The 119,982-nt window shown below is 40.4% G+C and overlaps 3 protein-coding genes across 5 annotated transcripts; 2 read left to right on the top strand and 1 right to left on the bottom strand.

Annotated features, from left to right (window-relative positions):
* The first annotated feature begins 7,849 nt into the window (after window positions 1-7,849).
* gpr179 (G protein-coupled receptor 179) lies at window positions 7,850-57,699 on the top strand. Of its 2 annotated transcripts, XM_022196534.2 has the most exons (11): window positions 8,464-10,049; window positions 11,099-11,207; window positions 29,355-29,451; window positions 33,705-33,925; window positions 34,756-34,824; window positions 41,143-41,252; window positions 42,498-42,736; window positions 49,502-49,640; window positions 49,780-49,882; window positions 51,869-52,015; window positions 52,415-57,699. In XM_022196534.2, exons 1-11 carry the CDS (start codon window positions 9,127-9,129, stop codon window positions 55,682-55,684), a joined length of 5,427 nt encoding a protein of 1,808 aa, XP_022052226.2. In that variant the 5' UTR covers window positions 8,464-9,126; the 3' UTR covers window positions 55,685-57,699. The 2 variants fall into 2 exon arrangements, with proteins under 2 accessions (XP_051801579.1, XP_022052226.2); XM_051945619.1 differs by lacking the exon at window positions 49,780-49,882 and having other exon boundaries at window positions 7,850-10,049; window positions 52,415-52,538.
* On the bottom strand, window positions 57,690-76,019 carry mrpl45 (mitochondrial ribosomal protein L45). The gene is made up of 8 exons (XM_022196535.2): window positions 75,928-76,019; window positions 67,583-67,778; window positions 66,129-66,246; window positions 65,165-65,263; window positions 64,628-64,676; window positions 64,385-64,534; window positions 63,246-63,419; window positions 57,690-58,161 (listed from the first exon to the last, which is right to left on the bottom strand). Exons 1-8 carry the CDS (start codon window positions 75,988-75,990, stop codon window positions 58,063-58,065), a joined length of 948 nt encoding a protein of 315 aa, XP_022052227.1. The 5' UTR covers window positions 75,991-76,019; the 3' UTR covers window positions 57,690-58,062.
* A 1,791-nt stretch (window positions 76,020-77,810) lies between these two features.
* Window positions 77,811-115,092, top strand: npepps (aminopeptidase puromycin sensitive). Of its 2 annotated transcripts, XM_022196536.2 has the most exons (23): window positions 77,811-78,194; window positions 80,282-80,366; window positions 80,579-80,656; window positions 80,807-80,928; window positions 85,028-85,135; window positions 94,027-94,227; window positions 95,840-95,936; window positions 96,032-96,065; window positions 97,446-97,560; window positions 99,076-99,240; window positions 99,515-99,619; window positions 99,697-99,757; window positions 99,856-99,965; window positions 100,911-100,974; window positions 101,114-101,253; window positions 102,793-102,927; window positions 106,226-106,445; window positions 107,056-107,198; window positions 107,744-107,800; window positions 108,722-108,829; window positions 109,368-109,523; window positions 110,806-110,853; window positions 112,957-115,092. In XM_022196536.2, exons 1-23 carry the CDS (start codon window positions 77,892-77,894, stop codon window positions 113,101-113,103), a joined length of 2,802 nt encoding a protein of 933 aa, XP_022052228.1. In that variant the 5' UTR covers window positions 77,811-77,891; the 3' UTR covers window positions 113,104-115,092. The 2 variants fall into 2 exon arrangements, with proteins under 2 accessions (XP_022052228.1, XP_022052229.1); XM_022196537.2 differs by lacking the exon at window positions 80,282-80,366 and having other exon boundaries at window positions 78,070-78,194.
* Window positions 115,093-119,982: the final 4,890 nt, after the last annotated feature.

Below are 119,982 nucleotides of genomic sequence, written 5' to 3'. Positions count from 1 at the left end.
AATGTATGATATTTAACAAATATTTATTTTTATTTAATACATGAAATTGTTAAATTCTACTGTGATTTCAAGTAATACTGTGGATGTATTCCTAAAATTAGGTACATGCATTGGTTGTGTAATTTTGAACAGATTTGTTTGTTTAATGAGAGAACTGGTTTTAGGATGTGGCTGAGTTCATTCCTCTAGTGCGTTTGAACATTTTAAAATGTTCCTTTGCATCATAAACACTGGACACTGCCCCCTTGATGTGTCCCACAGACTGTACAATGTGCAGTTTGATGACTGAACATCGCTTTTTGCTGATTTTTGAAAAAAAATAATGTGCTAGTATGTAACACATTTTGCAGATTTTTCTGTTGAATGATACAGAGTGGCTTCCAGAGGGTTTACCATCGATCATTACTGTTTTCCTTCGTTCTCACTGAGATGATTTTGAGCTGAATTTCAGAAGATAAGCTCTAAAACATCCACTATGCACCAAACCAGCAGCAAACTGCAAACAGACAAGTAGAGATTTGCTGGTGATCACGGTTGAAAAATTCCAGATATTATCCTCATTAGTTGGTGGAGACTAAAAACAGAGCAAAAAGAGAGGTGGACAGGAATATCACTGCAGTAGCTAAAAGATAGTTTTTTTCAAGTTTACAGAGAATGAACCTGGTCATGTTTTTCAGAACAAATGCTGCCTGTCAGTGTGCAGGAAAAACACAGTAGTCTCTCATGTCAAAGTCTGCTTTGTCAGTCCATGTGTCCACCCTAACCGGCTGCCTGTGGGCCATCATCACCACCCTGCTTCTGTGTTTGCTCCTGACAGACAGCAGCCATCACAAGAGTTCCTGTCAGGTTAATGGAAACCACCACTAACTGTTGTTTTTCTAGAGAATACAGCCTCCTCATAGAGAGCCTAAAAGTAACTATACCTCAGCCTCTGTATAGTTAAAACAGACAATTGTAATCATTTGTCTGTTTTAAATATGTCTCTAGCAAGCGGACATCTTTATAGACATGCAGTCCTACTGCACTCTGAAGCATTCCTTAAACTCCTCTATTGTTGACAGAATGCTGACTTCCTTTCTGAGTACGGTGACACAAACCAACCACCAGAAAGAACACACTGTGGCCACAAGACAAAATCCAACTCAGGTCCAGCTTAAGAAACAGCACTCTAACATCATATACATATATATCATGATCAGTTTTATAAATTGGCATTTAAGTGGAACAATAATTCGAGATCAAAGCAATTTATTAAGAAAAAAAGACCAATAAACTTCAGATGTAAGTTTAGAAATATGGATTCCCTCAGAAGAAATAAACAGATATGTGAAAATAATCAGTTCTGAATGCTTAAAATGACTAAGTAAAACATAGATTTGACACATGAAGCCTGGGAAAACACAGGTGTAACTAATAACAATAATTACTGCCTTCTGTTGCAGTAATTACAGTAACTGACGGCTTCATTAAAGTCATTAGCTGAAAATGTACATTTCCTGCTATGACAAGTCAAAAGATTTGCTTCGAGGAAGGTCTGTGGATCTGATCAAGCAAGCATGTCCAAAATATGAAGAAGCCGATACTGCTCATTAGTAAAGCAGGAGAGTTAAAAACAGAAACTACTGAGAAGCATTCACTTTAGATAAATAAAATGACGCCGTTTCAGGTAAAATACTGGGTTCTTGTCACCAGTATCTATCTTGCAGCTCACATCTAATGAGTTGTTCATCAGAGAAGCAGTTCCAGCTGGCTCTCTCCCAGATATCTGATGATGACGATTCACTTAAGAACAAGTTTATTAAATCCTCTGTCAGAGTACTGTCACGTTGTCACGATGGTTCTCTGTCTTATTGTTGACTTCAGCTCACAGTTCCAGGCAGATATGAGGAAGAACTTTAGTCTGAGAGAAACTTCACAGAACTGAAAACCACTAAATGTGCCTGACACCAGTTGATATACATTCACCAGCCACTTTATTTGGTACACCTGTTCAATTGCTTGTTAACGGAAATAGCCAATCAGCCAATCACACGGCTGCAACTTAATGCATTTAGGTATGTGGACGTGGTCAAGACAACTTGCTGAAGTTCAAACCGAGCATCAGAATGGGAAAGAAAGGGGATTTAAGTGACTTTGAATGTGGCATGGTTGTTGGTGCCAGATGGGCTGCTCTCAGTATTTCAGAACCTGCTGATCTACTGGGATTTTCACACACAATCATCTCTAGGGCTTACAGAGAATGGTCCAAAAAGAGAAAATATCCAGTGACAGCAGTTGTGTGGATACCTTGTTGATGTGAGAGGTCAGAGGAGAATGGGCAGACTGGTTGGAGATGAGAGAAAGATCACTCAATCATTTGCTACAACCAAGGAATGCAGAACACCGTCTCTGAACAAACATCACGTCCAACCTTGAAGAAGATGTTCTACAGCAGCAGAAGACCACACCAGGTGTCACTCCTGTCAGCTAAGAACAGGAAACTGAGGCCACAGTTCTCACAGGCTCACCAAAACTGGACAATAAAAGAAAACGCTGTCTGGTCTGATGAGTCTCCATTGCAACGTTCAGATGATCAGAAATTAGCGAAAACATCATTGAAGCATTGATCCATGCTGCCTTGTATCAACGGTTCAGGGAGCTGCTGCTGGTGGTGTAATGGTGTGAGGGATATTTTCTTGGCACATTTTGGGCCCCTCAATACCAACTGACCACGGTTTAAACTCCACAGCCTACCTGAGTATTGTTGCTAACCACGTCCATCCCTTTATGACCACAGTGGACCATCTTCTGATGTTACTTCCAGCAAGATAATACTCCATGTCATGAAGCTCAAATCATCTCAAACTGTTTTTTTTAACATGATAATGAGTTCACTGCACTCCAATATCCTCAACAGTCACCAGATCTCAGTCCAGTAGAACCTTTGGGATGTGGTGGAACAGGAGATTGGAATCATGGATTTTTTTGGTAGTCAGCAGGACACACAAGGATGATTGGAGGCAGTCATTTTAAATGTGAGCTATTACAGCTCATGTTGAGCAAGTATAACAGAGAGACTGTGAGCTGCTGCAACACATGGTGGCTCCTCACCTAGCTGGTAGACCCTGGATTTGGTCAGCAGGTCTGACAGCCAACAGTCTGTACAGTCAGACTGTCCGAATTCTTCCCGCTGTTAATTTGGCTCAGTGTGGGAGTCAGTGTGCAGGAAAATCACGTAGAGGGTGGCAGGATGTTCAGCAGGAGAGAGGAGGAGAAAAAGAAGAGAATGAAATAGGTCAAATAAAATAGATTTTAAAACAAAATGCAGAAAAGTACAGCTATAAAATGATAAACAACAATTTAAAAGGAAGAAAATGAACAGATAGTATCACATATAAGTCAAATGAAGCTGCATATTTTTATGTTTCTATGTACACATTTCTGTTCCAGCTTCAACAGCTGTGTAAAGACTGCACCAGCATGTTGTTTAAGGTACCAGTAATACAAGACAAGAACAAGCTAAGAAATTAGCTAGAGTAACAGAATAAAGGCCTCCGAGAAGCGACAGAATATACATTAGACTGGCTACAGCAAACCACCATATGTTTGCAGGACAACACTTACTTGTAGCACCTACAGTCTATATTTTATAGCCGTATGCACCACCGGAAAGATCGTGGTCTGGTTTGACACAGAAGGCGTTTGTTGTTACATGTGAAGCCCAAACAGTCTGAACCCATGTCACTGACAGACTGCATATTTTACTCATTTTATTTTATTCGAGCACATGAAAACACAACATGTTAATAGTGTAAAAAATAATAAACTAAAGAGAGAAAATAACACAAGTAAACTGTAAACTGCACCACATTAAATAGAATACATCCTCTTGAGACAATGAATGTGTCAAAGAAAAAGTCCCTTTTTTTAATCATTGTTGAGCTAATATGAGTTATTATAAGATGTTGAGATGTGTAAAACATGCAGCTTCATCCATTCATCAGGCTTTGTTTTGTAAAATGCTGTAAAAACACAGGATAAGGTCATATTTCTCTGTTTAAAGGCCCCCTGTTGGCTGCAGGGCGTCGAACAGCAGCTCAGCTTCATTCCTGACAGACTTCATGCTGCACAGACACACGGCCTGAACATGAGCAACAACAGCAGAGAGGAGTGTTGTATTAGTGCTGTGTGACAGGCAGATGGCGCTGCAGGCTGTCCAGCAGTGATGGATGATGCTGCTGCTGCTGAGTGCAGATAATGATGGGAGAGTGGATGAAGGGCCATTAATCCTTGCAGTGGTGTGTGTGTGTGTGTGTGTGTGTGTGTGTGTGTGTGTGTGTGTGTGTGTGTGTGTGTGTGTGTGTGTGTGTGTGTGTGTGTGTGTTTACATGTAAGCCACAGAGATGAAGGCACTGTTCATATCGGAGGTTTATGTGGAGTAATCAAACTAACAACCTGCACTGCAGAGCTGAATATTGATGTGATGCAGCCTGGAGGTCAAAGATCAGCTGCATTAACAATACACATTACTTAGTGGTACGTTTGTTTGTTTGCCTTATGCATCCTTTCTTATCGTCTGATCACTCATCTTATCAACATCTACTTTAATTCCAAGTTCTTCTCTCTCTTTGATGCTCCACCTCTTTCAAGTCTTGATTTTTAAGTTTCCCACAATACGTACTTCAGTTTTGATAAATCAGACTTTGAACCAGTGCCCATAAAGTCGTCAAATTAGCCCTGAATAATCCCAGCCCATATGGAACAGAATCAGAGGATCACTTTCATCTTAACGGTGTATCCTTTCTATCTCTGTCTTTAGTGTGGGTTGCCAGATATGACCAGTCCTTCTATAGAAAAATTTATGTCTCTCTATAACTCTGGGAGCAAACCTTGCAACCTAGAGGACAAGACTTCAGGAAGCTGCATGCGACTGGTGTTTCTCAAGAAATAATTTCAGTGTGTAGCTCTTCAGAAAACTACTAAGTGTGATTCATTATTTCTGTTTAGAACAGACTCATGTATTACAAAGACGTTGTACAGACTTAATAATAAACAAACAAAAAAACTCAAGGGAGTTGTACAAACATCTTGAAGGCCAGTTCATGATTTCCGTTTTTCAGTCAGAATTTGTCAGTGCTGGATATAAACCTCAGATTGTTGTGCATTTGGAACACCGACTAAATATCAGATGGACGTCGCTTCCAGGACTAAAAGGTGAAGTCAGTGCAGAAGCACATTAAACCTTCATTCTTTGTAGCAGGCAGCAGGAAGACACAGCTCTGGCTGAAAAATAAGTCTATGTAAAGTTTATGACAAATTGATCCTATTTCTCACTTGATTTGTTACTTTAGCAAAAAAAAAAATCCTATTAAGTTTATGGACTTAGTTGTTAGTTTCATTTCTCAGTCAATACATTATTATGTTCATTTTGCAAATTACAGTTTAATTTTGGGCAAAATAAGCAACAAAGCAGGATTTCTTAAAGCCAGTAGCGACTTTAAAATAGACAGGTTTCCACTCTATCACCATGCATAGTTTTCTTGAGTTTTCATTCAGATCCTCCCCTTACATCAGTTTTCTAAAGACCAAGATGGTGACAGCAAAATGCCAAACTCGAAATGATAGTAAACCTACCATTAGGTAGCTATGTCCATCTTTTATAAACTGACTATGGTGCAGGGCAGAGGTAAGTCAGCAGCTGCCCCTGGGCAAAACCAGGAATTGGCATTTAGGGTTAGAGTTAGGAAAAATCTTTTATTTAGATTTGGGATGTTTTAAAGATGGTCTTTATGATTGTCTTAATCTAAAAACACCTTCGTGAAAAGACCTCTATCCAGTGTCTACAGTTTTACACAAATTATTCAGTGCCATGTGCGTGAACAGCAAATAATGAGTACCTAGATGTGCATAGGTATACACAAAATGTGCTGGAAATAAGAAGTAAGAACATCGTCCCTTATAGCCAGACTATTCTCTAGCAGTGATGCTGTTCAGAATAGTCTGGCTGCACCTCTTTAGGAGGAAAAAAAAAGTTCTGGATTGTTTGTATTTCTCTAAATCATCACAGTTGTAGCAACAGTGTCCATGCAAAACAGTGGTGGGGGACTTGTTCCCATAGTGAAAGGGATTGAGAAAACAATTATACATCAATAGTAGAACAGGAGGCCATGTGAAATGTGTAGCCAAACCTGTAGTCTACATCCAGTGAGTCCAGTGAGAATGTTAAAGGAAAACGAGGATGCTCTCTGTTCTCCAGTGTTCTTTTAAAGAACATCTAAGCCAGAATAAAGAAATGTAGATGAGTGACAAATTGAAGGAAAACCTGAACCTCTAGCAATGGTGGCTGAGATCCATTGGCTCCGTTATGCTTTGGGGAGCATTTTGCTTCATGGTTTGGATCCAATTGTTCCATTAGAGGGAAGAATCACTACAAATCAATACAACGATGGACTGAGAGATCACCTTTGACCCGTGATGAAACATTTCTATTCTGATGGGAGTGGTCTCTTTCAGGCTGACAATGTCCCCATCCACAGGGCACGAGGGGTCACTGAGTAGCTGGATGAAAATGATGTCAGTCATTAGCTATCTCTTTCACAGTCACCAGATTCCAGCCCAGCTGAACACCTATGGGGAACTTGGACTTTCCACCATCATCATAAAAACAATAAAGGAGGGAATATCATTTGAAAGAACAGTAGAGTTGAAAGCTTGAAGGATCGATGACAGGGGGCACTGAAGCCTTATGAAGACACATTAGGTTGTTTATCCATTTCAAAATGTCACCCAAATGTATGGCGATATCCAGATATACAACACATCTACCTTATATTCCATTGTCAAACAGCAGGTCAGCGCTGGGTTTACAGTGTATTGTTCAAAAGTGGCTTTATTGGTACTCGGGTTGTGTGTCATCACAGATTTTATTTGACAGACCGATGAGACGATGTTTGTAATGTAAGAAGTATGTTCAAGTGTGAGAACCACTACAGTGCTACATTCGGTGTCTTGTGACCTGTGCACTGGTGTGTGTGTGTGTGTGTGTGTGTGTGTGTGTGTGTGTGTGTGTGTGTGTGTACTTGTTTCTGCTATACCGGTGGGGACTTTGACCTGACTATTTGCTATAAAGGTGGGGACTTGTCTTACGGTGGGGACCTAAAATGAGGTCCCCACAGGTGGCAACACCGTTTTCTTGGCCATATTGTTGTTAATAAAAAATGTAAAAGTGCAGAAACGTTTGTTTAGGGTTAGGCATCGATTTGGTGATGGTTAAGGTTAGGGTTAGGGTAAGGGTTAGGAGTTAGATATGAATGGGAGTCAATGGTAAGTCCCCACCGGTATAGAAAAACAAACATGTGTGTGTGTGTGTGTGTGTGTGTGTGTGTGTGTGTGTGTGTGTGTGTGTGTGTGTGTGTGTGTGTGTGTGTGATCAATAACATGAGTAGAGGAACATTAGAGAAAGACAGAAGGAATCTGAAGGAGCAGAATGTGACACATGGTGTATTTTACGAACAGCATTTTTTCATCCTTTACACTTGTTTCTTGTCAGTTCCATGCAAACACACAGGAACACGGTTACACTGCAACTCTACATGCATGCACAGGTCACACACGCTCTCTGCCTTACTGTCTTTCTCAGGCTCCACTGCAGCACCTTGCCTGCTCTGCAGTGAAGTCCCAGGGTGGGTGTGGTGTTTGTGAGTATATGTGTGCCTGCGTGTGTGTGTGTCTGTGTGTGTGTCTGTGTGTGTGTGTGTGTGTGTGTGTGTGTGTGTGTGTGTGTGTGTGTGTGTGTGTGTGTGTGTGTGTGTGTGTGTGTGTGGAGGGGGGGTTCTCAGAAACCGGTTGCCATGGCCACCAAAACAAGGATTCTTGCCTGCATCCCTCCTCCCAGCGTGTGTCTCTCTTTCTTCCCTTTATTTTTCTCACGCTTCTCATGCAGCATCTCTCACTCATCCAGACTTTGGTGCACGCTTGTGCACACACACGCAGACAAAGAGAGACTACAGCAATGTGTTGCTCTTGCACACCTCTGCACGCACACAAACACACACGTGGGGAATTCCCTGATGTTGCAAAAACCTGGAAACAATGATAATATTCAAATCTCCTATTGCTGTTCTCACATGTGTAATCTTCCCCAATGTGTGTGTGTGCGTGTCTCCAAAGTGTGTGTGTGCATGTTTCCAAAGTGTGTGCGCGCGTATGTGCGCACATGCAGCAAAAGAGCATCCTCTCCTCCATCCACTCTCCCTGTGAAGGAGGGGTTAATCCATCCTGGCGGGGAGATTCTTGATGGATGCCCAAATGCAGCAGAGCTTAACCCTGATCTCTGGCTGCCTGCATCATCCTCTGTTCTGTGAACACACTCTAACACACACAACAGATGTACCACTCTCATCACCCTTCAGCGCTGGTGTGCGTCCCCGTCGATATGGAGGAGGGAGTCACGGGGTGAATGAGGGGATGGGAGGGGGCGAGGGAAAGATGGGAGAGAGGGGTGGGAGGGGGGAAGTGGACAAGCATCCAAGCCGCCGTCAGATGGACTGAAAGCTCTTTGGAGCAACAGATAGCAGAGCGGGAGACAGAAGAGAGAAGTAGAGAGAAACGAGAGAAATCTACTCTTCTCCCTTCATCCCTCCATCTCAACAACACGCTCTCTCCCCCTCCTCCCACCTGACACGGGGATCCCCAACTTTAAGGCTTTTCCTCCTCCTCCTCCTCCTCCTCCTTCTTGCGCATTCTGCGTCTGCTTTGCTCCGAAAACGGAGACTGAGCGGCACCGGACGGACTGCAGGGATGTGGGGATTGCTCCCCTCGTCAGTCACCTCTTCCCACCGCCGACACCGAGGACTCACAGGTTTAATCATTTCTCCGTGCAGCGCCTGTGTCCCTGTGGCACACAGATGGAGCTGTGTGCTCCGAGTGTGAGTGCTCCGCAGACCGAGTGGCAGCGCTTCTCCCGGACACCTGCTGCTGCAGTGCCTCGCTGATATGAAGATGAAGAAATCCCCGCGGGAAGTCCAAATCTCCGCCAACATGTGACGCGTTTATCTCTTCAACAGGAATTCCAAAGGGGTCAAAAAGTGTTGTGGGTGTGTGACCCCCTTCAGTCCTCCGGGTTTTCTCCTCCAGAGGGAATCCAGGATGGGTCCTGTTTGGCTTCTTCTCCTGCTTCCATCCGTCCTCAGAACGCAGGTGACTCCAGACTTCCCATCTGGAGTTACTTTGGAGATATCCAACAATACTGACTCTTTAACGAGCACTACAAGAAATCCAGAAATCAGCAGCAGCCCCACAGGTCCCACCAGTCCCACAGAGCCTTCTGAGTTTGCAGTGATGCCTTCAGATGCTCCCACAGAAGAGGAGGAAGACTGGTCACCAGCAGAGACCTTCCTGTACACCGGGGACCCTTCCACTCTGGAGGTCGCCCGCTGCTCACGGCCGTATAGCTCCTCTGGGCAGACCGGACCCCTGCCCATCAGCTTCAGTGCCCCCCTACGCCCACCTCTGGATGCACTGGCCAATACTGCCAACTTCCTCAACATGATCTTCCAGGCCAGTGACCTGCGGGAGAGCACAGTGCAGGAGGATATGGAGTGGTACCATGCTCTGGTCCGTGCCCTTCTGGAGGCTGACGTGCTCATCCAGCGGGCCCTGTTCACCTTCGACGCTGACCCGACTTCACCGGTGCCACAACTGGTCCTTTGTGCCACCCGCGACCCAACGGCCAAGGTGCAGACAATCATCCTCCAGGATTTGTCCAAGGCCTGGGAGAGCCTGCACCCGCTGGCTCCGGCCCCCGACGACAGCTGGTTCAGAAGATTTAAATTCCCAGAGTCCAACCAGCCCATGGCGGCCCTGTCAAAGAGGGTGCTCCTCAACGATCTCAATACCTTGGACACGCCTAAGTGGGGGCAGGGCGACAGCTATGTGACCAATCGCAGTGGGGTACACTGGACCAGTGCCCCCTTTTTGGACTGCAAGGATGGACGCTTTGTGCCTGGCTGGATGCTCACTCTGTCCACCTCCTTCTATGGCCTCAAACCTGACCTGACACCAGAGTTCAGGTTAGGGCCTACACACACACACACACACACACACACACACACACACACACACACACACACACACACACACACACACACACACACACAGACTTACGGTTGGAAATTTTAATCACTTGTTCCTGGTATTGGTCACTGGGGTCACTTGAAGTTTATGTGGACTTGATTAGCCTCAAATAAGCTGAACTAAAGGCATCTTTTCTTATATATTATATATAATGGAAACCAATCATGGAATGCTGCTATAACGTTACACAATATAGATGGAGCAGTGATTTTTTTTGAATATTTGTTACTTGCAACTAAAAGTGTCTGTAAAGACTTGTTAATGTTGCCTATTCTGATGAAAGGTGCAACTTGATGAGGGCTACTTTTTCAGTAATTTGACTGCAAAATTCTGTTTAGAAACTATTTTCTGACTTCTTGAGAGTACTTAAATGCAAAACAAAGCTTTGGAGCTCTTGATTGTTTCATGTCAGGACCAAACTGATCTATTAGTGTTCGAGAAATATTTCTTCAGTCCATTTAGTTGACTTTTGTGCTCTTCTGTGAAGCTACAGAAAAACCTTTGGCCTTTATTGCTTGCAGAACATATTCAAAGCAAGAATCCGATTTGGTAGTGAGTCTGAAAATATGCGATTTTTTCTAACTCACTAAAAGGGATAGCGCAGCAGAAAGCTGCAGTATTTATATTTTACCTGCCTCTCCAGTTCTGTGTTGGACCCTCTGACCTTTTTTTTCAGCACACTGGAGAAAAGCTTGATAACTGTTTGGAATTTTAAAAAAGTGTGTTTGAATCAACAGACTTGGATAAAATCTGACATTTCAAAGGGAACCCACTTAAAGGCCAGGCTGTATGTGCAGCAGAAGGAAAAGGATTATTCTAATGAGTCTGATGATATTTGGAACTGCTCTTCTTTCTTTACCTTGACTCACATCTCTGACCCTCCCTCCTCCTGTTTGTGTGTGTGTGTGTGTGTGTGTGTGTGTGTGTGTGTGTGTGTGTGTGTGTGTGTGTGTGTGTGTGTGTGTGTGTGTGTGTTCTGTGTTAGAGGTGTGATCCGTGTGGATGTCAATATTCAGAACATCGACTTGGACCAGTGTGCAACAGGGGAGGGCTGGTTTGCTGATACTCACCAGTGCAATCGCACCAGCATGGAGGTAAAGACGATGGAGTCCAGAGACAGGAACTCGCTGTGAGCTCGAGTTGAATAGTCGACTTCTTGCCACTTTGTTTTCAGTATATTGAGGATCAAACAGATAAAATGACTTGGGAAACAACAACTGGTAGCAAAACTTGAAGCCAAGAAAGTCATGTCTTCAGGTGTTTGCTCAGATCTAAACCGTAAAATCTGTTCTATGGGTTTATATAAAATTTGGCAAAAAAATACAATAAAAAATTCTATCAACAAATCAAGTAAGTGTTTTATAGTGCAGGTATGGATCCAACGGCATCAATATATAGCTGATTCATCTTTCTCTCTGGTCACCATTTTGATCAGGATTCACATTTCTTCTATTTTGTTAAATTACCCTGAAAATTGGTAGAGACATTCAAGATCCACTGCAAATGATCTGGTGATCTTCTAAGTTCTAATTTGGCACCACTAGGCAGACAAGTTTCCATTTATCCAGTGAAATTCCTTTACATGTATTTATGGACTGGGACAAACTCTGGCAGGTTACGGGTCATTAGCAAAATGTCTAGAAAGAAAGGGATGGATTACTGTAAAAAGACATACATGGACTTGCTCTTATATGTTACATGTTCCCTAAAGGTTGAGTTGTAATTTCATTGTATTCTTTTCCAATCCTCACTTTAGAGCCAGTTAACATTTGTCAGCATGCTACCACAGCAAACAACGATGGTGATTCTCTTCTAAACATTGGAATGATAGTGTTGTTGTTGCAAACATCTTGGCGTGCTGGTGTTAGGGTACAGACTTACAGCTTCACAGAGCTCCTGGCACTGCTGTAGACTCTTACTTGCTTGTAATATCTGGACCACAAGGCTAAAAGCAAAGCCATTTTTCTTCTTCATTAATCTATCAGGATAGACCGCTTCCATTGCCACAGATTTCCCACTGTTATGAGTTTGTGAAACCATTGCTGCACTGCTTCTTTTACAACCATCATTTAATCCTAATGAAATAAGGTATTTATAGCACAATGTTCATGTTGCCAAGTTCTTGTAGGTGTGGCTCAACTAACTGTACGCACAATGCAGCCACAACTTGTGGACATGCCAACTTGAAGCTGTATTGCAAAATTTGAGAGCAAATTTCTGACAGGTGAGTTCGAAAATTGGCATCAATTGGCCTTCAGTGATAAAATCAGTCCTCTAGCATGTAAGACTCACAACAGAAACAAAAGCCTGACATAAAGCAGTAACGTGTTCCCTTACTCATGATGCAGCATCTGTTGAGCATCAGAATGGTCAGTATCATCCTCATGAAATATTAGTATGGATGTTATGGGGTTTCTGAGTTTTGTCTTGGGCTTTCTGTGTGTTTTCAATAGACTTCCACTTTACTCAATATTATACATATGGTGTTGAATTTTATGTGCTTTCACTTTTAAGGATTAAGCATAGAATTTTTACTAGATAAGTTGGGCAGCACTGTTTGGAACATAATGTATTATACCGGCAGCAGATTGCTTGCCGTCGTAATTGTGAGTGAAATTCTGCTATGCTGCTGTGGGCAGTGGGCTAAAGGGTCAGTGTGACTTCAGAACAGTGCTTCCAAAGACCACACATCTACACTGGGCATGTGAAGAGCTCTGAAAGTGGTAGTATGCTGTTGATACTCTGATTTAGAATTGGGATGACATGGATACTATTTGCTTGTGTCATGACATCTCTGATTCTCCACAACCAAACTAATCAGTAAACTCTTCTCTTTAATGCTCTTTAATGCAGGGGTGTTCAGGGGACACATACAGGCCTATTTGATTTCAAGTAGGCCGGATCAGTAAAATCATAGCATGATAACCTTAAAATAACGACAACTCCCAATTTTTCCTGTTGTTTTAGTGCAAAAAAGCGCATTCTGAAAATGTTCACATTTAACAAACTACCTTTTTAACAAAACATTATGAACAATATGAATCTTCTTAAGAAAAATGAGTGCATTTTCAACAATATTATGCCTTTGTTTATCATTTACAAATTCAACTTACAGATTACAGTGGATCTACAAAGGCACAAAACGTTTAGTCACAGATATGTGGAACTGAACAATATAGTATTTTACTTTATGATCAAACAACTTGCCAAGGTCTAGAAATGATTTTAAACTCTAGATTGTCAGCAGGTGCAAATGTGGGTGTGATAGTTTGTCTCTATACACTACCATTCAGAAGTCTGGACTCATAAACAATTTCATGTTTTCCATGAAAACTCACACGTTTATTCATGTGCTAACAAAATTTTTCTTCGATGGGAAAGCAACAGTTTGGTATTTGGATTTTGAACATTGGGTGGGTGAAAGATCTGACCTAGTTTAGTCCTGATCTCTGAATCATCGCCCACATCTCAGATTTGTTCAGTGGTTCAGATACTGCAGGGGGCTGGTGCCATGATCCTTGATGGTTATTTCTGCAGGTTTGAGAAACCAGTGACCAGAGAATTATCGGTGCAGAAAAGGATGATTTTATTACCTCCTTTTGTGGTTATATCCAAGAGGACCAATGAAAGAAAAACAGCCAAGTAGACTTACATGTTGTTCAAAGTGAACTGACAGAAATAGCAGGTGCTAAATCAACACATTTCATCAAACCTTAAGTACTGTTAGCAGCTACTTCTAATGCTATCTGAAAATGAAGTCGTAAGTTGTGTATAACGTTAACTTCTTGAGTGTTTGGGCAAAACAAAACAAAATTAATGCACTACTGAAAAAAGCATACAGTGTAAAATATAACAAAAAATTAGTGTCAAGTCAAAAAATACAAATACTCCCTCTTATGCTACTAAATATTACTTGATGAAATATTGTATGTTGTGTGAACCCCTGATGTTGCTACATTGATTCAGATTTATCTATTGAACTGTTTAAATAGTTGTTTGAAATAACAATCTGTTTCAGCTGAATTGGAATGGTCTGTTGTGTGAATCATTGTCTTCTTTATTATTCAGACTTGTTCACTGATTGAAGTCTTTTGGAAGTTGTTTGAACTGATACAAAAGTTGAAGCAGATCAGCTTCATTTAAAGTTTATGTGAGGTCAGTTTATATTTGCTCATTTTTCCAGTTTAACAATGTGCTGTAGTTCTTCATTCAGCCTGAAGATCGGACAGTTACAGCAGTTGGTTTCACTTTGCTCTGGTAAACTGGTGTACAGATGTAGGACATTAACTTACCTTTAACATGATTTCCACTGTTTTCAACTTTGAATCATAGATGTTTTTCTCAAACAATACAGAACAAAAGTGTAGACAGCTTTACGCTCAAACATCGTATGCTGGGAAGTCTGTTAATGTGCTAATTTTGCTACTTTAACAACCTCCCATAAACTTGCCATTGTGAGCTGGTGTGCTGAGCTGCAGCAAGTGGAGATGTGTGAGGAGTAAGGACTTAGCAGAGCAGAGCCATCTACAGAATACAAGCATGCAGACTTACATCAAAGCCATTTCAAGACAGAATGGGATTATTGTCAGTTTAAAAAAAACACCAAATGTGTAACAGAAATGGGTTTTCAGGAGTTTTATCAATGACTTAAGTTTTTTTTAAAGGAATAGCTGACTCCATTAGTGTCCTGCATGATGTTTTACAGTGAACCTGGATTGAAAGGTTTCCAAACATGTAGTAAACTGTGACTTCAGCTGCAGTCATCTTGTCTGACAATCAAGGTCTGCTCAGGAGCTGTCTCTTAGCGTATGGAGTTGCTCGCTTCTTATGAATTTGGATATGTTCAAGATTTCTATTTTAGTCTCAGTAGTTTACTCAGATCCTGTCCATGTTGGCTGTGGATGCTAAAACCTCTGCTCTCATCATTTAGCCAACTGCTGTTTCTCAGGCCCAGGAGGGAGTTTCTGTGTGGTCTTTAAATCTAACATGGACAACAAATCCTTCAAGGGCAGAATTAGAATTTTTAGAATTAGAATTAGAATGAGCATCTACTGAAGAAGATCATGTGGTTAAAGTGCTGGAACAGCCACCGTGGTGCTAACTGCTGCATCCAAGGTCAAGAATTATCTCAGCACAATGTAAAGTGCTTCAGCTTCATTACACTGAAATGCCACTACCCAGATAATTTTGACTTCTTATGCACTGTTTCCCCTGGGTTGAAATGGCTGTGAGGTGGTGGGGTGTAGGCAAGGACCGAAGGCCCTTGCATCTGCGAGCGATGGAGGCGTGAAGCAACTAGAGGGGTCCGGGGGCATACCCCTCCCCCCCCCAAAAAAAATTTTGAAAATCAAGATGCAAATGGGGCATTCTGTCACAATTTGGAGCACATTTTGTTGTATTTGTAGCCATTTCCAAAAACTAAATTAAATAAAATTTTCATGTTTCTTTTCTAAAAATTAGTGATAGGGAGAAAATATGACAAATTTAAACCCAATTGTCCTTGCGATCAAAACATGTCAACTAGTTCAGTCTATTATATTCTGGTCAGATTTCCACAAGCCATTCCAAAATGCCACATCAGTCCTTATTACAAATTTGAAAAAGATGACAAAGGACTTGAATCTGGAATCAAGTGGTGACTTTTACTTTTTTTCTAAAAACAACTACATGTTAGGTACCAAATTCCCACTTCATTTTCATTTATAATGAAAAGGTTATGTCATGACCTTCATTTTACTTAAAAATGTGAAAGAAAACTTCAACTCTGGGTTAACAACTGGTTTTCTGAAGGAGTTAGTTCTGTTTTCAAAACTGTTACCTTTTTGAACAAAGATATAACTTCTTTAGAATACCAGTTGTTAACCTTGAGTTAGAATACATAATTTTGCACTGTGATATGTGTCAGGCAGCTGAATTAAAGACTTTAAGTAAACATTCTTGAAAACACAAACACCAAATTTGAACACATGCTCTCTTTATTACATGAGGCAAATCAAATATAAGTGGGGATTAATGTTGACCAATCTAAGCTTTCCATGGGTGTATAGTGTTTCTATAATCGCGTTGGCAGTGTCGTTCTATTTTGAAAAATGCCTATGCAGATATCAAAACGGCCCGCCCGTGGGCTGCTGAACCGTTGAAACCGTTGAAACCGTTGAAATCGTTGAAACCGTTGAAACCGTTGAAACCGTTGCAAACTCAGTAAAGGAAGCGAGATCGATACCTACACTGCGTTGATCACTTTATTTTGATGACGTGATAGTTTTGATACTTAATTTGACATATGTCTGTGATACACACCTGCTTTTAGCCCCGAAAAACGAAACCATGGAGCGCTGCCGCTTCTTGTCCGCAATGGGGATGTGCCTTGCTGTCTTCACCCACGGCGAGAAAAGGCTGCCATTCTGGCTTGTTGATTTCAGCAGCGAATATACCGGACTTATGTATCAATGCTTTCTAATATTTAGGATTACTTTGTCGGCAAAATTGTAACAAGGCGGTGGCCTATACCAGCGAGGCGGCCCGCCTCGTCAGTCATATAGGAGGGGAAACACTGTTATGAATACTAACTAAACAACAGGCAAACTGTCCAAATGGTCTAACTCTTACATCACAGAGAGATGCTCAAAACAACCTCTCAGAATGTTTTAAGCTCTGTCCGTCTGTGCTCATTGCTTCATTTCAGCCTTTTATCCTTTGCTCATGCTTTCATCCATTCACACTTCCATTCTTCTGTCTGCTCCCCCATCGACTCCAGCTTCAGTTGTCCTTTTTTCTGCCAGCTTGTCTGTCCATACCCAATCCTCTACCTCTCATCTCAGCCGTCTATTTAAAGATGGCTGTGCTGGGTGGCGGGCTGCAGGATGATCTGATGGATTATGGTGATAATCCAACCCGCTGACATACTTCCTCTTATGCACCACACTCATAGAGGTCTGAAACACAGGAGAAGAACACTCCCAAAAATCCCCAAATCCACACGGCACCCTTTGTTCCGTCCTGCCTCACCTAGCTTAGAGGATTCAAACCCGTTGGCTGAGCAGAGTGTGTACTGGGTCACCCATATGTCCCGTCCTGTTTGTCCCACCTCATCTCTTAACATGTCTTGTCTCTTGTCTTGTCATGAACTATCCCACCTGAAATCTTGTCACATCTGAACTTCATTTGTGTAGACTTCTCTTGCCATCTCTTCTCTTCTTGTCCTGTTCTGTTGTTGTTTTCTTCCCACCACCTTCATTTCATCCATGTATGTTCTGTCTTGTCCTGTCATGCCTTGTTTCATCTGGTCTCCTTTCATCTCATTAGCATGTAATCATCGACTCATTCTTTCCTGTCCTGCCATGTCTTCTCCCATCTCACCTTGTCTCTTCTCACGTAGTTCATATGTGCTTCACGGAAACTCCTCATGTTCTGTCTAATCTCATGTCATCTCATCAGGGGTGGGTAGAGTAGCCAAAAATAGTACTCAAGTAAGAGTAACAGTACTTCAAAATAATATCACTCAAGTAGAAGTAAAAAGTAGTCATTCAAAAAATCACTCAAGTAAGAGTAAAAAAGTTTTGGTGAAAAGACTATTCAAGTACTGAAAGTACTGAGTGTTTGATTGTAATGGCTGATTTATTTTTCAGAAATTATGTGGTGGGACAGACAAAATTGTAAAATAATGTGCAAATTCTGGTATTTCCAAGTAATAAAATAAAATAAATAACATCTTTACAAAATGACAAGTTAAGGCACAAGAAATGCAAATTTCCAAATCTGTGTTTTACAGCATAAAGCTTTTAAACAATTACCTGTAGTAAGATAATGTTTTTATGCTTGAACAGTGCAAACTACTTCCAGTGACAAGATATACTGTATTTCACTTCCCTCCAAATTGCACAGGCTCAGTAGATAGAAACTAACATTACAACTAGGGCTGGACCCGTATATCTAATTATTCTAAATAGATCTCCTGTGTGCCCCACAAGTTATGCCTTTTCCCACGGTGTAAGCTGATCCGTTCCAACCACACAGTGTTGGGAATAGTATCCCAATCTTCCTCACTGGAATTCTGAATGGATGACTGGTTTTATTTCTTTGGAAATCAAGAGAAAGAAAGACCTGACCGGCTCTACTGTACAGGCAGCCAAAAAACTCACTGCAGATAGTCAATGTTCACCCCGTCCTTCATTTCTGCTCTCTGATTGGTTCCCTTGTCTCCACCAACTGTATCCTCCTCTACCTCCTCGTAGTTCTCTTTCTCATTATTGATCATGCCATTTTTTTGTGGGTCTGTAGTCACTGCTGAGAGAGGAAACAGCCGTTTTCACAGTGGAGGAGTCAACAGTTTCAAAAACCGACAATCCCATCAGATGAGGAACGTACCAGAAGCGTGCTGGTAGTTTTCTTAACGTGGCTGTGTATGGGAATTAATCACTCAGTTTCAGACTGTTGAAGCAGAGTTCTACTGTAGCATCCCGAGGTGTCTGAAGGAGAGTATTCACATAAACAACCTGAACTTTGGTGTGATGGCAAGAGGGCAGCTCAATGACGGGGCGGTGTGGCTCAGTGGGTAGAGTGGCCGTCTTGTAACCAGAGGGTTGCCGGTTAGATCCTGGCCTGGAGAGCTCATGTCGAGGTGTCCCTGAGCAAGACACCCAACCCCTAACTGCTCGTGGTTAGTGCCTTGCATGCATGGCAGCTTCCGCCATCAGTGTGTGAATGGGTGAATGTGATGTATAATGTAAAGTGCTTTGGCTTTCGTTTCAGGGATACTAAAGCACTACATAAATACAGACTACTTACCAATGAGGCGTGTGCCTGACCACAGCACAGGGGTTAACACAGATTCCTTGGCCACAACAAACCGTTCTCTTTTACTGTTCCCTAAAATGAACTTCATGTTGAAGAGTCACCATTTTGACACAGAGATTCACTGCTCTTTGCAGATAGAGCTTGACATGTTTGCAGTGAGCATTACAAGTATTGCAGCAGCACTATAATCAGTGACTTAATTTGGTTCTCTGAAAATATGTTGGAGTTGCAAAAGACCAGTTTTGGAAGGATGAAACTTTCTGGGTCAATATGTAATTGTAGGACTTTTTGTATCACAGTTGACATTTTTGCGGTTTTCAATCAATCAATCAATCAATCAATCAATCAATCAATCAATCAATCAATCAGGCCTTTATTGCACCGTTGGGAGCGCCTGTCTTGAGGAAAAGAAAAAAACAACACCTATAACTGACACCACGTGGCATTTTCAGAGAAAGATCCTTTCAAATTTTATATATACAATTGAGTAAAGTTGAAATTAAAAGTTATATATAAAGGTATTTTTCGTAAATCTGTTGACATGCCATAAATCCACACTTGACTCACACACTACTTTGTATTAAATAACTCAGAAAGCCTTGGAGTCTTGACAGTCTTTTCTTCAGGAGGAAGTGACATCATGTGGAGCAGGTCATGTGATCTGGAATTAACACACTTCCTGGAGAGGTATGTTTGTAATGGGGAACTTAGTTCAAAGTGATACAATTAGTTGTTTTCCATATAAGTTTGATATATTGCCAAAAAAGAAATAACTGTCATGATTATTCCAACTTAATAAAAAGAACACAAAACAATTTTTAATAAGCTCATTTTATTATTGTTTAGTTAATTAGAAGGTGGTTGTTATTAAAATCAGACAGTTATTTAATTGACATTTTAGAGATATCCAGTTATTTTTGATTGATAAGTGATTGTTTCCATAATAAATAATTGTGGAATTTGTAAAGACATGATCATAATGAATGCAGAAAGTTTTTTTTTCACTTTTAGTTAAAATGTATACAAGATATATCCCATGGACTTCAAAGTCCCTCAATTATATATTTACCCAAACGCTTTTGTGTACGATTCCCAACATCACCCTTACAGAACCTTTAGGTAGTAACACATTGTACATTGTGTGCATAATGGTATATATATATATATATATATATATATATATATATATATATATATATATATATATATATATATGTATACAGGGTGTCCCAAACAATGTATACACACTTTAAATAATTGTAAACTAGGTGTTTATTATAATTCATTTACAAACATCATTCTATTGTTTTTGTCACCGCCTGTTCTCAAACTGATGTCCGTTCTGGTCCAGACACTGCCGACAACGCGAAGTGATGGAATACCACACATCATGAAACAATTCCCTTGGTATTTGCATGCATTCACGTTCAGTGGTTGCTCTCAATTCAGTGACTGTTGCAGGTCTCATTGCGTAGACTTTGTCTTTTATATATATATATATATATATTAATATGCTAAAATATTTAACGAGACCCAGCACCATACAATTTTACAATTGAATTTAGCAGAAGCTTTCATCCAAAGCAGCATACATCTGAGAGTAGATACTGTACAACATAAGCAAAGTTTTTTTTGTCTGGGTTTTTAATCTTTTCTTAAAGACTGAGAGAGACTCTGCAGATGGAACAGAGTTTGGCAACTCGTTCCACCACTGAGGAACCACAGAGGAGAAGAGTCCAGCTATGGACTGGCCCTGTTGCAGTGGTTGGATCAGGCACCTTTTGTTGGAAGAACGTAGTGAGCGGGAGGGAGTGTAGAGCTGTACACGATAAAATAATGTCGATTTTGACAGTTCAAGAGTGAGACAACAATCCATAATGCAAACAGCAGGTTTTGAGGCATCTGTGAAGCCGTAAAAGCTTTAGAAGTGGCAGACAGGATGAGCATGAACCAGTGTTTCAACATAAACATGTCAGATGAGTGAGTCCACTGATTTACTTCGACTATTTGTTGAATTGAGATGTTACCATGAAGAGAATTAAGTTGACTGCAGTCTCTAATCCATATGGCATTAATGTCCAAGTGCCATTAGGTCTTTGGGCATGTGATAAGGGGGTTGTGAGTTTGTACATATATGTGAACCAGTGTGTGTGTGTGTATGTGTGTGTGTGTGTGTGTGTGTGTGTGTGTGTGTGTGTGTGTGTGTGTGTGTGTGTGTGTGTGTGTGTGTACTTGTACTTGCTACATGGTGAGTACCATTTTCTGCATTTAACTATCAAAGTGAGGACATTTTTACAAAGTGAGAACATTTTGGCCGGTCCTCACTTTGAAACAGTCATGTTTGAGGGTGAAGACTTGTTTTTAGAGAACAGGTATGAATTGAGGTTTGGTTAGGGTTAGGGTAAGGATTAGGGTTAGGCGATCAGTTGTGATAGTTAAGGTTAGGGTAAGGCTCTAGGAAATGCATTACGCTTATGGATGTCCTCACTAAGATAGAAGTACAAACATGTGTGTGTGTGTGTGTGTGTGTGTGTGTGTGTGTGTTTATCTATACCGGTGGGGACTTGTGGGGACTTTGACCTGACTCCCTGCTGTCTCGGTGGGGACTCGTGTCACGGTGGGGACCAAAAATGAGGTCCCCATGGGGGGAAACAGTGTTTTCTTGGCCATGTTGTTGTTACTGAAAAAAGTAAAAGTGCAAAAAAGTTTATTTAGGGTTAGGCATTGTTTTGGTGTTGGTTAAGGTTAGGGTTAGGGTAAGGGGTTAGATATGAATGGGAGTCAATGGTATGTCCCCACGGGGATATAAGAACCAGACGTGTGTGTGTGTGTGTGTGTGTGTGTGTGTGTGTGTGTGTGTGTGTGTGTGTGTGTGTGTGTGTGTGTGTGTGTGTGTGTGTGCGCGCTGGGGAACAGGATTTCTCTAGGAAAGGATAATGCTCTCAGTAGAGGCATTATGTATCCATTTAGCTTTTAACTTAGATTAACACACAGAGCATCCAAGCGTGTGTGTGTGTGTGTGTGTGTGTGTGTGTGTGTGTGTGTGTGTGTGTGTGTGTGTGTGTGTGTGTGTGTGTATTTGTATTTCTGTCCCGACTGGTTAAATTGAAGCTAGCATCAGAGGGAAATAGAGTGAGAGAGAGTAATGCAGCCCTGTTTTTAACCTTTGTTCACTCAGGTGCTGTTAGCTTCACGCTGCCGACCAAAAAGCAGCTCTGCTTATGATCCTCACGGTTCAACATTATTTTAACCAGAGGCACATAACTGCCACTCTTGTTTTGGTTTGCTGAGATAAGAGCTTGTTTGGAATTCATTTAGCTCTTTTTTCTGCTTTTTCTGTTCTAATTTCAGATTTATCTCCTGTCCATTTTAATGTTGCCATGATGTCTGGGGGGCTGCACAGTGCAGTAGTGGTTAGCACTTTCGCCTTGCAGCAAGAAGATCCCCGGTTCAAATCCCGGCCTGGGCCTGGGATCTTTCTGCATGGAGTTTGCATGTTCTCCCTGTGCATGCGTGGGTTTTCTCCGGGTATTCTGGCTTCCTCCCACAGTCCAAAAACATGCTGAGGTTAATTGGTTACTCTCAATTGCCTGTAGGTGTGGATGTGAGTGTGATTGTTTGTCTGTATATGTAGCCCTGTGACAGACTGGGGACCTGTCCAGGGTGTCCCCTGCCATCACCCGAGTCAGCTGGGATAGGCTCCAGCACCCCCCATGACCCTAGTGAGGATAAAGCGGTGTATAGAGAATGGATGGATTGATGATGTCTGGGGGCTATCATGATCATAGGCATCAGTTTAGGGGGCGACGGTGGGGATGTGTCCCCCCCACTTCTTGTCAGGGGTCATTTTGTCTCCACCACATTCAAATTCTTCACATGTAAGCCGTTGCAACCCCAGTTATTTTCAGCAGTATAGAAAATTCCGACGCTCCTGAACGCACCATCCGCACTCGGCCGAGAGTTGCACAGACATGCAGCACACCTTCGTGAGGTTAATTTGCGCCTGTGCCAAGTGAAAGCTCCGACCCAGGGTGTGCATTTCCATCTGACAATGGTTGTGGTGAGTTTGAAAACTTGTTTGCTTGTTTAACCCTGTGATTATCATATTTAATAAATATATGCAGGGGGGGGGGGGGGCAGTTGTTTTGTTTTGAGGAGTGGATGTCTTTGAATAACTACACTGAACACACTATCATACCAGATTTACTAATGGTACAATTTGCCATGAGTAAAACACTCTGTCAGGAAAATGTGCATTATTCCTGATATAATAATACCAAATCCAGTTAGAATATGGGATGCCAGATGAATTTCAGCACTTTTGGAACAACATTTTGAAGCTGTTAGCAATACCTAAGTCGGGATGGAGCAGAGCTGACGTTAATTATCACTAATAATTATCGTCCCTGGGTTAGCACCACGTGGTGCTCCTGAAACTAAAGAAGCTACTCTTTGTATAAAGTCACCTGCTCTGGCAGCTCTTTGTTTATTTCTGTTGAACACTGCTTCTAGACAAATAAAATAATGGAAAAACACACCTGAGATTGATGGTTTTCTGTGTTTCACGTACCTTGAATGTTCAATAATTTCTGTACTTGTGTCAATGGTAAGGTTACCATTTTAATATATTTCTTTAATGGTTCCAGAGCATTTTAACCATGGCAAAAAATGTAAATGTTTATATTTGGTATGTTAGCGTGTTGAGTCGAAAGATATTTAAGGACATCTAGTGGTGATTACTAAGGATTACCAGATTGTTTAATTTGCCTCAGTGAAAGCCAGAATGTGGCTGTATGGATGGACAGAGTTTTGATAAAATGGCTCATAAGGCCAAAATGTTTCAGTTGTCATTTATTCACTAAAGTTGTTGACGACAGTAATGGTAGTCAAATTGGTCCTTCTAGCTAAACCAGAAGGTATACTCAGTTATATTCATGGAGTTATTGTACAGTAACTGTACAAATATCAGTGCTATTGCTGTTAGATGGCACTTACGTTGCATTTCTGCGTTGTGAAAAAAGCTCTGATGTCGGTTGCTTTTCTTTTTGACATGTTCATTGAGTATTTGCTGAGATTTTATTAATGAAAGCAGGCAAAAGAATGAATGGCCGCATACCGGTTGTTTAGGAGGCGGTAAACACAATGTAGCAAAATCTAACTCTTCCAAGAAACACCACAGAAGAAGAGGAGGTCATGACCCGGATTATCCATCCATGGCGGAATTTCACTTGAATTAATAAAGAAAATAATCATAATTATAATAATAAATGTTTCCAGTCTACAAACAAGAAAGGTAATAAAATAAGGCTTCATACTGTGATATTTTCTTCTTCTGCTGCTTATTTACTGGGTTTTTGCTACAGTTTGAGTTGAGTTTGAGTCATGGGACAGATTTATCGTGGTGGCTTTTTTGGAGAGCTGGCTATCTGTGTTTTTGTAATTTTTCCTTATACTCCTTGAGTTCTTTGTGCTAAAACTGTTTGATTTGAGTGGGAATGGCTGGTTAGGCTTAAAGTCAATATTCTCCCGGTTACGGATATACCATGCTGTTTGAATGGGTTGTCATGGTAACAGCTTGTGCTCCGATGTTACTCCAGCTATGGTCCTCAGTGACCCCTGGTTTATTCTTTTGTATTCAAAATGGCTTAACCTTTACCTTATTTGCGATGAAGAGAGTTGAGTGGTTGGTTTATGTGCTGTCCCTGAGCTGTAAATCCTGTTGAGATGTAGGTGGTCTATTTGACATGCTGATTTCAACATGAAGTTCGTTAGGGGTTTGTAATTCACGTAAAAGTTCGGCGCAGCTCTCAAGTGGGTTTTATTCAATACATGACAATTACTTAAAACATGAAATAACTCTTAAGCATTTTATAGTAGCATACCAAAAGCAACATCAGTTACAGTCATCATCCCAAGCACTTCCCAAAAGTCACTTTTGCAAGTCTCCATCCCCCCACTTTTAAAAGCAAACTGACGCCCTTGATCATGATCATTTATCTCTGTGACCATATGATTAACAATCCTGTTTCAATACACTTGTGCTCAATTACCTATCTTCAAGAGAGACTTTTTTTTTTTTAAATTTTGCCCTTTGAACTGAAAATCATGAACTTGAACTCCAAGCAACACTAAAATCATACTGCAGTTATCTGCTGTCCTAAATCTATCAAACTTTGAATCTCTCGAGTAACATTATTTCAGCATTTTCACCCTTTCAGATGCTAGTATGCATTTACTGAGATTTATTATAAAACTGTCAGATTGGTTCACATCTCCTGCCACTTCTGGGAATATGAAATTAAACAACTCAAACGCTGCAGGCATTTGCACTTTCTAACTGAGATGCATGCCACATTTAAAAGTTTTAGAATATGGAGTCAACACAGCTTAATGTTCTGCTCTGGCTGAAAGTCAACAGATTGCATCAGTAATGTTCTACTGTTACTAAAGGTGGAGCCAAATAAAGGCCCAGGATGGCCTCAGCAATCATAAACCAAAGTTTGGCAACCTCACATAAACAACTAGAGAAGCACTCAGAGAGAGCGTAGTACTCCTCCAAGGCTGCTCATTCCCCCGTATGTGACACGTGCAGGCGTGTGAACCCAAGCAGCAGGCAAAAACAGGGAGGTGAAATTAATAACGATTTAATGAAAAAAATATAAATGAACAGAAAACACTGAATAAAGAAAGCCGGAGGAAAGCAACAGGGAGGAAAAACTAAACTAAACTAAACTAAAGGCGGACCCGAAGGCCGAGGTGAGCTAAACACAAACTAAACTAAAGCGCGGGGAAGGTGACTCACAGACAGTCCAGTCCAGTGTCTGATGGGCGGAAGAGGGGGGAGAACCGACAGAGCCGATGGAGGGGGACAGCCGATGACAGGGAAACAGGCAAGTAGTCCGAATGAGAGAACAGAGTCCAGGAAGCGATGTGTAGGAGATGATGAACGGAGAAACAGAGTGCGTCGTCTGGTATGAACAGGATGCAATGAACCGGCAGTGAGCAGTGAGGGGAGTCGGGCTTGTATGCCGCACTGATTGGAAACTCACGCCGGCTGTGCTGATTAGAACTAGAGTTAGCTGTGCATTAGCACAGCCGCTCGTGGTTCACTTGATGAGCCAGATCACTGGAGCAGGCGGAATGTGACAGTATGGCATTGTCAGAAATGCAGCATTTTTATTATATAAATGGTTATTAGTTATTAATGATCATTAATCACTGCAACATAGAACGTGTCCATTTAATATAGATGTGCCCACAAACAAAATGACCTGGTGCTGAGCACAGGTGTGTGTTATACATGTGTACATTATGCACAGATACCGAATCATGTGACTTAAATATGTAGCGGGCGGCGGGAATTGATGGGACTCGGAAACATCCCCACAATTTAATCAACTGTTCCTTCTTATGAAATTTCAGACGGATAAGCCCGAATAAGTCCGTTACAGTTGATCTGTAGTAGGATCACAATCATGTGATTGTCAGCAGGCAGCTGATGTAGTGTTCATAATTTATCACCTGTTTATATCAGTGACTGCCTTTCTTCTTATGTCCCAACCAGACCTCTCAGATCTTCTACTGCCTGTCTTTTAGCTGTCCCCAAGGTGTCCCACAAAAGAATGGGTGAAGCTGCTTTTTCTTTTTATGGCCCTAAATTATGGAACACTCTCCCTCCAGATCTGAGAATGGCAAAATCCTTGGCTATTTTTAAAAAGAAACTGAAAACCTATTTCTTTAATTTGGCTTTTTATTCTGGTTGATTTTATTGTCCCGGCTATTGTTTTGTTTTAGCGTTTTTCTTGTTTTATGTTTTTATTGTTGTATTCCTTGTTTTACTCTGTTTTTTTAACTGTTATATTTTATATCACTTTGTTCAAGCACCTTGGGCTGCATTTTGTGCATGAAAAGTGCTCTATAAATAAAGTTTTATTATTATTATTATTATTATTATTTGTTGTCATAGTTACAGTGACGCCGTGCTGTTATCTCACAATGATGCAGAAATCTTTAACAAATCCGTGGATCCAGACTATACGCTGTATCACTGCCAAAATCTAATCAGGTGGTCCTTGTTTCATTTCTGACCTTCCCTGAAAATTTCATCCAAATCCATTTTGGAGTAATGTCGCTAGCAGACAGACAAACAGACGGACGTTCCTTGGTGGAGTAATAATGAAGTGCGTTAGAAGGCTACACACTTATTCACCTGGAGTGACATCCAGTAAGTACTATTTTTCTAGCAGAACTTTTTTGCAGGTGTATTTCTCTAGAGTTCTTCCCATACATGTGCATTTTTACAGCACATCCAGCTCCACATTCAACCAAGACCTTCTGACCAGCTGCGCTACAAACTGCATACAAATCTGTTTCTGAATCTAAATAATGGGGTTGCGTATATTTCTGTTAGTTAAAGTGTGTATGAATTACATTTAGCTGGGGCGGCATAGCTCAGTGGGTAGAGTGGCCGTCTTGTAATTGGAAGGTTGCTGGTTTGATCCTCGGCCAATCGAGCTCATGCCGAGGTGTCCCTGAGCAAGACACCGAAGCCCTAATTGCTCCTGATGGGTCGTGGTTAGCACCTTGCATGGCAGCTCCCGCCATCAGTGTGTGAATGTGACGTATCATGTAAAGCGCTTTGGATAAAAGCGCTATATAAATACAACCATTTAGCTGTGGATTAGTTTAAGCTCTCCTACAAACTTTTAAAGATTGTGAAGATGAAAACCTGCTTTGAATAAACAGGGATAATGTGATTGGTCAAAACTCGCCGACCTTCTATTGGTTGACAGCGTTGATACAAAAAATTCGAGAGCAGAACAGAGATCTGTGAGCAGAAGTTCCGTGAGAGCAAGAGGAAGAGTTTGAATTTGAACGCAGGAAATCTGCGCAAGCAGCATCATAATCGAGTGCGAGGACACAGTTAGAGCACGCGCAGAGCAAATTTGAGCGCGAGAGCAGAGTTCTGAGAGACAATATCACGAAATCTGAGAATGAAATCGATAAATGCTGCCCTCAAATCAATTTAAAATGCTCTTGAATTATGATAGAAAATTTATTCCATTTTATGAAGAAATCTGTAAACAAATGGAACAAACTGCTGAACAAAAGGAAACTAACACAGAACCTGCAGACAAACTAAGAAACCGAAGGCTGGATGGGCACAGTGGGATGCCTCAACCTGGGGGGTGTGCTGAGCAGAACAAGGACACTTTGACATGAGACTCTCACATGTAGCTTATTATATTTTATGTAATTCAGAATCTTATTTTCTTATGAACTTTATCAACCGTGAATGAAAACAGCAATCAAGCAAATGTTTTAGCTTAATCAATTAAGGGTGAAAAAAAGTAAGTACCAGTACTTCTACATGACAAGCTTGCCTGTAAAGCAAAATGATAAAAGTAGATGACCCAAAAATGAATACTAGAAAAACTAAAAGGTAAAATTCAAACTAAAATGAATCATCCCAGTGTGGATAATAGTCTCAGCCTGGCCACCACCATAGAATAATCTGGTGTGTTTAAGGTTTTGAAAGTACTTGGTTGTGTATTTTTCTCACAGTAATTGCATACAGTTTTGTTTCGCTCTGTATCAGGTTTACGGAGGCCAACTTGTGCAACAGTTTGTGAGCTGCTTGATAGGATGGAGCACGTTGACTGCATGTGTGTGTGTTAGATGGACATGAGTAAAACTGAGTTTGGTAGAAACTACACAAACACTGGACCCCTAATCGGTGTGCTGCTGCTGTCTGTTTCTGTTATTTTGTCTACCCACTGCACTAATAGGACAAGAAGTCCCTCTTCTTTTTAGGAGCAGTCAGTGGAGTTGTTTCTGTTCAATGCTGTTGTACAGTTTTAAGTGAGACTTTGTGTAACTGGGTGTAAAAAACCTTCCTGCTTAAAGCTAAAATGGAGTTTCCATCTTAGTTTAGGATGGAGGAGCCTCTGTTTCCATGATGATATCAGTTAAGCAGGAAGTTGCTTTGACACCACTTTCTTTCTTTCAGCATCATTTACAAAGGGTTGATCAGCTGTAATCAGTGGATGTGTTGCATTGTTTCCTAATCCTTTATAGATCAGTTGTAAGCCACTAATAAGACCCTGAAAAATTCCCCAACAACAGAAACTTTTTTTCTACCTTTGGCTGTTTAATTCATTAAGCATTATATATTTATAACAATTCATAAAACTGTCTGTTAAAACTTACAGACCTTTTATAAATGGTGCCTCTTCGAAAACTGTCTGTGGATAAATGCATTTAAGATCGCTGAAGCAGCAAGGAGAAGGATTTTAAGAAGACAAGCAGCGTATCAAAATCCTTTTAAATTAGTAAAACTTATAAAATATGGCCAGACAATCAGAAAAAAACGAATTGCTGTTTTCAAGAACACGGGGAAAAAAATGAACTCCAAAATAAGTGAATGCTGTCTGTTTTATTTACAGTGCGTGCCGATTCCAGGCCAGGGGTTTCGACTGGGTCAGTACTGCTGCCGCTGTAAAGAGGGATTTTACAACCCTGACATCTCCCTGGAGGATGCAGGTAAGTCACCCATGAACATCTGTCAACAGCTGGATCGATAACTCTCGCTCTCTGCAGCCTCAGCTCTTGGTCTTCCTCATGACTCTGCATACACTTTCCTGTCCTTTTAAACCAAACTGCACAGAAATTAAACCTAAAAAATGTATTGAAATTTAATAGCTAATTAATTCAAATTGGTTCCCCTCTTCTCATTAATAACTCGTATTTGAAATGGTATCTTAAAGTGTATTTATTTGAAAGGATGATTGTAGTAACATTGTATACTTTTATTGTCAAGAAATCCCAATCCTCAGTTGACCACATGAACAAGTGTCCACCACTCATATTACTCCTCAGCACCAAAGCGTTATTATCCACATATGAAAGAAATCCCCCAGAATGCACCTCATCCTTGTACATTGAAGGCAGAAGTAAATTGCTGAGCCCTTTTTAAAACTGCCCCAGTGGTAAAGATTTATGTCTTCAGCATGAATGAAGGGTCTTGGAGATGCGTGTCGCTGAGAAGCCAGAGAACTTGTCAAGTATTGACAGATGGATTACTGCTTTATTGGTTTTGGTGTTTTCATTGGATTTGCTGACAATAACACAGAGGATCACCAGCCTTGTGTGTCTTTTACTGAACACAGGGTGTGATTTATCTGTGCTATTTCTTACTGTCATGTATTACTGAGATGAGAATGGAGCTGACCTAATATAACAGGAACTAACCAGCTGGTAGTATGATGTTACCGGGTGTTTCTTTTACCTCCAACTATGAGCTTCATTGGGAGATTTTAACGTGTAAGAAATTCCAACTCTCATGCAAACAGTTAATATTTTTTTGATGGTTTGCAATCCAGATTCACAATCCAATGGCATAAAAAGTAAAAACAAGTTTAGTTTCAACATATTGCAACACAGATTTGATCCACAGAGGATTTCATGGATTTGCTGTCCAGTTTAAAAGATCTATTGTTTATCTGGGTATAAGAGATGAAGCCTAAAAAGGCGCATTTAACAGCAAAACTGAGCACGTAAAAACCAGTAAAATTCTTTCTTAGCAGCAGCTTAGCTAGTCAGCACTGTTGATTATTTAAAGAAGTTAACTAAAGTTCACTTTGGTAACTTGTAGTCACTGTTTACTTATGGCTTACTGTTGTTGTGTTTCTTACACTATAAACTTTGGGCTAAAAATGTTTAGCTGAAGTTATGTAGAAGTAATTTTAGCGAGGTCATGGTTCTCTGCCAGAAACTGGTGGATTGCTCCCTCCTGGTTGGGAGGGAGCTGCTTCCCCAAGCGAAGGAGTTAAAGTATCTCAGGATGTTGTTCATGATGATGGGAAAATAGAGCGAGAGATGGACAGGGGGATTGGTGCGGTGGTAGCAGTAATGTGGACGTTGCATCCAACCATCATGGTGAAGAGAGACCTGAGTCCATCTATGTTCCAACCCTCACCTATGGTCATGAGATCCAAGTGGTGACCAAAAGAACAAGATCGTGAATACAACCAGTCGAAAGGAGCTTCCTCTGCAGGGTGACTGGGCTCAGCCTCAGAGACAGGGTGAGAAGCTCAGACATCCGGAGGGAGCTCGGAGTAGAGCTGCTGCTCCTTCGCATCAAAAGGAACAAATCAGAAGTGGTTTGGACATCTGATTCGGAATCCTCCAGGGAGACTTCCTTTGGAGCTACTCCGAACACGTCCACTTGGGAGGAGACCACAGGCTGGACCCAGGGATTAGGCCTGGGAAGGCCTTGGGATCCCCCAGGAAGAGCTGGAAAGCGTTGCTGAGGGGAGAGACGTCTGGAATGACTTGCTTCGTCTGCTGGCTCCGCGACCTGACCCCGGATAAGCAGAAGAAAATGGATGGATGGATGGAGAGATAATTTCAGCATTCATTTTTTGGGCCATAACAGTAGCTCAGATGCCAATAACAGCAAAGAACAACAAATGAATGCCAATAATAATTATTTGTGGGTTAACACGTAGACTGTTTATAAAACATGAATACTGCGACCTACTGGTTTATGTTCTACTGCTGTGAAGCATCAAGTTTGGAATTTGGTCATCATTATCTTTGTCTTTTAAAACCAGACGGAAGGAACGGAGATGTAGGAGCAACCTGTCAATCATTAAGTAGACTCAGCATAAAACATGCACTGCTTTATCATCTATTTTACTCTAAATGTACCAAATAACGCATGTTAAAAGCAGGGGTGAAAGTAAGCCGATACGCAGTACCGGGAAAAGACCCGGTGGTGGTACGCCGCTCTTCCACCGGTATCTATGGGTACACCGCCTGGCTGCCTGCTGTCGACCGTTCACTCAGCAGTACGTGAGTGCGCATGCGTGTCTACTTTCCGTAACACAGCGACTGCTATGGCCAGTAGCAGCCAATAGCAAGTCGGTGCACTTGATTTATTGCACTGGGACATTTCCCACAACTAGTCAATAGACGTCAACAAGCGCCGCTTGCGCCGGGACGGGGCGAGCAGTAAATTACACCTGAAATTCCACGCATTCTTATGACTGGCTGAAAAACTTTCAACAGGGTTTACGAGGGGTCTCAGTGCTCCATTGCGGGGCTGTCAGCCTTTAGTACAGCGATTAGACGTTAGTTAGCTCCTTTGCTAATGGCAGTTACCCAGGTGGACTGACTGGAATCGGCCCAGAAGCCCAGCGTGTCTACTCCAGTGATTCTGACAGGGAGTTTAAGAGTCACTGAAATCACTGGAGTAGACACGCTGGGCTTCTGAGACCTCCCGTTTAGAGCCAGAAATACGTGGAGACACTCACCCACCGGCAGTTGGAGATCCGGGCTCAGTTCTGTGTGTGTTCGGTGGAGCTGCAGTCCATGGGCACAGCAGAACAGCGGCAGCAGCATCAAAGGGGCTCCAGTGGACTGTGTCATTTCCTCTCTTGTATACAGTGGCATCCCACGTGGGGGGTGAGTTCTTGCTGTCGCAGACAGCCAGTCATAGGGAGGTTGTGGCGAGCACTGGTATCCGCCCACAAAGGGTCAAAAGTCTTCTCCCCGCGTGCGTAGATCAGAGCTCCATGGATAATTATGGCACCATACACGGACGCGTAGCAATGTCTCCACACGTGTAGGAGGCTCCTTGCATGCCATTGCCATGCATGCGCAGAGTTTTTTTGCGCCCGTGGAGACTTTTTTCCGCTCGTGCGCGGTACGTTTTTTGAGTGTTACGCCCGCGCGACTTTTGACTCAATTATGACGCCATAAAAAGTTTACTGTATTTTCAAGTGTTATTAATTCCTACCTATTCCATTGGCCTACAGTAAAATATTAATATGTTTTTATTTGTTTGTGTTTTAACTTTGCTATTTTAAAATGCATGAAGTTAGAGCGAGATGAGGGTTTTGGTCATAGTACCGGCAAGAATTTCAAACTACTTTCACCCCTGGTTATAAGTCTTAGAACTGAGTTGTCTCAGTTCTAAGACTTATATAAGAATATATACCTAGAAGAAAGTGCTGCTGAGTTCTGAACACTGTTATTAAAGCTGCATTATGCAGAAATCTCTAAAAAAGCAAATCAGTAGATGCAAATATTTGAAAAAATCCAGACTGGCACGGGCATACCCACACCTTTCTTTCAGACAGGATACAAACCCAGCTCTGCCCAGAGAAAGTCCTTCTCTAACCCACTGCTTCAGCAACATCCTGTTCTCACCGTGGACTTTTTTTTGAGAATCTCCCATGATGAACTGGAATTTGTAGAGTATGAAAACAGCGCCAATAGGAGGTGCTGAAGTTTAGCTTTCTCTCAGACCTCTTGAAATGCAACATGCTAAAAGGTTCATATGGAACTTTTGCCCAACAGTGCAAAAAAATAAAAATACTGCTTACCACACCTACAAGGCAGATGAAAACACTTACTGTGAAAATGTAACAATTTAACACTTAGCCAATCATACTTTTTTTTTAAGTATGTGTATCAAGTTGGGTGACTCCAGTTCATCTCCAACTTTACAAGCAGCTGCAGAGGATCCCTCACAGGCTTCCTCCCTACAAATACTGGGAATCGTGTTTATCATATCTTCTAAACAAACAAGAAAACGCTGTGAAAAATCTGCTGCCTGTGATTACTTTAAAAACTAAGATAAACAACTCCTTCAGAGACATTTTGATAACTCGTTTCCAGAATTTGCATACTGCTGAAAGCGCTGCAGGTTGTAGAGCTAACTTGAGGTCTTCTTATGGGTTTGTGTGAAACCATGTGAAGATAGATGCATGTATCTGTGTGCGATGCAGATGGAGGCCCTGTGAACAGGAGTGACGGCGGCAGTATGTGTTTCCCGAACATGCCCATCTGCCTCCCATGTTGGCCAGGCTGCAAGAGCTGTCAGGACGGCACCCCCTGCTGGGTGCAGGAGGACGGGCTTCTGAGGGCCGGTGTGCTGGCTGTCCAGGGGGGCTTCATGCTCCTCATCTTTGTCAGCATGCTAGTGGCCTACCGCCATCGTCGGAACCGGGTGAGTCAGGTCCTTTGGCTCTGCAAGGCCCCCATATGGATGGAGTTTACATGGAAGGGCAGCAGTAAAGCTGTTGTGTTGGGTTTTAAATGATGCAGTGTTTATTTGACAGAAATGTTCTTTTTTTCATTACATAAGACTTTTAGTCAGAATTCATCTATGAATCACAGATGTCACAGAAATGGAAAATCAATTCAGATGGTTTCTTGTGAGATATAAGATGCAAAAACCAATAGAGAGCTTAAAAAATGCTCTTTTTCTGAGCTAGCCTTTGTTGCATTAGGGTAAGGTGGACAATGTATATACATTACCGTTCAAAGGTTTGGGCTCACCTAGACAATTCAATGTATTCAATATTAAACTATTCATGGTTCCACATCATCCTTTAGAAGAGAAATATATTTTTGAAGACAAACAAGTGTGTGGACTATTAAATGAAAAAAAAAGGTTTTGGTAAAGCAATATGTGTTAGTGTTGAGTCAGCTGCTTTTTGGATTTATCCCACAATGTGACTGTTCTACTTTCACTTTAATAAAAGAATTTAGGTCCATTAGGTTTGGGTAGGGGTATTTTAAAGGCTAGTTGTACCTGCAAGAGCTTCAAATGAAGACCTAATTAATTTGAAGGACAGAAAACCCCAGTGTCATGTTTCTCTGAAAGAGTAAATAACCCTCAAGTAAGAAATACAGCACCTAATCTGACAGTGGAGTGGGACTGTGACTCTCTAATGTGAAGGCGCAGGATAGAATTTTTTTTTTTAAATAGGCAAAATGTACTTCTTTGGGCTACGGCGTCTCTTATTTGTTGTTTTTCTCCACCTCCATCTTCAGAGGATCCGGGCGTCCGGCCTCCTGCTGCTGGAGACGATCTTGTTCGGCTCTCTGCTCCTCTACTTCCCGGTGAGTTTGTGAGCGAGCTGACCGGCTGAGAGTGTTGCAGATTAGAGCTCTTTACAGATCACTGCACAGCACAGCGCCCAGGATTATATCATAATGGACGATTTGTGGGAGGGTGAATGGGGTGAGGGCATGCCTGTGTGTAATGGGCTGGGTGGGAACACAGCCGACAGTTTTCATAACGTCCTTCTGCTCCAGTCATAGATTATCAATCAATCTTTCGATTCATTTCACCAATTAAAGAGGCGTTAATGTAAGTTGGCTGCTATTTTTTATCCATCTGAAGGCGTCGGTCGATATGAGCTGGTGTCTGCAGAGTGATTCAGAGCTGCTCCTGTGCTGCTGCACATTATTGATCATTGATTTAGTTTAATGTGATGTGTTTGTGTGTGAGCGTGTTCATGGGCTCTGCTGCTCTGAACTGCACACTGATGGCATACTGTCCAGTAATATAACAAGTGATCGTCATGGTCAAGGCATGAAACAGTTGTGTATTTAGCAAGTGATAAGAACTGGAGGGAATATTCAGATCTTTTGCTAAGAGAAGTCCCTCACAGTTGCTAGTTGTATTGTTGTAGACAGTAGATTAAAGAAAATAAAAATCACAGGTAATAACAACACCAGTAGAATTTCTGAAGCTACAGTTTGAGGCATGGATTTGATATTGTAACTTGCTCAAAAAGGCATTTGAAGGAAGTTTGCTTTGCTATGTTTAGTCTGACCAGCAAAAGCAGTCCATCCACCTGTGGCTCCAGTCTGTGATTAATGTTTATATACATCTCTAAGCCCCTCCAGTGTACCGTAGCCCTGAACTTATTGTACAGTCAAATGCACCACGTAACACATAATGCATTTGTGCATCTTGGTCCGTGTCTGGTTGTATTCTGCGCTTTTGGGCTCTAATGCTACAGTCCAACCTCAAGTAAAACATACAGAAAAGAAAAAATTGAACAGTGAGTCAATTTTTGTTTTTGTTCAAAACTTCAAATTACTGAAGCAGCAACCAAAATGAGAGCAATTACCAATTAAGCTGACAAACAAAAATTGATAATTAAAAGTTTCAAACTCATTTTTTTATTTGACTCATTTTGATGACGAGTACAGCGCTACTCGGATCTGACCTTGAGTGAAAAACCTTGAGTGAAAACAAACATTTGATTCCGATTTACCAGATTGCTTCATTTGCCTCCGTTCATTTCTGATCTCCCTGAAATGCATCTGTGTATTTTTGACATTCAGTTACACATTTATGCATTTCCTTTAATAAAAAGACAAAAAGGTGTAGATAGCATCAACATGTTTGATGTGTAGTAAAATGTAGGGTGGCACAGTCATTAAAGCAGTGCCTCCGAAAAATGAATGTAGAAATATGCATGTTCTAAAACTGTGGGTAAAATATGCAGTAAAAGCTGTTTGCACTTGATTACGATAAGAGTGATGCAAAGGATTAGACAAGAATATACAAAATAGGGATCAAGCTACTTTTCAGTTATGAAATTAAAGCTGTGAAGATGTGAAAATGGACATGAATGGAGAAGATGAGCTAAAACTTCTCATCATTTTGGGGCTGTGGTGCAAGAGTTTTGTTTGGTAAAACTCAAAGGTGAACAGCAGCCCACGGAGCTGACTGTACTTCTGAGAGTGTGAGATGAAAGGTCAGAGTTCACTCTGTCATCTCACTGGGGTGTCACTGGGTTGGTCTTTCGATTTCATCTACAAACAGATCACCTGCTGGAATTGACGTTCTTGACAAAACCACCAACACACGCAAGACCGGTTCTATGCCAGCATGTTTTTCATTATTACTAATACTAGTACATTCGCATTGCATGCATTTATTAAAAGACTGCAGGAGAACAAAGAAGAATTTCTGTGTGTGCATATTCACAGCATCTTCAGCAAAGACTTCTACTAAAGTTTTTCTCACAAATTCATCTGAAATCATAAATGTACCAGTAAGACTTTTTGTCGGCAACATGTTCACAGTAAAAGAAGCTGAATTAGATGTTTAGTGTAACAGTCTCGGAGTTGCAGTTTTCCGTCTTTTTGCATTTGCACATCTCTTTTAACAGTGTTCATGGCAGGACAAACAATTTGTGCACGCACCACTGACAGATCATTTCTTAAAGCTGAGGTAGGCAGCATTTCTTTAGGAAAAACTGCAGTTTCTTCCAGCAGTTTTGGAGAAACATTTTCATTTGTTGGACTTTTGTTTTGGCCACTAGTATGTTGAAGTTCAACAGTTACACACTTTGAGCTCTGTTTCTGGTCTCTACCAACACCTTGGGAAAACATCTGGCTCTATAGCTGGTAAATGTTCTGCGAAGGCTCCTATGAACACTGGTCACTTCTCAATCGAAGCTGTGACGACGATCACATTAGGTTGGACCGAGCGCCATTTGCACATTACATTCAACATGGTTAAAATCTAAACTACATTCAGCCACTTTACCAGATCAGCAACGTAGTGCTGGTAGGTGCTATAATGATTACTGAGGCCGTGTTCTGCATTTAGTAAATTGAACTTGTTGATGTACACAATAATTAGGCTACTACCACAAACATCCTGTTGAGAGACTTTTCACGGAAAAACCCTGATGTCACTGACAGGTATTTTGGCTTTAATAATCTGATCAAACTTTACCAGTAAAATAATATCCTGACATGTATGATGGAGCTCATGACCCAACCTGAGGATGGCTGCAAAATGAGGATGAGGATAGTTCCAAATGTTTAGAAACTGTAGAAGAAAATCACACAGTGTCATTCAACATTAGATCTTGACTAATCCTCTCTCCGTGTTTATAAATCTGCTACTAGTTTAGGCTTAAATCTTTTGCTTGTATGATCTAATACTCTCTAATCTGGGATGTATCACAAATATTGCAGCTCTTTTTATCGCTGTGGTGGGTATGTGTGAATGAACCCTGAGTAACATTAATGTAACAGTGACATGTGTCCGTAAATCACAATGTTGTGACTTTTACAGATCGATAAAGCAGCAATGTTAGGTCAGCCCTATCTGCAGAAGGCTTACGTTCTTTAGATCTTTCGGCGGAGTGTTATTTTACACCTGTTCTTCTGAAAACAGTTGTTTGCTGCAGACAGAAATGTCACAAGAAGAGCAGTGAGAATGAACCCCAACAGTTAGTTGTGAGCTGTACAATGGGGTCTGGTAGAGTCCAGATACCACAGAACACCTTCAGGGGTCTGGTAGAGTCCAGACACCACAGAACACCTTCAGGGGTCTGGTAGAGTCCAGACACCACAGAACACCTTCAGGGGTCTGGTAGAGTCCGTACCTTGATGGGTCGTATAGTGTTGGTCAAGATGACCAACACTATATTAGGCAGGTAGTCATGACGTTATGCCTGATAGGTGTATGTTGCCGTAAAAAACGATGCTTACAGCCTCTTTAGGATATTAACATTACGGGATAATTTTTCATAAAAGTGACACCGACGTAGGCTTTACACTCCAAATATAGTCTTGGCTGGCTGCTCCTTAAACAATGAAGGGGAATATCTTCTACAAAGTATAAACTAAAAACATTTTGCCCTTAGATTATAAGGCTGCTGATTGTGAATTTTTTGGGGGAAATAATGTTTTCAATTTTAAGAAATGCCATTACTATTTCAAGCTAAAATCCTGCTGCGATATGGCAGGCAGGTGCATCTGACAGCTGGTATCTGCTGCATCTACATGTATCTGGGAGGTCTAATATAGATCATGTTTGCCATGTTGGGTTTAGGATGCTAATTAGCACTAAAAGCAGCTGAGGCTGGATTTATGAACTGTCCAAACTAAACGGAACTGAAGTGGGAAACCCATTTCTCACTGTCAGGATAGAAAGTCAGAGGGTCTTATTACAGTTCATCCTGAGGGGACTATAAATGTCTACAGCAGATTTCATGGCAATGCATCCAGAACTTGTGGAGAGATTTCACTCAAAAACCCAAGTATCCAGTAGTCAGTGATAGTGCTCTGGATCATCCTCTGGGGATCATGAAAGTCTGGTTCACTATGAAAACTGCATCTGCTGGTAGAGCTGGAGGAAAATACATGGTGTCACCAGATTAACCAGCTGTTTCCATTTTAGAGGCCTGTGTGGACATTACTAGTGCTAAAGCTAAACAGACTCTTCATTTTTCAATCAATCTGCTTATGGAATTAATCATATTGAGGAGGATGTGAGTTATATGGAAAGGTTGGAAGATCATCACTTAGCATTAAGGAAGCATCAGCTTACTAATGTCTTTATTTACTGTTTACAGCCATACTGTTCGAACTGCAGGGATTAGCTGAGTTCAGAGCAAACAAAGAAGGTCACAGGAGGAACTGGCTTTAGCAGCTGGTTTCCAGCATATCATTACCAGAATGAGATGGAAAACCTGGACACTTTTATTTGGTTAGACATGGGGCTCCTAGTTTCAGTGGGGTCACTGGTATTTCTTGGGCTCTGCTCACTTCCTATTGCTTTAGATCGACCAATCAGATTACCATCTCCTGCAGTGCATCTATAAACGAGACCCCAATCTGCCTTTGAGTGCCTGCCATCTCTGCTGATTAAACCTACCCTTCTCCAGAGGTTTACCGCACATTGTCTTTCTCTCTATGGATTCCCTCTGAGCAGTTTATCCTTTACGAGTGCTTTGAACACAATGTAAAGTTGCGTTCACATTTTAGGCTTTAGCTGATGCTCTTATGCAGAGTGACTGACACTGACTGTCACAGCTGAATAAGCTTTAATTCCTGAATTACAGTCATCTACTCTACTGTTACGTACTGAACCAAAGCAAAGGGACAACCTGGTGTTGAAAGTGGTGTACTGAAAAACAAAATGGTATATTAATGCTGACGAGATGTGCGATTACACTACCATTCAAAGGTTTGAGCTCACCCAGACAATTCCATGTTTTCCATGAAAACTCACACTTTTATTCCTAACTGCACAAGGGTTTTCTAATCATCAATTACCCTTTCAACAGCATTAGCTAACACAATGTAGCATTAGAACACAGGAGTGATGGTTGCAGGAAATGTTCCTCTGTACCCCTATGGAGATATTCCATGAAAATCAGCCGTTTCCAGCTACAATAGTCATTTACCACATTGACAATGTCTAGACTGGACTCCAGATTCATTTAATGCTATCTTCATTGAAAAAAAATGCTTGTATGCTTGACATTTGTAAGTGCAAGATTAGTATTAGTAAGATTGGTGGTAGCACTACTTATGATAGTATTAAAAAACAAGAAATAAAGTCATAATAAGAACAGTAAAAGCAGTTGCAGTATTACTAACGACGCTATTAGCAGCACCAGTAATAGCAACAGTCAGAGTAGCTGCAGCAGTTATAGTAGCAGGAGTATTAATTAGAGAATTTAAATAGTGACTACTTTCATTATTTATCAATTTGCAGATTATTTTCTCAACAGATCAATTACTCATTTTGGAGGAGTCAACAACAGTTGTAAAACAATTTTGTTCTGACAAACTTTAAGTTGCATTGCCATGACATTCGGTTCAGTTTACTTTATATTAAAACAAAGAAAAGCAGCTAATTGTCACTGATGAGCAGCTGAATGCACACAATGCAAGGCAATTTTACTTGGAAAGGAGCAATCAATTTAAATAATAGCAATCAGTTATTTTTTTCAGTCGCCTTACTGATTTGTTATTTATGTTCTATTACTACCTGTAACAACAGTATCATTACACCTGCTGGAACTGGTACTTGAAATACGACAGTGTCAGTAGTGGTGAAAACAGTAAATGTTGTGAAAATTTGAAAATGGCTACTACTAGAAATTTGGGGCAGATGTCCATAGTGGTGTGGTTTTTAAGGAGTAAAAATTTCTGATATCAACATTTGAGCCCAAGTCTTTAAAAATACAGTATATATAGTGTATCTCTATGCAGGATAGTACAGTTTTGACAAAAAGAGAAAAAAATATGGATTTTTTTTGTGTATTAAATTGGCTGCAAAGTATTTAACAAACTAGTTCACAACTTACCATGAAGACTCTGTTCCATCCTCTGCTGAGACAACAGGAAACAGTAGAGTTTGAGCCAGTAATCACCATGCAAGTACAACTAGTGCTAGTTTCTTTTTTGCTCGTAATAGCCCGATAGTAGACCAAGAACTGCTTGTAAGTTGCAGTCAAAGTAAAAGAGCTATTATGCACTAGTACCAGTGAAGGTACCACATGTTATATATACTACAGTATATATGCAATTGAAATACACACCAACAGACACCGTGGTCCACATTGGTGCTGTAGTTTTAATCTCAGTAACCATCTCTCTCCACCTCTGCAGGTCTTCATTCTGTACTTCAAGCCGAGCACCTTCAGGTGTATTCTGCTCCGCTGGGTCCGAATGCTCGGTTTCTCCATCGTCTACGGCACAGTCACACTGAAGATGTACAGGTAGGTTAGCAGAGGTAATGAAAACATACTTTCTGCAGCAACAGCTGTTTCCACTTGTTTTACAGACCTCTGTTTAATGACATCTCATGTTAACGTCACAGAATGATGGTAAATGACGTTAATACAAACACACAAACAAACAAACAAACAAACAAGAAAACAAGTATTATATGACAAACATTTCATTGGCATATATTCATGATGACAGCAGATGTCTGGTTGTGATGGTAAAAGGTGGTGAAATAAAACTTTTAAAGAGTCTTTAAATGCTTTTAAGTGGCCTTGCCATGGACACACAGTCCACTTAGTAGTAAAATATAAGTGTCTAGTTTTACATATCTGTACCTTATAATCTGCACAACTTTGAGGGCTTCTAAGTTGTTGAATTTTGAGACCTATATTTGTGTGATACGGACTTTAGCTTTTTTTTTTAATGAGCAACCTAGTTCACATAAGCAAACTGTAGATGCTGACATCCACTGCAGATAATAGTTCATGTCTGCATCTTCATTTATGTAAAATCGATGGCAAATAAAACGAAACCTTTCTGCAGAAGTAAAAAATGTGCATCAGGATATTGAAAATGCATTGTCTGAATGTTAGCCAAGCAAAATAGAACCAACATAAAGGCAATCAAACGGAACTGTTCCACGCCACCAATGTCTGTAGAAAAGTTGAATTATTAATCAGGAAAAAACATATTTGCTCAGTTGAATACAGTGAATTGTTTACTAACCTCAAACAAAACAATATGTGGTGTGAACACACGATAAAACAGCTCCATGTTTTGCTGCGATGGCACACATTTTTAAGTTATTCATTATGTACAGCATCTTGTAAAACATGCCACAGTTCATCCATGGATTCTGCCTCTTCATATAATCTTCAGCAGTTCCAGCTCAATGACTCAACTAATAATACCAATACTAATGATTAACAACAATATCATTCCTTTTTTTATTTCTCTATTGTTTGGTCTGTCCTAGCTCTGTGCTAAAGCACTTGCGTTTAATTATTTCAAATTAATTTTTTAAAATTATAACAGCCCAATTTTTTACCCTTCTGATTTGGTTGTGGGCAGAAAACATATCTGGCAGCAGGACTGTAGAACAGAAAACTAAAAATTTCATTATCCTGTAATGTCACAGTGGTGAAAAAGTCTCACTTTAAGATCCTTAAATCTTAATACCAGATGTATGCTTTCTAAACTGTGCCTCCAGCAGAATGACTCTTGCCTCTGCACAGGGTGCTGAAGGTGTTCCTGTCTCGCACGGCCCAGAGAGTGCCCTACATGTCCAGTCTCCACTTGCTGAGGATTCTGGGAGTGATGCTGATGACAGTCAGCTGGTTTCTGTGTGCGTGGACAGTGGGTGTTCTGCAGAACCGTGACAGGAACATTCCGGTGTTCATCACTACCACCACGTCAGACGGACAGGGCTTCAACCTGTGTTACCTGGACCGCTGGGACTACATGATGGCTGTGGGTGAGTTCTAGCAGACAAACATCAGAAGAAAGCATCCATCTCACGGCTCACTACAAAAGGCTCTTATTACTCTGTCCAGGTTATTTGACAATCAGTAATGGTTTGACCGTCTGTTTATGTTAGAAACATTACTCAAAAACAGACTAACGAATTTCGATTAAATTTTCAGGGAAGGTCAGAAATGTACAGAGCCCCTAAGGTGCCACGGAGGAAAAAAAAAATAAAACGTGCGCACGAGATACTTATTCGTGCGCACATGATATTAAAACGTGCGCATGTTTTAAGATAAAATGTGGGCACGATATATATTAAAACGTGCACGTTTTAAAGTTATTTACCACGTTTTGACTTGTCCTTGTCCTCCGCCACTACGGCTTCCAGTAGCGACATCAGATATATTCAAACACACACGCAATGGAGAGAAGAAGTGAGCTCGTTAACTTTTACTTCCACCTCGGAATGTCATATAATGACATTCTTGCTGGAATTGTGTGTTTGGAAACAGGAATTATTCCTTGAAGTTCCTACCAGTTTCCAAATTCTTCCATGCTGATAATACAAGTTCATTTAAGGTAACACTGCTTTTAACATGATACTTGCTTGAGCACGGGTTGAAGTGAAAATATGAGTAAATTGAGTTGGGTTAGGTTTAGGTTTAAGTGCTCTAAAAGACTCGATTGAGGCCTTCTGAGAGTTCTTGGGGACTACATTGTCTGCAGTTACTATATTAGTATATTTTGTGTTTTAAAAAATGGTTTCACCCGTCCAAGCTTTATGTCAATGCTCATGCCAAAAATTTGCACATTTAAAACAAGAAAAGCACTCAGAGAGCACAATACTCCATCAAGGCTGCTCAGTTGTTGTGTGATTTGTGGTCTGCAGCAGTTGACGTAGTGTTCCGTTGTTGTCATAGTTACAATGATGCCGTGTCGCTATCTCGCAATGATACAGAAATCTTTAACAAATCCATGGATCCAGACTATAAGCTGCATCACTGCTAAAATCTGATCACTTGGTTCTTATGTCATTTCTACGGAGCCCCTAAGGTGCCACGAAGGATACTTATTCGTGCGCACATGATATTAAAACGTGCGCACGAGATACTAAAACGTGCGCACGTTTTAAGATAAAACGTGGGCACGATATATTAAAACGTGTGCACGTTGTAAAGTTATTTACCACGTTTTGACTTGTCCTTGTCCTCGGCCACTACGGCTTCCAGCAGCGACATCAGATGTATTCAAACACACACCCAATGGAGAGAAGAAGTGAGCTCGTTAACTTTTACTTCCACCTCGGAATGTCATATAATGACATTCTTGCTGCTCTTGCCATGAGAGATGGAATAATCCTAAGTAGGAGAACCTTGCTGTCCATGGTCCTGAATATTGTGTACTGACCTTTTTACCAGAGCTGTCCGTTACTGATTAATCCCCTTATTTAGTCAAACAAGCAAATCAAAGTCAGAATAACTTTGCACAAAAGAAAACAGAGCACCGAGCTTAAAATAATGTTTTAAAACAGAATAGGTATACTTCAGGTTGCGGGTTAAATGAAAACCTGTTAAGAAACAGGTGGTTTGAACCCAAGCAGCAGGCAACAGGCAGGTGGGTGGATTAATAATAAAGTTTAATAGATTATAGAACAAAAAAATAATCAAAACAGGAGACACAAAGAATGAACGGAACAGGGATCTAAACTGAAACTAAAGCGACGGCCGCGGTGGGGAGCTAAACAAAAACTGAACTCTAAGGAAAGGAAACTCACATAATGTCCAAGGGGGCCGGGAGATAGGGCAGAAACGGAGCTGACAAAGCTGATAGCAGGGACGTGACTGGGGCGGCGGAGCAGGCGGAATCCGGAGCAGACCAAGGGGTTTGTGGAGCGGAGAAGGGAGGACGAGCAGACGTGGGTTCCGGGGTGAGGGGAGGAAGACGGAACAGACGAAGGAATCACAGGACACATTCATAGTGATTTATAATGCCCATCATAATCAGCCATAATGGTCTCATCACTCCCTGCAGAAATGTTTACATGAGGGCGAGGAGGAGTGATGAGCAAAACATTCTGAACACCCCCGGAGCCTGCAAGTGGATGCTGGGGTGGCGGTGGGGGTGAAGAACACGCAGCAAAATTCAATGCAGGGCAGCAGAGTTGTTTAGCAGGCAGAGGGAGAGATGGGAAAATTCCCTGTTTAAATACTGTCAGAGCCCTCTCCTCACCCCTGTCTGGCATCCCAAAAACCCCATCCTATCTGTCTCCCGCTTTTTCTCCCTCTTCTTTGCTCTCCTCTGCTCTCACTCTCCCCAGCGCTGCACCTGGGTGGAGCGCGGCCTCAGCTGCCTCCACTCAGGTAATCAGCTTCGCTACGAGACCCGGACGGCTGTGCCTCATCTCACTGATTACATCCTCTGCAATAAAGACCGGCTGAACCTTCCACACCCTGCCAGATTGTTGTACTCGACCACTCAGTCAGTCACGTCTAGCCAACTCAATGTTACCTGGTGCTTTGTAACGTTTCTAACGTTCTCTCTCTCTACCCTGCCAAGAATCCTGCCGTCCGGGTTCTCACCTGCTTCTCCAGCCTGGAACCGTGCCCACAGATAATTTGGCTTCCAGCCAGCCTGCCTGGCATCCAGTCCTGGGTTACCTTCTCCTATTTTAGATTACCTGCTCGGCTCTGCCCTCGGAGCTTACAGCTATTCCGACGCGCTGTCTGTGGTGCTGAAACGACAGATCGTATGTCAAATGCACACAGACGAAGCACTTATAATCACATTTCAGCTACTACTTTTTTATTGTTGTATTATGAAACATTTTAGGAACATAAAAAAGCCCCAAGAGGCTAACTTTTCGAGTAACAGACCAACAGAAATGCTATTCTTTTCAAGTACCAGTAAAACGTAAACAGAAGAAGAATGCAAACATTATTCACACAAAAAACAACACTATCTTTGTTTCGCAAAGCCAAATGGCTGTAAGCACTAATGCGATGGCTGGGCCTGTTTTTTAGAGCAGAGCAGCTCCATTCTCGGCTTTATGGTTGATACAGCCACACGCAGATCATTTTCAACCCTGAGTAGTGATCTGTATTTGTTCTTCATGTACGTCAGTGCGGAAAATGTCTTTTCACACAAAAATGTGGAGGGAAATGACAACAGTACGTCGGTAGCAGTCTTTGATAATGCCGCGTGTTCCGTTGCCACTGACAGCCAGAACTCTTCCAGGGACGATGTCGAAAAGGCAGTGCGTAATATGCGGTCAGCGGGGAGATCTATCAGGGCGTCCTGCAGCTCTGATGGCAGGTGATGCGCGGTGGAGGTGGTGAAGTGCTGGCGTATCCAGTCATACTTCTCGGGCGTTTCATCAGTTTGGAAGTACTTGTTGAAACTTTGAAGCAGGCTCCTGAGGTGAGACACAATAATTTCTTTCATAGTTTCAGTGGTTATATCGCAACTCTCTATAAATTCATCAAGCTCAGCGAACATTTCAACACTTCCCTGTTCCACTCGTACGGCCCACCGCTCCAGCTTTCTCTTAAATGCCGTGATCTTATCAGACAGAATAAGGGCATTTGTGTTTGGGCCTTGGAGGGACAAGTTTATGGTGTTCAGTTTGTCAAAAACGCTGGCTAAATATGCCAGACTAGCGACCCACTTTGAGTCAGTCAGATAGTCAGCAAGGGGAGAATTGCAGTCTGATAAAAATATGTGGACCTCGTCACGCAGCTCAAAGAGCCTCGTTAAAACTTTGCCATGAGAAAGCCACCTAACCTCTGTGTGAAAGAGAAGTGCTTCGTGGTCTGATCCCATTTCATGACAGAGTGTGGCAAAGAGTCTGCTTTGTAGGGGCCGTGATTTTATTGAATTAACTATCTTAACTGATGTTTGGAGAACATCATGAAGCTCTGGCACGAGACACCTGCCAGCAAGTGCCTCCCTGTGGATCATGCAGTGCAGAAATTTCACATGGGGAGCGACCTCCGACACGCAGGCCCTCAAACCTTTTCTTGCCCCCTGCATAGCTCCAGCTCCATCTGTGCACACAGATACACAGCTCTCCCATGCCAGTCCCTCTTTTTGTATGTTACAGTCAAGCTTGTTGAAAATATCGCGTCCAGTGCATGTTCCCTCCATTGATGAGCAAAACAACATACCCTCGTGCATTTTCCCTTCGTAGCTGTACCTCACAAACGCCAGCAGCTGCGCATCTCCTGACACATCTGTGCACTCATCAATTTGCAGGGAAAATCTTCCACTATTTCTTATCCTGTCAATCAGTTGATGTTTAATGTCATTTGCTATGTCCTGAATGCGGCGTCACATGGTGTCATTTGAAAGGTGGATGGTTAAAAGGGTGTTAGATATTTTCTCCCCATGCATTGCTCTTGTCATCACTACAGCTGCGGGACGGATGAGGCTCTCTGCGATCGTGTGAGGCTTTTAAGATTGAGCCACCAGATATGCCACCTCATATGAAGCTGCCAGGGCCCTAGCAGGGACTGTAGAATATTTGCTCACCACTGTTTTTTGTCGTCTTAGTTCTTGCTCCTTGCGCTGAAAAAAATCAATTGGTTTATCAATTAAGCTGCTGTGTTTTGTCTCCAAATGTCTTTGAAATTTGGCTGGCTTCAAGCTCTCGTGGGCCAGCACCTCAGAGCAAATGACACACTGTGGGTAGTCAATGCTGTTTTTTGTTGTGAATGAAAAGCCATATTTCAAAAAGTCGGGCTGATATTTCCTGAGCCTCAAACCTTTATCAGCCGCTGGTGTTGACCCCAGTGCCATACGTTTTGCCAGCGGTGAGCTTGGCTCATCTTGAGACCCCTGCTGCTGCTGAATGTGTTGGGCTTAAACAGTTTTTGTAAGCCTTCGCTCCATTCTTAACGTAGCAATCTTGCTTTAGTAAGTAAACAATAGCAAGCAAACAATACTGTTTGATTAAAAAAAGGAAAGGAAAAAATACGTGTCATTTAACGCGCCTATTGTTTTTCCGAGGTGGAAGTAAAAGTTAATGAGCTCACTTCTTCTCTCCATTACGTGTGTGTTTGAATACATCTGATGTCGCTACTGGAAGCCGTAGTGGCCGAGGACAAGGACAAGTCAAAAGGTGGTAAATAACTTTACAACGTGCACACGTTTTAGTATCTCGTGCGCACGTTTTATATATTTGTTTCCTCCGTGGGACCTTAGGGGCTCCGTAGAAATGACATAAGAACCAAGTGATCAGATTTTAGCAGTGATGCAGCTTATAGTCTGGATCTATGGATTTGTTAAAGATTTCTGTATCATTGCGAGATAGCGACACGGCATCATTGTAACTATGACAACAACGGAACACTACGTCAACTGCTACAGACCACAAATCACACAACAACTGAGCAGCCTTGATGGAGTATTGTGCTCTCTGAGTGCTTTTCTTGTTTTAAATGTGCAAATTTTTGGCATGAGCATTGACATAAAGCTTGGACGGGTGAAACCATTTTTTAAAACACAAAATATACTAATATAGTAACTGCAGACAATGTAGTCCCCAAGAACTCTCAGAAGGCCTCAATCGAGTCTTTTAGAGCACTTAAACCTAAGGTTGATGCGAGAGGTACGGACCCGTACCTGTAGCATCTGTACTAGAGGTACGGACCGTTAAGGTCACTGAAGAGCTGGCGATGGTTAACTACTATTTGCTGCACATTACAGGCAGTTTATATGAATGACTTTGACGGCGAACATTGTATAATTTAACTAAAAATACACCGTCTCCTCTCACACTTTACGTAGACATTGCAGTTTTTACGCTTTTAGACGCCGTGTCTAAATTGTTTGAAGTCCAGTTCCTATTAAGTAGTTTACCGCGTTCAGTGGTGGAAGCGGCTGACGAACTCCATTGCAAATGTTCCCATTTAATTTCGGACGCTAATTTACAAGATAAAATTAAGGATGTCGAATATGAAACAAACACTCGTGAATGGTGAGGAGCAGCTCTTTAATTCGGCATGAATTAAAAAAAAACCACAAACTCGATTTACTGTGATATTGTGAGATTTGTTTGTGGTGATGTAACTTAGCCATTCAACAGAGTCCGCTAACATTAAAGTGACTGTGACAGGGTCTGTGTTGACAGACGCAGAAAATACGTCAGGGTTTTGTTTAGGTTGTTAATATGTAATAGTCTGTCGCTACTTTTGAAGGTAAAAAAAATACTTGTAGTTTGCTGGCTGTTAGTTCCCCCATTCATTCCGCAGATTCACCTCGAATCACGGAAGCGCCTTCATCAGCGTCGCCGGCTCATTGATATTTATGTCCGTCGGATTACCAGCCAATCACGAAGCGCGTTCATCAGCCGGCTCATTAATATTTATGTACGGCTCATTAATATTTATGTTAAGGGAAAGTGCCGTATCCGTAGGCCACAGGCTGCGGGTACGGGTCCGTATCTGTAGACACTACCTAAACGTAAACCTAACCCAACTCAATTTACTCATATTTTCACTTCAACCCGTGCTCAAGCAAGTATCATGTTAAAAGGAGTGTTACTTTAAATGAACTTGTATTATCAGCATGGAAGAATTTGGAAACTGGTAGGAACTTCAAGGGATAATTCCTGTTTAATACAGTTACAAGTCCATCACCTCCCTCAGTAATTCCAGTTTCGTGCTCACTGAAGTAATGTTAAAATCGGTTTAGAAAGCAACATTGCAACAACAAAGTCAATCGGATTGTCTAGATGACTTCATTTGATTCTCCATCCTCATTTCTCCTGCCATAGCGGAGCTTTTGTTCCTGTGCTGGGGTAGCTCCCTGTGGACCGCTGTCAGGCCGGTCCCCTCAGCCTTCCACGAACCTCGCTACATGGGCATCGCCATCCACAACGAGCTGCTTCTCTCCTCCATGTTCCACCTATTCCGGTAAACAGAAAGCGAGACCAACATGTCAGGGCAGTCAATCACATTTGCTTGAGCAATGCCTTCGTCAGTGTATTTGTGTGCCGTACTCTGCAGTACAAACACAGCATACACTTGATTTTGTGTGTTCTGCCTCCCTCAGGTTCACCTTTCCGTCTCTCCATCCTGACTGGATGCTGCTGCTCTCCTTCACACACACTCATGTCACCATCACTGTGACTCTTGCTTTGCTATTTATTCCCAAGGTATTCAGTATCCTTCTGTCATCATGCCAAAGTAAACCTATGTTGCAGTGAAGTTAGCAGAAAAAAGGTCATCATGTAACTGATCTAAAATGGATGTCTTTACTCTTTGCACTTGCTCTTGGCCAAGTTCCAGGTTTATTTAAATTACATTAATGTGCTAATAACCTGACAAATACTTACAGCTGCTACGTTTTTAGTCCTTAGTCTTGTAATCTGGAATATTTGTCTCTTATTGCACATAAAGAAGTATTGGGTCAAAAGCTTTTTTTTTGGCTAAGCGGAGGGGAGTAAATGAAAAGAAAATCTAATTCACTGCTATAAATGCAGCTTCCCTGTCAAAGACATGATTTTGCATTGCTGTGTGTGATCAAAGTGTCATTGTGTGTTCTCTGTTATTCAGGATTTCTACTGTGTCAAGGCTCTTTTGGGCCTGTTGGTCCACACTCCAGAAAGCATGTTTTTTTGAAGTAAAACTGAGATTTTAATGTTTAAATTTTTAAAATCAAAAACGCATCCCAGTTATAAAACCAGAGGAAAACAAACATGTTGAGTTAACAGAATATTGTCGTTTTTTGTTTTTGCTCCAGCCTTTCCTGGGCATTGCGATGCTCGCTAGCTAAATGCTCTATTGCTGTTACCATGTACCTTAGCTCTCCCTTAGCATGTACAATTTATTTATATGGCACCAATTCACAACATAAGTCATCTCAGGGAACTTAACATAGTAAAGTTAAGACCCTATGTTATTATATTACAAACAGAAATGAAGCAAATTCAAACAAATTCCTTCAGGCAATCTCTCTGGCAACAGCAGGAAGAAAAATTCCCCTTTACCAGAAGGAAACCTCCAGCAGAATCACGCAGTCATCAGCCTCGACTGGTTTGGCTGAGAGTATCAGGGACAACATTTATCTGGCAGCTTTAGTTATTTTTAAGATGAAGAGTTTTACACAATGACAACAAGCTTTTAAAATACAATGTGTAGTATGCAGCTAGACTCATTTCAAACACCGATGCGTTAACAGCACCATTAAATCGTGACATTTACCTCTGAACTTGTTGCATGGATTCATGGCAATATGGAGTATATTGAAATGGCCCCTTTTTTTTTTCACTGAACATTAAAGATTAGAGCAAAAGTCCAAAAAAAGTAAAGTTGAACATAATCTTTCATGCAGGACTGTTTCTTGTAATGAATTATTTTTACATCTACTGTCACTAATCTATACCATGAGAGCTGGCTAACATACAAATATGCTAGGAAAAGTTGGTGGGACAAGAAATTCTTTATGAATTGCTTAGGGACTGTCCATTTTCGGTGAAGTTTCAAGTATTGCACTCGACTACCTGAACTTGTTTTATGACACTTATCCAGGTTGTTTCTCCTGACAAGATCTTGGCTTGTGTTGTATCTACTGTCAGATGTGCATTACTTTGGATGAAAGAAATTAAATTGTACAATTGTAAAAAGTAATTCAAGGGACCTATTACAACCACATAACTAAATACATGGTTACAAGATAAAATATTAGTTTTGGAAATCATGGGAGATTGCATCAAGCTGATATTGTGTGTAATTTAAACTAAATTTTTAGTGTTAGTTAAATTCAATTTGAGAAAACCTCATTCATTTGGCTTGAAAACTTGATTTTTCTTCACTTTGAGTTCAGGATTTTAACTTCCATCCTTTATTTTAACAATGCTGAACAATTTCAGATGGTTAGGACTGCTCATTAAGGCTAAATCCCTAACTCTGTGTAGCTTGTTGGTTAAATATAATTTCATGAAAAATTGTCATAACTCTAAAAACCTATGTTGTTAAACCCAAACATTGTTTTTAGAGTGTGGTCCAAGAGCCCAGCAGATCAACCGACCCATGCTCACAAAATAATTAATGCTGTGCATGAATTGTTTTTACACGTGAAATATTTACATGTGACCTGTACGTAGTCTTACACACTACTCTTACTTGTATGTGTTCCACAGTTTCTCTCCGTGTCCAAGCCTGGAAGAGAGGAGATTGCAGCAGAAGTTTATGAAGATGAGGTGGATCTGCGGCGCTCTGGCTCGTACCTCAACAGCAGTTTTCACTCTGCTTGGAGTGAACACAGTGTGGACCCGGATGATTTTCGGGTAAACTCTCTCGTCCGCTCAGAACGATGTTATCACTTTGCACTGGGACATGATTTACAGAATGTAGAGGAAATTCCAAAGGTCACATTTAAACAAGAAAAATAAATGTCCCTTAATTTCAGTCATGATTACATATAGACACACTTAAACAGATCCTAAATGCATTATAATTTAAATTATAAATTAACAGCAAATACTGACCATCAACATTAGAATGAACATATGTTGTATGACCTTTCTCCACCCTTTATCCTTTGATGTCCCAAACTGTTCTTCTTACATGAAAACATATTTTACCTTACCTCTGACTTGTTGATCTCCTTGTCTTTTCCTCTCCTCCATCATTTCATCATCTTGTCAATCCCATTATCATTTCCCTACCTTCTTCATATGCACCAGGATGAACTGAAGAAGTTATATGCCCAGTTAGAAGTCCACAAGACAAAGAAGATGACCGCAAATAACCCCCATCTGTCAAAGAAGCGAAGTTCTCGATGTGCACTAGGGAGATCCATTATTAAACGCATTGCTGAGATTCCAGAAACGATGAGTCGCCAGTGCAGTCGTGAGGAGAAAGATGGATCCTTCCACAGCAGAAGTGGTAATCATTCTGACTCTTTCAGAAGGACCCCCGATACTGTCAGTATCAGTTACAGAAGTTCAATAAGGTCACCTTCGCCATCCATCCGCAAGTCCCAAAGTGATCATCACTATGTCAGGGAAAGAGAGAATTCCTTGCGTGACTCCATGCTAAAGGCCAATTCTGTGAAACGATCCTCTCAGCGATCTGATACGGACTCCTTGGATATTCCAGCGGGAGTCTGTAAGTCAGCTAGTGCCCAGAATCTGACAATCGATACCAATCTTCTGCATCCCGATCACACCAGGCTTCATAAATCCTGGAGCCTAACCTCAACCACCACGCATTCCATGGAGAACATACCCAAGGTTTCCAGAGCCAGCACAATGCGGTCAAGGCAGAGCCTCTCTATAGGTGACCAGACCCGGAGTGCTCTCCAGTCAGAGTCATTTGACAAGGCTGAGGTGTGTCCTTGGGAGGTAGAGCAAGAACAATCAGGTGACAAGAACCAGAAGCATGTCACATATGCAAACTCTGGCGACGGTGAAGAAAAAAGGCCAGCATCCCCACAATCACTTATCTGTCCCTGGGACCATTTACCACCTGTAGAAAAGACTCCTTCTGTGGACAAGGGACTACAAGGTGAAAATGAGTCACAGAAACCTCAGAGTCCTGTGTCTGCAAGTGCACCAGGCTCTCCAAGACCAAAAGTCACAAAGGATCAGCGTGTCTTCTCCTTCCGTACCACCACCACTAAGTGGCTCTCTGTGAAATCATTTATTGGATCCGTGGATGGAAGTAGCAAGTCCAGTAAAGATGGAAACTTAAATAAAGAGGACTCTGTTTCTCAAAAAAGCCAGGAAAGCGCTTCCACAACACCAAGGTCCGGAACGTCTAGTAGACGTCCAAGTGTGGAAAAGAGGGCACTGCAGAAGAGAAGTATGACAACAACAGATGGTAAGCCATGCCTTGTGAAGCAAAATGCAATCAGATTATCCTCTGGGGATTCCTCTGACAGAAGCCCACGAAGGCTTGTGATTGTAAAATCTGCCATCTACCCATGTGACATGGATGACATGCAAAAAGATGGCACCTACGAAAATGTGTTTCTGTCAAGGCAGAACAGCAAATGTAGTAGCATAAGTTCTTGGGAGACTACCAGCAGCTCCAGAACTCCGTCAACTCACAGAAGAGGTAGTAATCGAATTACACCAGCTCGTAATATTTCTCATGCAGATGTGTGTCCATGGGAAGGAGCTGCTTCTTCACAGCAAGGAGGGGAACCAAAGAAGCAGCAGAGCATTAAAGCCGATGTCTGCCCTTGGGAGTCACAGGTATCTGAACGAACTAATGCATGCCCATGGGACTCTCAAGAACAAGGGAATGTGATAAAACAAGAAAGCGCTCGTGGTGATGTATGTCCTTGGGAATCACAGGATATTCCTGTTATATCTAATACTATTCTGCATAAAAATTCCCAGACTCAACAATCTTTGAAACGTGTAGCAGACATATGTCCCTGGGAAACTGCAAAAACTCCCCAGACTTCAATAAGACAAGATAATGAATATGCTAATGTTTGTCCCTGGGATGTTCAGGACAAAGCAGAAGTTGTATATGAAAACCTAAATCCTCTGGAACACAAAGGACAAGGGACTCTGACGGTGCCCTTTCAACAAGAAGTTATGAAAGCTGCCATCTATCCTGGTGCATCAAAAGAAAGTAATCAGCATCAATTCAATCCAATGTCACCTGCCCTTACTTGGGGTAAACAAGTCACCAAGACAGCAGAAAGTTGTCCATGGGAGTTTCCTGACCCTCCAAAAATCCTAGAAGTTCTTTGCACATCTGAAGAAGCAAGCACTGAGCCAACAAATACAGACTCAACTTCACAAATGACAATCAAGGTAGATGTTTGTCCCTGGGAAGGTGAACAAGAGGACAAACCAGAAAAAGACTCCACACCTTTGAAAGCTGCTGCAGTGCAAACTGAAGGGAAAGACAGTACTAGAGTAAACATATGCCCTTGGGAAACTGAGATTCCTGAAAAACCTGCAGCTACCAAAACAGTGTCACAAGGACTGAAAAGACCAGCCGATCTCTGCCCGTGGGAAACTGAAGAACCAGGAACATCACAGACCCCAAACACATCAGAGAGTCAGAGAAGACAAAACACAGCTCCAGCAAATGTTTGTCCTTGGGAGACAGAGGAAGCAGGAGTGGTCAAACCTGAAGCACTAAAGCCATCAGAGAAGCTGCAAAGACAGAACAATTCCCAGGAAGATGTTTGTCCATGGGAAATGGAAGCCCCAAAAGTTATGAAAAAGCAAGATAGTGCTCTGGCAAATGTTTGTCCATGGGAGACAGAAGAACCAAAAATTCTTAAAGAGCAAGACAGCCCAAGGACAAATGTCTGTCCATGGGAGACAGAAGACACTAAAGTTCTGAAAAAACAAGACAGTGCTCAGGCAAATGTTTGTCCATGGGAGACAGAAGAACCAAAAATTCTTAAAGAGCAAGACAGCCCAAGGACAAATGTCTGTCCATGGGAGACAGAAGATTCTAAAGTTCTGAAAAAACAAGACAGTGCTCGAGCAGATGTTTGTCCATGGGAAACAGAAGAACCAAAAATTCTTAAAAAGCAAGACAGTAGCAGGGCAAATGTTTGTCCATGGGAGACAGAAGACCCAAATATTTTCAAAGAGCAAGATAGCAGTCATGAAGACATTTGTCCATGGGAGAGCAAAGAGTTAGTTAACAAGCAAGTTGACACTGCAACAGACGGAGACCAGGACAAAGCTGATAATCTCAATGCTGAAAGAGATGTCACAGAAAATCAAACGACACTGTCTGCTGAAGAGACTCCAGCAGACATGAGCACAGAGGAGACAGACGAATCTAAAGCAAACTTAGCCTTGGGCCGGCGTGATGCTTTGTGTCCTTGGGAGATGGCAAGGAGTAGATCTGGCTCATTCACAGACAATGCCTCAGACGTCTTTACGTGGGAACCTGAGAATATTCCAGAAGAAGATGAAGAAGACGATGCAGAGTGTGCTGCTGAGGCTCTTGTATTCCCACCTGACTTGTGACTTAAACCTGGGTAGCATCCACTTTTGGCCCCTCCTTTTAGATCAAGGGGAATGTGAACTGCCGGTAGCCCATTGTTGATCAAAGGGAATTGTTTTATCATTTTCCAAGCTACAAATGCAGTGCAGGCTCAGCTAAAGAACAGCTTCCCTGCAGCTGGGAAAGGCAGAAGCCCTCTCTGATGGGCAATTACTAAATAAAAATTAGGAAAGACAAAACTTAGGACTGTTATTTCCAGTTTGCCTATCCAGTTGAACCATGCCCCTGTCCAACTAAGAAGCAATCTGTAACGTGGTGATGAGCTGGGCGCCATAGGTTGTGCAAACCTGACTAATAATTGCATTATTTAGAGAAGCACATATAACATACTTATGTCCATCATCAGTGCAGAAGTGAACTATTGACACTTATTTAACGATGGAAAGATGTCAAAAGCAATTAGATGAAGTCCCATTTCTTCCTGCTTCTATTCCCCCACCCCTGCCCAGTTTAAATGAAAACATTTTTGTCTTTGTATGTTCTTAGGTGACAGCTCAAATGTTTGCAATGTACTCGAAATATGCTGGAACCACGGCTGAGGTGAAGAGCTCACGAATCTAAATAAATTCACAAATGCAAAAATATCACAGGGACTCTACACATGAAACTCTAATCTTAAACAACTTACACGAGATGAGTTCATTTTTATTCTGAGTTTTTCTTACAATATATGTCCTAAGTAAAAGAAAGTGTCAAATAGTGCCACTGAGATTACAGTGGATGTCAAGTTACATTTCAGAAGTATTGACAAAACTATGCATACCCGTTTGCTTACGTGGCTAATTTCTCGACTAAATGCCAGCGTTTAATGTTTTCACTTTTTATACACTCCTAATAATAGGAAACTCAACTGTATCTCACTTAAAGAAACGTTTAGAAAAAGAAAGAAATGCCAGGAAATTGCATAAATTACCACAAACTTACACCATAACAATTTTGCAGATTAAAGTGGAGTAAAACCTGCCTAATCCTTTCATGTCTAAGTTTTTTAAATAATATCAGAGCTTTTTTTGTGGATCGAGCACAGTGGACACCAGTCTGACTAACATTGGATTATGAAATAAACATCAAAACACAATGAACATGTTTGGTGAATGCAAAGAACATTCAAATTGATGGACATAACTGCTAACTTGACTGGGATCCAACTCCTGTGTTAGTTGAAAAGGTTTATTACAGGACTATTTTAAAGATTCTTTATACAGACAATATTATACTCACTGCAGGAGAAAAGTAATGTTGACATTTTATTGGTCTCTGTATAGGGACTAAATTCTAAGGTCCTTCTGCGTGAAACCTTTACGTGAATACTGGCCAATTATGAGAAATACTTTTTTTTTACATCATTAAATACTTAGGGATGAGTCAATGATATTCTGTAACTATTAGATATGATTACTAATAGCTAATAATTTAGTAATCAGAAATGGCCCCATATTTCAGTGTTGGATATTTAGGAATATTATTTGAAATAAATTACAAATAAGGTTATGAAACGTTAATCACAAGTTTCAGGTAGAGTCGAATTCAAGTTTTTGAAAGTAGTATGCTTCTAAGGGTTTATGGATTGAAATGATGTTCTGTCGCGGTGCCGTTAATTCACATCTAAGTCAGGAATTAAGTTGGTGAAACTAGCAGTTGTGATGATTATTTGCACTTCTGCTGCTGCAGTGTCAGTCTCAGATACAGATTTGTTTTATTCAGTTCAACATTGCCCAAGCTTTTTTGTCAATGGAGTGACCTAGTTTTGTAAGCACTGTTGCATGTTTGTGTGTGTTTTGAATGAGCGTGATGTAAAGTGTTGTCCCGTTAAGAAAAAGAGAAAAAAAAGAAAAAAAAATCTAATGTTGTAACATGTCCCTTGGTTTGCACTGAAATGTGCTGGTAAAAGAAAGCAGGTGGAACACTTATTTTTGTATTTCCTAAGGTCAACATGCAGTATACTCATCACAGAAATAAACCATTCAATTTCTGTTGATCTGTACATTTTATTTCTTGCGTGTACACATTAAGTTACTCTCATGAAGACAACATAAAAATGTGCGACACAAAACTGCAGTCATGGAAGGTGTTGTTATTATTCCAGACTTTGTGTGATTTTCTGTAGAGAAAGAAGCAGCTTCATTGGCTTCAGGACACAGCAGTTTGTTCATCCTCAAACTCACCTGCTGCTTCCAGTGTCTCAACAGCCAAAATCCTTTTTCAAACAGTAAGAAGCCCAGTTTCCTGCCAAAGTGGACAAACTATAACCAGCCACAGCCAAATTCTTGACAGCATTTGGCCCATGACTGCTAATAATGTGAGCGGAAGTTTGCTAAAAAGAGCAGTGCCACCCGGTGGACTATTTATACCACTGTACTGCCGCTGGTTTGGGAACTTCATAGCTGAGGGCGTCAAATTCTTGCCCTGGTTTCAGCTCTGGACCAGGAATGATGATCGTCTGGAAGAGGGGCAGGAGAAGAGGAGAATTTTTCTTTAAATTTCATTCAAACAAATGTAATCTGCACTAAAACTACATAATGTACGCACAGCAAATCTCAAGTGCAACTCATTAAGCTGCATATTTTGTTCCAGGGTTAATCAATGTGCAGGACCAACATGTCATAATCCTGTTCAAAAAAGCAGAAAGGTGGGCACTTTTTGAAAGAAAGAAAGAAAGAAAGAAACTACTGTGACATATTTTGTTCTTGCAAAGAAAAAAACCTACATCTTCTCTCAGCAGAGAAGATCCAGTTTCCCACATTACGGAACATCTGTCAAACTAAATGCTTCAAACAAAGTTTGCTCAGTTTTACCCATGAACCAAAGAGTAGCTGTAACTGTGAGTCAGATTCTTGGTATTTGTTTAATGTCATGGACCACAGTTAGCAAAGGTGCTATCCATTTGAAACTTAAAATAATACCATAATATCATTCTGGAATTGTCTGTAAAATAACCTATTATGGTTTAAAATAACCTTAAGTAACAACAACTTGAAGTGTGAAACATCAAGGACATGATACTGACACACCACTTGAGACATATTACAAATTACACACATTTCTCCTGTGGTGTTGTTCTAAATGCAAAGCAAGAGGCCTCAGTGTTAATCAAATGACCATCATAAAGTAGCTACGATAAGGAGGGATTATTTGGCATGCTGTGGACTGATGTTTGACAGCGGGGCCAACACTTTTTGCAGAGCTCTGATTGCGATGGTTGGATTTCACCAGAAAAGAGTAAGAAACACCTTCCAGGCATCATTACTGCTCCATCTGTCAGGCATATCTGAGACACAGCAGGGGCTGACTCACAGATTTAAGGTGCTTATGTCCTATGTTTCAGCAGTGATGCGTATAATGCAAGTCATCTTCTATTCCAGTCCAGCTTCATGAAGTGTGGTGCAGAGACTGAACACATTCTCTCAGGTAATCTGAATTTAACGGGGATTTGTTTCTTTGTTTCTGAATTTATTTGAAAGGAGGCAACTTGCCGCAGAAGTAGCTGCAGATCATCACATCATGTAGATTCCAAGCAACAGTTGCAGAACTAAATTTGCAATGGACTGAATGCATTTACTCCAAGCACAGTACAGCTGCTGTTACAGTTTACCTGGCAGCTTGTTCTCATTAGGAAATATTGGCAGCTTGCCCTACGAGATTCCTTGTCCAGTGGGAAACACATCTCCCTCTTATCAAGTCTATCTAGTCTGGAATTTAGGATTTATTTTCTTATTTTAAAAAGGTCACATTTCAAACTGGTGCCTTTTTTTTTTTTTTTAAATCAGCAGTTCAGATAGAGATGCTTATTTGAAAACATTTTTAAAACTAAAATGAGAAAGCTGGTGAAATATTTTCACTGCACTACAAACAGGTTTAAAACTGGAAATCACCTGTGTGAACGACAACAAACTGCATCAGAATCAATAATCCTGTATGAATATGAAAGTCACTAATCTGCATCATGAACACTTTTTCTGTTGATACTCTAAATACATATTTTTACGTTGTCATTGTAATATCTTTACCGAAGCAGCACTTCTCCCACCACTGTCCAGCAACAGTTAGACGCTCAAAGCTCAGAATCACAACATCACATTCCTGTGTGTCCAAGTTATTTAGATTTGACGGAGATGTGCCTGTTAATTGAAGTAGCTGCTGGGGAGGAATATGGTTCAGCCCTGCAGGAGTTCCCTAAATCCCTCTACAGCTCAGTGATCAGTAAAATTCAGTCAGTGTTTTAAAGAGTCATTCATCCACATTACAAAAAACATTTTCTCTTTTCCCTCTAGTTGCAGTTAGCAAGTATGAACGGCTGGTTGTTTTTCTGCCTCCTCTCCAAAACAGCAAAAATAATTCAGGAATACAGGTTTCATTTTTACATAATTATCATAAAATTAGAGTTTTGCAGAATCAATGTTGCCATTACTTTGGATGACGCACAGACTTCACTGTGATGTCGTTCTACAGAAACAGAACCCGTAAAAAATGCTCACAATGACGTCTGTGGGTCATCCAAAGAAAGTGTGACAGTTATCTCCAAACCTGGACAAGACAAACAACAAAACAGACTAAACAACCCTCTATACCACCAGAAGGACATCTGACCTATGTTTTTACATTAACCTTTGTGAACTGATGTGATTTCAGTGCAAGACAACCAATTTTCCTCATGAAAAATGAATAGGTGATTAGCTTATCTATACTCAGTCAAGAAGACTTACTTCACTTTTAAAATCGGTCCAGAAATGTTTTTGAATTGTATCACAGATTAATCTCTAACTGGGATAAAATGTACGAATCCAACAAAGAGTCTTTTCTCTTTAATGCAGCTTGTACAGTTAACTGGTTTAATTGTTTGAGTGATGCTGGGACCTAAAACAGCTGTACAGTCCTGTCCATAGATATACTGTAAACGGTCCTGCAAAGCTGTGTAGGCTAAATGTCTGAATACATCACAATGAAGGTCCAAGACAGTTTCATTAATGAGGGTAGGAGCTAGGGATGGGAATTTCGACTAATTTCCGAACCGACTAGTCGCTAATTTTATTGGCGACTAGTCGGTTCGGAAAACTTGCAATTTAACCCTTTAAGCGCCAAAGTCGCAATATTGCGACAAGCAACATTGCTGAACATAACAAGCCATAGCTTCAAATATACTGCTTCGTGTGCCTCATGTACTGTACACCAGGAGATGGCGGACATCTGGAACTTCAATCTGAGCATCAGTTGTGGGCGTGTTTTCATTCAAAGTTGTGGAGTTCACAGAGTTTGAAAACCGAGGAGACGAGACTCGCCGTCGGAGCGTATCAGAGCGCAAGACGGCACATTTTAGAGTGAGAAAACTCACCGTACCGAGAGGTCTGGTCAACACTGACAAAGTACTTTGTCAAGTGATGGCTTACTCAGATTCTGAAGAGGAATATTCACCCTCTGATGAAGATGTTCAGTCGTCCACTGAGACAGAAAGTGCCGCTGCGTCTGTGCGTAACGGCAGCGGGTCGGTGCGCCATGACAGTCCACAAGCAGGACCATACTGGAGCCGAATCTTTGCTTCACCGGGTCCGACTCCGGAGTGGCAAGAGGGGAGGTGGTGGGTGTAGCTGAAGTGGTCAAAACACTGCTAATGGTGAGGGGGATAGCGGGGGTTGAAAAAAACCCCCACGGAAATAGCAGCAGACGCGGGAGAAAATGCACTGATAACGATGGAGGCTGCAGTGGCGTTCACGGCCCCGTCGTAAATGACGATGACGATGGCTGGGTTTGCTTGACAGATGAGGAAGAGTTTCACAAGTGGATCAGACATTTTGATAAGCCTGTTGGGTATTGTTGAGAGAGCGATCAAAGGAACCATAACTGATTTAATGAGCCATTCGCAGTTTCACTGTACCGGCCGTGTGTACTTAGACTTGCATGGCTTAATCTTTGAGACAAGCATATGCTACTGGCAGGATCAACCAGGTAGCCCAGACAGGACGTAGAGCTGCATGGTGGTGCCCGGTCGGGACCGGAGACCGCGAAGCGTGGCTGTGCCGGGGGGGGGGGGGGGTGAACGGACAGGCGGTGCAGGTTTGGAGAAATGAACGTGTCATCCGGAGGTCGACCGCCCCGTGCTACGTGTGCGTGTGAGGGGAGGGGAGGAGGAGCAATTCTCTCCCTGGCTCCTCAGCCTGTTTACAAAAAACCGATGCAGAGGCGCGAAGAACAAGGTGCATGATGCTTACAGCTGCTGTCCAGAGTTTCCGTTTGTTTTCAATTTATGTATCATTTTTTAACAAAGCTTAAATGTGTTAGTCTAGTTCGATACTATAATATAAAGTTAGTATAACGCGATATGAAAATTTATTCCTGAGCTCCGCCTTCCTCTCATAGACCCCCATGTTATTCCAAAAAGCGCCGGTCGCTGCCGACCAATCAAGTTCGAGCTTCAGCTTTGTCATGCTGTCAATCAACGGTTACGCGCACAGCAAGCAAGCCCATGCAGAGGTGGGCGAGCTACGCACTACGCAACCGCGCGCACATTTGTTTTGCTTGTGGAGGAGAGAGCATCAGGGATCAGCAAAAGTTACAGAAAAGTTACCAATCCCACGGCTTGTCAGGCCAAGAGACTGCAGGACGTTTTTTGGCTCGGGGTGCTCGCGTCGCTCCCCGACCACGGCCTCCATAGCCCGCCTGACGGCTTCGTTTAGATACCCGACCTCTGGAGGAAGATGTTGGGACGTCTGGGACATACTCTTCGTCAGAGGAGTCATGCAATTCTGAACTCTAGATAGAAATAAATAAACAATGTAACACATATACACGCCTAAATGCACTAAGTTTGATAAACGACGTCATCGAGAGGGATACACGAGTGTAATCACATATTGAAACTTTACTCGTTCGTCCTAGCAGATTCATGTTATTTTGGTTTTAGGACAAGTTAGACTCAATACAGCATTCTAACGTAATTCCTTTATTATTTACTAAATGTACTAAATGCAGAAGAGGGGAAAACAGCAAAACAGGCCATATGCTGCAGCACTCCGGGCACTTCTCTCATGTACTGCACGCGTGCACAAATAAAGGGGCGAAATCAGAGGGAGCGAGGGTTGGACCAACAGCGTTTTGGGAGACGCTGTCAATCAAACTCCGGACAGCAGCTTTAATGCAGCGTTTAACCGACTAGTAAAATACTAAACGTTTAATAAATGAGTAGGCGGTTAAACGATTAAACGACAAGTCGCGCACATCCCTAGGGAGCACAGTTTGGACGGTCATCAAGAATTATATTTCTCTATTTTCTAAGAAAAAGTAAAGACATTTTAGAAAGGATACATAAACACAAATATAACAGCAAGGAAACATTTTTGTATAAGAACATATCAAAAAAGTTTGGAAGACCTTCTTTACTCCACCAACCTTGTTCATGTGGCCATTAAAGTGAAGTATGAAGTGGTCAGTTAATAAAGGTTTTTTAATTTCCTTTTGACAGGGAGAAAGCCTTGGACCTCAGCCTTTTTCTTACTAAAATACAAATGTCAGCGGTGCAGAGTAGAGGGTCACCTTAATAATTGGGTCCTTGGCAGGAGCCCAGGATGGCACTATTTTTCCGTGCAACCTCCATCGTCCATAGGGGTTGATGAGGTGTCGCTCTATGACCAGATACTCCAAGACGTCCTTCGAGTGCTCCTCACTGCCCAGCATCAGCCTCCCAAAGCGATCGTAGATGGCCAGAGTCTGAAAGGCAAACAGAGGCAAGCTGGAAAGCCGACTTCACCATGACATTTCTGTTTACACTAAACCTCAAACCCAGTTCCTCAGGATTTAAATGTACTAAGGTTAAATGGATTGGAAAGAGTGTCAAACTCAATTTAGTTCAGGTTCCACATTCAGTTCACTTTCATCTCAAGTGAGCCAGACCAGTAAAATCACAGCGTAAAGACTTATAAGTAACTTGAAATTTTAATCACAGGTACCTGGAACTGAACAATATAGTGTTTTACATTATGATCAAAATGCCAAAGTCAGACAAAAAGAGACAAAAAACTCTACCAAAAAGACAAAATATTACAGAAACGAGACACAAAATGACGAAAAAAAGAGACAAAAAATTTGACAATAAAGTTACAAAGTGACAAAAAATAGACAAACATAAGCGAGACAAAAAAACACAAAACGACAAAAATGAGACAAAATGATAAAAGCGAGAAAAAAATGACCAAAAAATGAGACAAACGACATGAATCAAAAAAGACTAAAAATTCGCCAAAAGTTACAATGTGACTAAAAAAATGGACAGACAACAAAAACACAACCGAGACAAAAAGGAAACACAAAACAACAAAAACATAAGACCAACAACAAAAGTCAGACAAATAACAACAAAAACAAGACACAAAACGACAAAAGAACAATGAGCTATCTAGTAATTTACTTTACGACCAAAACAACTTGTCAAGGTCAGGAAATTATTTAAAATTTATAGTTTTACAAATACACAGTTGGCAGTTAATGTCTTCTCTGTCATTTCAACACTTTTCAAAGTCGTACCGGGAGCCGGATCGGACCCTGTGGTCGGCCGCATGTTTGACACACCTGCTGTAGAAGCTGTATTACTCTAAAAACTGCAAACCACAAATAGACCATTTTCATGCCGCGTCTGGACTTTTCCGTGCGACAGTCTCTTAGCAGACGAGTCGTACCTGCTTGGAGTGCATGCGGACCGTCACCTGGCCATACAGGTTGCCTTTGGTGACCATGTCGGGGCAGCGGGCGTGGACCACTCTGGGCGGCTCCAGGGACTCGATGAACCTCCAGCGAATCGTCTTGTAGCGGTTACCTCTCGTCATCTCCTGAACACAGAAGAGAGGAGCGATAGAAGTGCAATGAACTGAGGATCTGATGAAAGTGAATTCATTTCAGCAATGTTGAGACGAATAACTTACAGGATAACATCTTTCTGTCACCAAGGAATGAAGTCTCTCCTTGTTAAACCTGGAAATCAAACAGCAGATATTTACCTGCCTCTCTAACACTTAAAACTCAGATTTTGAAGGTTAATTTATGTCAACTTATGCCATACTACATGTTGTATGTTGTTTCCTTTCCCTCTACACTACACAGCTAGAAATGATTTTAAAAATGAATTGTTTGGCAGGAAGAGCAGTTTATTTTGAAATCATTTTAACTAGCTTTTAAATAATGAAATTTGTACTGTGAAAGTTACAAAAAGAGCACAAAAACTCAAAAAGACGTGCACGTACCCCTGCTGCTGTAGCCTCAAAGGGTGATTGTGAAAATGAGGGCTGAAGTTCCTCATCAGTTTATAATTATTGTATTTTTTTCAGAATAATAATCCAGATTGTTTAATCAGCAGAACTGAGGGCAGCATGACTCCAGCTCTCATGTCTATAACAAATGTCTCACAATAACAAAGCGGTGCTCCCTCACTGTGAGGCAGAGCTAGGAGTTTGTTTCCTTACTGTGTCAGGGCGTTGTGAGCCTCAATAAAGATTTCTTGAGCTCGCTCTGCAAAACCCTTTGTTTTGAACTCGGAGTCGTGCTCTTTGATTTTACGAATCCTGAAACAATAGAGGAAAAAACATTTAGTTCATCACCTTAAGATGTGTTGGATGCATTAAAACAAAACAGCTGTTTATAGCTGGTGGAAGGACGTGCTCTTGGTCTCAAACCACATCAAATGTATACTGACAGTTAATAGAAACTTTGAGGTAGAAATGTACGCAGAATTCTACTTGTAGGGGGGTTGTAATTATTCATTGTGGATTTACTGATGATCTAGTGCCCTGGTAGTTGAGATAATGATGAGTTGTCATTTTGTCATGATTCATTGCACATGGGTTGGTCACTTTGCAAAAGTGAACCAAATACACACCAAGCAATACTCAGTGAGTATCTGCACAATGTGAGAATGGGTTTTGAAGGCCTATATAAAGGCCCAAAAAAGGCCACCATTGTTAGTCCAGTGAACAGCATCATGCCGCGTCTATCACATGAACAACGTCTCCGGGCACTGGGTATGGTGGAGGCCGGTTTGAGCTACAGTGATGTAGCCAGGCGTATGGGCTGTTCCCAACCCACAATCAGAAGCCTGGTCCAAAGCATGCGCCGACGGATTGCTGCCTGCATCGAAGCAAATGGAGGCCATACTCGGTATTGACTGTTGTGACTTCGTGTTTGGCAGGTGCCGTTTTCTTTTGTGAAATTCTTTATTTTGAAATCATTCTTGAAACTTTAGATTTTTGTTTCTGTATGCCAATATGCTAAACAAATGATTCATATGAAGAAAATCCAGTTTCAGGCTTCAAAATAAAAATTATGTTGAAAAATATGGTCTCAAAGTTTTTAATGACTGTCAGTGTAGTTCTTACCTGCAGGATTCATCAGTACAGAAATGACATGAGGAGACAGAGAAAAGGATCTTACGCTAATTGTGAGGCGGCGCTCTGTCGGATCTGCTCAGTTCGCTGTTTCAGGCCTTCTTTCGACAGAGTGGACAGACGAGCATCCCCCTCTGGAGGGATGTAGGGGTCGAAGACTCCCGCTGGTAAAGACCGCAGACATGACTGATCAATCAGTGTGTACCCTCCAACCAGAGACAGTTTTCAAAATAAATCCTTTCAATCCACAGCTGATGACTGACTCAGCAAGAATAGCTCCACATAAAAGCTTTGGTGGAATGTTAGGATACATTAAGAATTTTTTCATGATTTTTATTTGCTCATAGAGTTGAAATTTTCAGTTTCATATTCATAAGTTTCGACTCTTAAATATAGATAGGTAGATATGTTTTGGGATATTGACTGGCTTTCAGTACAAAACTGTAAACAGAAGGCTTTCTGTTGGCATTTGTGAACAAATGTATGAGAGCAGATGGTTGATCATCTGTCAGAAGTCACCCAGAGATTTGAATGCATTAAGTTTCACAGGCAAAGAATCTTTTAACTAATCATATTATTTGTCTTAGCCATGAGCAAATGGAACACATAGGGAACAGCTTCTTACTTTTACCAAGGACTTCTCTTGTCCCAAAGTTACTCGAAATGACACTGTGTCTAGTTATGTAGTCACAAAGCAAATCATTAGTGGACTCGCTGATCCTGTCACATCGGTTTAATAAGTCAGAATCACTTGTTAAAAACATGCATGACACAAAAACGTCTTTCAGTGGGACCTACAGTGTTTGGGAGAAGTGGTTAACTAAAAAACATACGGTGCACCAAAGTAATAAGGCTTCCACTGTTACCTTAATGTATAAGATACAATTTTATCAACAATTTTCTCCTTTTTTCAGGTTGCATCTACAGGTTATAAACATTCATTGATCAGCTGCTGAAAGCAGCCTCCTTAGTTACCAAAACATTACTATAGATCTAAACTGTAGCTTTAGTTACTACTAATATGCACACAAAGAACATTTTCCCATTAATTCCCATTCATTAATTGTTTGAATAAATCAAGTCTGGATTCTTAGTTTGCTGAGACCAACCTCTGTATTTCTGCTGTTTTTCTTTATCACTGGGCTAAATGTTCTGTCAGGGCTTCCTGATGTGTAAAACATCCACTATGAGCAAATGAAGTTCTGACAACAGTTTTTTGACTAAGAAGTATCCACAGTAATTTCATATTCAAAGAAACGTAGCTGCTTGATTATGGAACATACAAGGACGTGAAGTTCAAAATGAGGGGATCATTGATAATATCCAGCTCTACTTACTGTCATATTGGTAGAAATGTTGAGAAACTTACCATCACTAACAGAGTAAAAATATCTGTTTATACCGTTTTGTCTCATCTTAGCAACCATTTGAAACTGGAAATATTACACAAGAACAATACTGTTATGTATGCACATCAGCACAATTTAAGGATCGTTTTACCAGTGCAAGCGATGTTGATGGGCCTCTCCAGGTACTGCTGTCTGAAGACGATGCCTGCTGCTTGGGCCTTGGCCTCTGGGTTTGCTTCACTCTTTCCCTTCAGTCCCACTGCTGGAGGAATAAAGTACCGCTTCTTGGTCCGTACTGGCAGCAAAAGTGGGACGGGATGTCGCACATCCAGAGATGCCTCAGCATTCTGAGAGAAAAAAAAAAAAAAAAAATCAGACAGGCATTTGTTCTCCACAAGTGTCTTCAAAATGAATTCATGAATCTACACTCAGCGGTCATGAACAGTTTCAGCTTTAGGTGACACTGCCACAAAGGCAGTGATTCAGCTTTGTGCTTAATACACATTTTTGTACAATGGGCATTGTTTGCTATGTTGAGACTCCCTCATTGAAGCTTTCTATGTACAAGGGTGGAATACCAGCAGGGCAAAAGGGGAGACAGAAAAGACTTTCACTACATGTCAGCGGGGGTCGATGTATTGGGAACCTCTACATATATAGCACTGGTGTGATTGAAGGAAATGATTCCAAATTTTGTTTCACGACCTTCACCGTTTTTGTTTAAATATCAGAAAATTGCCCCTCTGTGTGCTATATTATGAGGTTATTACTACAGATGAATTAATACTAGCATTTCACTGCTGTAGCTGGTTGAGATGTATTGTCTCTTAGGCAATATCTATAAGAAAGGGCATATTTTATCAGCTCATATATTTTGCATGTAAAATCCTAATTAACCACGCCTGACGAACGTCAGCGGGGTTACTGCATTCGGTGCGATATCTGGCTGGGTAAGTATGTATGTATGTATGTGGCTATGTCCATTCCGATATCTCTGCAAGTGCTGAAGTCAGGATAATCAAACTTGGCACTGAAGATCAGTCTAAGGTCCCCTGCTCAGTTGTGGAGTTACAGGTCAACAGATCAAGTAGGAAGGGAGATACGTACGATGATCAAAATTGATACATATTGCATCATTTGTATTGGGAGGACAGGGTTTTCACCAGTAGAGGGCGTGGTTCTGCCCTCTACTGAGGGCTTGTCTAGTTCACAAATAGCAATGAAAGGTATCAAACAAATATTATGAAGTAAATAGTACAATATATTATCATTAATTTGACCAAACTGGAGACACTAAAGTAAAGTACAGGTACTCTTATATTATGATACAGTACACACATTAAACATTGCACTTTAGTAAAGAAAAAGACTTTGTTAAAAATACTCGCATTGATTAAAAAAAGTCATTGCAATAGTTTGTTTTTCTTTTTTTTTGTGATCAATTACTTTTATTTAGAAAAAGAAAAGCATGAAACAATTCAACGACAGAGTTACAACAAATTACAAGCACTTCCTTTTCAATAATTTTTAAAGATGAACTCCCCCCCCTAATTTGCGACATTCCCTCCCTCCCATGATCTTCTGTATTGTAGTTTCAAAGAGTACATAATAGTACAGCACACCATATCCTGGTCTCATTCGTAATTAGTAAGTTGAGGTAGAAAGAACAAAAAACAGAAACAAAAGCGTATATGTATACATACACACGTGGACAAAATTGTTGGTACCCCTCAGTTAAAGAAGGAAAAACCCACAATTCTCACTGAAATCACTTGAAACTCACAAAAGTAACAATAAATAAAAATTTATTGAAAATTAAATAATCAAAAACAGCCATTACTTTTGAATTGTTGATTAACATAATTATTTAAAAAAACAAACTAATGAAACAGGCCTGGACAAAAATGATGGTACCTCTATAAAAGATTGAAAACTATTTGACCAGAGTGACATGATTAACTCAGGTGTGTCATTTAATTGACATCACAGGTGTTTCCAAACTCATAATCAGTCAGTCTGCCTATTTAAAGGGAGACAAGTAGTCACCCTGCTGTTTGGTGAAAAGGTGTGTACCACACTGAACATGGACAACAGAAAGCGAAGGAGAGAATTGTCCCAGGACATCCGAAAAAAAATGATAGACAAACATCTTAAAGGTAAAGGCTATAAGACCATCTCTAAACAGCTTGAAGTTCCTGTGACAACAGTGGCTCATATTATTCAGAAGTTCAAGACCCACGGGACAGTAGCCAACCTCCCTGGACGTGGCCGCAAGAGGAAAATTGATGACAAATTGAAGAGACGGATCGTTGGAATTGTATCCAAAGAGCCCAGAGCAACCTCCAAAGAAATTAAAGGTGAACTCCAAGGCCAAGGTACATCAGTGTCAGATCGCACCATTCGTCGTTGTTTGAGCCAAAGTGGACTTCATGGGAGACGACCAAGGAGGACACCACTGCTGAAAAAAACTCATAAAAAAGCCAGACTGGAATTTGCAAAAATGCATGTTGACAAGCCACAAAGCTTCTGGGAGAATGTCCTTTGGACAGATGAGACCAAACTGGAGCTTTTTGGTAAGGCACATCAACTCTATGTTCATAGACTCAAAAACCAAGCATACGAAGAAAAGAACACTGTCCCTACGGTGAAACATGGAGGAGGCTCAGTAATGTTTTGGGGCTGCTTTGCTGCATCTGGCACAGGGTGTCTTGAAAGTGTGCAAGGTACGATGAAATCTGAAGACTATCAAGGCATTCTGGAGAGAAATGTGCTGCCTAGTGTCAGAAAGCTTGGTCTCAGTCGCAGGTCATGGGTCTTCCAACAGGACAACGATCCAAAACACACAGCCAAAAACACCCAAAAATGGCTGAGAGAAAAGCGTTGGACTATTCTAAAGTGGCCTTCTATGAGCCCAGATCTGAATCCCATTGAACATATGTGGAAGGAGCTGAAACATGCCATTAGGAGAAGACACCCATCAAACCTGAGACAACTGGAGCTGTTTGCTCATGAGGAGTGGGCCAAAATACCTGTTGACAGCTGCAGAACGCTCATTGACAAATACAGAAATCGTTTAATTGCAGTGATTGCCTCAAAAGGTTGTGCAACAAAATATTAAGTTATGGGTACCATCATTTTTGTCCAGCCCTATTTCATTAGTTTGTTTTTTTAAATAATTATGTTAATCAACAATTCAAAAGTGATGGCTGATTTTGATTATTTAATTTTCAATAAATTTTTATTTATTGTTACTTTTGTGAGTTTCAAGGGATTTCAGTGAGAATTGTGGGTTTTTCCTTCTTTAACTGAGGGGTACCAACAATTTTGTCCACGTGTGTACATACCGCAAACATACATATATACACCGATATATACATACACACACACATATATATACATACACGCGCACACAAACAATCACCCATTCTATAACACAAAAATACTAAATTAATTATTTAACTGAACAAAAATGCAGAAATAGTTATTAAATTAGAACGTAGATGAGCAAAAAGTTACAGTTTGAATACATACGACATACAGATCCCTCATGCCAGTAAATCTTTTACGGCTGCGGCCGCAGAGGTCCAGGTACTGATTGTTTTCTGACCCGCCCCGTGCATCCTTGCCACTGACAACTCCATGTATATTATGCTCAGAAATGTTTGCAGCCACTGGATGCGTGCGAGTGTGTAGGGGGGTTTCCAGCATAAAGCTAGCAGTTTCTTAGCTGCAGTTAGCCCTGCTAGTAACATATGGTTTTGTGTGGAAGAGAGGTTCAGTGATGAGGTGTCATTGAGAAGCAGCACCTTCGGCAAGCATGGTATATTTATGGCCAGCAAATCTGACAATATAAACAATACCGCCTTCCAAAAGGACGCCACATCCGGACACTGCCAGAACATATGTAAGAATGATCCCACTTGATCTAAAGAGCACAGATCACAAATGGGAGAGTGTACTAGTTTCATGTAATAGCGCTTCCTTGGAGTAAGGTACATTCCGTGTATGAATTTAAAGTGTATGAGTTTATGGTTGAGATTTTTTGATGTTTTGTCTAGGTTGTCCCATACATTAGACCAACTTATTTCATCACTAGGAATACCAAGGTCTCTGGTCCACACTTGGTGAACAGCCAGAGGGCCACAGGAGGGTTCTAATATAAAAGCGTAAAGAGTAGAGACAAGGCCTCTCGATTTCACTCCCACATCTAACAGCTTATGTAGTTCGTTTGTGGGAAGGGGAATACCCCAGGGCACACCGTAGGCTCGCATCGCTGAACGAAGGCGTAAATACAAAAAAAAGGACGCCTCTGGGAGATTATAAGTAGTTTGGAGATCGTTAAATGCTCTCAGACCCCTATCATTGCAAATATCAGCTATAACATTGATTCCCCTGTCACTCCACTCTCTGAAGGAAAAGGGTACCCCTCCAGTTAGTAGAGAATAGTTGTGGAATATTGGACTTTGTTTATGCCACTTTAGCGCAGAGCCCGTCGCCCTCCCCACTGAGTGCCATACTGTCATAAGGAATGACATAATAGGACCTAGCTTATGTTTGTATTGTTTACTGGAAAGCGCTGAATGAATTAAATCTTGAAGTCGGTGAGGAGATGCTAAGTGTTCTTCTATAGGTCTCCATGATGTTGATGTCCGGGGATCGAGCCAAATAGAGAGTCGCCGCAGCACATATGACCAAAAGTAATATTTAAAATTAGGGACTGCTAGACCTCCATTCTGTTTATTACGTTGAAAAGTAGTTAGTTTGACACGTGGACGTCCTCCTCCCCAGATAAACTTCGATATTAATTTGTGCATCTTATCCCAATAACCTCTCGATGGTGAAAGGGGTATCATATTAGAGTAAAAGTTCACTCTCGGGAGGATGTCCATTTTAATAATAGACACGCGCGTTTGTAAGGAGTTTGGGAGACGAGTCCACCTTTCCAGATCTGCTTCCACCTGTTTCAGTATACCAAGGAAATTTTTGTTAGAAGTAGAAAATAGGGAGGGATAGATGTTTATACCTAGGTATTTAAAGGTCTTAACTACTGGTATATGCATCGGCAATAAGGCAGCATCAGAGAGAGAATTAAGGGGCATCAGCGAAGATTTTGTCCAATTTATTTTTGTAACCTGAGATTGTACTGAATTCCTCAAATACTTCTAATATTAGTGGAGTACATTTTGATGTGTTATTTATGTATAATAAAATATCGTCCGCGAATAGTGATATATGGTGTGAGGTGTTGCAGAAAGATATAGGTGAGAGAGATGGAGGCCGCCTTATATTCTGTGCAAGGGGCTCAAGGGAGAGAGCAAACAAAAGGGGAGAAAAAGGGCACCCCTGATGAGATCCTCTTAATATTGGAAAAGATGATGATATAATGTTACCTGAGAGGACCACAGCTGAAGGGTTGGAGTAAAGTACCTTAATCATGTTAATAAAGTTAATGCCAAGACCAAATGCTTCCAATACTAGCCAAAGATAATTCCATTCAAGCCTATCAAAAGCTTTTTCTGCGTCCAGAGACATAACCGCACATGATGACTCCATATCTTTAGCAAAATATAACACATGTAGAAGTCTGCGCATATTATCAGAAGCTTGACGTGTTTTTATAAAGCCTGTTTGATCATGGTGTACTAATTTAGTCATATGTGTCTCTAACCGTAAGGCCAGGACTTTGGCATATATTTTAATTTCCGAATTTAAAAGTGACAGGGGTCTGTAACTTCCACAACGGGAAGGATCTTTATTCGGTTTAGGGAGGATGGTGAGGATAGCGGAATTAGCGTCCCTGTCAAATGAGCCCCTATCCACAGCTGTAAGGATCATATTGAGCATGAACTGACCCAACTCTTTCCAAAAAAATAGATAAAATTCAGGCGGCACACCATCCCACCCTGGTGATTTCCCTTTTTTCATCCTCTGGATGGCCCTCTTTAGTTCCTCAAGTGAAATGGGTTTCTGTAGATCATCTTTTTCCTCTTGGTTTAGAGTTAGAAGATTTGCCCTCTGTATGAATTCACTGCATTTGTCCTTGTCTAAGTTAACTTCAGACATGTAGAGGTCAGAGTAAAATTTGGAGAATTCTTCATTAATGGCTTTTGGCTCTGTTAAAATGGTCTGGGATGATTCAGATCTGATCGCTGTTATGTTAGTAAATTTGTTTTTCTGTAAAACAGAAATACAGGTGTCTTGAATAATTCTTTGTAGTGGCTTTATGGTGCCGATTTAAATGCTCATGCGAAGCAGACAGAGTACCTGTTTTTGGTTAACATCATCCTTTCTGTAGCCGCAACATTTCCATACAACTGATTTATTTCTGCAAGGAAATGTTCTTCAGTGTCTCTCTCCTATTCCTCGCTCATTTTGCTGTGCACATGTGGAGCCTGCAGGTCCACAAGCCATGTTTCATGTAAATGTTTTTAAAAAACTCAGTGTACCTAAGAACCTTTAAGTGATAGTAAATTATGTTCCATTAGACAGATTTGTCTTGTAGATAAGTCATGGAAAATGAGAATCGAGTGAGTTTTCTTTGTGAGTCAAGCAGCAAGAAAAAGTTGTAGCATGATGTCTTTGAGTTGTTTTGTCTTCAAACTGAAATTTCTGCTGTCAGTGCTTAAAATACATATCCTGCAGTCCTACTTCACATGTTAAGTCTTACTAAATAACTTAAACAATGAGTCAAACATAACGATTTCAACAATCATTTCAGCTCTGCAATAATATTTTGTTTCAGAGCATGTACACTGGGGACCAGTAAAGGCAAAACAACATTTGCTTCAGGACCTCATATGGGGTTAGTAAGTGCAATAAAATATTATCCTTACATCTCTGCATTATTTTACCAGCACCATAATCTAGAGCAGAGGTGTCAAACATACGGCCTGCCAGGGAGTTCAATCTGGCCTGCAGGATGACTTTGCAAAGTGTAAAAATTACAGGGATGACAGGAAGTGCAATATTTTAATAAAAGTAAATGCTAATTTAAAGTTGTCATCTACATTTACAAGGCAGAGGGACAACTGAACCTTCTTTCTTTACAGTTCCCATGTTAGTTTGCATGGTGTGGTGGTCAGGATTACTACACAAAACTGAATGTACATTAAAAATAATTTCTACATCTTGACAAGTTGTTTTGACTATAAAGTGAAAATACTATATTGTTCAGTTCCAAATATCTGTGACTAAATGTTCTGTATCTGTAAGTTGTAATGTGTAAATGATCAGCTTAGGCATAATATTGCTGAAATTGCACGTATTTGTCTTAAGAAATTTCAGGTTGTTCATAATGTTTTGTAAGAAGGTAATTCATCAATGTGAATATTTTCAGAATGTACTTTTTTGCACTAAAACAAAGGGAAAAATGTGGAGCTGTGGTTATTTATTTATAGGTTATTATGCTGTGGTTTTAGGGCTGCACAGTGGAGTAGTGGTTAGCACTTCTGCCTTGCAGCAAGAAGATCCCTGGTTCGCATGGAGTTTGCATGTTCTCCCTGTGCATGCGTGGGTTTTCTCCGGGCACTCCGGCTTCCTCCCACAGTCCAAAAATATGCTGAGGTTAATTGATTACTCTAAATTGCCCGTAGGTGTGAATGTGAGTGTGATTGTTCGTCTCTATATGTAGCCAAGCGACAAGCTGGTGACCTGTCCAGGGTGTCCCCTGCCTTCGCCTGAGTCAGCTGGGATAGGCTCCAGCACCCCCGTGACCCTAGTGAGGATAAAGCGGTGTATAGAGAATGGATGGATGGATGCTGTGGTTTTACTGGTCTGGCCCACTTTGGATCGAATTGGGCTGTGAAACAAAAAAAGAGTTTGACACCCATGCCCTAGATAGTAACAATTCCAGTTGTCTTTACTGGTTGAAATAGCTTTAAAACACTAATCCAATTCATAGATTGCTTTTTTCCAGTTTCCAAAAAGAGCTGGTGGCCCCTGCATTGGGACTAAAATGATATCAAAATTATGTCCTTCTCTTATGAGGATTGTATTTTAAAGATAATAGACCATAAGATAGCTGCAACAGTCACAATCTCCTTTATTTATAAGTGCAACCCATTCAAATATAGTGATGATTACATTAAAATACAAACACTTTTTCGGACAGATTTATAACCTCTTTTGAGGGTGTCAAAATCAGAACTTTAAAGATTTAATGTGATGTGCGAGTAAGTAAAAACTAAAATTTTCCCTACAAATGCAATTATGATTTTGACATTACGTCCCATTATGTGGACTTATTACCTTTAAATCTGAACCGATTGTGCGTATTTTCAGAAAATCAGTTCATTTTTCCAGGTGACAACGGACCTCTAAGCTGTGTCTGAGTGGAGGTTCATGTCCTGACAGTTAGCTAATGTTAGCTTAGCTAGCCGCTGTCAGGATTAGGCGCAGCGTAACGTCTCGATAAAAACAAACTAAACGAACATACAGCTTCTTTAACATGCTGACTGCATGTGCTAAATGGTAATGTGTAAAAAAATATGAACGTACCCTTAAATTGCTCTGTGTTGCTCTGTGGAGGGCCAACAGCGTCCTCCTCATGGACATCGCCATCTTGACACCGTTACCCAGGATGCTCCGTAAAGACCTCCTTCAAAATAAAACTCATGACCGAGCTTTAGTGGTGAGTTCATGTCATAGGCTGCAGGGAATATTTATAATAATTTGCGTGACTCTTTAAATGATCTGAGATAAACTATATCATATTATTTTTAGGACTTTATTACATGATTGTTAGATGAACAGAGCCTGGAAAATTTTCTTTATTAATCTTACTTTTGTGAGGGACTGTGAAGTCCATGGAATATTCTTGCATACATTTTTATTGAAAGTTAAAAAACGCTAATGCTTTTTATGTTCATTATGATCAAGTCTTTACAAATTTCAGAATTGTTAATGATGGAAACAATCATTTATTAATAAAAATAAATGGATATCACTAAAATATCAACTAAATAATTGTCTGGATTTAATAACAATCACCTTCTAATGAGCTAAACAATAAAATAATAAAATGAGCTGATTCAGAAATTGTTTTGATTGTGTTCTTTTTATTAAGTTGGAATAATCATGACAGTAATTTCTTTTTTAGAAACATATTACATTTTATATGAAAAAAAACAAATTGTATCTGTGTCCTAGAAATCACTTTCAACTAAGTTACCCATTATATAAACACCTCTCGAGGAAGTGTGTTAATTCTAGACCACATGACCTGCTCCACATGATGTCATTTCCTCCTGAAGGAAAGACTGGCAAGACTCCAATTCTCCAATTCACTACTATGCATACATACATACATGCATACATACAGACATACATACATACATACATACATACATACATACATACATACATACATACATACATACATACATACATACATAAAAAATTAGATCTAGGAATATACATGAAACAACCAGGACTGTAGCTTTCAACACCCTGACCTACTGAATGTAAATAAGACCTGATGCTGAGAAACCTGTATGTGCTACCTGTTGGACTCTCATAAAAACTGAGTTACTTTGACATGTAAACACCTTTTCCAGGTTTCTGAAACCATAGTGACTGGGATGATGAGATCAGTACATAACAACACACATATGAACAGAAATATAGACACTGTAATGACCAGTAACTTAAAATCCAGTGTAAATGTTATCAAAACCAGCATTACACATAAAATGGAGTTATTAATGTGCATGTAAATTTAATGAGAGAAAATGAAAAATCACCATATCTCCATACTTGGTCATAACTGAGACTGTTGTAACTGCTGATGCTGCTGACATAGTTAACTCAGTTGATAGAAAAACAACACTGTTCCACACTCTGTAAATCATTTCTGGGCTTTTCATGCTGTTGATCACAACATCTTGTTAAAGACAAGATTTTTTAATGGAAATTTTGCATGCTCCTGCAAATAATACATCTAAAAATGATTGTTGTTAAAGGGGTTCCCCAAGGCTCAATCCTGGGTCTACTGATATTTATCCTTTACGTTAAAAATGTATATTACAACTCAGTAGTGTACTGCCTATTTTTTAATGCTGGTGATGCTAATAAAACTGAGTTTTCTCCATTTTCTAGGCAACTTCGGATGACCTACAGACCTCCTTGTCTAACTTCACAAATTTTGTATTCAAAAACAAAATGTGTTTATTTCATGAGAAAGAAAATCATATCTATATGCCAAGTGGATATATGGCTGATTCAGCGCCATATTATAAATATCAGACAACAGATGTAACTACGAATTTGTCTTGAACAGAGAAAAAAGTAGACCAAAACAAAAACCGAATTGGATTGCTACACCGACACCGTGCGGTCATGCACTCAGGCGTACATTGAACGTGATGACGTCGTGTGTCTGTAGGCCGACGCTGGTTAGCTGGAGTTGTTTGGGCTGTAGGGGGAGAGAAGTGTAGCAGGCAGTGCTGAGAGGGTTTCATTTGATGTTGGTGCTCCTGGGCCGCACAGTTCCGCTGTCATTCGTACACAGAGTCACTACCTGCTGTCCATCCTCACTGTCGAGGCCCGTGTTTGTCAGCTCCGTGCTAATAAAATTCAGGGGGACAACTAGCGCTTCATATAGCACCGTCTTCGTTAGTGCAGCCGGCCAAAATACAGGAACCATGCCCGAAAGGAGGCCCTTCGTACGGTTACCAACTGACGTTTACCCCGTCAACTATGGCTTGTGTCTGAAGCCCGACTTGATTGACTTCACTTTCGAAGGCAAGCTGGAGGCACTGGTGGAGGTATGTTGTATCAAAACGCCTGACTACATATATGGATGGATTTGTTTGTGCATGGCGGGGATCTTGTTATGTAATCTGACCAGCTAACGTTACCAGTTGCTAGCTAATTTGCTGTGTTCGACTGATAAATTGTTAGCCACTAGCCCGCTTGCTGTCACTGACGGCAGACGTTAGCCAATATTAGCTGGAAGCTGCTAAGTAGCTAACCTTTCTGACAGGTTCGCACTGCCAGAGCAAGATCCATGAATGAGAAAATAACTGCTGAATGTTTCTGTGACAAGCCCCATGCTAATTGACGCTAGCTAGTCGGACTGTCCCGCGTATAGCAATAGACTTGCACTCTCATGTTAGCCTAGCCAGCTGCCTGTAACCGTGAACATTAGCCTGCTATCGGCGCCTGGCAATGCGCTTAATGTGTTTCAGGAATAGTTGGGCGTGTGCCGTCAACCTAAACCCATTTGAACGCTAGTGCATTACTTAAAGGCACTGACAGTTGATCTAATGGTGATTACTGAACTTGTTAACTAGCCAACTAGCAGCTAGCTAACGCTCGCCAATGTTTGCTAAATCATGGCAACATCGTGTCGCCCCCTCCCACCCTCTGCCTTCTCACTCATTCACTTAACTACGTTAGGTTATTTATACACCCAAATTGTGCTGACCGTAAAATCACAAGTGTTAACTCAATCTAAATTCTCGCTCATAAGATATGCCCTAGTTAAAGTTAAACTCGTCTTTCAACAATTTTTGTGTATATTTGCGTTTGCTAGCTTTAGTTAGCTTTAAATTGACCTAGCAGGCTAATGAATCAGTTGGCTTACTAAAGGCTGTAGTCAGTATGTTTGCTATTATATAACTAACACGCAAACCAAACAAACCAGTTCACTTTGCATTTATTTTAGCCGCAGAGTTTGTGCATACAGTGTGTAAATTGGGCCATTGTGCGTCAGACACCTGTCAGCTAACTGTGCTAACACCTGTGCCTGGTTGTAAACACTCACTCACCACACATCAAAAGGACAATCAAGACAGACCACATCATAATATAGCCTGAATGTGTATAATATACAAAAGTTGCTTTAGGTTTTTAAGTTACCTTTTGGTAATGGGATACAAAGTACTTAATTGATAAGGACAGAAACTAATTTAACAAAAGATAAAAGCAACCCCATAAAATATAAGTGTTTTGCAATTTAAAACGCAAACCCCACAGTTGATGAACTAATACAAGTTTGTCTTGATGTACAGCCCAAACCCAAAGATACACAGTTGGCAATATGTATAGATTTGTGTCATTAAGCCCTTAAATTTTAAAAGTGGAGAACAGGAAATGTTATCTTATAATAATTACTTATCACAACTGACATCATTCTCTTTTGATCAATTAACCATGTCTGGACTGAGTCTCTGAAAGCTGACTCATTGTTTCTGGTAGTTAAGTAAATATCCTTTACCCTCGGTTTGTACAAAGTGGTTAAAATATTGGAATGAATCTGAGCAGCAGGCATGGCACTTTGCCACTGACCTGGCATGTTTCATAATTACTGCCTCTCTGCTGCTTTGTCAGCCTCAAAGTATCTCAAACTGCAGCGGCGTCCAACCAGCAGTGCCACAAACTGTGAATGTCACTATTACTGCCCTCTCTGAAAACTGCACAGCAGCCAAGTGTGCCACTGTGTTTCATCCTCAATAAGCTGGACAGCTATGTCCACTGTTTTCACATCACAAGTCAAAAGCCTGCAGTTGGTCTTCTTTTCTTTGTTTTTTTCCCTATGCCTACTGGCTCTGTATCTGTGACCAGGTTTGCCCTTCAACCTTCGTAGGTGTATGTCACAATAGGTAAATTTATTCCCGTCTCAGCCATCTGACCCAGGTTTAGATTGGATTTATCAACAACACTACATTTTGCACTAATTTGACTAAATTTGAAGCAAATTCCAGCTTCTTTGCATACTCACTCTCAAGGCCAGGTGAAGTGTTACGATTTACTTAAACTTTACCTTTCCCACACCAATTGGGAATTGAAAATATGGCATAGGAGAGATTATCAAAGTATAAGATGAGCTGTTTTGTGTCAATATTTACAGGTTACACAAGCCACAAATCAGATTGTGATGAACTGTGCTGACATCGACATCATCACAGCTTCCTTTGCACCACAGGGAGGAGAAGGTGAGGGCCAGACTTTGTCAGCTTTTTTCTCTCGTTTTCTTTGTTGGTGACATTGTCATGAATGAAAATGTTTTTTGTTTTGTTATTTCATTTGACTTCACTTCTATCTGACTGAAAATCTTTGTAGGTATCATTTCCTGAAGGAAGCAGCTTGCGTTGTGTTGTGGCACTCAGACTGTCCTTTTCTCTCTCTTTGTTTCTTTCCTTTTTAGAAATCAATGCTACAGGCTTCAACTATCAAAACGAGGATGAGAAAGTCACCCTGTCATTCCCTAGTGCTCTGCAGAAAGGTAAGAAGGGACTTCACTTGGCCCTGCTGTTGATTGTCCCTGCTTTTGTAACAACATTGTACCATCATTGCTGTTGAAGAATAACAGATTTTCCCCCATTTGGTCGTGGCTGAATGAACAGTTCAACTCTTTCTGTGCACGCCTCCTCAGGCTCTGGTACGTTGAAGATCGACTTTGTCGGGGAACTGAATGACAAAATGAAAGGATTCTATAGAAGTAAATATACAGCTGCTGCTGGAGAGATCCGCTACGCTGCTGTAACACAGTTTGAGGTGAGTGGATAGCCTCAGGAAAATCAGATGTTTTGCGTCACTCTTTCTTTGCCTGTATTGCAACATCGAAGGGTGATCCAGCCATGTGACTCGTTTTGGTATTTAGAGTTGTAATAATAATAGATTTTATTTGTCTGTGCCTTTCTTGACACCCAAGGTCACTTTACAGGAAGACAAATGCAACAGAACAGATCAAAACCATACATAAAGAAAGAGGCAGTTAGAGAGAATAGTCTTGAACAGATGAGTTTTGAGTCAGGATTTGAAAGAGGCAGAGAATCAATACTTCGAATGTCCAAGATGTTGTCTTCAAGATAAGGCTTTTTCTTCACATTTTGTTCTATTTATGTGTGTTTTCAAAATGGTGCTGTGTTTACATTTGTTTTCTGGGCAGAAGAGTGTGGACACTAGTCAGGAGACTTTTCTTAGAAGCTCACTTTCTGTCACCTGCAGTGGCACAATCTGTGTTCACAAATTGTATTTGTTTGAAGTGTTAATGTTGACATGATCCCTCCATATTCATTCCATGTAAATATGCCTTAAACATAAACACAGATTTCAGGAATTAGCTTGACAGTAGACTGATGACCTTTATGTAAATATTAAGATGTTGTTTATGAGAGTTTTATAGTTTAAGTCAAAAATAATTACTGCAAAAGTAGTGTATGCACATAATACTAGTATTGTTTTTTCTACTATATGTTGTGTGGTCATTCTGTGTCAGTTTATACAGAATTCAGGAAATATGTTGCTGGACAATCAGATTTTATTTTATCTTCATAAATGTGTTCATTGGGTCCGAAAACAAAACGTTTTTCTAAATGTTTTCAGACCTGAGGATATTTGTATTTATGACCTCAGAAGATAATTATCTGAGAAGTTCATGGTGTTTATAGTGCTGTAACAACAAGACAACAGAGAAATAAAGCAATGCTTCAAAGTCTTCATTTCTCAAACACAAATGCGGCCTCTGCCTTTAGCCATTGAATCATTTGCATTGGCTAGAAACGATTTTTTCGGTGTCTTAGCCAAATTTCATCAATCAATCAATCTTTATTTATAAAGCCCTTTTCAAGTCAGGGAGCAGCTCAAAGTGCTTTACATAAAAACAATACAACAATTAAAAGCACTTAATACAAGAGATATAAAAACAAGCATACACACACACATACACCTACACATAAACACACACTCACACAAACTCCACACTTGAGGAAACGCAATCTCACACAGTGGGGAAGCAACAGAGAATGAGGTATAGATTAAAATGGAAAAAATAGGATATATAAATGAAAGCAATAAAAGCAATAAAAAATTAAGATAAATAGGTAAAAGGATATATAAATAAAAATAAATAGGATATATAAATAAAAGCAATAAGAGCAATAAAAAATTAAATAAATACAAGGAATAAAAGACTTCAGACCGGACTGAAGCCGACGTAAAAAATAAAAACACGATAAATAATAAAATAACACAAGTAGCTAAAACCAGACTAAAAGGTTAAAATAATAAACAAATAAATATAGTTTAATCAAAAGCCAAGCTAAAAAGGCTGCGAGAGTTGTATTTCTGGTGACATTGAGCACTTAAAATTACTTTGTTAGTAAGACTTTAAAGTGCAATTACAAAAATGTCAAGGTCTGAAAACATGAGATTTTCAAAATTTAGGCAAAACATTTTACAGAACTTCTTGTTTTGGTTCAAAATAACGTTTGAACAAACTCTTAAACTGTGAGATGGTGGAGCAACAACGCTTTCTGAAATGGCAGGACTGACCCTCTTCTTTCCTGATGTTTCAGGTCAAATGTTTTTGTGGATTGGGGTTGAAATCCCTAAAATGCATTCTATTTAAAGCTGTCACAAGTGGGCACCTTTTCAAGAAAATGAATGAAAGTCTCACATATCCACAGAATGTGTCTTTCAATTTTCTGCTCAAACGCGAAGAAGGGTAGTTTCACAATGAATGTATAACCACTGGTTTTAGTCGTGCTCTAAAGAAGTTGCTTCAGTGTGTGTAGCTTTCAGTGCAGCTGAGTTGCTGCTGTTCACATTTTCCGATGGAAGAAGACTGTGTCTGCTCTGTTCAGTGATTGGCAGAGCAGCACACCTGGAGTAAACTTGAACGAGTGTGTGAGACCAAGACTATCTGTTGCGTCTACCTTCCTCTCTGAGTGATTATTTCACATGGGAATATCACCAAATATCAAGACACAGCTGTTGTTTTTAATTCATGTATGTTGAATTTGTAAAACAGTGCAGTTATAAAGTCAGCAAATCAGCAGCTTGGACATGGCTCTGAAGTGCACTCAGTGTTGCACATCGTGTGGGTAGAATGGAAAGGAGAGCTTAAGAGTGAAGTTCAAAAACAGCTCTCATGTCACAATGCAACGCCTTAAATAAATGGATTTTCATTACCTTTGGGAAAATTACCACATAGAGGACATAAAGGCTTTAATATAACAGTAAGGTACATTTTTAATGTACTGAAAATGCACAGTGATGTCAACACGTCTTCTATATTGAGTGACAAGGATATAAAAGCAAATGTTAGCATCGGCTTAACATGAACATAGACAGGTAGCAATAATGTGACTGACTAATGCTCGACATTGTGGCCCCAGCACGTGGACAGATTACATTTATTTACTTGTTTTGGAATCTGTAAATAGGTCAGCTTTGCTCCGGTTCTAGCCATTATCAGGACTGTGTTTTGGAGAGCATCATTTAAGCCTGTTAAAGTAGGATAAAGTTTATGATTTTTTGAAGAAAAAAAAAAGCAACATATGACAGAAATAAATATGGTAGGTTTCACATGTAAGTTGAAGTAGTTTCTTAGTTTTCCCAATGAATGGACATTTAAAAAGCATTTGATTTAATTTGTACATTGGCCTGGCCATTGTAATGTGTTCATTCAACTAGCGGAGAGACTTGACGTTCTTAGCAAATATGTGCACGTATCAGTATCAGTGGTTCTGATGAAAACTTTGTGAGGTAGTGCACTTGCTCAAAAGTCTCTGAGATTGTCACATATTTATTCAAAGAGCAGGTAAAAAAAAAAAAAAACGGAACCATTTAAAGTTATGTATTTGGTGGTGTTAACTTTTTTTGTTAGCACTTCTTGCATACTGGCTTGTTTGTGTCTTTTGTCTGTGTTCATTTCAAATCCATTTTCCAACGGCACTCATGCTGCTTTGTTTATCCACTGTATCCAGTTGTAGAGGTCTGCATTTGCCATCTTTATAATGCCATAAAAAATCGCTATTCAAATGACTTGAATGAAACAGTGATGTTGAAACAGTTTTGCAAATTCAGAACTGATAGGTTTTGACAAATTGTCAGTTGGTGCATGAATTGTGCAGACTTTTTGCTTTGGGAAAGATCAAAAATGACTCAAAGGAAGCTCTGTGCAATGGGATTGATTGTTGTTGGTTCACTCCAATGGGATCGAATCAATGCAGAGTTCACACTGGTTAGAGCTTCTGCACAAATTTTTCCTAATCAAATGGAAGTCAGATGTTATGCCGTGTTCTTAACAATGCTGTCAATCTTAGAGACAGCTCCTTCACCAAGTTATGAGCATGTAAGGTGCTTTGTTACCTTTCCAGATGTGAGGCTCTTCGCTGTGGATGTAGTGTCTTTACTACACAGCTGCTAACTAGCCTTTTTATGAAATTTCACCAAAGTCGGTTGGGTTGTTTTTGCGTCCTCTGCTGACAGTAAAACCACCAGACACTGTAAAACAGACACAGGTTGAAGTTGTAAAAAATGGTCGTGACCATAAATGAGTGATGTTGCTTTGATCCCACCAGCTCTCTACATCCATTTACTGTCATAGAATTTTCGTTTTATCGTTTTTGCTTTAACAAATTTTCTTTCTGTGTAGTTATGTGCCTATCTTCTGTACCTGTTTGCCTGAGTGCCATGTTAGAATCAAGTGAAGGAAGACAAGTGAACTCTAATCTCTCATTTAGAATGTATGTTCATGATGTCTGTGGCCTGCAGTCCACCTTAACTGGATCTGAATACAGCCTGAGTTTGTCTGGATCCAACACACTGCATCTCACTTTGTGTCCTCTTTTCATCTGCTCTTCTCCAGGCTACGGACGCTCGCAGAGCTTTCCCCTGTTGGGATGAGCCAGCTATCAAAGCCACCTTTGACATCGCTCTGATAGTTCCCAAGGACCGAGTAGCCTTGTCAAATATGGTACGTGTCATATGTTCACTCCTCCCTCTGAGAAACTCCAGACCTCACACTGCCTGAGTCACTCTCTGCTGCTAAGTTTCTTTCATGTGTGTTTCCCCTCCTTTCATTCCCTCTCTTTTTTCTTAGTTGCTTACATAACAGAGGGCAGACAGTCATTGCATATTCTACCTCTGGCTAATATTATGTTCATCCTTATGTGAAGTGTAATGAATGTACATGTACAATAAGTTTGGTCGTTTTCAGGAAATTTCTCCTAAATGTCATTTGTCAGAAACAGACACACTGTCTTCAGCAGTCTTAACTGAAAGTGTTTGCAGCTAAATTGCATCAGCAAACATCATCTGGCTTAGATTATTTCAAACAACGCCCCTCCAGGCTAATACGATTCATCTGGACGGTGACTGTGAAGCTAAATTTGGGTCTCTTTGACGACTGACTAAATATGAATGACATGAAAGCAGTCTGTCTTTAATAAAGTGTGGTTTTTATGGCCTTTTCTAGAAGATAGGTCTAAAAATCATGTTGTGGAATGTAGTTTACAAATTTAAATATACCGTAGGTATTTATAACCAAACATAAAAATATTCAGCAATATAAATTATTATTTAGAAATAATAATTATAGTATGAATGAATGATTACTGCCTCTCTGCGGTTACAAAAATTACAGTACAATAATTTTATTTTGTGTGTTCAATTACCAAAAAATATTATACCTTCTTACAGTAAAGTAAACAAACAAACAAAAAAAATGTGTGTGTGTAGTTTTTACAAGTTCTGTAACCAAAAAAAGAATAGGCAGAATCCAAGGCTTATTTTGCTTATCCTATAGACGGCTTGTAGTGTTTACTAACACAAGGTATGTGCGCGCAGACCCGGTGCAGAAAGTGAAAAGTTCATGCGCGTGTTTCACATATACAACAATGGCACAGCCGAAAGTTATTGTTAAGAAATCGTACCTTGACGAGCTGTCACCTGCCAATCGTACCTGTTACTTAAACAAGTTGACACTTAGTACAGGTACGCAACTACCGGAACCGTACTCCTTGCCGCAACAAGAGTGGTTATGGGATATGAGGCAATGGCCTAATATTTAGTGGCCGGACATCTATTTATATTTAATCAACTCGCCAAGCGTTTACACGAAAGAGAATTTAAAGGTATACAAATCCCTTGATGCTGTTAATTTCATGCTTTGCGGTCACGTACAAGAACTCACATACCATCCAGTATCAGAAACGTGGTGTGAGTGTACAAATTACCTGTCAATTTTGTTCTTAGCTTTGGTGCTGTTGGCACTGTCACGCCTGTGAGGAAATACCGAAGGCACGAAATCAGTCTGAATCGTCAGATGCACGACCTGTTAAAATAGTATTTATTGTAATTATTAAAGTCCCATAAAACAAAATAACAAGGCTAAGTCAACAAACATATTCATTGCGGTAATGACAAAACCATCGCTCACATGCACGATAATGATATAAAGGATTTTACAAATATAAATCAAAACTGAATGACCGTTTACCTGAAATGAAATGTGCACTGCAAAGCCGTGCATTCTTTATTTGTGCCTCCGACCAGTTATCCCGGTTGATCGCACGTAGCCACAACTGCCTTCGATTTTGTTGAAACGGATGAGCCCCTCCAGGTATTGAATAAAACTTTAAATGAGGGTTGTCTTTACTTCGATTCTGACAGCCGACAGCACAACAAGAAGGCATATTTAGCGTAATATGTGTATATAATGTGTCTAAATATCCCGAGTTGGCTAGCTAAACAAGCTTTGTTTTGCACCGGGTCTGCACGCGCAGCTGCCTAATTAAGTATGCATACATCATTTGAAATCCATCTGTACAATCCATAAAATCACCCAGCATATCAGTAATACAAGAAAGAAAAGACAAAGAAAAAACAAAACAAGATTTTACTCATTAGCAGACAAATCTTGCAGTACTGCTGAATGCTCTGCATAGGCTGAGGCTAGTCCATATCTTGACCTTTTGTGTTCACATACCTGCTGCAATTTATATTGTCTTCAAGTATCCTGTGACCCTTATATTCTGATAAGACGATCCTGAATTTAGCTTGACTGTGTAATAGTACAAATGCTGTCCAGTGAATACTGGTAAGATCAATATTTGCCCTTTGACATAGGTCCTGGAAAGGATTCAGGTTATGTGCTCACTCGGTGTGCATGTTATAGAGTAAATCAAGTCACAAAGTGTGGCTAAATGTCTTCGATTTATCCCAACACTTGATAGATATCACAACAGCTAACTGACACGTGATGACAGGTTGTAGCAAACAGATATTTTATCAATCCATCCATCTATCCATTATCTATACACCACTTAATCCTCATTGGAGTTTCAGGGGAGCTGGAGCCTATCCCAGCTGACTTGGGATGAAGGCAGGGGACACCTGGACAGGTCACCAGTCTGTCACTGGGCTACATATACAGACAAACAATCACACTCAGATTCACACCTACAGACAATTTAGAGTTACCAATTAACCTCAGCATATTTTTGGACTGTGGGAGGAAGCCGGAGAAAACCCACGCATGCACAGGGAGAACATGCAAACTCCATGCAGAAAGATCCCAGGAAAGCCGGGATGCAAACAGGGATCTTCTTGCTGCAAGACAAAAGTAGATATTTTCTCATCTTCTACAAGTCCCTTAAAATACCAATACCATCAAGAAACGTATACTTTGCTACTAGAGAATGAGTTCCAAAGCCTGATTTATCTTATTCCTCTTTGCCACAGAGCTCTGTTGTTGGCCAAAAGCTAACAGCACATAAATGAGGTACAGTGTTGCACTCTGATGTGCTCTCAGGTTTAAAGAGACCAAGCCTTAAAAAAGGCAATCAAAAGTAAACTCTACACTGACAGGATTATATACAAAAGTCTCAGAAATCGTGTGCTTAAAGACATGAGAGTCGCCAAAAGTAATTTTTATGTCTCCACAATCACGCAGGCTCGAGGAAATCCATCCATGATGTGGAGAACAATAAATAATATTGTCAAACCAAAAGGAAAGCAAGTGAATATGTATGAACTTAAAATTGGAGATGAGCTTGTAAATAATAGTACTCAGATAGCACAGGTATTTAATAATTATTTTGTTTCATCCGTTGAGGAATTGGCTAACTCCCATGACTTGAGGGTAGACTATCAGCAATTAAAAAATGAAAATAGTAATAGGTTTTTACTTGAAGAAGTAACTGAATCAGAGGTGCTGAGAGTGATAGAAACAATTAATAATAGCCATGCTAAAGATCTTTTTAATATTGACGCTTCACTTCTTAAGAGGAATAAAGAAATATTGGTAAAACCCCTAACTCATTTGGTTAATCTTTCCTTTAAAAAAGGAGAATTTCCAAATGACTGGAAACGATCAAGGGTTATACCCATATTTAAATCTGGAAAAGCAAATGAAGTTTCTAACTATAGACCAATTAGCATTTTGCTGATCTTCTCTAAAGTGTTGGAGAAGATCGTAGCAAACCAATTAATGTCCTTTTTTCAGTGCAACAACACACTGCATCCTCTGCAGTTTGGATTCCGGCCTCGACATTCAACCGAAACTGCCAATTGCTATTTTATTGAACAACTTAAATTAGCAATTGACAAAAGAGAAGCAGTCGGAGCAGTCTTTTTGGATTTAAAAAAGGCCTTCGATCTGTTAAATCACAATGTACTTCTACAGAAATTATCTAGGTTAAACTTTGATGAAATAACATTGCAATGGTTTAAATCATATTTGCAGCAAAGACAACAGTGTGTAATAATAAATAATGAAAAATCATCTTATTTAGCTCTAAATACAGGAGTCCCACAGGGATCTATACTTGGTCCACTTCTCTTCTCACTGTATATAAATGATTTACCAAATATCTGTCCCGGTGCTGGTTTCCAGATGTATGCAGACGATGCAGTTGTTTATGTGAGCAGTAAAAATGTTGAAGCCATAACTGCCCAGCTGCAGAGTCATTTAGATGCTGTGTCAGTTTGGTTTCAAAATTCAGGGCTCACCTTAAATGTCAATAAAACGGTGTCAGTTTGCTTTTCCTCAAGATGTCGTCCATATGAGGAACTGCACCTGACAATTAATGGTCAAGTCATTGAACAAGTAAAGGAAGTAAAATATCTGGGTCTGATTTTAGACTCCCATTTAACATTTGAAAGTCATATTAAAAAGATAATAAGAACAGCCAAGGCAAATCTGTACACCTTTCGACACATAAGGGACTGTTTATCATTTCAAGCAGCTAATGTGTTTATGCATGCTATGATTTTTTCCCATCTCAGTTATTGTATAACTTCCTGGTCACAGGCAACGATCACAGCAATTAGTCCAGTAAAAATGATCTATAATAGAGCCTTGAAAATACTGGCTAGAAAATCTGTTAGAACCCACCATTGTGAAGTTTTGCAGAGGTTGCACTTTCTTAGTATTGAAAATTTTATAAACTTCTGTAATTTAAAACTAATGTATAAATGTCTGTACAATCAAGCCCCTGAGGTTCTTGGACAGTTCATTGTTCCACTTAGAGCAACAGGCTCAAGAACACGCGGAGCCTTTAATGGGAATGTGAAAGAGCCTAGGAGAGACACTGTGTTTGGAAGATCTGCTTTTTCTGTTAAGGTTGCTAAACTGTGGAACTCTCTGTCACGCGAACTGAAACAAGACCTAGATCTAGGGGCTTTTAAAAATGAACTGAAGCGGGTTTTAAAAGGGGATCAGGTCTGCAACCATTTTTAGATTGATCAAATGTATTTGTTTTTGTATTAATGTTGTTGTTGTTTTGTTTGTTTTTCTCTTTCTCTCCTCTGTAAAAGCCCTTCTAGGGACGGACTTTGCAAATTAGCTCTGGCTATAAATGTCATAGTGTTATACATGTTTATTGTATACACTGGTCCCTATTAAATAAACAATAAATAAATAAATAAATAAAGCACCAAATGTAGATTTATCCTCTGACAAAATGGACCCCATCAAACTTCTTCATTTTGCCATCCTGTTTGTTTAGAAACTACAGCTGGTACATGCCCTGCTACCCTTAATTAAAAATGTAACTAAGTTGTAGGCCTTCAGTAAACATCCAGGGGTTTTGATTTCAAGCCACAGACAGTATGTGGATGTTTGGACATTCACTCCTTTTATTAATCAGACGACAACTGAATGTGTTGGCTTCTTTTCTGACTGAGCATCCTGGTCACTTCTCCATTTGTCTTGCTTAGCCAGACCACTCTGTAGTACAAAATGGTCTTTCTTTACCACCCTGGCTTTGTGCTAGAGAGGAAAAGCGCTCTGAGTTGTTTAAATTTCTTTAAACCAATCACAGTTGTCAGTGGCACCGCTCAGCAAAGGGTGCAGCTTCGGCGTTCGCTCAAAACAGTGATGGATGGAATTATTGTGGTGAAACATTTACATGTAAGGAGATGAGCACTGTGATTAAAATGGGTAATCCACCACAAAAACAAATAGCAGGGCTGCCTAACTGCATGATGCACAGAAGTTGTTGTTTCACATCATGAAGAAAACTGTAACACACAGTTAACTGAAGAATGGTCAAAGCCGACTGAAATGATTGACGGCTGATACCTGCATCCTGCATTCAGAGAATCTGACAGTCTTTTCCATAAATGTTGCAACGGCAATCTCACCAAGTCAGACCAAGTGTCATTTCTGTATTACTTTTTAACACAACACTGTCTGAACTGCATGCTGTCACATTAAAAGGTAGACACACACTAGTGTCAGTACTCAAAGTTGTGTGAAGAAGTGAGGGGAAGGCTTTTTCCACACATACACAACACCACAGAAAGCACTAAACACCGCTCTCGTTTAGTTTGCCCTACAATCTATTACGTTGTGAAATACCCATAAAAATAAAAACGTAGTGCGATAAAGACAGAACATGTCATATTACTGAGACTTACAATAATGAATGTAATCCGTGTTTTGCATAATATTAACAGATCCCTTTTTTATTGCTTCCACCCATCTGAATAGTTGTGGACATAGATATATAGTATACAGTTAAGACTCAAAACGGGAGTTATGCCCCTTGTTTCCAGGTGATGCCAGGATCTTTTTGAAGGACCCTCGTGTAATATGTTAATTCCACTACATGAGAGGGACCGTGTGTACTCTCCAATTAAATGGAACAATTATGTGCATATATTGAAGTATCAGAAAATGTCAGCATGTCAGATATTATAGATCACTATTGTCCATCCCTAGCTTTAAGGTTTTCTGTGGATTTAAACTGCACTATAGATAGTAAACAGTAACTATCACTAGTAAAAATGTAAACACTCATGACTGTTTTAACCCAGGTGATTTACGGTGAAATTCAAACATAACCAAAATTTGCCACTAAATCTTCAGAAAATGGTCATTGCACTATGCTGAAGTCTGATACCAAGAGGAACAGTGCAGTATCATTCTTTAAAACGGGTGAACAGTGAAAACACTTAGCATGATCAAAGCACGTAGACAGAACCAAGTGAGACAGATGGACTGAGTGTAGAAATACATGTAGTATTTTAACAGGATTTTGGAGCTTCCTGAGAAAACAAGAGCCCAGATTGGGACTGCATAGTGGATTGGTGGTTAGCATTTTCACTTTGCAGCGAGAAGGTCCCTGGTTCACGTCCCGCCTTTCGCATGTCCTCCCTGTACATGCATGGGTTTTCTCAGGGTCCTCCCGCTTCCTCCTATAGTCTAAAAATATGCTGAGGTTAAGTGATGATTCTAAATTGTCCGTAGATGTGAATGTGAGTGTGATTGTTTGTCTGTATATGCAGACTAGTGACCTGTCCGGGGTGTCCCTTGTCTGTGCCCTAAGTCAGCTGGGATAGACTCCAGTCCCCCCGTGACCCTAATGAGGATTAAGCGGTGTATAGTTGATGGATGAATGGATGAAATTCAGTTTGTCGTTTGCATCTGTTTGTAGAAGTCTTTCTGTTGAGTTTGTAAATAGTCATAACATCAGACAGAGCAGAAGAGAAAGTTGTGTGCATTTACACACACAGAGCAACAGCAGTAACTTCATGAGTTATCTATTACTGTCAGTCATCCCCAACATGGAGACAGAATCCATCAGGATCTAACTGCAGGTCAAACTGTGAACTTTCCATCACCTCAGACTGGTGAGCTGTCCCACAGAGCTCATCAGCGTGGTCAGGATATTTTTATGTTAATGCTGGTAAAGTTAGATTATCATCCTAAATGAACAAAGCTGTTATTTGGACAATTTGATAAGCTTCTGTTAAGACATTACTGGTTTTAGAATTTTGATGGTAATGGATGAAAGTGTTCTTTAGCTGATTATTTACCTGCTGCTCCATTCATTTGAGCTAATTTCTTCTTATCAGAAGATGACGAGTTAGGATTGTTTTGACTAAAACCATTCCTCTCCTTTTAGTCCAACTGCTAATATAACACTTAGTACAGCAGAATCATCACTGTATTTGTTGTTTCAGATTTCTCGCTTATGGTGGCTCATGAATATTCTGTGCTTGCGCTAGCCATTCGCCACTTCTCCATAGGCGAAGCCATTTTTAGCATGTTTAGCCACGGTAGCAAAGCTAATTTTGCCTAATAAATGTGAAAAAAGGGTTAACTTACACCTTTTCGTAATTTGCTGAGCGATAATCAAAGAAAATAACAAACCGCATCTGCTTTACTGAAGAGCGCTACTGAGTATAACTGGAACGACCCGAATGCTTCCGATCATTAATAGATGCACACTGTCACGTGTCTCGTCTTAGCCAATCAGAAAAAAGGATTCAGATTACAGCTCTCGCTCTCTGCACCTGGCTTACTCCGTTTCCACCAACACCCCTCCCCCTTTGACACACACACACACACACACACACACACACACACACACACACACACACACGTTTGTTTTTCTATACCGGTGGGGACTTACCATTGACTCCCATTCATATCTAACTCCTAACCCTTACCCTAACCCTAACCTTAACCATCACCAAATCAATGCCTAACCCTAAACAAACGTTTTTGCACTTTTACATTTTTTATTAACAACAATATGGCCAAGAAAACGGTGTTGCCACCCGTGGGGACCTCATTTTAGGTCCCCACCGTAAGACAAGTCCCCACCTTTATAGCAAATAGTCAGGTCAAAGTCCCCACCGGAATAGCAGAAACAAGTACACACACACACACACACACACACACACACACACACACACACACACACACGTGCACATACACTTACCTCATCCCCAATCCCCTGGTCCTTGTGTATCCCAACTTGTTAACCCATGCGTTTTTTTCTTCCTGTATTATTGCTATTCAGGCCTTCAGCTGCTATTTGGCTGGCAATTAATTGGTCATTTCATTGTTTTTGAATCTGTCCATTACTTTCTCAATTGAGTGATTAATTATTTGTTCTATAAACTGTCAGAAAAGGGTGAAAAATATATTGTATCAGTATTTCCCAAAGCCCAAGATGATGTCCTCAACTGTCTTGTCTTTTGTCCACAATTTCGTGTGCCACAGTACAGATACTGAGAAAGTGTGGCTAAATGTGGCTAAACAAAATTCTAGCACTTTAGCCACTGGCTAGAAACAAATTTTCCCTAGTGCAAGCACAGATATTTTAGCCTCTAGCTGCTGCTGGTGGGGCTTTAGACTTTTAGTCTTTTTGTGTTATGCAACTTCTCTGTTTGCCCACAGCTAGTTTTACAAGGGGATAAAGTCAGAAGATTTTGTTTTTAAGCTAAAACGGCTGACCTTGAGCAAAACATTTTATTTTAGCTAAATGGACCAACGTAGACTTAAGCTTCTAACCTGTTTTACTGTCATTTCTCTCGATTAAACCGTTTTACTGCACCTTCCTTCCCCAGAATGTGATTGATCGAAAGCCATATCCAGAGGATGAAAACCTTGTGGAAGTAAAGTTTGCCACCACACCCATCATGTCCACATACCTTGTAGCTTTTGTCATTGGTGAATATGATTATGTGGAGAGTCAGTCATCAGATGGTGTAACAGTACGTGTCTACACGCCAGTTGGGAAGGCAGAACAAGGGAAATTTGCACTGGAGGTGAGCATGTTGTTAAAATACAAACACTGTCAGTGCATGAAGCCACTGTTAAACCCTACAACCACAGCAGCATATTCACTAGATGCTTTCACATTTGTAGAAAAGAGTTTGTTTTTTTAGCAGCATTTGTATGGTGATGGATTCCCCTTAAAGTTGCAGAATCCGTTGTTTCTTCTTTGGTCTTGATGTACAAACAGTAATATAAAGTAGGGCTGGGAAAAAAATCGATTTAATCGATTTATCGAATTTGTTGCTAAAAAAGATTTTTATTTTGCAAACTCGAGTTTTTCCCCCGCAGTTTTCCGGCATCTTTCGCTTTCCGTCCGCCCATTCCTCGTGGGCTTCCGTAGCGCGGTGTGACACAGCCCCCTTCCCCGTGGCAGCGGCAACATGTAACAGAGAACTCATTCAAAAGAAAGGCACAGCTAACTCAATCATTTGGAACTGGTTCGGTTTTGATGCTTCAGACGAACAACAGACAAAGCCTCACTGCAAAGTGTTTTTAAAACTTCAGTGTACCGCCGGCGGTACACTTACTAATTTGCATAGGAATTTCAAGAATGTCCGAAGGCTCCAAACGCGATTATACAAACACTATACGTCGATGGAAAGCTTAGATTCTCATGAATCCGGCGGTATAAACCACTTTCAGATGTGATTACCACAGCTGGTAATATAAACACATTTGTCCGACAAACAACGAATATCAATCCATCCGTTCTCTGTACACGGCTTCAACATACACAGCGCGACTCACATTTCCGGGTTCATTATTACACACAGATGAAAATATTCCACAAAAAACGGCCATAATCCAACCTTTTACATCCAGACGACACAAGCCAGTAAACTATTTTTTCCAAAACATGTCCTGAAGTCGGTATATAATCCACGAATCGGTCGTTTTCAAGGAAATGCACCTCGCGATGCGCGTCCAATATTCCCTGTATTTCTCGTCATATTTTTATTTACAAATAGAATATTAGCGATTTTTTGTACTGAAAATGGCTAGAATTGACTGCAGCTGTTGAAAGTGTTAGATGCCAGGTACGTTGTACCCAGTTGCAAGTATTTCGCCCATGTGGCGCTGCCTCACCTGTACAATACCACTCGGCAAAAGATCCGCAACGAGCTGGAGGAGGTGGCCAGACCATGCAGCCGTACATGAGTCTCACAGCGCAACGACAGCTGGACCATGCACAGCATCTGCCTCCAGACAGCATATTTCCCCGATTACCACACCGGTGAAATAATTGCCCACGGATTAAAAGATGCTCTCAGTTCCTGGGGAAATTGTTGAATTACAGAGCCTCATTAACTTGCGTCATTAACTTGTTCATTAAATTGTTTACATGCGTTTTTTTATTCTGAGGACAATTACAGCAATAAAGTTACTTTTGACAGTATATCTGATGTCTGAAGTAATTTTTAAGTGCATTGAAAGAAAAAATCGAAAATCGAATCGAAACTCGAATTTTTCTTTAAAAAATCAGAGATTTTTTTTTTTAGACCAAATCCCCCAGCCCTAATATAAAGGATAGAATACAAAAGAGCAAATTGTTTTTAAGTTCTTTGACATGTTTTTATATCTGTTCATTCTCCATATTTGCAGGTTGCAACTAAGACCTTACCTTTCTACAATGACTACTTCAGTGTTCCTTATCCATTGCCTAAAATTGATCTCATAGCTATTGCTGATTTTGCTGCTGGTGAGTAGCTGCAGATCCCAAGTCCGTTACGGTGAGATATTTAGACTGAAACAGTTTAAGTCAGAGTGAAACACAAACTTCGTCCTGTCTTTCAGGTGCCATGGAAAACTGGGGCCTTGTTACCTACAGGTAAGCTTGAACTATAGGTCTTAAAAACATAGTATTTGTAATGATCGATCATTGACTAACCACATGACTGTCAGGGCAGATTTAGGAAAGTAAGTCCACAATAACTGCTCTGAAATAAGTGACACACTGGCATTTACAGGGTGTTAGTGTGTGTATAATGAATTACAGTAATTATAATGAACATCCATGTAGTATTAGCCTAATCACTGGATAATGCAATGTGTCAACACACAGAATGTAATTTGTAGGTTACAATCAAGTCAAGCTATTATCTGATGCAGTAAACACTGAAGATCTACCAAAATAACTGAAGATTATTTAACTACTCAGCTACATTTTAACTCTGCGGATTCATGTGTCCCTTCAAGTCCTGCACTTCTTTGGAAACAACACAACTGTGGCTGGAAGGAGAAAGGTCTCAAAAATGTCCTCTGTGCAGTACAACAGTTACAATGCCATAAATCATATCAAAACAATAAAACAATGCTCTGCACGTTAAACTCCAGAAAGATATTTAATCATGCTGGATTGAGTCCAACCTGTTCCTTCCAATACCCTTTTTTCAGCCAGGATGTATTTATTTCAATGCTCAGGGACAATTTATTTTTCTGTGTCTCTCTAATTTGTTCCCATACTTCCCCTTATCTGCTCTGTGTACAAACAGCCTGCAGTTCACCACAAAGCTTTTGTCACATGACTGTTGGTTGTAGCTGAGTCAAACATGGCTTCTCGGTTGATAACGTACGTTTCACACCTACTGGTTCATTTTGGGGTTTGGATAGGTAAAGATCCAATCTAATGAATTCTCAAATGTTCTGTTACTCAAATTACATTTTTCAGCCTATGTCTTTTTTTATTATTTTATTACTGTCAATGAAACAGTTTAGGATTGTTGATCAGACAAAACAAGCAATTTGAAAATCTTTCCTTGAGCTCTGGGAAATTGCAGATTATTTCTGGTTTCTGATATTTCATAAACCAAGTATAAAACAAACAGTTGTGTAGCTTTAAATCTCACTGAGATTGGCAGTTGTTTTTCTGCTTTCACTTTGAACAGCAACAGGTTTTATTGCAGTCGTGTCTTCTTGGTTGACAGCACTAATAGCTTTTTCATTCCTTCGTGGTTAGCTGAATGTGCTGTCACCTGGTAGGTATTCAGCTGGCATGTGTTTAGCATACCTGCACTGTGGTTATCACACACCAGCTGAATACCATCAAACATCCTCCAAGCCTACTTGATGCAGGTTTTCTTAGCAAACAGCCCAGCAGCCGGTGAGGACTGAGGCTGGTTGACGGTGGGATTCAGTTACCTTCCGGTTCCAGACGAGCCGTCGACCTTCAGCCTCTTTGCCTTAATCTCAAGTTTCTGATGTTTTCCAGGGAGACGGCACTGCTAATCGACCCGAAGAACTCCTGCTCGTCTTCCAGGCAGTGGGTGGCGCTGGTGGTTGGACACGAACTCGCCCACCAGTGGTTTGGAAACTTGGTCACCATGGTAACCAGCCGTAACCTTTCACCAGCTATTTGTAATAGAAAATATCATCAGGCAACCTTGTGCAAATACACTCTGTGAGAAGCTTTGAAAACAATAGCAGTCAAAGCAGTAACACAATAGCACAACTCATAATGGGTAGAATTAAAAACTGCAGCTCTAACTCCAAGGTAATCAAGTACATCAACAAAGACAGATGAGAGTTAGCAAAAGAGAAACAGTTGGTCAGCACATCTGGTTGCAGGAAAGTACGCACCTACTATTTTTTTGTTCTAATTTCCTAATATATGATGTGAAGTGTGCTGAATTATAAAAAATAGAGACAATGTAGTGTACACAAATGTCCATTAAAAAAAGAAAAATGAAAAAATTGAGCCTCATTGCTTAGATAGTTTTCTTGTACACTACTGTTCAAAAGTTTGGGATCACTTAGAAATGACCTTATTTTTGAAAGAAAAGCATTTTTTTTTCAATGAAAATAACATTAAAGTAATCAGAAATCCAGTGTAGACATAGTTAATGTGGGAGATGACTATTCTATCTGGAAACGGCTGATTTTTACTGGAATATCTCCATCGGGGTACAGAGGAACATTTCCAGCAACCATCACTCCTGTGTTCTAATGCTACATTGTGTTCGCTAATGCTGGTGAAAGGCTCATTGATGATATGAAAATTCTTTCGCAATTGTGTTGACACATGAATAAAAGCGAGTTTTCTTGGACAACATGAAATTGCCTGGGTGACCCCAAACTTTTGAACAGTAGTGTGTGTCATCAATGTGAGGTCGAGGAAGCATTTTTTCCTTTTTTTCTTTAAAAATGTATTTAATTGCTATGTTATTGGGTCGATCTCATTCTAGTTAGCAACTTCTTTTTCAGGGGAGACCTGTTGTACTGCAGGATTACAGATTTTGGCAGTTTTTGGTCACTATGACATCAGTCACATGTGAATCCTCTGGAAATGCCCTGTGAGGAGATGTGAAGTTTAAAAATAATACATTACAGAACAACTGTTAATATTAGGAACTCTAAAAAGAGCTAAAAGAGAAATTAAAGGAATCATTTACTTTTTGACAACCAGACAAAAATCAAGACTGGCTTTAGCTTTTTATATGCAAATATTGCATAAATATCTGTATTTTTATCGACCTATCCAAAACATGAACAATGTTACCTGTACAGTGAAATGTCAGTCTATTGTTAACATACTTTTGGAGAGCTGTCCAGGTGTTTTATGATCTCAGATTTAATTGAGCACTGTTATGAAAGGTTAGAACAATATGAGGGAAATTTGTCCAAAGTGGCTTCATAAATAAAACTGTAGTCATGACTAAGTACTTAAATGATTTTTTACCCTTAACAACAGGTTACCAGCTATCCTTCTAAATGTAGTTAGTGTGTCAATCTTTCAGTCAGTGTTAGGATTTGTACTGTACTGTCACGTTATGTCAGAGAACAGTTTTGAAGGGCCTCAAGGGCACATTGTCATCTTACAGTGTGTGTGTTTTTGTCTTCAGGAATGGTGGACCCATCTGTGGCTTAATGAGGGATTTGCATCCTGGATTGAGTATCTGTGTGTGGACCACTGCTTCCCAGAGTACGACATCTGGACCCAGTTTGTGTCAGCCGACTACACCCGCGCTCTAGACCTGGACGCACTGGACAGCAGCCATCCTATAGAGGTGTGTTGTGCAGGGAGTCACTTTCTAATAGTCAAGTTGTCTGTTGGGAGGAGTGTTTCTGCTTGTGGCAACAAGCTATTTTGTTTATGTCACTCCACTAGGATACAGTCTCACCTTTACAGCCATATTTAACTAAACAGGACTTAGTGATGTAATGGTGATCTTTTCTTTTTAAATAAATTGGTGTGTGTAGGCAAATATTACAGGTATGATCATCCACATAAAAGTTTGTCCGACTTTTACCGCTTTATCAGCTTCATATTTTGTGATCCAGGTGAATGTGGGCCATCCATCAGAGGTAGATGAAATCTTTGATGCCATCTCCTACAGCAAAGGAGCATCTGTGATCCGCATGTTGCACAACTACATAGGAGATGAGGTTGGTTGACGAACTCACAGCCTAGTGTTCATATTTTCTGTGTATGTTGTTCATTAAAGTAAACAATTTCTTTGTAGGACTTTAGGAAAGGAATGAATGCCTATCTTGTGAAATTCCAACATAAAAATGCATCGACAGGTAAGAGCATGCAGGAAATATTTCTTTCGAAATGAAGCTGGCTGTATAAAATGATTTCATGGATTCCTACTACTCTGACTCATGGCTGTTTTGAACAGAGGACCTGTGGGACTGTCTGGAACAGGCCAGTGGGAAACCCATTGCTGCAGTGATGGGCTCATGGACCAAGCAAATGGGCTTCCCAATAATAGTAGTCGACCAGGAACAGGTGAGCTTTACTCTGCGTCATACAGTTTATTCAATTGGAGCACTCCCTGTGACCATAACGCAATTACTTCTGAAACCACAGTGGCTGGTGGATTTCTAAACCTACTAAACCCAGTATATTGGATAAACTGTGATTTTTTTTTCCTCACTTTTGAAAAAAGCGATTCACTCTCTGGACCCCAGAATGCACCAGCAGGTTTTTAAGACATTTTATCTTTTTTTTAAAAATGACAAAATGCCAAAGTTTATCAGAGAAATAATCTGATTTCCAACTTTTCCTTAGTCCTCGAACTGCTCATCTGACACACAGCATTTTGTTGGAAATATTAACCAAATCAAAGCTTAAGATTGTGGTTTTTTATCAGAACCAATTTATTCTTAAGAAAGAAATTGCTTGCATCAGGTTCTGTTTAAAAATAAAACAACCCTTTCTGTCCCCATTAGTGATTCACTTGTGACAAACAGTCATGCAACTAATTTCATGGACTTCTTGGCTGAAACTGTGGGTTGTGTTTACACAGAACAGAGAGGAGACAAGTATGGAAGCAAATTAAACTGTGGGCTCTTGTCTGTTTTTTTTTTTGGGGGGGGGGGGGGGGTGGAAAATAAAAAAAGAAATGTTTTTTTCTTTATGATTTCTTTTTTGAAATATTGTAATTTTTCTATATTACACAGAAGACATTTTGTGTTGTATTTCTAGTCATTTCCATAGAAATGCAGGACTTTATATTGAAGTGAAAATGAGCCCACAGTAAGGAAAAATGTGAGTGAAACAAAACAAAAAACAGCAGCATGTTGGGGTTCAGAGTTTTCATTGTGACATTAACCAGCAGACATGACAAGTATTCATTCTACACCTGCAGTTTGTTTGTGCTTGTCTGGTAACTGGGTCTAATTTTCTACACTGTTAATACTCATACAAACCCAACCATAATGTTATTTACAGCAAGGGGAGGACCGCATCCTCAAGATATCTCAAAAGAAGTTCTGTGCCAGTGGACCACACAACGGTGAGTGTTTATTGTAGGCAAACAGGCTAAAATAAAACGTATGAAAACCACCTGGTGCTAATGCTGCCTTAGGTTAGGAAATCAGAGAACGTGACTGCTTTTTGGCTTCTCATTGGCTCCTCACTTGTCTGTTGCACAGGTGAGGAATGCCCCAACTGGATGGTCCCCATTAGCATTTGTACCAGCGAGGACCCCAAATGCACCAAACTTAAGGTTCTGCTGGACAGACCAGAGACCGCCATCACTCTGAGTGGTGTCAGCCCAGACCAGTGGGTCAAGGTAAGGCCCCTCCGCTGTTCCCCTCACACCATCACTTCATGTATCTGTTTACCTGAGATGTTTAAGTCCGTTCTCCAAGGTGATAATACAATTCTAATTTTCAAATCTGCAACAATAGTTTCTGGCAAACATTTGTACTGAAGGTAGAGGTTTACTCCGCTGCCAAATGCTTTGTTTTCTGCCTATTGCCAATCCAATAACTGATATATACTGATGATTGGAGTTTTTTTATGAAGCAAGGATTGTCATGACACTAAAAGTTAAGTTTCTTGTCCACCGCAACGGAATGAAAGTATGTGATTGTGGAACCTAAAGGTGCCATTTTGCCACATCTGGCGATACCCTTTCTGCTTTTTAGATTGTCTGTGCCAATTTGGTGGAAACTTTAAGTCGGAGTATGACACGTAAGCCTGAATTCTTTGGTTTACTGGTGAAAAATAAGGTTCAGTGTTGTGTCTTGCAATAATTTCAACAGGGGCAGAATTTGTACAAAGTAGAGAAAGCATTAGCAGTTTTTCTACATGAAATATGGTAAATGGTAAATGGTCCGTATTTATATAGCGCTTTACTATACCTGCAAGGTACCCAAAGCACTTTACATGATACATCACATTCACCCATTCACACACTGATGGTGGAAGCTGCCATGCAAGACGCTAACCACGACCCATCGGGAGCAATTAGGGGTTCGGTGTCTTGCTCAGGGACACCTCGAACCGGCAACCTTCCGGTTGCAAGACGGCCACTCTACCCACTGAGCCATTCTTTAAATGATCTATTGTCTTTGAACCATTCGCTATCTTCACCATAATATGGCTCCAAAAGTCTGTGTCTACATTTGGCCATAATCACATTTGTTGATAGCCATTTCCAAACACACAGATTAAACCTTTTCTTTTTAACATTTAACCAATGAAAGAACTATTTTACATGCAAGCAGAATGGTGTGAGCTTTCCACTTTGCTGCACTGGTGATGTGACAGCTGTGGATTTAGCTGAACTAATGACTCATGAGGAAAGACGCCTCAGTCTGTCCTGTTATCATCGAAAGAAAAACATCAAAGTTCACAGACTGAACTTCCGTGTTGATAACTGGAAGAAAAGAGCAATAGAGGATGTGGTCAGCGCAGTCTCACCCACACACTTTCTGTCAACCAGAGTCTCTGCAGGTTACTCAGAAAGGGACAGCTTAGTCTACTTACTCACTTCTGTCTTTTTATTTTGGGAATTTCAGTGTGTAAATTAGCAAGAACATGGATGGACTTGTTTGAAATCTCTTGGGTGTGACTTGCAAATGTAAAGTCATAGATGAGAAAAGAAATAATTTTGAAAGACTAATGTTCTGTCTTTCTTTGTGTTTGTTCAATTAAAAGTCAAAATTGCAAGTATTTGGGGAAAATACACCCACTACAATAAGGTTATTGTTTACTTTACACCTGAGTGTTAGCAGTAGTTATGATACTGTTTCACTGAGAGGTGATAATGGTAAAACTACATTTTCCCCACAGTCTGACCCAGTTGTCTTTCTTCTACTCATAGATCAACCCTGGCACCGTGGGTTTCTACCGCATCCAGTACAGCTCGTCCATGCTGGAGAGTCTGCTGCCGGGCATCAGAGACCTCAGCCTGCAGCCTGTGGACCGACTCGGCCTGCAGAACGACCTCTTCTCTCTAGTAAGACTCATTCACCCACACACACACAAGGGCACACACAGAATCCTTTACCTGGGAAGTAAAGAGCAGCCGTTATAATTTTATGTCTTTATGGCAACATGTAATCAGTTACTAGCAGTTGGACAGCCCTATAAAGCCCGTTTGTTCAGAAAGGAAGTCTCCTCCCTTCTAGACAAGCACATGATGCAGAGCAGAAGAGGGCAAGTCTGGTGTGCCTTCTTTAAATCTAAGGGTATGTTTAAAACAGTGACAGCTGCAGGAAACACTGGAACTCAGAGTATTTATGGTCAAAATCGCTCCAGTGCTCACTGGATCTGATTTGGAATCACAAGCTGATGGTGAATGTGAAATTGAAACCTGACTTGATAGTGTTGTAACAGATAAAACACAATGACTGGCTGTTTATTCATCCTCTCGTTTTTCCTCGCTGTTAACTTTTGTTGTGACTCAGTATAAGTTTTGACATTATTTCCTACATACACACTTTCCTGTAACTCACACAATATTAAGCAATTTCAGTGGATTTGAATTTTCCAGAACATTTTGTACAGTCAAACAGGAGTAATGTTTAGAGCATGGGTGTCAAACTCATTTTAGTTCAGGGGCCACATTCAGCCCACTTAGATCTCAAGTGGGCCGGAGCAGTAAAATGATGACATAGTAACCTATAAATAATGAAAACTCCAAATTTTTCCTTTACTTTAGTTCCTTTGTGTAAAAAAAAAAAAAAAAAAATGCATTCTAAAAATATTCACATATCGAGAATTAGCTTTTTACAAAAAATTGTGAACAACCTGAATTTTCTTAAGAAAAATAAATTCAATTTCAACAGTATCATGCCTCAGCTTTAGCCTAGCCGCGCTAGACAACCCACGGCAACGAATTTAATTCTCTGCCAGGGTGGGTCTAGTTACCCTCCATAAGACTCGAGGCTGGATTCTCCTAAAACTGGCCGGACCAATCACTATGAAGTGTAGAGTCAGAAGGCGGGCGTAACGAAGTGACGACAGAGGCGTGACGATTCTGACAGAAACAATCAGCGCACAATAAACAGTTATCTTTCGACTGGGCTTTGGCCACAGCCCTTAAAGATTTGAAGCTAAAATTCAACTTGAAAGATAAACAAAGGACGGCACTGAGGTGTTTCATTGAGAAGAAAGACGTATTTAGACTTATGCCGACGGGATATGGCAAATCCTTAATATACCAGTTGGCTCCACGGCTCCGCTGGTTGGGAAGCTAATGGGACTTAGCCACAATCCGCCGGTGCTCTCGGAACTACGTCAGCCTATTCGTTGCGTTGATTGGTTGTATACCTACCCAATTGCTGCAGAGGGATTTGATAGACAACCTTTTAGCCCGCCTCCCTCCCTGTCGAGCTTCCCTAGACCCTTGTGCCGTCAGAAACATGGGTGTAGCATGGCTAGGCTACCTCAGCTTATCATTGACACATTACAACGTACAGATCACGATATCTACAAAGGAACAAAGCATTTAGTCACGGTTATCTGGAACTGAATGATACAGTATTTTACTTTAAGTCAGATAAAAAAACAAGACAAAATATGACAAAAATGAGACAAGCCACATGACACACAACAACAGAGACAAAGAATTAGACAAAAAAGTTGCAAAGTGACAAAAAATGGGCACAAACGAGACAAAAAACAAACAAAATGTCCAAAAATAGACAATAAAACACAAACACAGAACAACAAAAACATGAGAAAAATGCCAAAAGTCAGACAAAAAAGACAAAACAACAAAAAATTACAAAAATGAGACACATGAACAGTATAGTATTTTACTTTTTGATCAAAACATCTTGCAAAAAGTCTACAAATTCCTATTATTGCTTAAGTTATAGTTTTACAAAATCTTAAAAAATCACAATCTGTAGTTAATGTCTTCGCTGTAATTTTACACTCTACAAAGTCGACCCACGGGCCAGATTGGACCCTCTGGAGGGCTGGTTTTGGCCCGTGGGCCACAAGTTTGACACCCCTAGTTTGGAGAATCCGATAGAATTTAATCCTAAATCTCTCTTTATTGAACTGCGAGCATTATGATGTTTTTAAACTAAGAGCAGGACTGAATTACTGTCCCCACGTTAAACGGCCACCTCACAGTTTTTGTTTTCGTATCTGTTCTCATGTTAGTGTTTTTTGATGTGGAGCAGAAAGGTCTGGCTGCTACTCGTTCTTCTGATTCATGGGACAAAAACATTCTGGCTTGTTTCTGTTTATTTGAACCAGTCGCGGTTGTACAAGGCGTTACTTAGCAAAGGTTGTTGGTGTTTCTTACAGTGAAGTGGTTTTTGAAAATAACAGCAAGGAGATGCATAAAAGACATAAAGGCTAGCCCACAGACCACATCGAGTGAGTCGGACTAATTAGTGCATGAATAGCAAAGGTCTAGTAAAATAAGCAGAAACAGTAGATTTGTGTTGTACTTTCCACATCTACAAGTACACAAGGATCTACAAAACGTAAATTTCGTCATCAGAGGGTGTACTCGAGTACTGTACTGTGATCCTGTGGTGTCCACAGCTGTCCAGGTCCGCAAGGGAGAGTAACCAGAGTAAAGGTGGAATAAAGAGGTGGGACAGTTTAGCTAAAGAACAAAATAATTTGTAATTGTGTTTGTTATTCTGTGCATGTAAATCCTTGTGTTATTTTGGTGATTGTGCCCATTTCTCATACTGTGCACCGTATGAGCCAAATGTACAAGGACTGTGTATGTGTGAATCGATGGATGTATATCTGAGATCAAGATCAAGGTACTTTATTAATCCTGAGGGAAATTACAGCAGTCTGTTGCTCACATCCACACAGAACAAGGATAAAAGATAGAGTACACATAAAAAAAATGCAATATATAAATAATTAATACAACACTAAAATGTGCAAGTTATCAAGACGCAGCAAAACAATGCTCAGGACATCTCCAGCACTGCTCTCCTGTGTGTGCGTTTCTGACAATATTTGGTTATGAAATTATTGTTATTATTTACATATACTTTTTTTTCTCTGGAGGTAAAATAGAAATACAGTGCATGATATCTTCTAAGTGATTTTGTTCTCAGACCATGAAACTAACAATCATGACATTACTTGATGTATCAAACTTTTGCTGTCAGACTTTTCATATTCATTTACAGGAAGTTAAGCCTAAAAAGTCACTTAATTTCATTCCTGACTAAAAAAACAATTTTACAGTTTTTATTTTTTTGTTTATTCTCTCCAAAAGCGAAAGCCAGTTCTCAGTATGAAGGATTTGAGTTGCTTTGTGTCTGCAGTCTCGTGCAGGGATGATCAGCACGGTGGAGGTGCTGAAGCTGATGGAGGCGTTCGTCAACGAGCCCAACTACACAGTGTGGAGCGACCTCAGCTGCAACCTGGGAGTGTTGTCTTCGCTGCTGTCCCACACAGACTTCCACGAGGAGATCCAGGAGTTCATTCGAGACCTCTTCACCCCCATCGGCCTTGAGCTGGGCTGGGACAGCAAACCAGGGGAAGGTGAGAAGGAGCCGGACAACAGCTGTGATCATGGGGTTCAAATCCTCCTAATTATATCCAAGAAGATTCCGTTAACCAAAGATCATTAATGAAGTCATTGCTTTTGAAGTGCATCACTGTGTTTATGCACTTGCAAAGTAAGATCTTTCTACATAGGTTTGTCTCTGTCTTAATTTATTAACTTAACTTTTTCAGCTTCTTGTTAAGTTGCAGAGGCATGAAAAATCTGTTTTTGTTCTGTAATTTACCTCACAGTGATTCATGCAGCTATCAAACGATGTCTGCAGTATTTCATTACACCTTACTGTCCTGCAGTCCAGAATTGTGAAACTTGAACTTTTTTTTTATTTCCACTGAGATTTGTAAGCATTCTACCCTGTCATTAAGTACAGTTTTGCCCAGACATATGATAAGTCTTCCCCTTTACTGAGCGTACTGATTGGGAACTGAACTTCCTGCAGTTGCTTCAGGTTTTACCTTGTTTCTGCTGTCCTCCTTCCATTTGGAGACCAGTGGAGTGAGACTGGCTGACCTTAATTTGTCTGTAGAAGATCACAGTCCATATGAAAGACAACCACAAAATCCTGAAGGTGATGTTTGTGTCCTGCAGGTCACTTGGATGCCCTATTGAGAGGTTTGGTTCTTGGGAAGTTGGGCAAGGCAGGACACAAACCCACACTGGAGGAGGCCCGACGGAGATTCAAGGACCACATGGAGGGAAAGCAGGTTCTGCCTGCAGACCTAAGGAGCCCAGTAAGTAGAGCATGCTGCTTATGCTGGTCAATGATAAAGAAAATCCCAGGCTAGCTCACAGATTCAACTACCCCCTTTGTTCTGTTGTCCTGCCCTCAATCACTGATAGCAACCATATGTAAATTAACCACTGTTCACCTCTGTAGTTGTGTGCAGCTCCCTCCCTATGCTTTGATCCATCCTCTGACTTTAATAGAAATGTGTAACCTGAAAATGCTCTGGGTCTACTTACCTTTGCATACCCATACTGTGTGTCGGTAAATCCACCGTATTACCGAAATGCCAATAAAACACACCACTACAGCAACTTTGAAGGTCTAAGAGTGAAATTTCTTCAACACCAACATGTTTCATTTTGAGGTGATAAACAAAATGGCTCGTTTTGCCACAATTTCCCGCAGAAAAAGCACTTAAAATGTCGATTTAAAAAATGTTTTTTATACAATTTTATGCCTTTAGTGTAATTATATGGAATAGAACTATTTTAAAGAATAATGTCAAAGTATTATTTTGATTGACTGTTTTTTGTTTCTTTTTTAATCCAGGTGTATCTAACAGTGCTGAAGCATGGAGACAGTGCCACACTGGACACAATGCTGAAGGTAAAACTGCAGCAGGCCTGTTGGACTGTTTCCTGATTATTATTATTATTATTATTTTTGCATTTATTGGTTGTTAAATGAGACTTTATCTAATCCTGATGCCTCCAAAGTGCTTCACCCTTTGGGCTGATGGTTTCATGTTGGGATGCGTTGTTGCGTCGTCTTGTCAAATAGTTCATCCTTAGTTTCATCAAACCACCAAATAGTCGCCATGCTTGGTCAGTGATCTGCGTGTTTTAAACTTATAAACAGAGATGTAAACCAGCACCAATAATTTCTTTAACTCTTAAGCTTGTTTCGTCATCTTAGCTGAGAGCAGCTGCAGCACTTAACTGTCTGTTTGTAGACAGTTTGCCAGATTGTGGGTTGATGAATGTCTACACTCTTTCAAATGACATTTTAACCATTTCCATCTATGCAAATTAGCTAGTCTTGACAATAAACAAAGCTGCACAGGAAAAATCATCATCATTTTTGGCTTTCTACGATTATATAAACATTGTTGACTGTGATGTGACCTTTGGGTTGCTCCACTCATAGAAAACAACATAATGTTATTTACATTTTTCATCTTGCACTGAATTCAGATAAAGAAGAATCTTTTCTTTAGTCGTGTTTCAAATGCACGAATATTGTTGCCTGAAAATCAGTGAATACCAGTGATCTCCACACTGATCAAAGCAACTACTGTTATCCCTTTGGTTTCTAGTGAATAGACAACTCTAAATGTTTGAGAGTTTTTCACTCTCTAGCATTGACCGTTTCAGATTTGATCAGTCCAGGCTCCAGTTACCTTTTGGAGTTTCCAAAACTCCAAAGTTTGTCATCACTGTCACAAGATTAGTTTTGGTCTGTGTGTGTGTTAAAAACCGAGCTTCATTCTTCCTCTCATGTTAATCGTGTCTGTTCTTTGGCCTGTAGCTCCACAAACAAGCAGACATGCAGGAGGAGAAGAATCGCATTGAGCGAGTGCTTGGCGCCATCTCTGCCCCCGACCTCATCCAGAAAGTCCTCAACTTCGCCCTCTCGGTACACATGACCTTGTTTATTGTGTGTTTGCAAATTTTAGTTTTGTTTCTCAGTGAGATGGAGTAAATGAAACAAATCCTGTTTTTTTTCAGTGCTATTTTAAACCTGTATGCTTGTAATCATGTGTTAGTGAAGCCATCAACGACTAGTGGTTTCTGTTTTTATTTGAGTTTTTAAGATCTAGAGCTTAAGTCACATTCGTTTGTGTTGCCTGTACTTCATTTTAAATATTATAGAGGAGTGAAAAATTGGGCACTTGGCTTTTTAGAAAATGTTACATTTTGTATTTTACAATAACCATTTGTGTTAAACTTGCTGTTCCTCACTTACAAATAGTTTTAATTGCTTTTAATAGAAACTGGAAGTGAAAATGAATTACCATCATAGACGGGCTGACCTAGTCTGACGTGCGTTTTGCTTCCATCAACTTCAGTAACGAGGAGTTCAGATCTTCTGAGAGCTCTCTGCAGTGGACATCGTCTCCCATCAAACACCACTCCAGCTAACTTGTCTTTCTCGTGGATCTTGTCCCCGACAGGAAGAGGTCCGTCCCCAGGACACGGTGTCGGTAATCGGAGGAGTAGCAGGAAGCAGTAAACATGGTCGGAAAGCTGCCTGGAAGTTTGTCAAGGATAACTGGGAGGAGCTGTACAGCCGCTACCAGGGAGGTTTCCTCATATCACGACTTATTAAGGTAAAAAAATACAACAAACCAAGAAAAGCACTCAGAGTGCAGTACTCCACCGAGGCTGCTCAGTCGTATCATTTCTGACAGCTGAAATCTTGAAAAAATTCGTGGCAGAAATCATGGCAACCTGGAATGTGACCATTAAATATAGATGTACCCACAAACAAAATGATGTTGCACTGAGCACAAGCGTGGGTTATGCATGTGTATGTTCTGTACGGATACCGAATCCCATGACCCAAATATGTAGCGGACGGTGGGAATTGATGACACTTGGAAACACTCTCACAATTTAATCAATTCTTTCTTGTACCATTTCTGATGGATAAGTCCTGATAATTCTGCAGCGGTGGATTTGTAGAAGGATCACAATCATGTGATCATCAGCAGACAGCTGATGTAGTGTTCACTTGTTGTCATGGTTACAGTGATGCTGTGCTGCTATCTCGCAATGGTACAGAAATCTTTAACAAATCTGTGGATCCAGACTATAAGCTGCATCACTGCCAAAATCTAACCACTTGGTCCTTGTGTCATTTCTGACCTTCTCTGAAAATTTCATCCAAATTCTTCTGTTTTTGAGTGAAGTTGCTGACAAACCAACACCAATCATCACATAACTCCTCTGCCTCCTTGGCGTAGTAAAAACAACAACCCCAAAGTCTTCTGATTTCTGAACACAATCTCATGAGGTCATGTCTTGTTATGGCAGTGTTTATTGAACTTCTTTACTCTAACCCAGTGGTTCTCAAATTTTTTCCGTCAGGCCCCCCTTTGGAGGAGAAAAAAAAACTCTGTAATTTCTATCTTTTGCAAAGTCTTCCTGCGAGCCGAAATGGACCATCTGGTTTGATACCCCTGGTAAAATAATCGGAGTAAATGAGCTGAGGTGGTGACGTTTTGCTGGTGTTCCAATTGCACATTTACAATGCGTTTTCCATTGTCGGGAGTCCGTATTTCTACAGCAGCCCTGTGCAATTTGTGCGCTGCAATAAACAAATCCCCACATTAAAACAATAGTTCAGCTACTTCCACGTAGACGGACCTTTACCTCCCAGTCGCTGGCGTTCCTCTTGTCATGCCTGTGAGCGCGCCCCACTATTTAAAAACACTGCTCTAACCCAATGAACACAGTTTAAAAGTGAGCAGAAGCTTCATTTACACAGCCTGTCTGTCTTTGTTTTTATTTTAATTTAATAATCGGTGCGGATGTCAATCACAATATAGATATAAATTTATTTCTTTATGCGTTGTGGGTAACGTTTGTCTTGTTCTTGTGTCTTTGCAGCTCACAGTCGATGGATTCGCAATTGATAAAATGGCTGCTGAAGTGAAGGTGAGACCATGACACAGTACTCCTTACTAGTTGCCATATAAGGATTTTATTCAGTTACTATGCTACTTTCAAAAAAGAGAACTGATGTAATGTCATGTGATGGGAAATGAAAAGGTAAACTGAAGTCAAGAATAATTACTTTCTCCTCAAGCTTTTTCTGAAGCACAACTTTGAGCCCTAGAGGACAGAATGACCACAAACTGAGTTCATATGAAGTTTACAGTTTAACACACAGCTGTCTAGTTAGTCACCTGGCAAACGCAACGGCATTAACATTAAATGCAAAGAAACCTCATCACATTTTTAAGCATTTTTGTCTCTAACTTGTTTGTACTGAGACAATCACAGCGCCATGCCATACAGAAGAAGGTTCTGGATGGAAATAGTTGTGGTTCAGTGACAGGAGGACTTTGAGTTTTATTTGAGGAACCGTCAGCAAAATTTATCTTTTTCTGTCAAACTCTACAGCAATTTCCATGACAACGCCACATCAAATATCTCAGTCTTTACTCACAGATATATTGGATTTTTTTTTTCAGATAAATTTAAAGCTATTTAAGGCATTAATTTTTTCCATTTTTTCTCTCTCTTGCTATTTTTTTATTTGGTAGTTTGTGATCTTGGAAAGAGTAGTTGGGAAAACATTCCAATGCAAGGGAAGTTTAGTATCAGAGCGTTCATCCATATCACATGATTTTCTTTTGTGAAATGAGTGTTCCTTGTCCTAAAATTAAATACTTCCTGGGCTCTTTGAAGACCCCGATCTGCTGAAAATCAAGTTTTCCCTTGTTAAAGCGTGTAAACTGCTGTCTATTGATGACAACTGATAGCAGTTTGTGGCATTCTGTATCATTTCTACCTTCAGTATGTATGGCAGATTTACTCCAGTGTCACAACTTGCCGTTGCGTATTGTAGAGTACTTTTACTGTGTTTGAGCAGAGTTGAAGGTGAGCTGGTGTGCTTAGACAGGAAGGATCTTTATACTGTCAGAACCAACAGTGTAGGCTCGTATTTAAGCCATCTGAAGTCAGGGAGACGATAGTTTCATGGGTAAAAAAATGAACATACACTGCCTGTCCCAAAAAAGTCCCCACCTGGATTTCACTAGGCAAATAGATAAGATCCTTCCATTGGATAATTACTGCAGTGATGAATACGTTTCAGCTGCAACAACTTCTTTAACCCTAGCTGATGCAGTGAGGAGCTTCTCATTTCTTAAAGACATATGCTGTGTCATGGAAAGGACGTTAATCTGTCTCAGAAGGGAATTATTGGCCTGCATCAAGCAAAGACAACAACTAAGGAGATTTCTGAAAATGCTGAAATCAGGTTAAGAATCATCTAACACATGATTAAAACCTGAAGGATAGTGGAGAACCATCACCAGAAGAGAGGCAGATGAAGTGATGCACTCATCATGGCTGGTGCCTATAAGCTTGTGGGGGTTAGAGTTATGATTTGGGGTTGGTCAGGTTCAGCACCGTTATGTTCCCAAAGAATGAGGTCAGCTGACTACCTGAAGATACTGAATGAGCAGGTCTTTCCATCGATGGAGTTTTTCTTCCCTGATGGCATGGACATGTTCCAAGATGATGATGTCAGGGTTCATGCTTCTCACTTTGTAAATGAGTGGATCAGGGAGCATGAGATGGATTGTCCTCCACAGAGACCAGACCTTAGGTCCATTGACAATCTTTGGGATGTGATGGTGAAGATTTTATGCAGCAGTCCGACTCCCCCATCATCAGTATAAGATCTTGGCAAAAAATGAATGGAACTCTGGACATAAATAAATGCTTTGACGTTGCAGAAGCTTATCGAAACGATCCCATGGCAAATTTGTCGTTCTAAAAGTGGTCCAATGAATTATTAGTGTGTGACTGTTTTTTGGACCGGGAGTGTTTGTCATTTTGAAACACAAATGACTTTTTTGAGGGTTTAACCAATGATGGAACAGAGACTTTAGGCACTTTCTGTCAGTTTCATATAAATACAGCAAGCCCCATGTACGAAGGACGGTTGTGCGATTCGGCCAAAAGCTTCAGTGTGCATGAGATGTGTAGTAGAAGGTTGAGCATCTCTTCATGTTTCTGTTCCTGCAGAGTTTCTTTGAAAGTCACCCGGCGCCAGCAGCAGAGCGCACAGTTCAGCAGTGCTGTGAGAACATCCTCCTCAATGCCGCCTGGCTGAAGCGCGACGCGGACGACATCCACCAGTATCTACTGCAGCGCAAAGCACCTCCCGTCTGAGCCAGCCTCGCCGCCTCCTCCAGTCCCCTCCCCCTTCCCTCCAGCGCGGACCTCCCAGCATCATAGCTGCCTCGGCCCCCCTCACTACCGACCAGAGCGGGAGACCAGAGCGTACTTACAGCAGGCTTCATTTCTCGAAAGACACTGTATGACACATGAAGATAAAGCCAAGAATTTAACAAAGTGTTGGAAACACAAAGAGACTCTTTTTACGTTAACAAGCGAAATCCATTTTAGTCAGACCAGGAATGTAGATTTAGCCCCATTCTGTCCACGGGCAGACGACACGTCAGCCGGTCGGCACGTCACATTATCAAAGCAGTGCTCGGCCGAGTCGCAGAGTCGCCCCTGAAATGATTGGTAGCCCTGCTAGTGTAAACTGTATCACATACCCAATATGCACACCTTCATCCACGTCTGCGTTGTAGCTGAAGAAACTGTGAAGCCCCGCCCCTTTTCTCCCCTTTTACCTGCTGCCACTCATTTTGAACGCATGAAGTGTGATTTTCTACATTTGCTGCTTTATTTACTTCACTCACTTTTCTGTACAAACGGTCATCCACTGTTTCTCTACTTCATCCTCACACCTTCCCCCTCCTTCCTGTCCTTCAGGCGTTATGATTGGGTGAAAGCAGAAGGCTCCTGGGCAGAATGGGGTTAATAACAGTAGTGTGTGTTGTAGTTTCCAACAGCACTGATTCTCCATAGCTAATCGACGGTTAGGACGAGGCGAGCAGCGCTAGGCATGGTACTATATTTGTAAACTGTTTAATGCAAGCATTTTATGCGGATGTTCCTTTAAAAGAATTAATGGAAAAGTTCATGGATACTTGTTTCCACTCCCCTATTCGCCCCCCCAAAAAACCTTTCAAACTCTGTTTAGTCAGAGTTTGTATGTTTTAAATCATCCACAAGCATATTTAATCCAGTTTCTGTTATTTGCCACCCACAATGAAATGAAGATGCAGGCGTGTTTTTATAAGACATCAGATGCAGTGATTTATTTAAATGTTGAGATAATCTTATATATTGAGGAGAGGGAAAGAAAAAGATCACAACACTACTTATCGGGGCCTTTTCATACTGAAGTACCATCAGGAAACGCCTCTTCATAGGGTTGAGAGTCCACTGAGGCCCGGTCTGGACTTTGTGGACGTGACAGATCGACTTTGACTCCGCTGTCGAACTTGGAAGCCTTAACATGGTCGACTGGTTTGCAGTAAATATTAAACACTGAAGTGGTGATAGTAGGTGACTTCCACATAACATCAAATGTATCTAATGTGACAGATTATGCAGACTTGTTTAACGAGTATATCTATATAGAATTTACAATTTGATGTGGTTTTTGGGAACATACCGACCGTCATCCAACCTGTTGTCGAGACACTTTCCCCCCTGGAGCATTTGTTGTTGTTTTCTTTTTGTTTATTTCTTTTTTCTTTTTTTGTTAAAAATTACAGTTGGTGTTCATTAAAGTGAAAAAGGCTTATAAAAACAAATGATGTGAAATCAGTACACGTTGATTTTAATGAGTGAGGTGTGAGTGCGCATGGCTGGAGGCAGATATGTAATTTATTTTGAATTGTCTCACATTTTAAGAAGTGCGGCAGTGATCATATTGAATTAAAAGTGGTTATAGCAGCAGGTGAATAATGTGTATATGTAACGGTTAAATTAAAACAAAGGAGACTAAAATTGGAAACCGATGTCCATGCTGTCGCACAAGGGAAGTTAAAACACATCTTGGTTTCATAAAGTGTCTGTAGAAAATGTTCAGGCGGTGTTTGCTCTGAGTTTGTCGACTGTGCTGATACGTTTAATGTTTTCTTGTCTTTTTCAGATGAATCTGATTTTAGTTCAACATGTGGAATGTCTTTGTGGTTCTGACTTTAAGACGAGGAAAAGCTGTCACCCCAGACAGCTCTGACTTTAGTGTTGCCAAGGCAAATGTAAATATGCAGTCCAATAAAGTAACACTTGATGATACGGTATCTGTCCCTACAGGACATTTCTCAGGTGCATCAAACCAGTATTTCCTGCTGCAGTGATGCTGTTTTGATACTCTTGTTAGTGTCATAGTTATGTCAGCAGATCAAGTCTTTCAGCATGTTTCTCAACTGAGAACAGAACTTGACTGACAGGTGGACTACAGGCTGTTTTCATAGCTGTTCAAATGTGGTGATTCAGTAAACAGCCCATCTGTTTGGTAATATCAACCATTGAAGTGCTTTAAAAGCTAAACTGCTAAGGGCCCTGCCATGCCAGCTCAATTTTTAAAATAATTTTTTGATATCCAGCCATTGAGATGTTGGAAATAAAGGAAGAAAAACAAGTGAAGCAACACAAACTAGGAATGCTGACATCTTAGCCACTACTCCTTTGGGATGCTCTGTGGCTGATACATTTTCAGACTATTTTTAATCAGATTTCACCATCATTGGAGTGCACAAAGCCTCATGATTCAAAATAAACATTTCAAGATACCAACAAGTTGGAGATTACAAAGTTGACAGCAGCATGAGTGGCCAGTACGAACAGAAGTGATTCAAAGACTCGAGGTTCTTTACTGTCAGACCTGTGCACGTATTCATGTGAGATGCCTCTAAATTGGTACTAATCAACTGGTACAAGAGGCACTTGGAAAAATGCTAATCTAACTGTTAAAACTGAAATTATCATTAACACCTTAAATATTGATACCATTAATGTTCTATTAACCCTAGGATGCATAGGTGGGGTCAAAATTGACCCCACAGGTTTATTATTCCTTAATATCTTTAAGATTAAAAGTTTTAATATTTTCATATTCCAGGTATTCCTCATAAAACATGTTTGTGACATGATGCCATTTGCATTTTTATTCATTTTTTCATTAATTTAAAAAAAATTCAGTTTTTGTATAGGTACCCCACTCTTCCATGGGCGGGGTCAAAAATGACCCCAAGTATTTCCAATGGGATATTTCACTTAACATTGGTTCTTGGCAACTGTGAGTGTAAATAAACGTTTACTGTCCCTCATACAACTGATGTCAGCAGTCCCACCACCTTGGAGGTCATTTTTGCACAGCATTATACATGTAAGTATTATCTCCATTTATGAACTTATTTTTCATTGACAGAATATGTGAATTTTATGTGAATATCTGTGAAATTTGCCTAGTTTGTGGTTAGCTAGCAGTACTGTTAGCTAACATTATTATTAACAAACAGTATTGTTAGCTAACACAATCACACACACACGCATGCACGCACGCACGCATACACATACACTCATACACTGTTGTTGCACTGTTATTACACAGTATCTTAGCTAACAGGATTGATAGCTAAAGTATTGTTAGCTAACACAAACACACTCTCACACACACACCATTGAATAATCAATGATCATATAATAGGCTACCTAATGGGTTAGTGTGTGTGTGTGTGTGTGTGTGTGTGTGTGTGTGTGTGTGTGTGTGTGTGTGTGTGTGTGTGTGTGTGTGTGTGTGTGTGTGTGTGTGTGTGTGTGTGTGTGTGTGTGTGTGTGTGTGTGTGTGTGTGTGTGTGTGTTAGCTAACAATACTTTTACCGAACAATCCTGTGAGCTAACATACTGTGTAATAACAGTGTAACAACAGTGTGAATGTGAGTGGAGGTGTGAGTGTGTGTGTGTGCGCGCACGCCCGTAGATTTACTTACAAAGCTACAAATGATTTAGCCATCAATCTAACATTTAGCCACCAACTTCTGCTGGAAATGCAAAAGCCCTGTCTGCAATGGTCACAGCCACAAGAAAATAGTCTGTGAAAGCTGTGAAGAGTGAGAAGAGACATGTTTGTGTCTGAACATGAATGCTGAATGAATGTTATTGAATGTTATGATTGTTATGAATGTTATTGATTATTGTCACTGAATGTTCATTTATGTGTCCCTCCGTCTGTTTTAAAATACGGAGGAAGATTAAACATGTTTTGATACCGTTTCAGTGATTGTTATGTGATAAAATTTGAATTAAAAGTGAAGAAAGAACATATCAAAACTGAAAATACTCTTTTGTTGAACAAAATATATAATGTCTAACCAACATGAAAGAAATGTCTCAAGTTTATTGCAAAAATGCATTGATTTCAATTGGGGTCATTTTTGACCCCACCCATGGAAGAGTGTAGGTATTGGTTGGCCATGCATCCAAGGGTTAATAAATCATGAGCCAGCTGGTATAAATTTAACAAAGGGCAGAATTGTATTCCACTGAAGGAAAACTGGTTGGGTGGTCGCTTGTAAGTTGCTTTTAGCCATACTAAAGAGGGCTGTGCTTTATATTCTAGATAATACAGAAAGAAAATGGGTCAGTATCTGACCTGGTATTTTTTCTTTTCAGTTTAATACAGTTTAATAAGAACAGGAACATACAGTGAGCAGCAGCACTGAGCACACTCCTGTGCAATATCACTTCAAATGATTTTCGTACTGCATTACTCTCACAAGGACTATACTAAAAATGTTGACCTCAGTAAAAAGTCAGTGCAGCAAAAGTGAATATTATTATGAAATAACCTGTGAATGAAAGAACTTTCTCAGTTTTTGATCGATGAACTCTGCCTGTTTGCACGTCTGTATCATGTTTCTGCATGGAAGAGAATTGCCAGAAGATCTGGAAATCTGATGGAAAAGGATACAAGAAGATCCATGACAAACTAGAACTCAGTGGAAACACAGTTGCGACAATAATCAGGGGGTATGGAAGGAGCCGCAGTACCACTAATCACCACAAAAACCACAATACAGACTAGAAAACTAGGCTTCAGATGTGACACAGCGGTTGTCTGGAAATCAGAGTTTCTAGGACAGCTCAGTGTGCTTCATGCCAATAACCTCTACGGACGTTGTCCAAGAGAACTTTTGCTTTCCCTTTAGCCTATCACTGAAAGACTTTTGCTAAATAACATGAAATAGAAGCCTAATAATTATTGAGACCAGATTCTTTGGTTTGATTCAACCCATTTAAATTGGTTGGGCTCACGTGGGTCTGGTATGTTTGGGATGAACCTAACCGGGAGTGAATGCATAGTCCTGACAGTGAGTGATAACATGGGGCTGCAGGAGTGCAAAAGCTGTTGGGGGGGATGGCAGTTATAGATGACACTGTGAATGTCTGTGAATATTCCAAAATACTGGCTGACAAGATGACTCCCAGAATACAGTCGCTTGGCACAATATTCTGCTGTGAAGCCATGATAATGATCCAAACTCAACTGCCAAATTCACACAAGAGTTTCTAAAGAAGGGAAAACTAAAAAAGCAGACCTGAATAAGTATGTCGCCCGTCTTGAATCCAATAGGACACCTGTTGGTGACTGTGTTGAAGATGATTGAGATACTTGGTGGGTTCTCCATTCATAGCTTCACTGTACAAGTTTCTGCAGAGCCTGCAGCCTCGGTACCTCAGTTCTAGTTCAAGATCATCACTTTTAATGGGATCATCAGCTACTCCCAGGTCATGACACCGCTTTACTGTTCCCTTAAATACACAAACTCAGAAGCATCAATATGCATTTACAGTAGAAGTTTTTGTGTTGACTTTATTTTGGTTTGATAGTATCTATTGACAGTTCAGGAGGCATCATCGCTGTTTTAAATGTGGGCTCTGACAAACCTGTTTAGTCTCTTAGCACACCATTGAAGCCTTCAGGTCAGTAAATGATTGCAGGACTTTTTGTATCATAGTTTACATTTTTGCTGTTTTCAGGCCTAAAATCAACATGGCCGCCTATAATGAAACACCACATGACATTTTTACAGAAAGATTCTTCTAAATATTATATATGCAATTGAGTAAAATTGAAATGTATTCATAAATATAGTAAACCTGTTGACATGCCATAAATCCACACGCCTTGGAGTCTAGACAGCATCGATATGTATAGAACATATACATCTCTATGCTTGACAGTCTTTTCTTCAGGAAGAAGTGACATCATGTGGAGCAGGTCATGTGTTCTGGAATTAACACACTTCCTTGAGAGGTGTTTTTGTAATGGTTACTTAGTTAAAAGTGTTTTCTCTGACACAGATACAATTTGTTATTTTCCATATAAAATTTGATATACTGCTAAAAAATAAATATCTGTCAGGATTATCTCAACTCAATAAAAAGAACACAAAACTATTTCTGAATCAGCTCATTTTATTATTATTTAGCTAATTAGAAGGTGGCTGTTATTAAATTTTGACAATTATTTAGTTGACATTTTAGTGATATCCAGTCATTTTTAATTAAAAAGTGATTGTTTTCATAATAAATAATTATGGAATTTGTAAAGACATGATCATAATGAACATAAAAAATATTATTTTGTTTACTTTTAATCAAAAAAATATGCAAGATATATCCATGATTTCAAAAGTCCCTCAACTACATATTGACCTTTTTATTATGTACGTTGGCTGATTCCTTCCACCTGCAGAAGATGGTGTTATGAAGAGCTGAAATGTTGCATTACATGACTAATAATATACGCTATAAATTATTACATTTAATGATCTGTTGATTATTATTAACTTAATGGAGAATAACAGAGGAACACAAATACTTCAACACAGACAAATTCTGAAATTCTCTTCAGAAATTCGATATACTTCATGCTGAGGAGGAGTGAGTCTGTCATCAAAAAGAAATCGATTTAGGATTTCATTATGTGATTAAATATGGTGACCAAACATTCTGTTTTCCCAGGACATATCCTGTCCTGGCTGATTTTATAAAGTGATGAAAATGTTCTGGTTTTCATTGTTTTTCATTGTGCCATTAAATTGAACTTAAACTAACAAAATTTTTTTTTATGAATTTGTTTTTGTAAGTTCGTGAGAGCGAGTTTTGCTAAAGATGGAT

This window comes from Acanthochromis polyacanthus, chromosome 3 (assembly GCF_021347895.1).
Source record: "Acanthochromis polyacanthus isolate Apoly-LR-REF ecotype Palm Island chromosome 3, KAUST_Apoly_ChrSc, whole genome shotgun sequence".
In the NCBI taxonomy this organism is placed as follows: Eukaryota; Metazoa; Chordata; class Actinopteri; family Pomacentridae; genus Acanthochromis; species Acanthochromis polyacanthus.
The sequence above is the reverse complement of the archived record's forward strand: the minus strand, read 5'-3'. Positions and strand labels throughout refer to the sequence as shown.

Bases quoted from the DNA above. Each gene is read 5' to 3' on its own strand.
- gpr179 (XM_022196534.2), top strand. From the start codon at position 9,127: ATGGGTCCTGTTTGGCTTCTTCTCCTGCTTCCATCCGTCCTCAGAACG. The intron at 10,050-11,098 runs GTTAGGGCCTAC...GTTCTGTGTTAG, and splicing joins GACCTGACACCAGAGTTCAG to AGGTGTGATCCGTGTGGATG. The intron at 49,883-51,868 runs GTATTCAGTATC...TGTGTTCCACAG, and splicing joins CTTTGCTATTTATTCCCAAG to TTTCTCTCCGTGTCCAAGCC.
- mrpl45 (XM_022196535.2), bottom strand. From the start codon at position 75,990: ATGGCGATGTCCATGAGGAGGACGCTGTTGGCCCTCCACAGAGCAACA. The intron at 67,779-75,927 runs GTACGTTCATAT...TTTTTCTCTCAG, and splicing joins CAACACAGAGCAATTTAAGG to AATGCTGAGGCATCTCTGGA. The intron at 64,677-65,164 runs GTAAGGAAACAA...TTTGATTTCCAG, and splicing joins GCTCACAACGCCCTGACACA to GTTTAACAAGGAGAGACTTC.
- npepps (XM_022196536.2), top strand. From the start codon at position 77,892: ATGTTGGTGCTCCTGGGCCGCACAGTTCCGCTGTCATTCGTACACAGA. The intron at 99,758-99,855 runs GTAAGAGCATGC...TGTTTTGAACAG, and splicing joins ACATAAAAATGCATCGACAG to AGGACCTGTGGGACTGTCTG. The intron at 99,966-100,910 runs GTGAGCTTTACT...TGTTATTTACAG, and splicing joins TAGTAGTCGACCAGGAACAG to CAAGGGGAGGACCGCATCCT.